The sequence below is a fragment of the Triplophysa rosa genome, linkage group LG25, assembly GCF_024868665.1.
Source record: "Triplophysa rosa linkage group LG25, Trosa_1v2, whole genome shotgun sequence".
Taxonomy (NCBI): Eukaryota; Metazoa; Chordata; class Actinopteri; order Cypriniformes; family Nemacheilidae; genus Triplophysa; species Triplophysa rosa.
Window position 1 is genome coordinate 5,761,649 of NC_079914.1, and position 144,179 is coordinate 5,905,827.

Sequence of the window (144,179 nt, forward strand, 5' to 3'; positions counted from 1 at the left end):
CACTTAAAAATGAGCGATGATACGTAACAACATTGTTTTGTGTCAGGAAAGTCCAACGCACTGTCCATTGGTGCATGAAACAAAAGGAGATCATGAAAAGCAAGCATTTAAACTAACACTTTCAGTGTTTTCGTAAGCCTGCACATGAAGCTACTGGCGCTTCGGGTGATGCTGCAGCTGCAGCAGGTGTTACAGAAAATGAGCCAGATGAGACTCATGCTACGCTATACGCGGGGTCCCCATTCCTCGCGATAGTGTTCCAGTGTCGCAATTGCGCACTCTGTTCGCCGGTGTATTATACTTTCTGCTGATAACCCCCCCCACACACACTTTTACACACAAGAAAGAAAATTGATGTCTTATGCTGCTATGGCGCACTCCATGCCACTAGCAAGCGGATGAATGCGAAAGGCAGTCTGAGCGAGGGGTGTTTCTCCAGTGACTTTGATTGGAGGTTGCTGGGTGGGTGTTTGTAGGGAGTGGGGGGCTTGTTGGTTGTGGTTTGGGGCATTTCATTTGTTGGGACTGTGTGGGTCTGGTCTGGTCGGTCTTGTTTTGTGGTCGCTGTCGGACAACAGAGGAATAAAGTTAATTATGCCATTACTATTTTTCCCTGGTTGTTCCTTTTTCTGGTGTCGATTGCGGAATGGGACCGGGTTGGACCTGCACGGTTTCGGCGGGTGGGGCTTCCTGGGTCGCGGGTGGTGGGCTCTCCCTCTTCTTCGTGGACGTTTGCTCGGTGGCTTTGGTCGGGGTCACTGAGTGCAGCTATGACACGTCAGAGGAGATCAGACCCTCCCGGCTGAGACTGGTTTCTCCCGAGGTTTTTTTCTCCATTTATTCATCATTGGAGTTTGGGTTCCACGCCACAGCAGTGCAGTGTTGGCTTGCTCACCGGGAGACTGCATTTATTTATTCATTTATTAGATATTATTTATTATAATGATCTTGCTTGGTCTACAAGGAAGGCTTGTCCGGTGACTTCTGGTGTGAGAACGCTGGTGCGTCTGTGCTGCCGCTTCATGCTGGTTACCTGTTTGTTTGTTTATTTGGTTTGTTTGTTTGTTTATTGGCGGATACGTTTTTGGATATGTTTTTGATGGGATTCGACAGATCTGGATTATTTGGATTATTTACTGGACTACTTTCACTCAATATGATTTGTGTGACTGACCTGGCTTTTTTGTTTTTTTCCTCGGGATCCTGCCACACTGATCAGCTGCGAGCCCTCTCCATTCCTTTCCATATCCTTTGCGACATCTGATACAGTGAGTCTCCACTCTCTTTGTCATTTTGTGGTGTCAATCCTCGGTATGGCTGGTTAGCCTTCCCTTCCGTGGATTGTGTGGTTTGTGGATTCGATACGGTTCTGGCTAATGTACTTAAACTGATAAGATATTGTGTGGGTCCCATTGGTTTTTGGTCATGTCGACGCGTAATCATATGCAGAGTTTGCTCTTTGGTCTTCTTGTGCTGTTTTTGGCTGACGTCAATAAAGTGATCTCTCCCGAGATGGCTCTGCAATTTTCTTCTGCTCAACTTAGAACTTTAAAAGGATCTTTCCGTCTGGCTCCGGACACTTATAAATGGTGTGAACAACTTGGAATTTTACGCCGACCCCGCTACATGCACCGTTCACAGAAGAAACTTATCACTGCTTGTCTTTAAATAGTATTCCGGTTATCTGTACCAACACCCGTGCTCTTAGTAAAAAACAACAGGAAAATCGTGTACTCAACCTTGGAAATCTGAGACCATTACGCTTCGATCCCGTCCTTGCACACTGCGATATTTCATCCTCAGATATGAGATGTGCGCTACTGAACACTCGCTCTTTAACTGATAAAGCATTGGTGCTAAATGACATTATCATTGAAGCAAATCTGGATATGCTACTTTTGACGGAAACTTGGCAGGTGCCAAATGACATTTTCAATTCAAACCTCTTAACTCCACCTGGGTACATCTATTTTTCTCAACCTCGTCTCCATCGTAGAGGTGGAGGGTTGGCTATAGTTTGTCGTGGGAGTATCAAAATATCTAAGATTGAGTTCCATGACGTTGTATCTTTTGAATATCTTGCACTTAAAATGACTGGAATAACATCTATGGCTATAATCTTAATTTATCGACCTCCAAAACTTCATGCAGACTTTTTCTCTGAGATTAGTGAGTTACTCACTCTTGTCTGTGCTAGTTATTCATCTGTAATTTTTCTTGGTGACTTTTCTTGGTACAATGCAACGAATTGATATCTGTTCTGGATTGTTTGGACTGTTCTGGATTGAACTCAACATGTAACTTTTGCTACTCACTCCAGGGGTCATATATTGGACCGTATATATACATCTGGCTTATATAATATTCTTGTTAGTGGAACTGATTTTGCCTTTTCAGATCACAAACTCCTAAATTTCAGTTTTAGTTTCCCTACATCTGTATCGCCTGTGAAAAAAATGCTCACTTATCGTAAAATTTGTTCTGCGGATCCATCTGCATTCTCTGAGTCAATAAGGGCTTCTTTATTGTCAGATTGTTTACTATCTAACTGTCCATCAGAAATATGCAGCATCTATAATAATTCCTTTTTCCAAATACTTGAGAAACATGCTCCTGTTAAAACTAGACTGGTTCCATCTACACATGTTTCATCCTGGTTCACTCCGGAACTCCGAGCAATGAAAGCTATGGGACGTCGCTTGGAAAGACTGTGCAGGAAATCTGGACTCATTGTGCACTCCTTGGCCTTGAAAGAACATTTGCTCAACTACCGTACAGCCCTCAATGCTGCAAGATCCTCACATTTCTCTTCTACTATTAAGAATTCTATGTGCAGGCCCAAATCTCTGTTTGCTATGGTTAACAAGCTCACTAACCCTCCACAACATGTTATTTCTGGCTCTGAGGTGCTTGTAAATAACTTTTATCATTTATTTTCAAACAAATTGAAGTCAATCACTGAATTCATTTCCAAAGACACCCCTTATACAACTGACTCAAATGCTCACTTGATGTCAGCTGACTCGGCTTACTCAACAAACTCTCTCTCTGCTTTCACTTTAACTACTTCTGCTGCCATAAGTGATCTAATTGTGAAGTCTAATTCAACATCCTGCCATCTTGATCCAACACCTACTGTTTTGCTTAAGATGTGTATTCCTGAAGTTGAACCTTTCATAACACATATGATAAACTGTAGTTTAGCATCTGCCATTGTTCCAGCTGAATTAAAAATGGCTTCAGTGACCCCCATTCTTAAAAAAACAGGCCTTGACCATCTAAACATGAACAATTACAGGTCAATCTCAAATTTACCATTCTTGAGTAAAATTCTTGAAAAAGTTGTGGCTTCACAATTGAGATCTTACCTAAATGCTAATGGACTTTTTGAACCTTTTCAGTCAGGATTTCGCTCATCACATAGCACTGAAACTGCTCTTCTTCGTGTGGTTAATGACATTCTTCTGTCCAGGGATTCTGGGTCAATTAACATCCTGATTCTTCTCTATCTAAGCTCTGCATTTGACACAGTCTGCCATGAAATACTCATCTCTCGCCTTTTTGATATCGGTATCACTGGTTCAGCTCTTTCCTGGCTCATTTCCTACATCAGCGACAGAAAATATTATATCACCATACAAGTGTATAAATCTGCTACTGCTCCGGTCTCACAGGGTGTTCCTCAAGGGTCAGTTCTGGGTCCACTTCTGTTTATCATTTATATTTCTCCACTTGGTGACATCATATGCATGCATGGGCTTCAATTTCATTGCTATGCTGATGACATTCAAATTTACCTTACCACCAGCTCTGATAGGATATCCCTGCCTGACTCACTTATTGCATGCATCAGGGATATCAAGCATTGGATGTCCTTGAATTTCCTTAAACTAAATAACAACAAAACCGAAATATTGATGATTGGAGCTGCTACCTCAGTCAAAAGGATGGACCTGTCCTTTGAAATTGATGGGATTCATGTTAAACCTTCTTCATCTGTCCGTAATCTTGGTGTCTTATTTGACACATCTCTATCTTTTGCCTCTCATATTTCTTTTGTCGTTAAAAACTCTTTTTTCCATCTTCGTAATATTGCACGACTTCGATCTTCTCTCACTCTAGCTGATGCTGAAATCCTAATTCATGCATTAATCACATCACGTCTGGATTATTGCAATGCTCTACTTTTTGGTCTGCCTAAAAAACTCATAGCAAAGTTACAGTATGTTCAAAACTCAGCAGCTAGAGTTCTCACCTCCACCAGGCGCTCTGTTCACATTATTTCCCTACTGCATGATCTTCACTGGCTACCTGTGGCATCACGTATTCATTTTAAGATATTACTTCTAACATTTAAGGCATTAAATGGTCTTGCGCCTCCATATCTGTCTGATCTACTCTGCTCCTACTCTCCTGCCCGGACCCTCAGATCATCTGAGCTTGGTCTTTTGTCCATTCCTCGTTTTCAGCTGTCCACTGTAGGTGGTAGGTCATTTAGTGTTAATGCTCCTAAATTATGGAATTCGCTACCCCTTACACTTCGTAATATATCATCCTTGCCTACCTTCAAGACACAGCTAAAAACGTATCTTTTCAATATGTATTTTGGATAATGTGGCTATTTGTGTCCTTATGTGTTTGTAATGTGTATGTGGATGTGCAAATGTATGTATAGCACTATGTGAAGCGACCTTGAGCTATGGAAAGGCGCTATATAAATAAAACTTCTTCTTCTTCTATAAACACCAGAGGTGTGGACTCGAGTCACATGACTTGGACTCGAGTCAGACTCGAGTCATGAATTTGATGAATTTTGACTCGACTTGACAAAATGTGAAGAGACTTGCAATTCGACTTGGACTTTAACATCAGTAACTCGTGACTTCACTTGGACTTGAGCCTTTTGACTTGAAAAGACTTGCTACTTTCCCCAAAACCCAAAGATTAAAAAGTATGTTGACGTGGACCGCTCTATCTCTCTCTGTGTTTATGTGCATCTGTGTGTGCTGTCGGCACAACATCCAATCAATTTAGATCCACGTTGTTTTGATCCGACAGTATCCATCCAATCAAATTGCAGGACAACCAATGAAGAAGAACTGTCAAACAACGTGCCAGTTGGCAAAAATGATACCAAAGATAGTTTCGCTCCGGTATAAAAACTACGAGGTGGTCAACAAAAAACGAACTGCAATATGCAAAACATACGGGTCGAAGATTACAGATGGAGACCCAACAACTTCTAACTTCGTTCGACATTTGAAGTTGCACAAAGAACGGTAAGTTTTGAATGACGCTAACGTTAGCTTATCGGCTAAGTAACTTTGCTAGCTGCATAGTTAAATCAATGAGACTGTAAACTCACTGTTAACGTTACATTGCAAACACGTTAAAAGAATCCCTGGGTATAGAGCGATGTATGGCTTAATATATGAACAATGGCATTGACTTTATAATTGTGAAATAAAAAACAGTTTAACTCTCACAGTATTCATAAAAAAATATTTTACTAGGAGGCCGCTATTTTTTGCGTCAGAATCCGTGATGTCAAATGGTTGCGACCTAAACCTGTTCTCTTTCGCAACATCGAAGTACACACGTTTTCCATATCTAACATTAAAATATGACACGTAAAACATAAGATCAGATATACAAACACACAGGGACAGTAGGTGGCGGTATGTCCTCTTGACACAAGCCAGCTTGCCAGCCATAAAATAACGCGTTCAGTATTAGACGTCTGTTCAAGGTGAGCGTGCATTAAATCATAGCTTTAAACTACCGCCTTTGAGACATTTAAGACTATTTAAGACATCAGCATCCACCATAATCGTATACTTTATACATTATGAGAATATACTGATAAACACAATAATAATGCTTGCGGTTTGGTTATTTATTCTGTATTAGAGCACACGTGAATATTAGCCCCCGTCAGCTAATGACCGAGGGAGACAATAACGTTAGGCTACTGATGTTGATAAATCAACATCAAAAAGTCAAAATCTGGATAAAATGCATTGTATAATGGCTAAAACATCGTGTATATGATAAATTCGAAATGATTTTGGTTATTAATATGCATGTTTGTGTTGTTTCTGACAAACAATATTAAAATGTAGGAAAATACACCAAATAGCGTCTTTATTTTCTTTCTTTCTTCTTTTAGCATTATATAAAAGGAGGAGCGACAACAGTAAAGGACGAGAGAGAACCAGGCCTGGACTTTACGTTATGTTTTATTATGTGTGACCGGCAGTCGACCGTGAGGGAGCTGCCGGCATTTTACTTTCGTTTTGTTGTTTGTTTATTTTATTAAAGTTTTGTTGTTCAACGTTCGCCGGTTCCCTCCTCCTTCTTCCTTGCTGTGAACATTGTTACACACACACACATATATATATATATATATATATATTATCCTACAGAACCTTATATTTATTGAAGAACTGATTAGTGTGTCGGTGTTTAGTTTGGCTGCCTAGCTGTGCTTGCAACCAGTTTACGTCATCGAAAAAGAACATGGCGGCCTCCTTAGGTTAAAATGAGTATTACATTTAGGGTTTTTTTAAGAACTGAAAATATTTGATGTGTTTCTAACGACAAATGCTAGTAGTGTAAGGCTATTACAACGCATTAAGCCATACATCTCTCTATACACCGAGTTTGCTTTAAAGGGACTCGAAAGGACTCGAAACTCAAACTGTAGGACTTGGGACTTGACTTGAGACTTGTCGGTCTTGACTTGGGACTTGACTCGGGACTTGAGGGCAAAGACTTGAGACTTACTTGTGACTTGCAATACAATGACTTGGTCCCACCTCTGATAAACACCATGCACTGTGCTGTGTTTTACCTTTCTGTGTTTTTCTTATTTGCTCCTGTAAAGCTGCTTTGGAACAATGCACATTGTGAAAAGCGCTATATAAATAAAATTGAATTGAATTGAACTTTTAAAACCACTGCGTAGTCTTTAATAAAACGAGCATATTTGTTATCATTAACATAACTGTAAGGGGATTGTTGTCATATTAAATTGTATCTAACTAGCCAACTTCACAAACGTGAGTTTGTGTGGTGGTGAATCAATACGTGAGGGAGAAAGGGAGAGATAACTTATACTACAATGTTTATAATTGTTTTAGATGATAAGCAGTGAGATCTCCTGGCCAGCCTTGTGAAAGTCTAGAGACACTGCCAGCAATCTATAAGTGCAACGGGTGCTAGATAAAACGGCACAAATGTTCATTGTTAATTATTATAGTTAACTATCAATGTCAAAAATGGGCGTAACTTGCACTCCAGTGTGACCCAGTGTGTGAAAACTATCTAGTTATTAGTGATGAGCATCAGAGTTTGATTTTAACCATTTATTTCAATATGATTTACCTTAGCCTAAGTCTTTGAGATGGCCTTAGTCAAACTAAATCAGAATTTTAAGATTGTACTTTCACAGGATATTCTCTACATTATGTTGGTTACCCTGCTGAAAAAATAATATAACCCTGCCCAAAACACAATAGATGCAGATGGGAATCAATAGAACACCCAATCATTTTTTTATTTTGTAAGAGAAAAAATGGTGGTACATAATGGTATTTTAATGGAAACCACTAGAATTAATGTACTACTATTTTTTAGCAGGGTTTATGCAGAAATAGTACATCACAAATAAATGACTTTAGCTGGGTTTTCACATGGATCACAAATGTGCATTGAAAATTGCCAGCTGATAAGCCTGCTTTAGGGATCGTATACATATACCATCTTAGGCTAAATGTAACTCTTAACTGACTGATTTAGACAGTGATTAACAAAGCCAGCAAGTCCCCCCAGCTGTCATTGTCTATTGAAATCTTGCTTGCAATAAAAACTATCAGAATGCTCTTGATTACATATAGAGGCATACTCTATGCATTCGTGAGTGTGCTGGTGCTCATGGGTTGTCGATCTGGGACGGAGTAGGCTGGGGGGGAATCAGAGTATGCTCACTACAAAAAACTAGACTACACCACTGGATTGAACCATGCAGTAAAGGGGGGGATAATTTTAGCAGTGCCAACTAGTGGTTGCTTTTGTTTTTTTTATTTTATATTTTTTATTATTTAAAATTTCATTATACCATAAGAATCAGAAACAGTTTTATTGCCAAGTATGATTACACACTTGGATAATGTATGAATATGTGTCACGAGTGGTGAGGGAACAAGGACACAGTACAGAGGACCCAGACGCAGACAGCGGATAAGGGGTTAACAAGACATTTAATAAAATATAAATACAAAACAAAGACCCACGTGGGGGTGACGAAACAAAACAGGGGAATCTACAACAGGACAGGACTAAGACTAAATACACCTAACAAAGACTAAGATTAACATAACATGGACTACAAATGACTAGACTAGACTAACACAGAACAGGCACTCACCATACAAACGACAATGGACCAGCACAGGACAATGAAACATGAGGACTATATAAAGGGGACTAAATCAAGAAGGGGACAGGGACATTAACTAATTAACAAGCAATAACGAGACGAAAGGGCGGGAACAGAGACGCCACACCGGAGAGAGGGAGTATATGGAATGCCAAAACTGTCTCTCGCCACAAAAAACAAGAGGTTCTGTCATGGTTCTGCCACTAGGTCAAGAAAAGCAAGACAAGGTGGGGCAGAACCATGACAATATGTATACTATATATATAATGTAGCATACAGAAAGACACAAGTCTTTGCATTTACCCATGTTAGACCAGCAGATGTCCTCTGTGTGCCAAGTGTCAGCTTTATCAACAGCCATTTCACAACAGAAAGTTACAGGACCAGTAAAGCATAGCAGTCTCTTTGATATTAATGTAAATTAAAATAATTAATAAAAATAATTATGTTAAATGAAAGCACAAGGAACAAAATGTTAACAGATTCCCCCCATCCCCCCCCTCCCCCCCAAAGGGTTGTCTCGGTGTGGTGGGCTATTTTTTTCCAGGGTCACTTTTTAGGCTGTAATTCACGAATCTGATATGACATACAGCTTACAGTGGCATCTTTGACGTTTGTGATAAACATCGGCGCATCTCCTTTGACGTAGGAGCTGTCAGTGCGGTGTCTTAGGGTAATGTTTTCAACCCTTCCCTTACGTCTGGGTCTCCATCCTTGACAGTCGACCCCCTAGGGCTCTGGCAGGGAATTACATCTGAGCTCCACATTGGCTCCTCCCTACATTGTCTCTGTCCATTCTGTTTTTGCTTTCTTCCTGTTCATCATTTGTGATAAGGAAATGTATTACATATTACCTACCTTGTATATCAAAGATGAAAATGAAATGGTTTTAAAGGTTAAAGATGCTGCATTTGAAATTGCATGTGAGCATCCTTACAAAAATGGGCACAAAAAAATTTGCTTTTAATTTAAATGAGACATCAAATGTAAAATGTGGTATGGTATATCTGTACAGAGGAAGTATATTTGACTTCCTATATTTGTGTGTGTTGGCATAGAATGCGAAATACATTACATTTTACATTTACATTTAGTCATTTAGCAGACGCTTTTATCCAAAGCGACTTACAGAGAGTTCAGGGAGCAATACGCGATATGTCATACAGCATTAATACAATAGGTGCTAATACAAAGTTACTAGTTTCAACTACGTTGTTTCAACCTAGTTTCAAAATATGCAGGAAGCTTGTGTGTTTTTGCTTCAGAGCGTTGTAGAGTCCATCTTTAATGCTGCATGGTGGGAAGCAGGATTTATTATGTTCATACACAATACAATACATTAGTGTTCAGATAAGTCGACAGCATGAGGATTCTGCAGATTCAACTCTGTAAGTTTATTACATTTTCTTAATATGTTTTAGTTTATTTCTTTGCGTTTGGCAGATGTTTTATTCAACCATGTATTATGAATGTTTTTCTTGTTTTTCCTTCTAGATATATTAATCTGGTGTCAAGCGGCAGAGACTTTAGATCAACTGACTGATTTGGGACACAATGTGACTATAAACTGTGATCTGGATGATGAGGACGTTTATTGGGTTTTACAGAAACAATCAGATTCTTCTACAGTGATATTACGCTCATTCTCAAACCCAACAACAGCTTTCTACTTCAATGAAACATTTGAAAACAAATATTCAGTACAATCTAAACATCGTCTGGTCATATATAATGTTACTGTAGATGAGTTAGGAGTTTATTACTGTATGAACACAGATACACCTCCAAAACTCAGTCACAGCACACGACTGAACATCATTGGTAAGTACAGACATTCAGCACTTTTTAAAAATGTATTTAGACTTGAAAATTACTGATCAATGGTTGTTCTGGACAGAACAGCAATAGTTTTATTTACAGTATACTGTATATACATTTTTGTTACGGAGCCAACTCAACTCGTGTATCATTTCTCAGAGTGTCAGAATCAGACAGCAGTGAACTCTATTCATCAGAATGAGACACAATGGCACATTATCATCATTATATCTGCTCTGATGAATGCTGTTCTGATCATTGTGACTATTGGTGAGTTATCATTCGTGGACCTAGATAAAATTAAATGAACAATAATTCGGCTCTTTGGCTGTAAGACTAATACAGTAGTATAAAAATTAATATAATACTCTTTCCTCCAGTAGGTACCTGTTACTCTGGAAAAAACATAAAACTTAATGATTCAGATCCACTGCAGACTAAATATATGCATCTAGAACAACCTGAAGAATTGAGCCAAGCACAGGTACATTGTTACCTACATTAGTACTATACATATGCATATACATACTGTACAAGTAATGTATGTAATGGGTAATGGATATTCAACATCCTTATGTTTCTCGGTACACTGCGGTGAGATTTTCCACATGTGACGAGTCTGGACACACTCAAGTCAACTGAACCGCTGCCCTTTCCATCTCTTAACACAGTATTTTTGTTATTCAGTGTTGCTAATAAAGCCATGTATAATAAATAAACCACTGATAAAGAAAACAGATATAGAAATATAAAAATTCTATAATACAATTAAAAGTGAAGTTCATTTGAATGCTCCGCATTGACCATTTTGGGGTTTTTCTATCTCTGGATCTAAACAATCTGATTTACAGATTTAACTATGTATTTACCCACATATTTAAATACAATCACTTGAAACAAATAAGTAGTTAACACACCAAAATTTGGTTGGAGGAAGAAGAATGTTTCTTTAGAAAGATGTTTGAAGAGGAAATTTGTTTTGCTTTCTGTTTGCATGTTACAGTGTCATATTAAATATTTTCATGGATAAACCTTTTTTATTTACTCTACCTTTTACTACATATACTATTTCCAATAATAAATAGCAACATCAACAATATCAAGAGAGAAGGTCTAAACTAATGTCTAAAACTGAATGTGGACAAACAATGAATATCCACTCATGAACTATATAACTTAGCTTTAAACCCCAGCAGCAATAATGCAATACTACTGTTTCCATTTGAGGTTTAGAAAACTGAGAGATGTGATACATTCTTGTCAGAAAAACACAGTTCATGGTTAAACCGCCGGTCTAGTCGAAGGTTGTAGAGTGACCAAACAAGTGGAACACATCTCTGGGTTTGGTTGAACATTTCAGTTTAACCACTTTTTTTTCTGTAACAACAAAAATACAAGCATGATCATCTGGTGTTACAACTGAAAGTAGAGAAAAATCAACAAAATATTGGATACTTAAAACAATGTTTATTTTGTTTGTCACAATCTCCCTTTCCATAAAGGAGTCAAGTGGATATAGATTATAGTATTTGCAGAAAATATAAAGTAAGCTACAAGAAGGTTTTAAGAACATTCTTCTGTGAAAAGGTTATTCAAGAAATAGTATACAAAGGTTTACTTTCTTCAACAGTGGCTAGATTAATCCGAAGACTCTTGTTGCAAAACAAAATGGCTCAGAAATACTTAAAAAGTCATTGAAAACATATTTTCCAAAATAATTTGGTTTGAATTTAATCTGGTTAATGTCTGGTGAGAAGCAACAGTTTAGCTGAGTTTAGCTGTTTAATGAGATTTCAGAGTAGCAGTGATATAAAAAACAGCTAAATGAATTTGTAAGGTTACAATCTGTTACTTGTTTTTTAATACTGTACTGAAAAAAAATGCAATCAACTGTATTCCTGAGTTTATGATTTTGGCAACTTTAGAGCAAGACATATGTGCCGTTGGTCTGGGAGGGTTGAGTTTTTTACACAGCTTTGAAAACCACTGTCACAAACTGAAAGAGCAAGAGGAGAAACGGTATTAACATTGCAGTTTTCCTTCAAACTAAATGAACTTTTCATATCAAATCCAACGAACAGACGATTACTGGTTCAACAAGAACTATGTTTCCTGTAGTGAATTGATGTAATGACAAGTTTTACCTCTGATTGATCTTGAGACTGTTCTGTAACTTGTGTCAGATCAGTTTTAGACATTTGTTCTGTGTTATTTTCAAACCTGGTCCAACATCCATTTCCAAAAGCACAAACACTTAATAATCCTGAATGATACAGTGAATTCAGATCATAATCAGATCTATGCAGTAACATGAGCTGTTTTATCAAATATAGTTCAAATTAAGGTAGGTAAAAATGTATATTGGAAATTGGTGCTGTCACAGTTCTGTCTTTCTACCATTTTAATCACATTGTGCGGTAATAAACAACACATGCATACTAATTATATCAAAATGATAACATTATTGTTACATTAACAATGATACATTAACTTTTAACAACATATATGAAAGAAAACCGTGTCACACTCAGGGAATGTCAGCTAATACAAGTTAGGGATTAGTCTTCCTTTAAAAATGCATTGTTTAAATGAGCGTTTTACATTAAATAATTAAAATATAATTTGACTATAGAGCGATCTCACCTGTAATGATCAGAACAGCATTCAGCAGACCAGATATGAGACTGAAAGGGCTTTGCACAGAGTTTGGGTTTTGTATTCCATCTGTGTGTGCATTTGTGCACTCTGTTAATACAGTTAGTTGAGTTGATTCTGTAAAGAAAGTTTGTGCAGTTTGTTAGCAGACAGTAATGGCTGCATTTTAACATAATCTGAACATTATAACTGATTTGAAGAACTGAGCTAAATGTTGCTACCATATTCATTTCTTCGTGGAGCAAATTGGCTTAAAGCATATAAGACAGGTAAATAAGTAGTAAATAACTGAGGAAAATAGTCAAGTTATTTTATAATTACACTATTCAAGAAATATGTTTAAAACTGTATGATCAAATGTACTTACCAATGATGTTCAGTCTTGTGCTGTGACTGAGTTTTGGAGGTGTATCTGTGTTCATACAGTAATAAACTCCTAACTCATCTACAGTTACTTTATATATGACCAGACGATGTTTAGATTGTACTGAATATTTGTTTTTCAGTGTTTTATTAAAGTAATGGGCTGACTTTGAGAATGAGCGCAGTATCACTGTAGGAGAATCTGATTGTTTCAGTAAAATCCATTAAACTTCATTTGCATCCAGATCACAGTTTATAGTCACATTTTGTCCCAAATCAGTCAGTTGATCTAAAGTCTCTGTAGCTTGACACCACAACAATATATCTATAAATGACAATAAACACATTATAAGTTGACCGCCTTAAAAGCACAGTATAACCAAAAAGTTTCATGTTCACAAATTATACAGTATGTAAAAATATTCATGAAATGTAATAAACTTACAAAACGAAAGCTGAACAATCCTCATGTTATTGCTTTGGGCTGCGTTTCCCAAAACCTTCTTAACGCTATGTCGTTCTTAAGTTACCTTAAGCTGTACCTAATCGTTAATATGTGTTTCCCGAAACGTTCTTAGTTAAGTATACCTTCTGTAAGTTATACGTTCGGAAGGTTGGTCTGTACCGCTCTCAGCTACAGTATACCTTATCACTGTTAAGAGTTCACCCCGCTAGTGGCCACTGTGGAAATGGCTTCTTTACATCGCAGTCTATCCAAATGAAATTCTAAAGTTAAACATGCCAGTATATTGACGTGTTTTCATGCGATACAGCAAATATTTGGGGCTAAATCAAAGACAACGCCATCCGCGGAGCATTTTAGTGCATTTAATTCATGAAAACCTGGCTACAATTTATGCTGCAATTATAATTATAGAAAAGTTAACCACGGCAGCAAATTCAGCAGCTTTTGGATCTTTGTCAAGACAAACTCAATGGAGCAACCCCTAAATTCAGCTCTTTTTCCTGCTATAGCTGTTGATTATATGTTCAAAGTTCTGCGCTTTTATTGAGTGAATAATGACACTATAACATATATTATGATAAGGGGTTCCCCAAAACAGGTATAATCAAAGGTATCTCATGGCACACCTTTTAAATAGAAAATAGGGAAAAAACACACATTCACTCCCTTTACTTTTTATTTATTTATATGGAATGGTCTTACTTAGGTATTTGTGACCCTGGACAACAAATTTATGGGTCAATTTTTCGAAATTAAGATTTTTACATAATCTGAAAGTTGAATAAATAAACTTTCTATAGATATATGAGTTGTTAGAATAGGACAATATCTGGCTGAGATACAACCGTTTAAATCTCTGGAATCTGAGAGCGCAAAAAAATCAAAATATTGAGAAAATTGCCTTTGAAGTTGTTAATCAGGGGCACTGTGGCAGACCGTCCACTCACAAAAATAAACTTTTATATATTTAAGGTAGGAAATTTACAAAATATCTTCATGGAACATGATCTTTACTTAATATCCTAATGATTTTTGGCATAAAAGAAAAATCGATAACTTTGACCAACACAATGTATTTTTGTCTTTTACTAAAAATGTTCCCGTGCTACTTAAGACTGGTTTTGTGATCCAGGGTCACATTTGTCTGATGCTGAAAACAGTGTAAATCACCACCAAGTTTAATAAACAGTTTTTTCTTGCATTTTATTTGTTTGATTTAAATCAAACTGTTTACTCATTTACACAATCAATATCAAGTACATTATGCTATTAAAGGGATAGTTCACTCAAAATTAAGAAACAAGTTATCATCAATTCGACCTAGTTTAAAACCTGTATAGTACTCATTCTTCAGTGGAACACAAAATAATTTCTTTTGAGAAATGTCTGGTTTTGTGCCCTTACAATGGAAGTCAATGGGATCAATGCTGTTCAGTTACCATTCTTCAAAATATTTTCATTTTTGTTCTACAGAAGAAAGAAAGTCATACAGGTTTGAAATGACATGAGGGTGATCAAATAACGAAAGAATTTGTATTTTTGGGTTAACAATCCCTTTAAACACAGGTATACTGTGAAATGAATTAAAATGTGATATATACTTTGTACTGTATAACATAAAGGTATACTTCACAGCAAATTCAAGTATGTCAGCGTTATATGTTTGGAAAAAAACTAAAGGGGAAAAGCAGCGGCTCAGTTGACTTGACCAACTTGTCCAAACTCTTCACAAAGATGTAAAGCTCACTGCAGTGTACTGAAAGAATAAACGTTAAACCAGTATTAGGATTTATGAGTCCACATTACATCTGAACATCTTAAAAGTGATATATAGAGATTATTTATGGAACAATAGTCAGTTTTGCATACAGTAATTTACCAATGTATAGCTCATTGTCTCTTCGAGTTGTTCTACAGGCTGAGTTTGTTGTAATCTTGCATCTTTAGGTGTTTGCTTTTTTGCACAGTGATAACATCCACCAGCTAAAGAAGAGTATCATGTTATTTTCTAAAGATTAAGACAGATTACTTGATGTTAAATATTTTATCATTAACTGATTAACAACTCACCAATGACCACAATGACCAGAACACCATGTAACAGAGCAGATATGTGAATAATAATCATCCAGTGTGTCCGATTCTGTTCAATGAACTTCACTACTGTATGATTCTGATTAATACAATGAACTTCAGATGATTCTTCTGTAAATAAAAATTTAGAATAAAATCTAATAAATATTGTTATGTGTTGTATTTAAGCTCTTTTATAAGATAATAATAACCTAATAACAAAAGAATCACAGGCACTTACCATTTATCTGTAGTCTGATGCCAGTGCTGAATTTTGGAGGTGTATCTGTCTTCATACAGTAATAAACTCCTAATTCATTAACAGTGATGTTATTTATAAACAGATGGTTTTTAGATTGCACTGAATATTTCTGTCTGAATGTTGTGTTGAAGAATAAAGATGTTGTTGATAAAGTGTGTAATATCATCACAGGAGGATCTGGTACTTTCAGTAATAACCAGTAAATGTCTCCTTCATCCAGATCACAGTTTATAGTCACATTTTGTCCCAAATCTGTTAGTTGATACAAAGTCTCTGCAGCTTGACACCATATGAGCAGATCTATTAGACGAAATAAGAAACAATAAATAATACAAATCACAATAAACCAAGTATTACAATAATTTTCCAGAAAGTGCTGTTTTGTTACTTACAGATTAAAAGCTGTATGATCTTCATGTTGCTCAAAAATGCTTAAACATGATCAAACAGCCTGGTTCATTTCACAATAACAGTGAGATGCAACTGTGTTTCAAACAAAGAAAGGGACTTTTCACCCAGACCACTGAGAGGAAGTCCAGCTACAGGCAAACTGACAGACCACATTGAACACTACCAGCACATGATCATGTTTTGGGGTTTGTGTTTTCTTCTCAGATCTATTCTACGGTCCAACAATTATAGACACAAATTCACAAAGGTTTGGTTTATTATGGCACCTTGGCCCAAGACACGCAGCATTACTAAGAGATCCTTCAACATTTCATACTGTCATGATCCATTCCTTCTTGTAAGTTGTCCTTTAGTTTAATTTGACAAGATCATGGCAGCCGCTGTCTTGTGTTTTCATGCTTGTCCTGTTCTGAGCTTGGAAGCACATGGCCATTGTTTATCTCTTTGTGCTCCCCTGTCTTGCATATTGACCCCGCCCCTTTGTTTCCTTATCATTAGTTTACACTCTTCACCTGTTGCCCTCATTGTGCCTCTTTTGTTCCTTTAATGCCCTTGTGTTTGCTGCCCTGTGCTGGATTGTTTGTCACCCTCGCCGTCTTGGTCTGGTCCCTGGCTCATCACTGTTTTGTTGCTCCTGCATCTGAGTTTAGTTTTGTTATCAACTGAGATACATTAGACGGTAATGTCTAATTATGAGTTTTATTTAACCTCTTAAACTCAACAAAACTAGATATTATGGTGGCCTTTGAAGGCTTGGAACGGCAACGTTCTTACCAGTCTCATCAATTTCACATTTATTTTACCTAAACGAACATGGTAGTGTAAGCCGTTGTTGAGGGCATCCACTGATCATGCAAGATCCAGTATTCTCTATGATAAATTGACATGGAGATATGGCGCCATCTATTGGAAATATATATGAACGTGGTGGTTTAATTATCTCAACCTGGGGTGCGTTTCCCAAAAGCATCGTTAGTCAACTATGGTCGCAAGTTCTGTCGTTCCATCATAGAACAACCATTTAAGTGTTTCCCAAAACCATCGTTCCAACGATCAATCGCAAGCAGCATCGCAAAGTTGCGTGGTTGGATCTACAGGTCTAGAGCTGTGGTTAGAGCGTCGTTCCTTATTATTATTATGACATGTAGACTTACATGCATCAAGCTTTTGATCAAAGTAAGCAAGCAACATGCAGTGCATTCCATATCCATCACTCAAAATGTATACAAATTTAATTGGACATCTTTTAGTTTGTCGAGGAAATAGAAGCGCTGTTTTTTAAAAGTGCGCATTCGTATAATCCGCGTGCGCTAGGACCCTGTGGAATCCCTGTGCGGAATGACGTAGGAGGACACTTATAAATTAATTAAATATCATGAAATAAGACAACAGATAACAAAAATAGGATAACAAAAGTAGTCCTTAAATGCAACGTATGTTATTTAGAGCAAGAATTTTACATTAATTCCATCTGAACGTATTTATTAGTATACGTCATTACTTAATCAACTAGATTGCTGAACCAACTTGGTTCAAACGATTGATCTCCGACAGAGTCACTACGGTTTCGGGAAACAGTCGTAACTACATCGGTAATTTCCCCAATGATGCATCGTACTATGGTGGTTAACCAGCGAGTTATGTCATTGTTCGAGAAACGCACCCCTGTTGAACCAAACCTTCCCGTGACAACTGTTTTTAAGGGGTGGGTTGCAACACATTGAGCCTGTTTTACTGCGGTGGTGAACAGTAAAAAATAAAAATACTAAATGCAAAACTTAAAATAATGCATTGTTTGGATAGAAAATGAATACACTTATCGCAGGGAGGAGTAGGCTAAATGCTTCCCGTGTCTATTGTTATTGATCAGGTCAAGCTGTGTTAGAAATGTATCTGTCTGTTGTAAGAAGCTATAACTATATTAAAGTCATGGCAACATGGACGGGTTGTGTGTGGCACGCCTTAATATTTAAATATCTTAAGCAAACTACATGCAAAGTGGGAAGACAACACAACCCTTTGTGTGGTCTGAGAACTGAGTTTGTTCACAAAGAAATCATTCTATACAATCAGCAATGCCTAATTTAAAACAACAAGTAGATAAAGAAACACTTGAAGTGTTTCTGGACATTCCAAGACATCTTCAGCTTTTTTTCAGAAACTCCAATGCACATATTTTTTCCTATGCTTGTCTAAATGACAAACAATGCTTTTTTGAAACTCTAGTCTTGTCTCTTCAGTTTAGGCTTAAGGATTGCTGTGGGAGTTTTAATAAAGAGTTTAAGAATGTTGCATGCAATCTAAATGGTAGGTTTATCTTGACACAACCCTATCATTCATGAGAAACAAACTGTGTGTCTGTCTTTTCTTATGCAAGTGGGTGGTTCTCAGTAAACAGCCCAGTTATCTACTTTATTCAGACAATATAGTCTCAGTCTCAAATGGAACACGCATTCTCTTCACTGACCGTCACATGCATATCACATTTAAAACTGGAAAGCACCTTTTATACCAGCTATAATCTGATTAGCTGTCTAAAAACGATCCCCAAAAGCAAGACCACAGAGGGTTTTCAGTCAATCTTTCTGAATACTGTCCTGTTTTTAAAAAAATATTAGCTTTTTATTGAACTTCTGTGCATTTTATATGGTCAAAACAACATAGCAGGAGATAGAAATCACAAGAACAACTTTATTTCAGTGCACACTATTTAGTCAGCAGAGCATTAACACAAAAAAGTGACAGGAAATATACAAGACTTGTCAAACAGGAGATATATAAATTAACAAATAAAGTGTATATATATATATATATATATATATATATAAACAAACAAATAAATAATATAATAATAAATAAATAAACAATTGTTTTAGTTCAACTAAAGAGAAAAGCTATTGACAACCTGCAAATAGTATGGTGTTTTAAATAAAATAAAATCATTATAATTTAAATAAAGTAATAAATAAACATTTAGGGGCGGTTTCCCAGACAAGGATTATCTTAAACCAGGACTAGGCCTTAGTTAAATTAGGATAATTAAGTTGTTTTAAAAAACATACTTTACAAAAAAAATATTACTGTGTGCATCTTGAGACAAAACAATCACAGTGATATATTTTAAGATATGTCAGTGCAAGTTGTTTTCGATCAAGGCATCTCTCACATTTAAATTAGTCTGAGACTAGGCTTAAACCCTGTCTGGGAAACCGCCCCTTAGTGTGACCAAAGAGCAACTTTACTTGTATATAGTGAACATTCAATATTCTATTTTTATATTCCATAGCACTAGAAACAGTTAAAACACAACAACCCCTTAAAACACTTGGTTAAGTAAAACATGCGTAGTCAGAAAAGAAGCCATATTAAATCAACATTAATGAATACAAAGCCTTGTATTCAAAAGGTTATAATCTCATTGTCACTATTATTAAAGATGTTTTTTTTTTCAAAGTGCATGTCGGCAAAATACTCAAAACAAAAGTACCTTACACAAACTACTGTAGCCTTATATCACTCAAATCTTTGCTGTCATTTGTCGTAAACAAATGGTTTAGCTGGTTAGATATGTTAAAGACTATGTGTTACTGCTCTATATCTAAACAATAGAGCTATTATAATAATAATATATGTTACATTAATTCATTGGTCCATAAAAATGAACTTTAGTCCTGATCAGGAAGTTGGTCAAGAAATGGCTCACTGCAGCTATTATTAAAGCACAAGCTTGTAAACTATTCACAGAATCAAATGCAGAGAGGAATAATCATAGATAACAAAGAAATTAAAAGTGCTACAATTCTGCTTGGTTTTGTATCAACTCCGTGGTTCATTCTTTCTGCTTTTTCTTCGTTCTTGGTTTCACGTGGTCTTTCTGAAACACAAAAATATTGATGACTAATAAGGTGCGGTATGGAAAAACATTAGAAAATGCAGTTTTAAAGGTACAGAACAGCAATGAGAACATTCTTTTTAACAATATAAATCTTAAAAGCTTACAGCATTTATTTCATCATACCTTTAACACTCAGATCTGTGCATTGCTGGTAATTAATGTCAATAACGTAGCAGCAGTACGTTCCTGCATCAGTGAGTCGAAGATTTTCAAGCTTGAGGGAGAAGTTGCCTTTTACAAATTCGTGAGAAAACGCCTGAGTTCTGCTCGTGTAGTCCTGGTGCTGCTCCTTAGCCGACCCTGTGCCTGCTTGTATGTCATAAACATTCTTGATGTCATTATATCTCCAATGTGCTGTCAGGTCTTGCAATTGTTTATTGTACCGGCAGGGCAGCACTGCAGAACTTCCAACAAAACCCTCAACTGTTTTCTGTAGAGACACTGAAAAACAGACGTGATTTTACTTATCTGGAATTGATTGAATTATAAAAGTATGACATAAATGGAAAGGAGGTTTATATAATAAGTAGGCATGGGCCGAATACCTGTTTCAAGGTATACCGAGGTTTACAAGAGTTAAGGTTTCAAAACCACTAAAATTTTCTGTTATGCCGTTTCTAAGGTATGAGCTGTGTTTACAGAAAAATTAATAATTTAATCATGTAATTCAATGTTTGGTGTTTATGTCTAATATATATGACAAAAATATATATTTCTATGTTCTATATGTTGGTTCCAAATGAAATGTATTGTGTCCAGTTGAAAAGTTGTTTTTTGTATACGCAGATATTTGGAAATAACACATTTTAGCGTTTTAATAGCAATACCGCATCACCGTGAAACCGTGGTATTTTTGATTAAGGTTATTATACCATCTCATACCGGCCCATGCCTAATAATAAGAGTTTTTGGTGATGTCAGCTGAAAAGAAAAGGCCATTTCAGAGGTGGGGAAAGTGCATTTAGGTAAATGAAGTAAATAGAGCCATTTCATGTTGACAAAAAAAATCATAATTTATTTAAAAGATAATTGATGTACAATATAACCGAACAACACTGGACTCTATTGACTTCCACTGCACGAACACAAAACCACTGACATTTCACTTTGTGTTCCACAGAAAAGTCATGCATGAAAGCGACTAAATGGTCTTTATTTCATTTCTGGGTAACTCTCTTTTCAAGTATACACAAGTTTCACTTTCACATATATTGTGTAAGTAATTCAGGTGCTTACCTTCGTCTATAAACAGCACAATGTAACAAATGCACAGCCAACTGCAAAACAAACACACTAGATTGGCATGCATTAACTATACAACCACTGCACAATATTCCATTATTATATGCATACTTTAGCATTCATCGAAGCATAAAGGACTGAGTGAATGTACACGCACAACTCATCCTAGTAATGCTAGTGTATCCAATATCATGTCCAAATGTCTATGACATGGTCTCGCTGCAATGTAAACTATGGGATTTTCCACACAATTTCCACAAACAAGTCCATATAACTTATTAATGAAACAAGATGATGCAGGTGATAGCTGACACAGGGCCCGCCGCAGCTAACTCAAGTTACGTCACTGAACACCTGCGCAGCTTCATGGGAAATAAAGACTATTGCTCGACAATATTGCCTTGAAATGTATCCTCGCATCAGTTTAAAGGGTTTTAAAACACAGATCACATAAATACGTTAGCCTAACATACGAAACAGAGACTTGATGTGAAAGTATATGCTGTAAGTTAGTTTGTTTGAGTCATAACAAGATCAGATTGTATTCGAGGGCAAAATGTGAGGGAAATATATATACAGTGATGAATGATGTACAAGGCAAACGTAATTTATAATTTTTAAATCAAGTTTTACTATGTTCCTCTGGTCTGAAAACATTGGTTAACGTAACTGAAAATGAACAACCTAACAATTTCAAACAATAAAAAAAAGAGCGAGATTTACACGATATATTTAGTATATTTCTAGCATGGTAAAATCTTCTATATTTTACAGGTAAACAAGTGCAGCTAACGTTAGCTATCAAAACGAACTAACGTCGGAGCTAGCTAGAAAGAGCTTATCTAAAGCCAACTAGAATAAAAGTGCCTACTGTTATTTCGCAAACGTTTCATGAATTTACAACATACCTTTTCATCACGATGTTCTTATTCATAATCATGTAAACAGTTGTCTATATTACAGAAAATTAAGCTTATTCGCTGTTACCGAATTTGGAGCTGCCTGCCTCGATGGGATTAGTCGGCGCATGCGCCGTCCCCATGGTTACCAGCATCTTTGTGTAAAAACTATTGTATTGCTGCTTTTAGAATCACAATTTTACTGTAACAGCGCAGCCACTAAAACTGGAACAAACAATTTCGACTGGACGGTCAGGACAGAGTAACGTTATTCAAACTGAAATAATTATCATACCAACATAGGGTTTTTCCTGGCACAAAATGAGGCGGAGGTGGTGCCATCCTGATCTATTACACACATGCGTAGGCCTACCGTACCGTTAAGTTGATTAACCAAAGTGACTTTGACATTAAAAGTTTTAATAAAATTAGATGAAAATTAGATACAATTATTAAGTTATATAAACCATTACTTTTATTCAACCAAACAGAATTTTTCAAAAATCAAATAAAGTTTTTATATAATTTTCAACTAACGTTTTCAGCCCATAATAGCCGACTGAATTAACCAGTCTTACTAATTCACATCTTGCATTCTCTGTGGTTCACTTTAAATGATTCGGTGAGCTCTTGGCTAGTAGTGACTGAAAAGTTCAATAGTTTAAATGAATCGATTCAAACGAGTCATTCGTGTGCGAGTCGTTCTGAACGCAATGTGCGTTCATACTGGCGAACCCGCTGTGTACAGTATACGCTGATTCAACGATCCAACTGCACAGCTAAAGACATTACAATGATGTACGTCATGTTCATTTAAGAAATTAAACGTACTTTGATGCAAAACGAACAGCCGTGAAACACAGCTAGCTCTTGTTCTGCATCTCTTTTTAGCGCCTCAGTGTGCTGATAACGAAACAGCGCCTCTACTGTGGCGTAATGTCGCAACTGCAGTTACAAATGACAGTCTGTTAAATGCACGCAGTGAAGACACCCAACATAATTTTGGCGAGAGTCTGAGGCGACATTTAACGGAGGCTGCCGCCTCCAATTTCTCTATGCAGGAAAAACCCTGCAACAGCATAGATAAGAACATGCAAGGCTGACATCTGCAAACCAATGATAGTAGATTGTAGATAGACCTTTCCTCACAACTAATTAAACGTATCTGAGACATTTTGCGATTTTAAACATCTGGATTCAAGGTGATTTTATAGTAATAATAAGCAAATTCCCTAAAAGGTTAGGCCTATATATTTTCTATAACCAGGTGTGTCATTTATTACATTGTAACTACATATTCCACTAGTCACTATAGTGCCTCACGTCTACTATATGTTTTTATAAAGTATCTTGCTTTTATATTTTTTCTGTGCTCCTGAGTTTATTTTATCTTTATTTTGTCATAATGTAAAAAAATTCTATCATTTTAACCATTAAACGAATAATTTTCACACAATAAATCGAAAATATCTTATGGTAATTTCGCTCTTTGTTTAGAATAAAATGCAATTGCTCATATTTTTATGATGGTTTTTATATTGTTCGAAAGTTATGGTAGTTAAGTTATGTTTTTTATTTTTTAACATGACGTTTTCATAACAAAACGAAAGATTTTAAATAAACTGCAAACTATGAAACTGGTACGCAAGATGGCGATATACGGAATCGGCTGCAGCGGCAAAGAAGAAGACGATAAAGACGGAAGTAAAAAGCGGCATATAAACAAAGATGCTCACGTCTTACTTCACTTACTGACAGTCTGCTGAACACAATGATTTATTTGCGCCTTTATCAGCCCAATGATTGATATTTATAATCACAGATAGACGTGTGTGTCGCAGTCAGTTGTGTGCTGTACTGTAAGTATACAATCTGTGAATGTTTATATTAATATAAATAGGCTAGAATAAGAGGTGTCGTAGCAGTGCAACACCCAGTGCTATGAGATTAAACAGCCTGACATTGAAAGATCTCATCGATGGCTTTGCAACTGAAATTGTGATCTGATCTCGGCAGTATCTGGGCATATTGGGATTGTCTTTGTATTTTAGGTTAGATGCATGCACAATCTGTTTTTTGATATTTGGAGGTTTCCCATACTGTAGCAGTAGCGACTGTCATATTGAGATATAAACGATTGAACAACATTTTAAAAATCAAAATTTAATACGACGAGAGTAGTTGATCATGTTAACCGTACTAAATTATTTTTATATATTTCAAAGTTGTATTCTTACAACTTTGAATACAAATTATTTGAATTATTTTTTTGAGGAGCTGAAACTCTTGCTTTTTTCTGTATTTGGTTTGCATCTTTTCTGTGTGTCCAAAATCTACTGCGTGTAAATGTTTATAAAGTCTGCATATGTGTATTAGCTTGAATTTTCAAAATAAATTTAAAAATACACAATTCATGGTACAACTGTTTTGCTTCAGGACATTAATAATAATACACAATATCAAAAGTTAAACAAAACCTTTGGATGCAAAAATTATGCCCCGTTTTCATAGACAAGGCTTATCCTAAACCAGGACTATGCCTTAGTTAATTTAGGCTATTTAAATCACTTTTATTAAAATGCCTTATAAGAAACCATTACTGATGTGCATCTTGAGACAAAACAATGGCACTGACATATTTTAAGATATTTTCAAGTTAAGACAGCTCAAAATTAATTTTAGTCTGGGACTAGTCTTAAGCCTTGTCTGTGAAACCGGGGCTATATGTATTAATATGACCATGTGCCGAATAAGCACAACAACACGCATATGGATATAAAAAGATAACCATGCAACAATGCAAAATAAAAGAATATGGGGCAGTTTCCCGGACTGGGATTATTTTAAACCAGGACTAAACCTTAGTTAAATTAGGATATTTAAGTCATTTTTAAAAACATAATTTACAAAAAAAAACATTACTGGTGTACATCTTGAGACAAAACAATCACACTGATATATTTTAAGATATGTCATTTCAAGTTGTTTTCGAAACTTCTAACATTTAAGTTAGTCTGGGACTAGTCTTAAACCCTGTCTGGGAAACTGCCCCATGTGTTCTTCTTAATTTTAAAAGTTATAATGTCTTATACAGATATTATCCTAACTATGCATGATGATAATATTTTTTGCACTACCCTTGTTTCAAACCTGCATGTTGTGCATGCATCTTCTGCAGAAAAGAAAAGGAATATTTTGTAATGCTTTTGTGTTTATCATTGATCAATAAATGTTCTTTTTATCAGATGGCATTCCCATTCAGAATCCCAAAGAAGAAGCAGCCATCAGATGCGTGCAGTCTTGATATGCAGTCACCACTGTCTCGACTGCAGGACAGCAGCTCACCCAAGGTAAAAATGCCACACTGCGTTTTGCTGATGTCATCGTGCAATAGCAGGCAAACACTTAGGTGTTCATTCCGTCATGTCTGGAGAATTGGATGAACTGTTAAAAGTCTAGTTTTATCTAAGCAATTTCTACTTTGTACTTGTTGAAATGTCTCATTAATTTCTCATGTGTTTCTCAAAACAGATGCAGTGGGGTTCTGGCACTCATAATGGAAGAGCAAGTCATAAATTCATTTTTACCAATGGAAATACATTTTCAAAACATAACCAGAGGGGTGAAACTATAAGGTAAGTTTATTTTTCAGGGTCTTTGTTTTTTCTAAGCTCTGGTGGTTTGAAAGGCTAGTTTTGGAATCACCACTAGATGGAGTTGTTTGTTCAGTTTATATCTTGTTCTAAGGCAAGCATCACTGTTACTTTACTTTTGCTCGTTCGTAAACTTAGGTATTGAATGAATCCCAGATAGATTTTACCAGTGTGACAAATCACGTTGATCTAAACTGAAGAACCCACACCATATTTGGGTAACATCATTTTATAGAGACCTGAAAGGCTCTTTTTAAATTAGATCTAAGAATACCTGCTTAAATATTGCACCCAACATTGCTAAAACGTGAAATTTACTTTAAAAATGTCAAAATTTCAGTCTGTAAGAAAGGTATTTTTAGTTGTGTACGTTTGGATCCCATTTGATGTGAATTCTGGGTAGTGTACTGCATAGTGAATACATTGGGTTTACATTATAAATTGAACACCCCCCATATTTTGTGACTCATGTCAGAGCCCACTGTCTTTAAAAAACATTTTATTGGACTGTGTTTTCTGATGCCTTAAATGTTTTTTTGTTGATCTGACACTTTTCAGTAAATTTACATTCAACTATTCATTTTTATCAGATTAAAAAACTTGAATAGGTTTTTGACCATTTGATCAAATTATTTGAATCTACATTATCTTTTTTCTCAGGTCACCTGAAGCGCACGCTCTCAAAGGAACTGTACGTGGAAAAATCAGTTTTACACTAAACAAACAGCCGATTAAAATCAGCCCCGCTAGAGTCAACGGGACGCCCCACAAAGTGTCTGAAACTGGTAGTTCAAGGGCCAAATGTCAGACCCCCACCACAGGCAGAGATTTCACTGGAAATAACAGGTGAGATGTATATGTCCACACACGCTGTAACATTTTTATTTTCCTAATATATTTTTTATTAATTTTATTGTTTGTATAAATATAAAAATTATGTCATGTGTGTAATTTATTAACTCTCATGTCATTGAAAACCTGTATATGACTCTTTTTTTTCAGTGGAACACAAAAGAAGATATTTTGAGAAATATCTCTATGGTTTTAGAATAGAAGTCAATGGTGGTCAGTGTTGTTTGGTTTCCAACACTCTTCAAAATATCTTCTTTTGAGTTCCGCAGAAGAAAGAAAGTCATACAGGTTTTCAATGACATGAGGATCTTAAATGATGTAAGAATTTTCATTTCTGGGTGCACTGTCCCTTTAAGTAGCAAAGGAGCTTCAGTAGAAGAGGTAGTAACCTCAGTTTCTATTAACTTTTACTGAATGGAAAAGAAAACTGAAACGACATTTGTTAAAGAAAGAACATTATACAGGTTTAAAACTACATGAAGTTGACAAAATTAAACAGGAGTGTTGTTTTTGGATGAAAGAATCATATTAAAATGTTTTTTTCAACCCCAGCTTTTCATTGTGGTCTCAGACTTTTGAATGTGCTAAATTTAAGCATCTAGCGGATTTTATAACATGTACTGTACTGTATGTGTGTCAGATGGAGACCCAAGAGAGCGTCAGACACTTTGTGCCGTGATGAGAACCATATGGGCGACTTTGAAAGCCCCTCGTTCAAGATTCGTAGAGGTATGTCCATGCCAGATCTCAGCTCTGTGTCTGACACGTTATATAAGCAAAGCTAACTCGCTTTATTTACCAACAACTCGGAAATGAGATTAGAGGCACTTTGTGAGACCCTACCCATCCAAAACACCAATTAACATGCTAGCAAGCACTCAAAACACCTTAGCAACCACACAGTGATTCCCTAACCACCCAGAATACCCTAGAAACCTCGTAGCAACATGTTAAAAAGCCCTAAAATATTCGAGCAACTGCATAGCAACATCCTAACCACCCAGAACAGCCTAAAAACCACATAGCGACATGTTAAGAAGCCCTTAAAAACACATTTGCAACCACATAGAAAAACCTTAACTACCCTAAACACCCTGTAAATCCTATATCAACATGCTAACAAGCTCTCTACCCATCCAAAACACCCTAGCAACTGTATATGAACATGCTAGAAAGCCCTCAAAACACCCTAGCAACGACATAGTGATGCTCTAGCCACCCAGAATACCCTAGAAACCACATCGGAACGTGCTAAAAAGCTATCAAAACATATGTGCAACCACATAGAAACACTCTAACTACCAGGAATACCATAGAAACCACATAGCAACAAGCTAGCAAGCACCCTAGCAACTGCACAGCAACATTCTAACCACCCAGAGGACCCTAAAAACACACAAGCTCTCAAATCACCTTTACAACTGCATATAGCCACACCCATCCAGAACACCCTAGCAACTGAATATCAGTATTCCAACAAGCACTCAAAACAACTTAGCAACCACACACGCTGTATCCTAAACCGTATACTGTGACAGTATGTACTGAATTTGAATAAGTACCTACCTATTGACCGTTAAAACAGTATGTTCTATATATTATGAGTGAGAGTAGTATGAATACATTTCGGACACACTGCATCCGCCATGTTTTATTTTCATGTGACTCATATGCTCTTTGACCTATGATGTATACTGAGGTTTCGGACCTACTATTCGTGACACTTATTCTCATACTTGTATACATACTAAATAGTATAGAAATAGGCGATTTTGGACGCAGGGATAGTGATGTCCTAACCACCCAGAACACCCTAGAAACCACATAGCAACATACCAGCAAGCCCTCAAAACACCTTAGCAACTGCACAGCAACATTCCAACCACCCAGAACACCTTAAAAATCACAAAGCAACAAGCTAACAAACCCCCAAAACAATTTTGCACTTTAGCTTGCTAAGACAGTTGTGTGTATTGTGTACAGTTCTAGTACTGTGGTGGCACCCTTTGTACAGGGAAACACCACTCACAGTTTCTTTAGAATATATTAAAATGTTCATTTGATGGAATTTACAGTTTTGGCGACACCACAAACACAATAAGGCACAAATGTTCCTGCATAATCCAGAAAGAGTCTTGGGTTTCTTCCTAATAAGTTGGATCATTAAACTAAACAAGCAGTTAAAGTAAACTGTAAACTTTGGCTGGGGTATCTGATGCAGATTATCTAGAAGCTAATGAGGGAAAATGCCTTATTTTAGGCCACGTCGTCTCTAACTAAGCACCTTAATGGTCAGCGCGTCTATTCCTTTTGTCTTTCTGTCCACAACCCTTCAGGCGGTACTTTTTAACGTCTCACAGCTGTCTCCCGTGACCCGCCTTCACTCCCTGCTCTACATAATATTGGACGGCATCGGAGTTTTCCTGGCGTAGGACCGCTGATAAATAAACAAATGCTTAACTTTATGGATCTGTTAAAACGGTCCTCATGCTCTTATTCTCGAAAGCCCTCTTGCACTGTGTCCACTTCTGTCTCCAGGGAATAAAACTACTAACCCCGTTTCATGGCTAGTGTGACCTCCATCAAGGTGGAGAAATGATACTCGGTCAGCGAGGGCGTTTTATATGTACCGGGGACTGAATAAAGAGGAAAAACAGTTGATAGAAGGTTATGTGCTGCTTGTAAAAATGGTACTTTTCTGTTTTTTTAAACAAAGTTCTACGTCATTCCGTTCTGTCAGATTCAGGGGAAACGGAGACGAGTGAGTTTTTCCGTGAGGAAGAGGACATTGAAGGAACACAAGGGCCTTCTCGAGTGACGGAGACGCAACGGCCATCCAATGTGAAAGAGGTGCACATTTCAAAGACTGAGGTTTCTCCAGTCGAGGTGAGGAGATGTTCAAGTTCAACACTAAAAGGTCTTCAAATAAATGTGTTTTTAAAACAGATGCCAACTAGGTCCAACAAAAATACTTACTTCTGTATGAAGAATACAAATGTTCTCCTATACGATATAATAAAAAAATAAACAGAGACTCAAAAAAGAGAGACTAAAAAAGAAAAATTCTCTGGGAGATTTCTGTAAGGTTTCATGGTCAACTTTTTGAACAAAAAGCAGATCATTTATTATGTTTTAGTCCAAATTGAATGAATAATGATGATCAAAACATATATATATATATATATGTAGTGCTTATTGTTTATGGATCTGAAGATGCTTTACTTTTATAGCATATGCATAACAGCGCCCCCTACTGTATAACCTTGAATACATAGAAAGCTGGAAAAAATAATCCAAATGAGGGGAAGCATTGTGTCATAAATTAAAAAAAATTAAATGTCTGGTAAAGAATTAATACTAAAGAAACCATGCAATATATTTCAAAAGATGTCATCTTTCAAACATTTCGTTATTGTTTCCTCTTGTCATCGTATTTCAGAGCACACCAAAGCAAGGGAAGAACCGAAGTGTGTCGAATGAAGAGTCCACGTTCAAACCGTCCAATCACAAGTCTCGCTCAGAACGTCACGTTCAGGAAGATCAACCATGTCTGAGGAATTCTGGAGAGAAAGCTAATCTTCCAAGGCCTGTCAGAAAAGACCCACTGGTTTCACCTTCAAGCTCCAAGAGTGAAGACCCCTTTAAGTTATTTTATAAGAACAGATTGAGCGGGAGACCCCGGCTTTTCTACAAGACCTACAAGAGAGCTAAACCCAGCTCCACAGAGCCGAGTATGTGTGACTTGTTCTGTTTCTCTCTTGTTTTTATTCCCACTTTCATACCTTTGTTGTTCTTCCACCACTTCTCCTATACGTTTTTAGCAAAGCTTTGCTCATTTTTAAGCGTTTAACAGTCCTTTTTACATGTGGTTCAAAGTATGAGCAATAGTATTAGTAAGACAAAGCTAAAAACATGCTGCGTCACACTTCCACCAAAAATCTAGTTTAAAAAATCCAGATTAAGTGTGAATGTTAAGGAAGAGCGAAATTGAATCATCCCAGCAGGTGAGACAGGAGACTGCGCATCGGTCACATTGTTCAGAGAGGCGGGGTCTATTCTGAGCTGTTGTTAGTGAAGGGTGACCTCATAAAGATTAATGTCTTTAAGTGTGAAGCCTGCAGAATAACGCCGTTCACCCTCATCTAGATTACTGGAATCCTGACCTCAAGCGCTGGGTAAAGCCCCTTAAACCCGTGTCTGCTGAAGAGAGAAAGATACACCTTCTATCTCCTCATCACACACCTGAGACATGTACAGGAGAGCGGTTTTACTGTCCTATAACATCTGAACCCTTTAGTTGACTGCACGGGATGGGCTTTCATAAAGAAATTCAATGGTATGGTTTGGAAAGATAGGAAATGTAGCAAAATCGGAACGTAGATCTGTCCAATTTGAACCATTTACTGTTTCAAAAAGAGAGCAGATGGTATTGAATGTGTTATTGACGGTTTTATGGGTTGGAAAGGAAAAGAATAGAAGGAAGTGGATGGATGGATGGATGGATGGAAAACAAGAGTAGTAAATAAAGACAGGATTACACATGTCCCTGTGTCCCATTCAAAGTCCATTATGGTACCCAACCAAGATGTTTAGTACAGAGGCAGAGTCCAAAATGAATGTTCTCCAAGTACCAAATGTCAGTAAAAATGTCTCAGAGTAAATGCGTTACGTCACAGGCAATTGAATTCAAAGGCACTTATAGTTACGTTGAGATTCACAAAATGTCCAAAATTGTATTTAACCGCTTCGCCTTGATTTCGAATGGCTTCGCTGAATGACAGACGACCTTTCGAAAGCACAAATATTCATTGTCTTTTAATTAATATGAGGTCATAATTCCATGCGTAATAGATGTAATAGAATTAGCACATGTAAACTGTTTACCAAAGGAAACGTGTTGCAGCTCATGCGTCTTCTAACATTTACCTCAGTGGAAAGTTTACCATCAGATGTTTGGTGTATCTACTGTAACTTTGTTTTTTTTGTTCCCCAGAACTCCATGTTTGAATATGAGGAATTTTTCGCACATAAAGCCACCGAGCAAAAAAAGGAATAAAATAAAAGTAACCGTCACATTTTTGTGACAGGTTGCATTTCACAGCCAGGCAAAGAGTGCGTAGTAGGAAAGCAGCGAAACATTCCTAATGTCAAAAGAATATAATTCCATTTTTTTTAAATATGCGAAAATGCGAATGCGAAATACAGTTTCATTGCAGAAAAAATATATTCACTAGCCATAGGGAGGTGAACTTTGGATGCTTCGAGAAACTGAATTTTCAGTGAAAACCACTTTACTATTACCTTTCGGCTTGAAACTATAAAGAGCTTTGCTTTTTTGGCCCACCAGTGTTTTTTACTTGCTAATATGGCTTTAGTAGTGATATTGGTCATAATAATAAAGGTATTAAAATGTTTTTAACTATTATCGCCATATTAGCATGTAAAAGGCACTGTTGAGGATTGATGGTTAAAATGTAAAAGTCTGTCCCTCGGTTCATTGAAAACCTGTATATGACTCTTTCTTTTACGGTACACAAAAGAAGATATTTTGAGAAATGTCGTAGTGGTTTTGCCTCCATACAGTGGGGTCCAGTCGTTTGGTTACCGACATTCTTCAAAATATCTTCGTTTGTGTTCTGCAGAAGAAAGAAAGTCTTACAGGTTTGAAATGACATGATTCATTTTGGGGTGAACTATTCCTTTCAGCATATGAGGTCAATGATGAAATTGCACGGACGGAAATGATGAAAGGGTTAAGTACAGTATATCCCTCTCTTCTCAGTCGTGTTGTCCAGCGACGATGACGGATCGGATGACGTGAACGACACGCCTGGAAGCTCGCGAGAGGAGCTGGACTCAGGGGCAGTCTGGGATACCCAGGTAACGTATGAAAGTCTTTGTGTATTCAAGAACCCTTCTTAATTCTCCATTCGAGGAAGTCCCGAGACTTCACAGGGACAACATGTTTAGACTGGTCTTCACGTAAACCATCCGTTTGAAGTCTAGATTTGTTCGGTCTGGTTGGGGAGTTTCGAATTTATCTGTTTACAAATATTCATTCAAAATCTTTAAACATTTTTACCATTGTCAGAATTGTTAGTATCCTTCACCCGATTCTCATCCTCGCATGTTCAATTTTGCAACGGACGAACAAATGAGTTATGGCACCCCGGTATGAGAAGGTTCATTTGGCGTGACATTCGAAACGCAACATATTGGATTTGCCCTCGATTTCGAACCCGAAGCATCATCGAAAGAAAGCTATGGCTCTGGATCAAAGGGCAGGAACGTTTGATGTCGATTAAGACAATACGACTCAGGTGTTTGTCAATACATGCTGTCGTGCCTGCCCACAGTTTGACATGTGGCCGAAATGAGAAACTCATTTTCAGGGCTGCTGTGTTTCTTAACATCTTCCTCTCTCTCGTAACTCGGAGAGAGAAGTGAATTTTGTTTATTTTAATTCCGTCCAAGGAAAATGGAAACCACAAACTCGGACGAGTGCGGGTCACTCTAGGTTGAATCCGCACATGGCTGAAGAGCGCATTGAGATGAATCTGAAACTCAGATAAGCCTGATTGGGATGAATTGGGTTACTTGTGTCCGGAGCTTTTCGATGCCGTTTTGGCGAGGTTTTTAAAAACATTTCAAACTTGCATATGAAATGTTGAGATATTTTTGGCCGAATCGTTTTTGGTTTTCACAAGCCGAAGCGATGATGTAGCCGATCGGTCTTGGGGTCAGTGGGGTTGGTTTTTCTCTGTGAATTTTCTTCCGTGTCTATGCTTCAGACAGGGAAACAAAAGAGCCCGAAGGCGAACACAGGAAGCCAGAAAACAACAAGCAAAGTAGAAGTGCCGTCCATCATGGAGCTGCCCTTCTCCACCCTCCATTACGATACAGGAGAGGCACAGTCCAATGGGACTGTTGTGGTAAGAGAATGTGTGTGCGTTCATGTGTAGTTGTACAACATGTACTGTACCATGATAGGTTTCTTTTTCTATGACATCACAGCGGATGGCCCCGCCCACCATGACATTTTATTGGCCCAAAATCGTGCGCCAGGATTTTGCGTGAGAATATTAGGATGGCTAAAGTGTGCTTATCCAATCATATTTCAGATTGGAGATTTTGGTTTTGAAATCAAGTGTTACCTCGTGTGAATCTGATTTTATATGCCAGGTTTCATTCACTACACTTTTTTGTTAGTTTATGAATAAAATTATCTTTGGTTAGTGTTGTCTTGTTTGAAATACATTAAATCATTTGTTTTTATTTGTTAAGGTATTTAATTTGCTGGAATGTCCATTATGTTAAAAAAAATCTGTCATTACTGTAATGTGCAATTTTGGTCATGCAGGTACCGTGAAGCCCTAGACAGATAAAAGATCTTACATAAAGCCTTTCAAAAATAAAGTGTTGAGTAGTTTTAAATTAATTTAATGCAATGAATATACAATAAAATGTTATAAAATAAATTGTTATATTATAACCAAACACAGATCGGAAGTTAACTTCGGGCCAGGTGCATGCATCTGATGAATCTGTCTATAATATCTACATTTTACCTTAATCGTAAGATGATCAAATCTATGAAATAATAATATTTGTATTAAAGGAATTATGTAGATTAAAAACTTCCAAAAGAAATCAAAACTGTGTTATATTTTAGCATCTTCAAAGTTGCCACCCTTTGACTAGAATTTGCAAAAACTTCTTGAGGCTTCACCCTGAAAACCTAAACAATATCTGTTCTGTACTCATATTGGCTGCTTTTTCTTCATTTTTTATGGTAGAAGTTATCCTTTAAAAAAATATTTTTTCAAATACAATTTTAGTTTTCTGATGATGGCACATTTTTTTATTATTTTTTTATTTTGGTCTACTAAAGTAATTTTAAACAATTGTTACATTTAGCCTCGGTTTCACAGACAAGGCTTAAGACAGGTCCCAGACTAAAATTATTTTTGAGCTGTCTTAACTGAAAATAACTTGCCCTGACATACAGTATCTTAAAATATGTCAGTGCCATTGTTTTGTTTCAAGATGCACATCAGTAATGTTTTTTTTTTCTACAGAATTTTAATAAAAGTGACCTAAATAGCCTAAATTAACTAAGGCATAGTCCTGGCTTAGGCTAAGCCTTGTCTATGAAACCGGGCCTCAAACATCCACCTTCAGATTCAATCATTTTTATAACTACGAGAAGCAATTTAGTCAAGTATTTCAAAACTTTTGAACGGTTGTATTTTCTATCAACCTATTCATGTTAATCCACTTCCGTGTGTCCTTTCGTAAATGAAAGACACATTAGATCAGTCCTCTCTGTTCTCAGATCTGAATTATTTTCCAGCACATGCGTCTAGCTCATTCACTCTGTGCACTGGCCAGTCATGCATTTCGATATCTGTTGTTGTTGTGTGTTTTTTTTTAATAAGGGACATCTGTTATTCTAGTATTTTAATTGGCCGTTCCTGCTACAAACCGCAAAACAACAGCCAGCCAAAATCAGACTGCAGTTGTGATTTAGAGACCGTTTGTAGAAAACGAATGTTCACTTGCCAGTAAATTCCAGCTGTTCCTCAAACACGCTGCAAAGCGGCTGAGACCTGTCGCAGTCGCGTGTTCATTAGCACAACAACAACCGTCTGTAACCTAAACCGGCTCCGACAGTGGAATACGGCGAAGTTTATCACCGCTGGTCCATAAATGCTTCAAAAGCATATTGCAGTGATTTAATGTTGGGGTTTTCTTAAAAAATATTATTTCACCCAAAAATGAAAATTATATTATTTGCTCATTGTCATGTTGTTTTAAACCCTTGATTTTTCGGGGGCAATGCAATAGGAGAACTTCCGAAGACTTTACTTGCTTGCTGTTTTCCAATGACAGTGAATGGGGACTGGAGCTTTCAGGCTTCACAGAGGATTTAAAAGCACTTTTAAAGTATCACGTGTGGTCTGTGTGCTTGAAATATAATGCACAAGTCAAACCACTTTTATGCGTTTAGAATATACGTAAGATAAACGAAGAACCGCTTTTTAGCCTTTAAATCCTTTTTGAAGCTCCAGTCCCCATTTACTTCCATTGCTTGGAAATATTATATACTATATTATACTATAAACATTTCTTATATATTATACATATTGCGCATCCTTTATATGGGTTCAGAACAAGATGTGGGTGAGTAAATCATAAACGTATTTAAATTTTTGATTGCACTGTGACTTTAAGTAATAGTTATTTGTCAGGAGATGTTTAGTGAAAATTGGGAGTTCGTAGCTTCAAGGCAACTGATTTCATTGTGTCAGGCGTTTGTTATCTTTATCAGGATACGCAGGGACATCCTCTGAGTGTGTGTGTGTGAGTTTATTGACCATTGTTATATGTGACTGTGTACTTATTTGCTGTTCCAGCTGTGCCTTTATAACAGCACTGTTTTATTTGTGCGGTCTGTCCAACCTCTCGCATGCACTTTGTAGTCTGAAGTTTAAGAGACTGCCAGTTCTTTGTAATCCTGTCCGTGTTTGGCTTTTCTCTTAATGTGATGTCTCTCTCTTTTATAGATCACAGATGACGGCATCTCAATACCACTGAAAGGTATTTACAAGTAAACTCTCTTTGGTTAAGGTCACCTTGCTGATAATTTGGTAAATGTTGTTTGTGTGACCTGGAATACGTTGTCAACAAGCCAATGTGAGTTAAAACATTAAGATGCAAGGGTTACGTGCAGTATGTGTGGATGGAGAACAGGTGTGTGTGCGTGTGCGTTTGTGTGTGTAAGCTTTAGACATTAAAGGATTACATCATTCAGTCTGTTACTCTGTTGGAGGACAGCAGTGAAAAAACTAGATTTCATATTATTGGGTGTTTTGTACCATAGTATATGACGCGGGTTATTAAAGGGATAGTTCATCCAAAAATGAAAATTCTGTCATCATTTACTCACGCTCATGTAATTTCATACCTGTATAAATTACTTTGAAACACACAGAAAGAAAGATATTTGGAAGAATGTAAGTCATTTTCAGTTCCGGGACATCTTTGACTACCATAGTAGGAAGAATTAAATGGTAGTCAAAGGTGCCCGAGAACTCTTTGTTTTCCTGAATTCTTCAATATATCTCACTTTGTGTTTAACAGCACGAAAAAATGCAATATTTTTGTTCCTACCATGGTAGTGGATGATGTCCCAGAACTGAAAATTGCTAACATTCTTCCAAATATGTTTCTCTCTGTTCATTGGAACAATGGAATGTATACAGGTTTGAAACAACCTGAGGGTGAGTAAATGATGAAAAAATCATTAAAAAAAAAAAATCATTTTTGGATGAACTATCCCTTTAAAAGGGAAAGAAAGTTAAACTTTGATAGTAATTTTGTTCATCTATTAAACATGTATGCATGGATTACCAACCATCATGTTAAATGTTACACATTAACAAATGCAACTAACTAAACTAGATGACCAAAACATATTTGTGTTTTTGTAAATATATATTTTGTAACACATTTGTTTACAAAGGCATGACTGTCAGATTGCTGGTTGTTGTGGTGCTGCCCCCTGTGGTGATAGAGTGTAATTGCACACAGCTCACTCTTTGGATCAGACTGAAGTTCTTTGACCCTTTACCCTGTTTTGTCCGGCGACTGCTCTTCCTCAACTGTCTTTGACCCTCTCTCTTTCTCTCTCTCTCAGCATTAAGGCGGCTCAGATTATAGTGCTATTTATATGTGCGAGACGGTGGAGAAAACGTATTTGCTTGACTCAAGTCGCCCCTGCATTACTGAGTGTGTTTACGTGTACGTGTGTGTTTGTGTGTGTGTGTGTGTGTGTGTGCATAAGATGCTTATGATGGTTTCAGACAGACCAATCTCTAGTCATAGCTTTCAATGGCCTTTGTACGTTAACTGTACACTGAAGAGAAAATGTAAGAATTCATCAATAGAAAATATAGCCGGGCATCACAAACAAAATAAACAAGAATTTGATTGAGCTGTGAACAGTTTTTAAAGGAATAATTCACTAGAAATTAGAATCACGTTCTTCCTAACAATGTACATCATGCAATTACAATTAATGGGAATTGAATCTTTGGAGTTTATGAAAGAATACAAAGCATTATTTTCATAGTTTTACATTACAGAAGAATAATGATTTGCAAATGACACATCAAACCATATATAATGATACGATCCACAACTAAAAAATAAACAAAAATCTGTTACCTAGCAAGTACATTAAAAATCAGTATCTCCTTACCTTATTCCGATTTACAACAGTAAGCTGATCATAGTGATTTATACAGTAATTCGTTCTGTCGGGTACGACTTTGCAGAAAATAAATGAGACATAAACATAAGTACTTAAAGCAACCTGCAATTTTATATTTCAGACAGAGATGTCGATAGAGAGACAAAAGTTACGCATTGCGGCTTTGAAAGGATAAAATTTAACTAAATAAATAAATTCTGTTTCTTTCAGGTGCAGATGGTGAAGGTGACATAGCGCTCAGCGTGACATGCGCACAGCTACTCTTGTACGGTCTGTGGGATGGAGGACTGGCCCGTGACGGAAGTCTGTTGCCAAACACAGAGGAGCCCGCCCCCTCTCTCCTCTTCCTCATTGTGTCGGATGCTCAAGCACTGCTCATCCAGAAAGAGCTGTCGGTCATACACTCGGTACACACTTCAGGTGAGGCCTGCACTAGAGCATTCTTTCGAGTGACTTTCATGTTTTATATCAACCTTGTGAAAGTTGCACGGAGAAGGCAATCCCAGAATGCATTTCAATGAATATGTTAAACCAAGATAGCAGATTACGCACATATTACTAAACAGTATAGATAAAAGAAATGTAAACACTATAATAGGGTATGCATTGTGTCATATGATTATTAAAGCATCATGTTTATTAGCTATTAGCTTAGCAACTATGGCGCGCAATGTATAACGTTACTGTTTTAATGGCAGTAGGTAGGTCTTTCTGGCTGTCCAATGACATTCCGTTTTACATTTACTTTGTATGACATGTGGGAGAGGGGGTTGCCTCCACATGTGTACTGTCCAATGGCATTTTTTAACTCAATTGACAAATGGATAAAGAAAAACGACAAAGAAAAGCAATTGGCAAACAGAGAGAAAAGCATTTGGCAAATGCGTTTTTAAAAAGCGATTTAAAATGTGCATTTAAAATGATTAATTAATGTACTTTATTTTTCTAGGTTTTAAACCATTAATTATATTTTAATTGATTTTTTAAATTATTTATACATTTAAAATAAACATTTTTACATTTGTTTTATTGATCAATTTAACTACATTTTAAAACAAGAATGTAATAACCAATTTTAAATACATCTTGTAATATCTTAATTTAAAAATGTATTTATTTACATTTTTATGTTTTAATTATTAAAGTGATCAATCGATTCTTCGTTTTATTTTAAAGTGGCACTCGCGGTCCTCCATAAGCGACATGCTAACCGCAAACTATTGAACTCAATTGAGTCTGTGTACACTTGGAAAATGAAGTCTAAGAAAATGTTATTCAATTTGTGGTTACTGTGGTTTTACAACTAATCCCATAGTTAAACTGTGTGTGTGTGGTTGGACCATTGGCCATTAAAGGATTTATTCCTTCAATCTGTTGTTAATACTGTTAAGGGTCTTGGAAACGTATCTAAACAGGTGTTTTGCACTCTTTTGTTTATTGTGTGTGTAAAGAGACCCAAAACTCTTATTTTGAATTATCTGTGGCCGCCTACTGAGCAATTATGGATGGATCAACAACCATGATGTTGATCAAAAGAAAAACGTGGTTAAAATCATCTCTCTCTCTTTCTTTCTCTCTATCTCAAGGTCTGGCCTGTCCTTTTGTCTTGCTGGTGTTGGCTGATCAGCTCGGAGATCTTCAAGCGGCCATGTTGGCTTCTCTCATGGACTTGATTGGTTTGAAACACGGTCAGAGCCCTTTGAGTAACCCCCTGTCCTGGCCCGATGGTCTAAATCGGCTTCATTGCCACCGGCAGGGCGTGCACCTCCTTTCTCTGCTGGGACAAAACGTGGATGACGGGCATGACACTGCATTGGTTGGTTATTTGGTATTTCAATCCAGCAGTCCATGTTGATAAACCTGCTGAATTCATCTTAAATGAATTTTACAACCAGAAATTAAACAAAAAGTTAGTTTTTTACTTACCAAAATATCAGACGTTGCTCATAAGATCTCACGAACGCGTGCCAAGGGGAAATAAAGCAGATAGCGAGATTTTGAAGGGAATGATGACTCATTTGTTGTTAGTAGAACACTTGGAAATGTAGCGCACGAGTCATGCGGACCACCTTGATTTATTTATGATGCTTTTTGTCCTTGACAGCCCTGATTCCAGGATCTTGTGTTATACGATAAAAAGAACGTCAGACGGATATGAGTAGAGGGTTTCTCGTCATCCGTCCATCTATCCATCCATCTACAATGACATGGCCAGATACTGCCAGGAATTTGAGTGCAGACATGATAGAGGCACCAGAGAAATTATACGGCCTCATATAATAGCAAGAGCGAGGTTAGCCATGGTCCATAGAGCCTGTGCTGGTGTAGGTATGAAACCGAAGGAAAGTTGGCTGGTTTCAGGGTTAGTAGCTCAGCGATGGAAGTGGCCGCTCTGTCACTCTCTCCAGAGCGTTTATGAGATGGGTGGGGGATCGTGGCAGCTGTACTCCAGGGTACCAGAACTCCGGTACTGCGTGTGGGCGTCAGGCCCTCGTGGGGTACGGCACGTTTCTTTCGCGTACGATGGTGCCAGCTGGCAGCGGTGGAATAAGGCCACCTCAGACGCTTTCTCCTTCATTTCTTTTCTGCAGCGTTTTTACGAGCTGGCCCGTAGCTTAACAGAGATGAAGCGCGGTTATCCGGCTCTAGCGGCGTTTTGTTCTCATACTTTTGCTGCAACTACTTTTTTATTTCTTTATCATCTCTCCAGTGTTTTGCGTTTGCGATCAAAAGCTGCGATTTTGTTGTATGCGACCTGTGGGAACAACTTTTGAATTCGCCCCCTAGTGGCAGTCGAAATAACCATCTAAATATTTTAGGTTTGCACTGCACCCGATTTAGTTTATAAAACATGATCTTCTAACTGTCCACACTGTCGTTTGAAAGTGATGAAGTCTGAGTAGTTTACATACAGTTTTTACTTTTCATACATAGTCACAAGGCTATTACGTTCCTATGACGTTTAGTAAGCGTTATGATCTGCTGTCAGCGTGTGATATGTTGCTAAATAAATCTGCTTTTAATCAGATTTCAGGTCGCATCTAAATGTGTTTTGGATTGGGTTTGTAAACACTTGACCTCGTGTGTTTTGCTCACCTGGTGGGGTTTTTTTTCTCGACAGAAGAGCGCAGGTGGGACTAGCAGCGCAGGTGGGACTAGCAGTTGTCACGGAGAGCCAACGGTCAGGAGACCTCTCCGGAGTCACAGCCGACCGCAAAGCTTACCACGCAGGTACAGACAGAAACATTTGCCTGGGTTTTGTGGTCACATCAGGTCTAGCGGTCGAAATTGGAATCAGTAGTGCTACAGTGAACTTCTTTTTCTCGTATGAGCCTTAAATGCCATGTGAATTATCACACTTTAATGGCTGTCATTGGGAAAACATGCTTGTCGACCTTTAAAGTCTAACTTGGTAGCGATGCTTTAGCTATAAGCTCAACAGTTGGAATCTCTTTTCTGATGTTGCCCTATCCTTTTGAGGAAGAAAGGTTTTCATACCACTGACATAGAACTTTCCATTGAGTTGCTGAAGTTTCCATGCAAATCTAGATTTAATTTGTAAGGCATAATTGATACGTCACAATTCGCAAAGAGGATTGCATTGTTGGAACAGTTGTTAAAGCCGGAGCTGAAGTTATACATTTTCCACCAGACTGATCCAGTACCCCCCTCCCCCCTCTAAGGGTGGCATTACCGTGACAACCGAGGACCTGGAGTGCCTTAAGGATGGCGAGTTTCTCAACGATGTCATCATCGACTTCTACCTCAAGTAGGTTCTCTGAAGTACTTTGAAGCTGTCAGCTTGAATGGTTTGATGTGTGTTGGTGCTGTACCAAATTATTCGGATTGGAACACATTGTACACATCTTTTTCTTTTCTCAGGTACCTGCTGTTGGAGACAGCCGACGAAGATGTTGCAGAAAGATCTCATATCTTTAGCAGTTTCTTCTACAAACAGCTTACTCGAAAAGACAGCAGCTGCCCGGAGGAAACTGGCGGAACGTAAGCAATCGCTAGAAGATATGTGTTGTTGTTTTTTTGTTTGATTTTACACTTTGTTTATATAAGGGCTGTCACGATATCAGTATAATTGTGTATCAGTATTATCATTATCCTGGCCAAAAGATTTCACAATAAATATATTATTGCAGTATCTATAGAATTTTATTTAAAAAAATACTCCGCCTCTATCAATTAAATTATCTGTAATTTTGTTTATTTTGTATTTTCTCACTTGTGGGCAGTGAATCACATTCAAAGTTCTTTTATACCAACATGGGGGCTGATTTTTTATAATTTTATCATATGTGTAGTATTAGCACAATATCGATACAAATTGTTTATATCACGGTTATTGTCAGTGCTGGTATATTGTGACACCCCTATACTGTATTTAAAACATTTGCTTACCCGAAAATGAGAATTGTTGAATTTACTCAACCTCATGTACTTCCAAATTTGTGATTTTCTGCTATGGTAGGACAATTTTAGCGCAATATTAATTAGGGCTGTCAAGCGATTAATCAACTTAGAACGAATCACTTTTAATGCCAAATACTGTGGGTTTACTTGTACAAGTAAATAAATGTAATAATTGACACAATATTTTCTTATTAAGAAAATTAAGAATGATATTAATGATAAAAGACTAAGCAGTAACAAAAATATTAAAAACATAAAGAGGCATTAAACCGTGAAATTAGTAGTTTAATGGTATGTACATACCAAAAGTGAGTTTAATTATTTGCGAGAGAAGATTGCATACAAAGTTAATGCAAAGATGCGAATAGACATGAATTCACACTAGGTGATGCGAATGACACAAATTGGGCGATGCGATTGTCATTTCTCGATAATATTATGTATATTATTAAGTCTAGAAGAGCACAATGGACCTTTTTCACAAGCCTGTGATGACGCGTTCAATGGTCATCAGCATCTAAAATCCGTTTTTTATATTTTCACTTCAAAAAAATATGTACGTTTATAACACTATACTTTGTATTTTATTACCTTTGCATCAAATTACAAAAAAGTTAACTGCGAGGGTGTTTCTTATACAGCGTCTATGGAAGTCACAGTAAATTTGACATCATTCTCTTATTTCATCATCAGACGTTTTATTTTGTTGAAAGTAGTGAAAATCCTAACGTTGAGGTTTTTTTGCTATTTGAGCAAATGAGAATACAAAAAATATATTGTATTTATTAAATATATCCAATTCACTACTATAGAAGTTTACTCAACTATGACGACTTCCGCTGCTCAGAAATCCGAAAACGTGAAAAAGGTCCATTGGAAGATTTCACATTGGTTTTTGTACTTCTTGGGTTTGGAGTAAGGAAATTATTTGGTTTGGCGGTGCGGGTTATTTTTGTAATGTTTTATTCATTATTATCTTTTGTGTCTCGTGCTAATGGATGTGATCTTTTCACAGGGCCCAGCACAGACGACATCACCGAGTGAGAACGTGGACCCGGCATGTGGACATCTTCAGCAAGGACTACCTCTTTATACCGGTTAATCAGGAGTAAGTGTCCATTTAGACTGAACTACACACAGACTCACTAATGGATGCCGAAATTCACTTCCAACACGCTGGCACCAGGTCAGTTTCTTTTCGGGAGAACCGCCGGAATCAATCACCCATGAACCCCTCTGTGAGAACACGGAGAGACAGTTTTTCCCCTTACAGATTCTAAGAACACAAGGTCGGGGAAGACACAGAATGAGTCAGGAGGCCACCAGCCGAGTGTTCTTTCAACGTCAGAGCGTTTCGCAAATAGTTATGACATCCCGAGCGCACTTCACAGGCTGTTCTTGGGTTGTGTGGCCAACAGGAAAGTGGTAGCTCGGTTTAGATGTTCTGGCGTGTTTGGTTTCTGAGTGGAGCGGGAGATGTTGGATCGAGCTTTATAAATGAAAGAATAAATCAGTGCAATGAAGTTAAGAGAGCGCGCGATGCCAGATTGGGAGCGAACGGGGAATTCAGACATGGTACTCTACGTTCTTGTAAAAAAAGAACGCCGAATCAGAACGCAAATACTTACGTACATCTGGACACTCTCACACGCGCTACAACATAGAACAACAAAGCTGCTACACCAGATTGAGAATGTCATTTATTTCAGAAAACATGGAGCTCTGGGATACTGTAAGCTGCCAATGTAACAGATATATACAATCTATTTGGGATGATATATCGCAGAAATGTTTAGAAAGATTATCAATTCTTAGCTAAAACTTTGCAGGTTTCATTCATTTCCATGAACAGTTTAAAGAATCCGTTTGTTCGCATCATCACTGAAGTGTTTATTCATTATGTTCATTAAAAAACTAATAAATATGTGTAGGTAAATATTTTAATCTATTTATATGAATTTTATGCTATTGCTGCATTTATTACCCATTTTATTGAAAGAAAAAACATGGCAAAATATGCCTTTTAATATAATAATATATTTTATGATTAGAATTTATTATTATAAAAAACAATTTAAACAGCTTCATGAGGTGTTAAAGTTTTTGCATTACACATTTTGAATCACAGGAGCTGATTGGTTGAAATAATAGTTCATTTGATTTTGATTGGATTTTGATAGGTTTTTTCACAAAAGTTCTACCTCTTTTGCTTTGTCCGTTAACTTGTTTTTCATTTTTCTTTTAATTCTCGTCCAGGGCTCACTGGTATCTCGTGGTGATCTGTTTTCCTGGTCTGGAACGGCCTCAGTGTGTAGAGTGGAGAGGTAAAGCCGCATCTCAGACCCGAGGCCAGACAGAAAATGCGAGCTCTGCAGGAGACAATCAAACAGGTGTGCTTTACACACACACATAATTCGATAAACACACATTCTCTCACACACACGGTTAATAATAAATATTGGCAACCCATAATTTACATGGGAAGATATGAAAAACAAACACATTTCTGTCACATTAACTTCAGACTGTAATGTACTTATACATTAGAGGCATAGGTGGAATGAGAAGTGAGACAGTCAAACTGTGAGGAAAGTGGTTATTGAATCAGTTAAAAAAATCAGTTATTGAGCATTACAAAAAAAACATGTTAAACATTAACGAAAGAACTTAAATGTCCTATAGCAAGTACAATACTGTTGCAATATGCAAACAATAAAACCTTTTAAAACACTTTAGCACTTATTAGTATGCAGAAACTACTTATTCAGCATTATCGTTTGTTTGAAAGTGTTTGTGTTGTATATTTCTAGGTAGTTTACATCAATCAAAAAGCAACAGTTTAAACCCCAGTGGGATGAGATCTAACAAACTACCGGTAATTCCCTGTTGACACACACACACATACATTGGGTTTCCATGTTTTATGCTTTTTCTATAAACATGATTTATCATTATTATACTGTACAAACTGTATATTTTATCCCCTAATGATTTTCAAATAATCATTTAGTTTGATTTATAAGCATTTTGTCTCATGGGGAGCAAAAAACGTCCCAACAAGATGAAATAAATTGCTGTTGTTACTCTTTTTGTGGGAACATTTGGTCCCAACACTGTAGGGTTTACCAGGACCACATAATGCAAACATGTTTATCTGAATGGGGACATGTGTGTTTTTATATTGTAAACACTACTGAAGCCACACCCAATTCTAAAATGTTCTGCAGTTTTTCCTAAAGAACCCTGACACTTTATTTACTATATTTTTATATTCTTTTACAAATAGGGATTTCCCCAAAATGGAGTTTAGTTAAGTGAATAAAGGTTAAGTCGTTGATCTATATGTGTTCTTTTATGTATATTTTGAGAGACTTTAATGGGTTTTATGTGTTTTAGGACTGCACAGTACGCAACTGCACGCGAGAGAAAGTCTGCAGGAGGTAACAGACCTTCAATTCATCTACAGCAGCTTCATAGGAAATATACTTCACAATAAAGCATCGTTTTATCATATGCCATGCAACCTTCTAGTCTCTTCCAAAAAATGATCAATAATAAAATGTGCATTCTCCTTTTAATCTCGCTCTTGTGCAAAAGACATAAGTTAAAGTAAGTAAATGTAACAAATGGAGCAGACCACTATTTTTCAGGATAGCCCTAGAAACTGCAAATATAAAATTAGCTTTTTTTCCCCCAATGATTCAATAGCTAGACAGAAATCCGATGATGTCATCTCATCTTCATGAATATCTTGCTGTTGTTCTCTCTTTCTCTCTCTGGTTTAACCGCAGACCCTGTATTCTGGTAATGGACTCTTTAAAGCTCTCGTACCACCACCGGATCTACACGCTGTTACGCGAGTGAGTCATTGTTTATAACTTTCTTTGCCTTGTTGTGTTCAGCTGTCTTTGTGTAAGTTATCATGCGCTGTGATGTCAGAGAGCTCAGTTTGCAAGAGCACATGCCCTGTGATTTACCCTTACATGTTGGTCGTAATTGTCTCTCAGGTACCTGCAGGTAGAATGGGAGGTCCGGAAACAGACCCCTCGAGCTTTTAAGAATGAAAACATAGGCGGTTATCTCTGCAGGGTCCCACTACAAGACAACAGCAGTGATTGTGGCCTGTATCTGCTGCAGTATGTGGAGAGCTTTCTGCAGGTACTTGTTTACCAGGGTTCATTCACGTCCTGTACAGACAAACTTTTTTTTGCTTTCATGCTTCGTCACACTCCCCGACCTGCAAACTATACTGAAAGTCAGAGATTAAAAGCAAACTCTCATTTACCAGAGTGCTATTGTTGCACCAGTGTACCGTACAACCATATTACACAATCACACAACTTTACCTGTTTGTTCAAGTAATATAAAGACTTTTTCGAACAGAGCAGTGTTTTTTTTAGTCCCCTTAGTGCTAAATGTCAGAGCACAGTCTAACCTTTGACTACTAGAGAAACTTTAGTCATCCAAGTTACTTGACTTTTTTTTATTAGTTTATTTTTTAATTAAAATGGGACAATGCACATTCATTAACATGAACACTTAAGTACATGTAAATATGCCAAATTTAGCCATACAGGCTTATTTCCATCTGTAGTCCCAGGCAGGTTGATGTTAAATATCCACAGATACATAAAAAAATCTACTTTCCAATGAACATAATCATAATCATCATTTTCCAACAAGCATAGTCATACCAACAAAATATAAAATAAAACACACCACTTCAACTCGTGAAGACATATTTGATTACCCAACAGCCACCGTTTAACAGATGAAGAAAAACAAATAAAAGATGCAATATTTCTTTCCCAACATTTGCAGTGAAGGGTCACAGGTTGTGATATCAGGAACCTCAGGGTTTGCTGGTTTTGTTTGCAACCTTGAGCTGAATTTAGTTATACTATGCTAGAAATGGTAAAGTACACACTTTTGTATATGAAGTAAGCGTGATGTGCCAGCAGTATTGTGGATATACTACAAGCATGCATTGATTAGTTCCAGACCTATATGTTTATTCTTTTGTGCAAGATTTCTGCAACTTTCTTCAAATTATCGTCTTTTGTGTTCTGCAGAAGGAAGAAAGTCATAAAGGTTTGAAATGACAAGAGGGTGATTAAATAATGACATAATTTTCATTTTTGGGTGAACTGTCGCTTTATTGTGCCAGAAATATGCAGTTTTCTGCATTTGCATATTTCAGAATGGTAGTTTAATTGGCCTTGCTGATATACAATGTAGCTTTAACCATAGATTTACTTTTATCCAAAGCGACTTACATTGCATTATCCTATAATGTATATAATTATCCTGTTTCTATAAGCCGCTATATGTAGGTCGTCCGTCATATTGAAATGGAGCGAGCCAGTTTGTGTTGCCAATCCCAGTGGTTTTCACAGGAATGGTTGTGCAGTGTTGCGGCATTCTGCAAACTGAGTGACGTCAGTGGACCGTTCCAAGATGGCGGACATGTCTACGTGCCTAGAGCGCTCGAATTCGGAGTCTAGTTATATATATATCTATGGCTTTAAGACGTGTTGATATCACATCATAGCACCATTGCAAACAAGTTAACTTGCACAGTGTTAAAACCATGCTCAGAAGTCTTGAAATGAAGTGCCATCGGGGCATCTTTGGCATTATAGAGTTTTTGAATGCAAAACCCAGAAGCGAGTTCGTTTGAGCACTTCCCCAAGTCAATGGGTTTTTGGTTAATGCATGAAATAAGGTCTGTGGTGAACAAAACCTCGAAATATTTTCACATTTTATTCTACGACATAAACACGTGTAATGACCTGCTTGTGATTTTTAAAGCTTTATTGTGTCTTAAAAACAGCGGTTTCTTACAAATTTCTAAATACGACTACAGACATTGTCGGGGACGTTAAACGTCATAACGCATACAAATCTCACAAAAAATGCAACATGGGCACAAATCTCCAAAAACGTCGGTGGAGATTTATTCCGAAGTTAAAATGCATCTTTGCTTGTTAATCGATTTATAAATAAGGCTCAAGATGACTGCTTCTTCTTTTACTCAGAATCCAGTGGTGCACTTTGAACTCCCGCTGCGTTTGGATCATTGGTTTCCACGGAATCAGGTGCGCAGGAAGAGGGAGGAGCTACGGGAGCTTGTGCTTCAGCTGTACCGCAGACAGGAGGGCGGGGCTGAGCAAAACGTCCAATGAAAACAGCCGGATAAATGTATATTTTTACTGATTACTGCAACAGAGAATATATTTATAATTTAACTTTGTATTTATTTGTATTAAAATTACTTTTAAAGTGCTTTGAACGAACGTTTAAACGTTAGGATGCTTGAATAAAAAAGGAACCGAATTGACTCTGAATTGATTTTTTTGGATATGAATTAATAGAAATTTCTGTAAATCTGTCGGTTTTGTGTTTCATTTCGTGTCCAGTGCAAAAATGACATAAAAACAGAATGTCATTGTTGCACTGTATAAGAAATAAAAACGCTTTTCTTTGTGAATAAAACTACACAGGTTGCATGCTTGTTCTTTAACCTTTCTGATCAAAACAAGGACCAGTAAGTTCTCTCAAAGGTACTTGGCTCATCAACAGCCTCTTAAATTGTGTCCAAATTTCGCGCAGCAGTTTTCCTCATTGACGTCTTATACCGGAGATGATGTTGAGACTGAAATTCAGACCGAAAAAATCCCGGACAGCCACAGCTGCAACCAATAGTGCCATCACTAAACAAGCATTGTGTTCCCCGAGGGTTCAAGTTGTACTAGAATTCCCATAAGGCTGTTATTTGCTCCATTAAAGAAAGAGCGAGTTTAAAACAGGCATTTACAGAGACGACAGAAAACAACACAGTTTTTTTTTGATGAAATCGAAACAAAGCGCCGCTCTGCTTCTCTTCTGCTTGTATGAGTTGGCCCGAGCTCAGCTGGAGCGCACACGCACCCTTCTGAAATAATAATAAACATCTTAAACTTTATTTATCAAGGATTTTCTCAAAACTGGCATATACTTCAATGCTTTTCAGTAATGGAAAACTGTAGAAGTGGAGAGTGATAAAAAAATAAATGTAAGTTTGAGACAAAAGACAAACATAACTCCAAAATTAAATTGGAAGGCATTATCGACCCCTGCTGGGATACCTTTAGCATTGAGTTGGAAGAAGGTTTTGAGGACCAGCGCTGAATGGTTTTACATGTGTGCTTTTGTTTCCAAAGAAAATAAGCGCAGGTTTAGACATATGTGATTAATTGAATGTATGACAAGGGACAATTGCATTTTTTTTACAGTTCAAAAGCTTTTGTAGCTGTGCAATTCGGGGGTCAACCCTCAGCAGGCGTTTTAAGAGAACGAAAGCAAATAGACTTCAGCATTTTCACAATGCCTATCGAGTTTTTTTTTTTTCAAAAACAGAGATTTTATAGCATCGTATTGTTTTTGAGCTGGTTGATGTTATTGGCGTGAGCCCGAATTTTATTCGCCCTTTCTTTTCCTCGTTGAAATGAGTTTGACTTTAAGGTTATTCCTGAGAATGGTAATAGTAATAACAGATTGTCCATTGGTATATTCAATTGCCTCTAAAAAGGACATAATTAACTTTATACTTTGTGAGAAAAAAAAGATTCTTATTTTTTTCCTATTTTTTAATTTTTTCCTATATTTTTATAAAAATATTTTTGAATATCTTCCTGCGTGTCTCTTATATATAACATACAACAAATCACGAGACTTTAGAACCAAGGAGATTCAAAATTAGCAACGTCACCATATTTGAATGTACTGATCATCTGAATAAGAAACGTTGATGTCAAAATAAGATGGATATATAATTTTCTTTAACAAACATGTCATATACTCGTGTCATGAAGACGTTTGTTAACCCACTAGTCATTTGTCTTATTTTAATGAGATGTATGTGCTTCGCCGATGAGCTCCGTTCAGGAGCTCAACGTTTTTTATTGCATTTAAACTGAAGAAAGGAAGTCATAAGTAATATATTTTATTATGATTATTATTATTTATTTTATATACTGTATTTTTTATATTTACTATTCCAACATTATACTTTGGCACACTTACTGAAGGTCTGACTGAGCTGGTGTAATAGAGGAGTGGGATTTATGTTCTTGGATTTCCCCTAATCAGCTCTGACAATGAAGTTGCCAAATCCCACAGATGTAACATTACACTATGGGGCAGTTTCCCGGACAGGGATTATTTTAAACAAGGACTAGGCTTTAGTTAAATTAGGATTTTTAAATTGTTTTCAAAGACATACTCTACAAAGAAACATTACTGGTGCATCTTGAGACAAAACAATTGCACTGAAATATTTTAAGATATGCCAGTGCAAGTTTTTATCGATCAAGACACCGCTTACATTTAAATTAGTCTGAGACTAGTCTCAAACCCTTTCCGGGAAACCGCCCCTAAATGGTCCTGGACTGGTTAATCTGGACTAGACACTGCGATAAAGCCAAATTATCGTCTTTCAAATGATGAGATGCCACCCACACTAGTTTTAGTCGCAGTGATTAAAAACAAGGAACTATGTCAGCTCAGTGTTCACAAGTAGTCTTCACTATATAAAAAAAAACGATTATATGAAACTCTGTGATACTCTACCAATGCTTTTTAATATGGCAGTGCTGTTTTTTTATGACCTTTATAGGGTTAGTTAATCCAAAAATTAAATTCTGTTGTCTTTTACTCGCCTTCAAGTTCTTCCAAATCTGTATGATTTGAATTCTGACGTGGAACAAAAACATTCTCCTTTAAGAAGTGCACATGAACTCTAAGTGGCTTTCTGCTAAATCATACCAACTACTGTACATGTGAGAAAAAACGGTTTTGATGTCCGCTAGAGTAAAGCTTTATCTGACTCTGGATATTCGCCCATTGCACTCCAACTGATACCATTTCATCCAATAAACAACGTCAAGCATCGACAATTTAACCTTATTGTAGTTTCACGTCACTGTCTGTTGCTAACTTTGTACTTGACTCTTAAAGCTTTATGTCTGCTGTCCAATTGCAAAGACATCTCAATGTTTGCTAAATAAATAGGCGGAGCGATTCAATTCAACGAGTCAAGGTGTTGGAACGCTGCCTGTGATGACCTAGTCCAACCCTTCCCTTTCTATTAAATCTTTTAATTCAGTGCACCAACTGATGCCCGGGCAAAGCTACCTAAACGCTTACACAAATTCCTGTCGAAGTAAGCAGTTACGGTAAGGGGATAGCAAACTGTGTATTACGAGAAGCACTTTTCAGTTTTGTTCTATAGTCATAAATGTTTTTTACACAAATGCACTACAATCTTAAACATTTCAGTTGAAGGTAATGATATGATAGATTCATGTATTGCATGATATACTTTTTATAGCTCAATTGCTGCCAAGGTCATTAGTTCAGTTCCCAATACTGTAAATCGATTTGGATGACTATTCATTTATATAACCATAGCGAATGTTTATTAATTAATATAGTCATACTAAATACATTAAACTGACAACACAAATTTGACAATTTGGAAATTTGACAATTTCTGTCAAATACCCTTTCCCATCAAATGACGGATTTGAGCCGTCTGTTAGGTCACTGTCCGCACCACTTTACGTTGGCTTGTTGAAAGTATTTTGCGCAAATCCTTTCCACAATGGTACCCAATCTCTCTTTTATAACTGGATTCAGTGATATTGCATGTTGGGAACAAGAGTAAGCATGTTCATGAATATTTCAGTATGGTGCCACCATGCCAAAATAAACACTATCGGAAACCTAAAGACACTTATAATCTGACATATTCACGTTGTTTGTTTTGCATTGTTCCTTATGAGCTGAATGTCTTATCTATTCTGTTGTTTTACGTACAGCTTATTTACAGTTGGGTGTTACAACCACTACGTGGTTAAACTCAATTACAAATCAGAGTACATTTAACTCTATATACTGTAGGTTAAAAGAACAGCTGTGGTTTTATCTTCCAGCAACCACCAACAAATTGTTGACACCTCACCAAACATCTGGTTTCATTTGAGCTACGCTTGTTGTGCCGTCTGTTTATCTCCATGCCAGCCATGGTGGACCACATCCAAAACCCAATAAAGATTAAGTCCCTTTAAGCCGTGTGTCCGTTCAATGTGGCAAACTTGCAAAAGGCTATTGATTAGATAGAGATGCGACCCTACAAACTATTTTTTTTGTGTGTGTAATCTGAAAGTGTTATCTGCAACCTTCTTTGAGGCCGTAGATTGCAAGGAAGCCATTGTCGCAATTAAGCTCATCAAACGATCAGACTGTGAATTACAGGAAACTGCATCTGAATCTGGACGTCGGAGTGTCCAGACGGATCCTATAGATGGGCGATAAAGGAGTTTCACTGACTTCTCGACAGGCTTCTTTGGAAGAATTAACAAATAGGATTAGCGAGCAGGAAAAATCTTCCCGAGAGCCATCTGCTAAGCCGCACGGGGAGACGTCAGTTCAAAGCTACGTGATCGCATCCCTCCACAGCCAAGAAAGCATGTACGATTCACTCTAATTGAACTATAGGTGAGTTTTGGATTGCCAACGTAGAAGAGATGCCCAAATCATTACCTGTAAATTGAAAACTTGCAATTTCTATAAGGAGTTCAAAAACGAGGATTGAAAATGCCTGATGTACCATTGAAGCGCATTTTGTGGGCTTTGGTAGTATTGGTTTTGACAGGACACTTTTGCATTAATACAGGTATGTATCTAATGTACGCATAGACCTTGAAAGTTTTTGTGAGGCTTGCAACGTTGGGATTTTCTGTTTGGTTTTCTTTAGATGCGATTGACGAAAGTCACAAGGATTATTTGCGAAATGGAAATACTACGTTTGTGGACAGCAGTAACTCATTCGACGCATTCAGGGGTAAAATGTTGGACCACGAGCCCAGAAAAGAGTGGAAAAGTGCCCTGTCCCGCAGAAAAAGGGACTTGCTGTTCCCCAGTGGAGTTAAACTTTGTTCACATGAAACCGTGCAGCAGGCAGTACAAAATCATCTGAACTACTTCCATCTAAGAGGTAAGAACATGATAGTTTGGCTTTTACTTGTTTTTGAGCAATTCTGGCGTAGTCTGCAAAAAGAAGTCATCTATGGTACAGATGGATGCTCTCTGAGAACGGTATGTGAGAGTTTCAAGAGAAATGAGCTCATACAGTTTAACTTTTCATCAATAATAATGAACCAAGCCAACCTGACCAGTTCCATTAACTTCGCAGTAACCGCACATATTTGACGCACAACTCCACGAATACACTGTGTCTTTGTCTATTTCTCACATACGGTCATGCACAAATACTCATGCGAGACGACTTTTCCACGGCGTGCTTTTTCTGTCACATATTAGCCTGTGAAGTTAGACGCAATCAGAGTGTTAAAGCCTACAGGAGACCACCGCTGAGAACCACGTCTCGCCCTATTTGCGATAACAAGACCCAGATGACCCTGGCAAATCTAATCACGATACCTCAAGAACCAAGTATTTTAGATGTGTGTCAAGGCATATGTGACTAAATTTTGAAACGGTATACTGTATTACAATGCACACGCCACAATGGACCAAGAAGTCTACGGCCACATTTAAAAACGCTTGTATTTGCATTTTTTTTTAGCATTTTTAGATTGTTTGACAGAAACCATGAGGTGTTATCTCATCATGATCTGAGGATGTTCCAAAGAGTAGCTTGTTTGCCTCGGTAGACGTAAGGAAATTTGTCTAAAGTTAACATGGTCAATGTCACAAATGTGTTTACATTTGATTAGTGATACAAATTATGTCTGTTTTCTAAAGGTTAACACCGATGTTAGATCAGATTGAAATTAGCTTTTAGAATGTTGATGTTTGTCGGCATTTTTTTGGATAGATGTGAAATTAGTTTAGAATGTTGGTGTTTTTTAGAGCTTGTTGGAGTTTGCTGGATTAGTGTGAAATTAGCTTGTAATGCTAATTCACACTGATCCAACAAACTCCAACAAAACCAAAATTCTAGGCTAATTTCACATCCTTCAAGGCCAACAGGGGTTTTGCACTGATCCCATAAACTTCAATAAACACGTTTACTAAAATTAAAACAAAACTGAGCATGTGTTCACATATGGCATGTTTGGCCAAGGCCGCTAAAAGATGGGCCTCAGTCCGCTTTCAAACGACTGGCGCGGTTAGATTGGAATTTGAATGCAACATGGACCAAAGGTCTCTAAATGAACCAAAAAGGAGGAATTCCTGGCACTTCTTTACACTTCATGAGGTCTCTGTGTGTTATCGTGAATCATATGCGCACATATACATTTAGCATGTATAACCCAGCACACAGCATTGTTTGGGATGTCTGGTAAGTTCAGTAACAAACATACAGTACATCATGGAAACTGTCCAATCATGTTCTACTTATGAAGTTAGGTTCGTCTCTTCAGGTTTGCATTAAAAAATGCAAGTGTGAACACTAAGCGATCCAGGACTAAGTGCATTATAATTTTTTAGTTCGGAGCAAAATAAGAGAGAGCCGAACTATAAATATGAACACACCCTAAAAACTTTAGTTTCAGTTTTAAATGAAGGAATCAAACATCTCTTTTGTATTGTGTTCTGTTCTGAAGATATCACTGAATGTATTATAAGAATCGTTCACTCAAAAATAAAAACTGTCACTGTCTATAAATGTCAAATCATTGATTTTGGTATACAACAACTTGAATTTAAGTGTTTTCTTCACACAAACCTATCATACGGCTTTAGAAGACTTTTTGGACTTGACAGCTTAACACTTGGACACTTGACAAGATTGAACCTTTGTGTTGAAAACAGCAGCCAAGACATTTACCTACACAACTTATAAGTTCCATGAAAACAGAAACGTTATAAAGGCTTCCAACAACATGAGGGTTAGTTAATAATGACAGTTTTTCAATGAACCTTCCATTACTCATAAGGAAAGTGTGTTTGTCAGGAGATGACTTTGACTGTAGAAGTCTCAGGTGTCCATTTAGCCACTAACAGCGATGCTTAAAGTCAAATGCTGTTAGCACGCATCGTTCTAATGTGGGAGGCTGCAGAATTCCCCATTTTTCCCTCTCACCCTCCTGAATTCCCCTTCGCTACCGAATCCTGTCTCGAGACGGTGATCAGATCCTTCGCTCCGCCAGGAAAACTGGTGACCTCTGCCCTCCCACGCATTGGACTTCTGGTAGTCATCATGCAGTGTCAGTGTGCCGGGCAGATGGGGGTGGAACTCATCAAGCGCGGCCACAAAACGTTCAGAAAGAGTTAAAATCCCCCATCTGCACATTTAATTTTCCACTTGCAGGGTACATTGAGAAGGTATGCAGAACATAGCGAAATAGCAAATTTGGTTTGCAAACTAAGAAATGAACGTCGGTCTGGAACAAGTGACGTATGTGCATAAGGATAAGAATGTTTCCATTATGTTACTTATTGCTTGCTTTATTTCTGCCTTTTCTAAGTCAAAGGGCTATCCGTTATAAGACATGTCAGTTTCCACTAGCAAGGTTCATAGCTGGTGTTTTGAAAGATTTTTTTTCCCCGTGATTATACAGAAGTTGACAGTATGCTCTCCTCGATTCTTCATCTTCTCACCTACTGTACAGTATGTCAGAAAAATGTTGATCTGATAATGTACAAGATGTTGACACTCAACAAAGCCTGGTCTTGACAAACTGTTTTAGGTTTGGGCCGTCATTTTAAGAGCTTAGGTTAATGAATTGTCTGACTATAATATTTGTGTTTGAGCATATACTGTATGCATAAATATATGCCTCTATATAAAAGCACTGTATATGAAATGGCCCTAAAAGCATTTAGCCACATTTAGGGGAATGGATTTCATTGCATTGGATTTGGAAATCAGGACAGATCACACATGCATACACAAAAACGTAACACCTTGTTACAAGTTATTGCAAGTTCATCTCAATATAGAAATTAATCTGAGTTTAGTTGTAAACGGTTTGCAAATGCCACTTAGCTTGACGTTTTGTTATCTAGAGCAAAACAATCATCCATTTCCAAAAGTGTGGCTTAAGTGTCCAAACAGTTATTGGGGCCACTGTATATTTACATTTGTGTGTGTACCTTAGTGTGCCAGGAGACTGTGTGGGAGGCTTTTAAGATCTTCTGGGATCGTTTGCCAGAGAAAGACGAATACCAGGTCTGGATAAGAAGATGTCTGAATGGTAGTATCAGTGTGTTAGACATCGGCAAGAGCTTTAGCCAGTCAGCCGAGCACCTCACACTGGTTGAAAAGGTGAGTAGGGAAATATCCTCCCAAATGCTACTGCACCAGTCATTCTCAAACTGATACTTATGTGTTGAAGGCCAGTTCACACCAAGAATGCTGTAACTGTAACGCCATCTACACCTAAGGACAATTCTGTTTAGTATGTTTCACAATTTAAATGGATTTTGATTGGCTGTCAATGCTTTATCTATACTTGCACAAATATTGTTCCCCTTTATCTTTATTTGGAATTTAAGTGAGTAGTGCTGTGGACTCTGCTATTCTCTTAAATTTAGAACATTTTTTAAAACTTCATCTTTATAGTTATTTCCTTTGATGTGAATGGGCCTTCATGATAAAAAACTACATTTAAATAACTTCATGTATTTATTCTCAGAGGTCAGGTATGGCTTCAGTGACAACAATAAGGTAAGAACTGCTAGCAACAAACATGTGTTGTGGTTTTACAATATTTTATACCATCATAATGTAGCATCATATTACTTATTACTTTGCCATGGTAACACCACTTTAATGTATAATTTCATTATGATTTATCATTTCGAATGAACATACAAATACGGAACTAGCACCCATTAATATCAGTACAGTACCACATTGTGCTGTTTCGGAAGTATAATCGCTCGTAAATCAAATAAAAACTCTATATTTATCCTAGTATAGTCCACTCACCAGCCCATGGCAGCCTGAATGCAGGTAGGACCCTTCACCCTCAGCTCCCAGGCTGCTTAAGGGCACAAAAAAATCAGAAATAGAACATAGTCCTACTTAGCAGTCTAAATATAATACAACATAGTGTGTTACAACTGTAATGAAATCATCTGCAAATGTCTAGTGTGGATCTCAGTTATAATATTGTATATCTAATTTTTGAGAATGCACACTAGTGATTTGCAGACAAAACCACCAATTAAAAGTTAATAATGGACACAATCCCCTTGCTTTAGTGCACAAAATGCTTACAAGGCAAAAACTATACACTGCTTTTAGTCCATGCTAACGCTAGTTAGCTCTCAGATAGCTTTAGTGTCAGAACTCTTTTTAGTGTATAAAAAATTATCTTTCCTGGCAAAAAGAGGTCTAAGTTTTGCAAACTTTTGAACAGATTCCTTACCTTGACCATCAAAAGCATTCATGATAGTTTTTTTCTCTCACAGACATCAGACGACGACGATCTCACCAACACAAGCGAACGTGGCCACTACCCAGCAAGGTCAGTCCACATCTCTATACTGTTAAAAACAATGACCCCCTTTTCAACGGTGCATCTGTGTGCCCATAGTGTCTTAGAGTATTTGTACTGATTGAATTTGGAGGATTGTTTATTTTAGCTACGCTCTGAATCTGAAAAGCCAATATTGTTGCTGTCTACATTAACCTAACTGTTATGTTGACTCAAACCCATTTCTCTCTGGCTTCGGAGATACATTACAGTGCTCTCAGAATAGACATTAATCCATTTTAATAATGAGTTAGATATGTTCATATCTTCATTCTCTGCTATTTAGTCAAGTGTATCTAATTCTTTAAGCATGTGCCTGGCCTCTATTGACAAGTTTAACTTTGATATCCTAAGGGAAAGTCTGTTTAACTGTAACTTTCTTTCCATCAATTTCTGCCCATCTATCTTTGTCTCTCCAGTTAGCGTTCTGCTTCCTGAATCAGTAACAGACTCACTGGACATTACATCGCAGACCATTGCGGGCCAAATCCCAATTACCACTATAGGTGCAAAGCTTGAAATCACATTTGGAGTCACACCAGGGCCTGATCTTACCACAGCCTTTGAGGACTCACCGGGGACCAAAGCATCTACAGAGTCCACAAGTCAGGCCACAGAAAAACTTGATGCGAGACCAGGCACTACTGAGGGAACGGTGAAGACATACGATTTTACCGTTCAACATGTAGAGCCTGATAGTCCAGAAGGCTCAGTACGGTTTGAGCCTGAACGTCTGACAACCTTTGAAGACTCGCCAGGGATAAGCACTAATGCTCCTACGCTAGTCGCCAGTGAATCCCTTGAAGATCTTAATTTAGAAACTAAACTAGAGGTGGGGGAGGGTGCTACTGAAAGTCTTGATACAACAGAGGATTTTACCATTAAATATTTACAAGTTCTTTCATCAGAGGCATCTGTACTCTTGACCACTGAGATATTTTTCATTGACATAGATCTTTCCACAACCTTTGAGGAAGTGCTTAACCCACCAGAGATGAGCTCTATTGCACCTGGAGAAGAAATTGTTTCAGAAACCGAACTCAAGGTGGTACAGGATGCTACTAAAAGTCCTGTTATATCAGATGTGACCATTCAGGAAGAAGAGGTTGATGTTGTTTCAGAAGTTACGTTGATGGCCACTGACTCAACACTAGTCGATTCTTCTTCAGAAATAATTTCGATCGATGTCTTACCAGAGAAGCCTATAGCGATGACTCCTACAAATCTGGCAGAGGTTTCATCTAATGCTCTGACAAATGAGGATGTTGTTGAAATGCTATTAACTAAACTGCCTACATTACGTGAGGTTGTTACAGAGGATACAGGAGAAGGCCCACTAAAAGACACATTTGTTACTAGGGATGCTCTCAGTGATATTGCAGATAAGGTTGTAGCTGAGGCATCCCTAGTTACTGTTTCACAAAGTGTATTTTCTGAAGAGGAGTATTTGGTTGATGACATCACAGAGATTCCAGAAGTTGTTGAAGTGACAGCTGGAGTCACAGGCAAAGTTATAGAAGAAACTACTGAAGCTACAGCTGGCTTTTCTGAGGATGAAGAGACACATTCTACTGAGAGATCCACACCTGTAGTTGAGGACATAACTGCCATTGAGAAACCTGGCAAGATGACACCAGAAGTAACTTGGGTTACAGGTGAAGATACAGTTACTGGCAACACACCTCGAGATTTTGAGGAAGACACTAGTGATGCTGTTGAACTGGATGGAACTAAAGGTCAAATCTCAGAGGAATTACCCGAAGAAGGTACGAAGGTTGAAGGAACGTCACCAAAAATGTCAACTGTAAGCACACCTGGTGTCACACTTGATGCTGCTTTTGAGGATGGAGCCCCTAAAATTGACATTGCAGAATCTGTAACTGAAGACATGAGAAATGCACTAGACGAAGTAACCCCTGAACCTGGTTCCTGTGTTGAAGGGGCACACAGGATTACGAAAGACACAATGTCAGATGTTACTGAGATGGCAAAAGATATACTGACAACTGTCAATGATATGGGTACAGAGGGTTATGAAGTTACTGAACCATCTGAGTTTCCTCAAGACACACACAAGGGTGTTGAGGAAGTCATCATGGTAGACCCTTTACCTCAAGTCGTCACAGAGACATTTAAGGTTGTTACAGAAACCGCTGATGTCATTGCAGAGACAACGTCTGAAGATATACTTAGTGAAGTCATTACCGAAACAACTGAGGTCACATCTCAGACACCTGTGTTCACATCTGAGCTTTTACCTGAAATCATTTCAGAGACACCTGAGACTTTACCAGAGATGAAAACAGAATCATCTGATGTCATATCCGACATGCCTGTAGTCCAACCTGAATTGATGGAGGTTGAAAACCCTACACCCAACTTTAAAGTGGAGGACATCACAGGTGTAGAAAACGTTGTGACAACTACCATTCAGAAGACTTTTTCAACTACGTTACAAACCTCACCACTGGATATTTCCAATGACATTCTTAATGAAAATAATGTGGTGAGTGCCCCCAGTTTGAAATGGTGCACATTTTATTTAACACTTTGCTCCTTATCTCTTAAAATAATATTTTAAGGATTTTAGGATATACAAATAATTGTTCTTTTGTATGTAGATTGGTAATGAAATTGACGATACATTGGCCCGACCGATTCGGCCCGTGGGAGACCATATGCTGGAGCTGAGTATTAAACTGAAAGGAGAGACTTATGATTATGCTCTACGAGATCCATCAAGTTTCTACTATCAACGCTTATCTGACCAGTTCATTGAGATGGTGAAAATTCATGTTTACTATCGCAGCTGTGTATAGTAGGAAAAAAACATCTTGTGAGGATATGTGTTGGTATGTGCATACAGTATATTATGCATCCTCTTTCTTTCTTTTAAGATTGAAGACATTTTTGAAAGGCTCCCAGGTTTCAAGAAGATATTTGTCCGTGAATTCAGGTAGAAATAATCACTGTGTTGCAAGATGAAATCCTGCATGCAGTTAAATAAGAAGGTTAAAATAAATGAATGAATATATACATACTGTATATATTGATGTATTCATGTTGTTTTTTCTTAACAAAATATCCCAGGCCACAAAAGGACATTGAAGGGTGAGTACAATAACTTTCATAAGCTTATTGAAACCTTTTATCTATGTTTGAATAAACTGTATCGGTTTTTCTCGAAAACCACAGATAAAATGAAAATAACAGATAATGTAATGGGCAGGAATAGAGCTATTGCTACTGATATCTGTGCAATGTTACACCAGAGCCTGAAAAATCCATCACCCTGTACTACCATATCACAGCTGCCTGACCCGTTTCTCATCCAAAACATCTAATGAGAAAGTCATGTGTCTAAGTTCTTTGTTATTCCTAAATGTACTGTTTTATAGAGCATTGCTCTGAAACTGCACTAAATTCTTAGTGGTGTTAGCAGTTAACAGAAAAATAACATAAAAAATAAACATAAAAGTACATATGTTAATTTCCATTCATGACAAAACACAACTCAATGCAGTGCAAAATTTGAAGGCGAAACCTGTAAACAATTTCAATATAAAATTCCTTAAAATTCCAGTACATTGTGCCTTATTCTAGTTTTTTTTACAGTGTTTTACAGTGAATGATTATGTAGATGTGAGTGTGTCTCAATTCATATTTAATGACCAATTTTACTTATTTATTATTAATTAAGTTGATTTAATGTAGCTCGTACCCAGAACGGCTTGCAAAATTGTCAGCAACATTAAACAAACAATGGAAAGTGAAGGGTTAAGGATGGGCCCGGAACTAGGCTGGCTCAACATTTTTCTGTCATTTTTCTTTTTTGACAGATCATTATTTAATAGATAAAAAGTATTTTTTTAATTGTCAACTGGACATTTTTGAAGGGGCCAATGAAAATCTGGAGGGGGAAGCCCCCCCAGTCCCGACCTTGGTTAAGGATTAGTCAGTGTATTGGAAGAGGTGTGTCTTAATTGTTTTCAGAAGGTTTCGGTGGTCACAACCACCCTTAGGGTGGTTTGGAAATTTTACACAAGGACACAAGGGCACAATGCTTAACCCCTTTTCTTCACCAAAATTATCACTTTAAGTTTCTTTTATAAACACCTGATTCGCGGTTCTTATGGAAAGTATCGTCAAGGCGAGGTTTCCCTGTGGTTTACGAGCAAGGCTTTGGCTAAAGCACACAATGGATAACTGCATGTTGTGAGCTCCATGAGACCCCTTAACCCACCTGAGAGCCAGAGCAGTTCTCTCTTAAAGCTTTATAAGGCTTATTAGCATGCAAGCAATCTGTGTGCCAGCGAATTGTATCACGACTGAGATTTTGCATGTCATGAGAGAGAAAATTGATCTGGCCATAAACTCACCAGGTTTTCTAATCCTTGTAGACAAGAAAATATGAGGCGCAAATGTAGGTCAGTTCTCCACAATTCTTTTTAATTTACCCCAGTGAGGAGATATTTGTGGAATATTTTGCAGCGTTTGGGTGTTAGCTTGACCGTAGACTGGGTTTTGTTTTAGCCATTATTTTTTTTTTATGACGGAGCGTGTACAGTCCATTTTAGAGGAACGACCTGAACCAAACTGACCTACAATTTTTTTTAAGCCAGGTTTATAAAGTTAACAACATACTGGACTGAATCAGCAAACGTGTTGGCACATATTGTATGGAGAGCACATTTTGCACAATTAAAGGGATAGTTCACTCAAAAATAAAAATTCTGTTGGCATCTATTCATCCTCATGTGGTTCAAAACCTGTATATGACTCTTTCTTCTGTGGAATACAAAAGAAGATATTTTGAGAAATGTCTCCATGTTTTTTTGTTCATAGAATGGAAGTCAATGGTGGTCAATGTTGTTTGGTTACCAACATTCTTCAAAATATCAAAAGAAAGTCATACAGGTTTGAAATGACATGAGGGTGAGTACATGATGTGTTTTATTTTCCGTTCTTCAGAGGTCTAGCAGTGGCAGTGCACTACACTGTCGTTCTTGAGGGAGATGGCGCAGGAATAACTAACGAAACGATGGATTACATCAATCTGCATTCCAATATGGTTGAAAACTCCTTCAAGGATCCCGAAGAACTGCCTACTGTGGTCTACACCATCACTGACTTCCGCAACTACATCACCAATGGCCTCCAAAAGAAAAATTTCATCGGAAACGCAACTCTAGATGTGGACCCTGATTCTCTGCAACTGGAAAGCGGTAGGATCTTCCAAGAGGCAAACTGTGTATCCATTGTAGAGGACCACCTCAGGGTGTTGAAAGTTTCGGCTGAATGTTTTTATAAACAGTCGGTTTCGAGTTTACGTCCTGTCACGGTGCTAAATTGCATATTGTAGTCAAACGAAGCCGAAGTACAAGATGGACAATGGTTGCATATCCTCTTACCACGGTTGCGCGTATGTGGTTTCTTATCTCTGGTTGTGGCAGAATAATTTTGCACCTCTCAGGCCAATATTTTTGTGTTGGTATGAATGTGCTTGAGTGGTCTTAAATATAATTTGATGTTATTTGTCTGTTATGGCTTTACAGTGGAGACATTGCCGCCTTCCAAACCATCCAGCAGACCGCTTGACTCCAACGACATGATGGTGAGTCAATGGACATTGGCAGGACCACCCAGTAAAAGGGTAACCACGGCCATCCAGTCCTTATCCAGAGCTGCAGTTTAGGATTATGGGATTTTTTCAACTCAGCACAATTATTCCCAAGTGTGAATGTGAATCCTTCCAAAGGAACTGCTTGAAAAGCAGTAAATGATGTTAAATGAAAAATGAGTCACGCTAATGGCGATCATATGCAGGATTTTGTTGCTACATGATAAGAAACATTACCTTGCACGTAAAATGGGTTTTCAGGGCATGCCATTAAAACAGATTATAGCACAGCTATGGGATAGTCCAGCAGCTCTGTAAAACCATTCAAGTCTATTTTCCGGCGAGTGTATTCTCTAGACACAAGCTTTTTATATAAAAAATGTTTAACTCTGGCACTGTGAAATATTGAAAAGAATCTGTTTGTAATCTCTGAACGGCGCATGTTTATTACAGAGGCAGAGTTGATTTCATCACAATCTGTACTGTAGTTTAATTAGACACGTTCAAACACCCAAACCTGGCAATAATATCCACATTTTTTCTTGTTGCATTTCACAAAATTGGCACTTATTTCCACAACTCTTATTAAGGTGATTTACAGTCTTGTTTTGGCCGGGGCACCATGTCCAGGATCTTTGAACATGTGTTCTCTCACAGATTATTGTAGGCCTATGCTTGCCTGCAAGGACACATGTTTGTTACTGATAGTTACAAATAAGAACATCTGAAAATGATTCTTTATCTGCTCTGTCCCTTTTAAGACAGATTTTCATTGTTGTCCTTTTGGCAAACGGAGTTCTGCGGATCGACTGTTTATGTGGACGTTGCCAAATACAAAACCAGTTTGAAGAAACAGTGAGGTTTGGGATTGAGTCTAGGGTATACAACACTTATTCTAAAGGGCGACTGGTTATTTTGACAGTGAATCGATTGTATTGTCCCACAGGAAAGCTAAATCACAAATGAGATTTCCAGCCTTTCCTAGACAGCAATGGGATTAAATTAAATGTTTCTCCCGAGAAAGAGACTGTAATAATTTCCCATTTGTTTCTTCTTCATTTTAACTGCACTCGGATATAAGTGAAGAGTTTCAGTATTAACTCAAACATTTTTCATTATTTTCTTCAAGACACAATTAAGAAATGAATTGTCTATGAACAGCCAGTAAGCAATTTCTTTTTCATCTGGGGTACTAAATGGTCAACAGACCTCATTTAGGAAATATAAGCACAATGGATTTCAGTGTAAATTGTTCATAAAACCAATATTGTTGAATTGAACGTGACAGCTTACGTATGAATGGTTTAACGGTTGATTTACACAGAAATTCGTTTGGGTTGTGTTTCGTGAATGAGGCCTAGATTGTTTGACCGTTGGTGATCATGTTCCATTAGCACTTCATTCGTTATTTATGTGAAAATAAAACACCGTGAATTCAGGGATTTATACTGTAAACTGTACAACCAGTCGTTATGCTGTATACAACGTGACATATTCCAAACCTGTCTGATTTAGTCGAATAGCAGTATTTGGTTTGATTGCCTCCTAAACAATAAGAAAATAGCTTTGCACAGAAAATACAGAGAATATATTTTTGTAATGAAAAGCTGTTCTTTCCTTAAAGATCGGTTAACACACGCAGTTTCTGCCAATCTCATTTTAATCTTAAATACCTATACAGTAGCATTGCATACGTCGTATCTTCGAAGAGTATTTAGTTCAAATTTATAAAAGAGAGATACAGCTGTATGATTATTTCTGGAAAAAGAAGAGCTGATGGAGGCAGGCAGATGGGACGGAAGTACAGCATGAGCACACAACACATCATTGCATTAATCCATTCGTGTTTTTTACATTATGCACATACATGCCGATTGCCAACAAAACACAGACATATGACTTAGTTTGACTTACTACGTGCGGTTTATGTCCGGCATCTTTTAACACTGGGACCGCGCCATCTATCAGTTTCAAACGGTCTCCAAATCCAACATTGTATCCACCGTTTATATAACATCCATCACTGAAATGCCGTGAACAAACAAACACAACTCAAACTTCTTTCCCTATTGCAAGAGTAACAAGCTGCAGGCCCACAGCGCAGCCAATCTTGATAAGCGGGTCTTCCTATACGAAACAGGGATCCAGACTTATAAAAAACTTTCCTAAACAAGTTGGATTGCTGGGGGGAGTGTATCAAGCACAGAAATACTACTTCATACCTCCAACTCGTTTGTTAACAAGTTGACCATGTTAAGCATGAGAAGCCAGCACGTTTGACAGTGTAAAGAAGTCAGAATGCATGACATAGCATGTTACCTCCACTTTAAATTTGAATCATCCAAAGACCCAGTTGGGATCAGGCATTAATGACGATGTAAAGTTCATGCAAAAATAAAACTTCTGTTATTTATATACCTTCATGTCTATAATGTATATGACTCTTTCTTCTGTGGAACACAATAGAAGATATTAAAAATAATGTCTGTGGTTTTGTGTTCATACAATGGAAGTCAATGGGGGTCATTGTTGTTTGATTACCAACATTCTTCAAAATATGTTCTGCAGAAGAAAGAAAGTCAAAACAAAAAAGTTTGAAATGAGGGTGAGTAAATGATGACACAATTTTAATTTTTGGGAAAACTATCCCTCTATCAGCTGACACGTGCACATTCATTGACTAAACGATCACTTATGAACATATGTTCAACAAAGCTGAGAGTTCCATGTAGCTCTGCCAGCATCGTCTCTACAGGAATTCCAGAGCAGAGAGATTAAAATTGTGGGATTAGCTTGTCACTTTGTCTAGTGTGGGCCGAAATAACAATGCTGTAAATACTCTCTTCAGAATGAAAACCATTTCTTATGATGTTGAGCCACACTTTAAAAAACTGAAACAACAGAGAGAAATGATGCTAATGAAAAATAGAATAATATATATGCTTTTTTCCTCCAAAATATTTTAACATTGAAATTTAACATTAAATCCTAGGACAATATTCTTGCTTCAGAGAAACCACCAGATGTTAACAATGACATCATCACAAAAGATGACTTCTTTGACCCCGTTCGCACTTTTGACGTACCCAGTGAAGGCACAGGTGTTAATGATGCCATTGTCTTTGAGGAAAGCTCTACAAAATCACCAGTAGACTTGTCTTTAAAGAACTTGGATATCACATTTGCCTCTAAATCCGAGAGCTCAAGCAGTGTGCCTGTTCCTGATTCTGAAAGTGAGTATCGTAATTTGTTTCATCACCGTAAAGTAGCAGCTTGGTTCTAATGTCTTGTTTTATTTCAGATGATGATCTTCTTGAAGAGGAGGGATTCCTACAGGCTGCAACTATGCCCAGTCTCAACATAGATATTGCAGATAAAGATGCTTTACCTACAACATCAATACAGAAGACAGATGACACACCGGTCTCCCCTGTAGACTCTCCAGGTCTGGAGGAGACAACACATGGTGAATTGACAGACCTTGGTTCAGGCTCGGGTTTCTCTGGGGATGACCTTGGCATTAACATCTGGCCTTGGGTGTCTGAAACACCCCATGAAGCCCATGAAAATGATACTGAGGTGCACCAACCTAAGGAAGATATAGAGCGACCGCTTGAGCCTACTTACCAAGATATGGCCACAGAGGAACCATTTTTGGACAGGATTCCTGTGACTCTAGACATTCTTACCAATCCTCAGTACACAACAACAGACCAGGCCCCAGTGTTTTGGACTATGGAGACTTTGACTGTAGAGCTTTCCATGCAGACAGGAGTAGCCCCTGAACAATATAATAATCATCTTCCAGATGAATCCACCACTATGGGTACACATGTGACCAGTCAACCCTTGCTACATGTCTACACCACAGCAGATCTTCAAAATGTGGATGAATCATCAAGTCCTACTACTATTATGAGTTCACCTGCTCAGAAGCACTCTAAAGACAGTTCTACATCTACCGTGATGCCACCAAGCACAGCAGTAGCCATGGAGGTAACAGCAGAGTATAGTCCTTCAACAGAAACCCAACAGAATCGGGAAGATTTGAGTACATCAGTTGCAACAGTGGCCTCAACAACAAAGGTGAATGATTTCGCCTCCACCACCCAACTGGCTGCAAACCCAAGCCTTGATGTTGTTTATGGGGAAGGTACAATCCCTAATCCAAAACCTGGTTTTGAAGATATCACAGAGTTACCCACAGGCTTATGCCCAGAGGTGGAATGTTTAGATGAAGTAAAGATTCTCGAAGACTTGGGGGACATCAAGGTTGAGCCTACAGAAAGCCCTGTGACTGAACTCTCAGAAGAGGTCTTAGTTGAGGATGAGATCATAGTTGCAACAGTCACATCAACAACTGTTACTGAGGGAAGTTTAGATCATTCCACAGCCCTCATTCCTGAGAAGGAGTCTCCGTTTACACGTGTATCACATTCAATCACATCAATAGATAAGCATGAACCTGCATCAACTACAGAACCTCTTCACACTCAAACATCTACGACTACAGAGGCTCCAATCGATCCTGTGCACACTACAAATAACCTCACTACTGTAGAGGAGCTTATTTTATCAGAGAAAGTTGAAGATGGGGACTCAACTGCAATATTTTATTCATCCACCACAACTGTCATTTCAAAAAATTCAGAAACGTCCAAGACAAACCTTAGTTCCACCTCTGTACCACCACTTTATCAACCAACCTTTAGACCCACCGACCGGATAGTTGATGCGGCACAAACTTCCACCAATGAAGTACAAGAAAACCATGAAGAACAAAGAACGGAAATCACAGGTTTCGTCCTGCCTTCTGAACCAGTGAACTCTGATAGTACTACCGTTAACATTCCTGTTCCAGTAAACTCCAACATAACAGAAATAGACCTTTCATTTGACCTCTTCCCATTTGATGTGCCAGACCACAATGAAGACAGTGGTAGTGGGTTTGCTCATGGGATGGACATGCAAAGTATTGCCTTACCAGCCAGTCCTGGCAGGGCACTGATAGTGTTTTTCAGTCTCAGGGTCACCAACATGATGTTTTCAGAAGATCTGTTCAACAAGAGCTCTACTGAATATAAGGCTCTTGAGCAGCGATTTCTGGAGCTGGTAAGATATTTGGTTATTAGAACGTTGCCATAGTCAATTCGCTTTTTGAAGTCTGCACTGCTGTATGGAAAGCAAAGCAATTGGTAGAAGCTTATGAGTCATTGATGACCACAGTCTCTCTACAGAAATTATAGCAATAATCCTAGCAGATCAAGTGGTCTCCAACAAAAAACTATAAAAGAAAAATTCAAAGCTTGTCTGCCCTTACGGAACAAAAATATATGGGAATATACTGTAAAATATAATGCAATATATTACATAATACATTTCCATATATTGGAAGCTGGTGCTAATATTTTTCAATAAACAGCAATATTTGCATTGACAATATACAGTATGGCTATATATTGAACATATAAATATATTTAGAAACGAAGACAAAAGTAAATCTAATATTCATCACATTTGATCTTTTATTGAGTATATTGCACATAGATATTCCCATATAAATGTGATTGTATATTATACACAAATATGGACACATTTACAGAATGAGTTAAAGCAGATTTATAGTTCCCAGCATGCTTTGCTTCTGACTGTTAAAGGAGAGTTAAAATGCTTAAATGTAGGTGTTATTTCATGTCTTTTTGCTGAATATGAATATGGGGGAGATTTAGTGTTTAATGTTTTATTACTTTGAAATTTAGAAGGGTTTCTAGTATGTGTACATTTGTGGGGTTACCGTAGTGTTGAACAGTAGAGCCTGTGGTTAGGAGAACGATTGGCCATACATCATTAAGATTACATATTTCTTTATTTAAAAAGTAATGGTTGTGCGCTTTTCAGTGCAGTGATTGTCTCTTCACTAAGTGCTTATATGAGCAGGTGTGCTTATGCTATTGTATACTAGCTATGTTTAAAGTATGAAACATGTATCTTGTAAATGGTTGTTAAACACAACAAATATATATTTCCATATATGTGTGTGTGTGTGTGTGTGTGCTTGTACATCTATATTTGTGAGGACCAGTTTGAGTTGTAGACCAGCGGTGTGAGTACAAGGAGAGTAAAGTGACATTTTGGCCGGTCCTCACTTCCAGAGACCCCTTTAAAGGGCTGTTTGAGGGTGAAGACTTGGTTTTAGGGTTTAGGTTATAATAGGGTTTAGGTTATAATTAGGTTTAGGGTAAGGGTCAGGGTCAGGCATGTAGTTCTGATGGTTAGGGTGACGGGTGACAGGCTAGAGATTGCATTGCGTCAATGTATGTCCTCATAAAGATAGCTGCGCAAACATATGTGTGCGCGTGTGTGTGTGTGTGTGTGTGTGTGTGTGTGTGTATATGGCATGAGTAAATATATTATGGTCAATATATTTTTACACATCCAGTACCATATCTTATCACATGTACATCAATATATTATAAAGTATATTACTGGTTATAAAATTACATATATTCTGACATATAAGTAAATATATTGTCATATATTTTTCAAAGCAGCAATTCCTTATGTTTTATTCAATATCTTGTTATATATTTACACAATATATTATTCTGTATATTTTCTAATATACCATTATGTCATTTAATATATTTTAAGTTAATATATTAGGAAATATATTTTCTTTCCGTGAGGTTGTCCAGTCATAAACACAATTGTGACTAAATTAAACATATTCTTGGCTTGTACACAGTTAACATTTGTTGATCTTTGTTGTTGTGAACCATATAGCTTGTGCCATATCTACAGTCCAACCTCAGCAACTTCCGAAATTTGGAGATCTTGAACTTCAGGAATGGCAGCATTGTTGTGAACAGCAGGATGAAGTTTGTGAAGCGTGTTCCCCATGGTGTGACAACAGCCGTTTACCTGATCCTAGAAGACTTCTGTAACACGGCCTACCAAACGATGAATCTTGCAATAGACAAGTATTTATTGGACGTTGAATCAGGTCATTCATACAGCATATATGCACATAAAACATTAAATTAAACAGAGGTCAGGAAACACAACATCATGAGCAAATCTTTGGCAATGAAGGTAATTTGTTTCGCCAATCCTAGTTTACCATGCAACGTGAACTCTAAACTACATTTTGGTTAATTTCCCAGAAATGTGTAAACACTGACTCTGTGAAGCCATAAAAATATCGCTTTGTTTATTTGAGCATCCTGATCAGTCCAACACGGCAAAACTGGCTGAACTTCTGATTTGGACAAATTAGCAACTATCCAACCACCCAAAATAGCCTAGCAAACTCATATCAACACCCCCAAAAACACATGCAATCTCCTAGCATTATGCTAGCAAATTTTGCACATGCTAACACTAAACAAATGTAAGAATCTAGTGTAATTTTAACATTCAGGTTTAAAAACAACAGGCCAATATAAACATCAAGATTGTTTGGATGAGTGATAGGCGAGTGATTTCATGCTGCACACAGATTAGAAGTGAGACACGTCGCGCCTAATGTGTCAGGCAATGAGTCACAGTCTTTGTTGGTTGCCTTGCGTGTGTGTTCGTCCTAATCTGTAAATTCTGTCTGAGCTGTTTTGTCAATACACAACATCTCTAATGTTACTGTATGAATGCTGGACTTCCAGCATTCATTTGCATTGTACCATATCTGCTGCCATAACTTGCTGGTCCCACAAAATTAGCACTCGTGCTAAAGCTACCTGAATATTTACATAGAATGTATCATTGTGTTTATATATGGTGTGTATATAATGTTTTTAATCGGATTTTTTTTCTCGTTCTGGTGTTTGTAGGCGAAAAGGCGGATCCGTGTAAGTTCCAAGCGTGTAATGAGTTCTCCAAGTGTTTGGTCAATCGCTGGTCAGGTGAGGTGGAGTGCGTTTGTAACACCGGCTATTTCAGCGTGGATGGGTTGCCATGTCAAAGCATCTGTGAAATACAAGAAGACTTCTGCCAAAATGATGGAAAGTGTGATATCATACCTGGCAACGGTGCTATCTGCAGGTAGGTGTTGTTTAAAGATCACATACATTTTTAAAGGGATAGTTCAATAAAAACTTTAACTTGCGCTATATTTGAAGTGTTCTAAAGTCAGCTTTGTTACCTTTGAACCATATGAGTCATGTTTTGTAGTGTTGAGGTTGCAGCTTAAAGTTAGTCGTCTTTATAGCCTGCTGTTGAGAAAAGTAAACACATAATTGTTCGAAAAAATGTTTCACACAAAAATATCAGGAATCAGTCAACACTGTTGTTTGTCTTGCGTTTAGATGCCGTGTCGGTGAGAACTGGTGGTACCGCGGTGAGCACTGTGAGGAGTACGTGTCAGAGCCAATGGTGGTTGGTATTGCCATTGCATCGGTCGCAGGGTTTCTCCTTGTGGCTTCAGGCGTGATCTTCTTCCTCGCCAGAACTCTTCGAGACCAATATGACACGGATGATTTAGAAGACCCTTTGCGGTGAGAACAGAACTTTGAACATAAACACTTTCCCAATGTTCTAAATAAATTCACAGATCATATTCTTTGGACGACAGTTTTAAACACCAGGACAAGCAGAACTCCACAGTGCACTACAAATCTGCTAAGTGGAATAATAACAATTCTTCAATGCTTTTGAACAAATTGTACGGTCACAAATTTTGCACTTGCATTGTGACGCAAAACAGACTGCACACTCATCCGAAATTTGTCTTTTTTGAGGCACAAATTGGCTGAAAATGATGTGCTTTTGTAGGAGCAAATTTGTTGTATATAAGCATTCAGAAATTTGATTTCTTCTGACGCCCCAAAAGCAACAAATATGTGTAACACATACCAGCGTCCTCACATGATTTAAAAACACGACATTTGGTTGGATTGCCTGTGGTTTTTGTTCAAGTGGTGTTTATTGAAAAAGCACCAAGAAGCTCAGTTCTGATTGTGTTTGAAAGTACTGCATTCGGTATGGGATGCAGGGCTGTATATTTTGGCACGAGAGTTATTTAGCTTGCACGACCTGAACAGACGTAATGTTCTTTTTGGTAATTATGAACCAGGAAGCTCTCGGGCATGTGATAAGCGGGTTGGATCCATTATCTTTTTCGAACAAGATGTTCCTGTTCCTGTCATAAGTTTCATCTTGAATAGATCATTTTGCTGATATAGTGATACCGCAGATGCCATTTCTCTATCTTTCGTCCTAGATCAAATATTTTGGCTTGTATGAACCTGAAATGAGTTCCGGACCGCAAATGATTCTGTGTTTTGCTAAACTAATAAAATTATCTCAGGTTCGCATCCTCGCCTCAGGTGTAAACAAACGTCAGTCACCTTTTCGCAATGATTTGCTTGCTTTGCAAACAGCAAGAGCAAAGTCCTGGCAGACAGACATGACATAATGTCTCTGCATGGGATCGGTCAGTGATCCTGATCAACAGGTCACAGAGGAATAAATGTTGCTACGTTGAGCCGTTCTCAGATAATCCACTCACTTTTTCCGTGGCTGAACCTATCTGACCCTAGGGCGAATATAAATAGTTGGGACGGTCTCCTGCTTTTACGTTTCCACAGCAAGGGCGTGTTTGGCTCCAGCCAACGTGGAAGGTCACACATTGGCTTTGTCCACACTAAAACGCCTTTGTTTGAAAACGCTTTTTTCTCTGTTTTGGGCCTCTGTCCACACTGAGGAAACATTTTTGTCAACGAAAAAAACAAAGCTTTTCGAAAACACTTCTCAAAGTGGATGTTTCAGAATGCCACTTTTGTGTTGTAATGGAGACTGTGAAAGTGGATGCTTTCGAAAATGATGGCGTATTTGTAGTCGTGTGACCCATTCAGCCCAATCATTGTACCACAGTTGTTTACACATAGCAATTACTCATTGTCAGTTCATTTCTAAAACTTAAAACTTGCACTTGCAAAAATAAAATAAAATGTACATTAATATAATATAAATACAAATACAATACAAATACAATGCCTCACTGAAATAATGCATGTTGAAGTGTCTGACATGAAAGAACTTTTGGAAAATTCTTGAAAATGCCAGTGCTTTTTGGAAAGAACATGTTTTTAAATGTTATTGTAGACAGCCACAATTTCTGCTCTTTTCAAAATTCAATATTCATTTATACTGAAAAGACATTTTTACTCACATTTTGAAATGTTTGTATTTTTTGCAGAGCGTTTGAAAAAAACATTGTACATAAAACATTATAAAGCATATATCACACTTTTTACTCCACTACATTACATAAATACATGTTATTTTTTTTACCCGTAATACTTACGTAGGTACATTAAAACCACCATTGACTACAATGGTAGTCAATGGTTTGCTGTCCTACATCCTTCAAAATATCTTCTTTTGTGTTCAACAGAATGAAGACATTTACAAAACAATTTTTCCTAAACATGTAAAAAATGTATTTATGAAATGTAGTACTTGAGAGTACAAATATTTAAGCACTTAATATAAGCATCGAGGCTTATATTAGTCTCTATTGTCCAGGATGACTCGTATGTCGTATCAGGTGTTGTTTATAAACTGACTTGTATTTTCTGACATCTCTGCAGGCATGTAGACAGCGTGCCATCTCTAGAGCGAGCCACTAAATACAACCCCATGTTTGAAAGTGAAGCAACATTGGGCTATAATCAGTATTACAGCCGTTACCCAGAAACCCTTGCCTACAGCGCCGGCAGCGCTGAGACCTCTACAGACTTCAGCAGCGAGGAAATCAGACACATTTATGAGAACAGTGAATTTACCAAAGAGGTAATGTCATCTGAGCATTAATAGAGATGCCATATTTGATTTGACTTGGAGAAAAGTGTGGTTGAAAAGATGAAAAAAAGATTAAATCTAGTCCAGATCCCAATTTGGTTTCATAATATAGAAAAGAGTGGTCAAGACATTTAGGAAAACAATTATTTTAATATTTCATCGTAACAAATTATGTTTGTGGTAAAAGAGAAGAGCATTTTCATTTTCTAAATCTTCAAAATGTGTTTGCATGAAACTAAAAACAGACAATCTGAAAGATCTCTAAGAGATGATGATTAAGAGGGCTTTTGCATAAGCAGAAGCTAAATTAAAGGGTCAAACAAGGGCGCCTACTGGGTTTCATGTTTGGGTTTCCACAAAACCTAACCGCAAGTACAGCGTTAAAATCAATGTGACAATTTACATAAGATTGGATTTACAAACATTTAATACAGAAACATGGTGTGAGGGTTAGAGTTTAAAATTAGGCTTAAGGAGAGCCCCATTGTACATTTTGCAAATGTATTTATAGTTTCATGTTGAGACAGCATAGTATGTTTAAGGATCTCAGTATTTTTTATGTATAATATTAGAATATATTAATAATAATACTTTCATATGGTTTATACATAGTGAAATATGTTCCCCTCCGTCTGTTCATGAAAAGGGCTCTTTATTACGGTGCGTATGGCGATTAAACGATGCAGATGAGTGTTCAAACCAGGCATTCCAGCATTACAAAACTGGAATTTTAAAGCTATGGTTGCAATATGAAGTAAACATCCTCAAGACTGTCTTATTTGTGGCATAAAGGGACATGGTTTGTCCAGACACGTACAGCAGACGTTAAAGGTGTCATGTGGCGGACATTGCCACTATTGTTATATTTGTCTCTCTCTTTCTTCTCATTCATCTCCCCTGCATCCATGACAGGAAATTCAGGATCGTATTCGAGTTATCGAGCTCTACGCTAAGGACCGTCGGTTTGCCGATTTTGTCCGACAGCACCAAGTGTAAGTGTCTGTACCAACATACACAGCTCACACCCAGTGCTCAAATTGAAGGGGGACTGGGGGATCCAGGACCCCCCGTAACGCATTATGGACCCCCATAAGAAGTAAAAAATAGACTTAGGGGGGCCCTCAGATATTTTTATTTGAGTAAAAATGATAATGACAAATGTGATTAAATTTATGCAATGGATATGGTAAATTTCGTGAATTAATTATTTACAATAATTGATATTAAGTTTGTTTATGGGTTAGTTGTCATGTCTCTTTAAATTTTAAACGCCCCGTCCCACGTCTAAAGACCGCTAATCGCAGAACATCGTTGACATGGCTGATTGATCGGCGTCGCTCCGGTGAAGCTAACTTCAGATAAAAAATGGAGAATAATAAACCTCCACCCGCAGTCGGGAATAGGAAGCTTCTACTTTTTTGAGGGGTCATTTTCTCTCTCTCTATATATTTCCACTATATTTATCAACTCCATGTCGGAGCTTTTGTATTTATTGCTTAAATTATTATTAGGCCTGGTTCTGGGGTGCTAGAGATCTCGATGAAGATGAGTGACAGCTTTTTAGTTATTATAAAGGGAGTGATCGTTGTGCGGTTTCTGTGCTATAATCCATTCAGAATTGTATAAAACTTGTTTTTCATGCTGCTAAGACCAACGGCCACTTACACGCTGCAAAGTTTAGTGAATTACATCGGCATATAAATGCGGGATTCACTCTTGAAATAGCTATGATTGACATATTGATAGCCATAGTTAGTTCCTGAATAAAGCCGAATAAAGCTGAATAAAACATTTGGACTGAAATGGTTGACTAGTCTGCTGACTGACAGACTCACTCATAACAGTCCCTTGCTGCCACCTACTGGACGTAACTTTGTAAACTGCACTGAAATCGTTGAAAAATCCCCACAACACTAACACACAGACTGACAGCCGGTCTTGTCACAATTTACCTTTTTATTATCTAATAAACTAGTTTTTTGCATTTAAACAAGTCTTTTGGAACAAACATTATTATCGCAGTGTCAATCATCCAGTTATTTTTAGGGAAAATAGTAAATACTACATTGGTCAATAATGCTAGAATTATTCTGTTGGACGTACACTACTGTTCAAAAGTCCTGTTCACCAAGCCAGCATTGATTTGATCCCAAATACAGTAAAGGAAGCCTGTTCTTTTATGTAAGCCTGTTTTTAATAAATAGTATATAGTTATGCATATTATGATCAAATGTATTGTGTATTTTGTATAAATTGTATATTGCGAGACTAACCCCCAAAAGAAAATCTTATGGTGGGGACCCCCCATAAGACTTGACTCAATTCGAGCACTGCTCACACCAATACAGAAAACAAAGTGGATTCAGATTCACTACATTCAATACATTAAACCTGTGTTAATGAAAGCAGTAGTAGAGCAAGCAACTGAATGGGAATACGTTTTAAAAATCCAGTTTAGCCAACAGACAGATAAACACACAACCTCTTTGTACTGAATTATGCTTTACAGATCAAATTAACATATTTTTAGTGTGTAAAAAATTAACTAATGTTAACAACAATTTTAAGGACCACTAAAAATGAATCCACAGCATGACACAGATGTTGTTTATAGAAGTTAACTTGTAATGAACCCGACTTATTCTTTTAACATGCACACTGGTAGCCAATAAAAAGCCTGAGTCAAATAACAGACTACAAAACCACTGTACGCATCACTTCCTGAAAGACAAACTTCCCCGTCCTCAGTACACATGACCTCAGCTGCACTTGAACCTAAATCATTTCTATACAGCAGGTCTTCCCAAATGTTTGTCAGCTTCACTCCTATGACTTGAATTATTTACTTCCTATTTCAAGAAGTATTAGCCTTCCGGAACTGTACACGTTTGCATTTTGCTTTTAATTTAGTTATTTTTCTATTCAAGTAGTAACAAAAGTCTGCACACCAGAGCTCCAAAAATATCAAAAATACTTTATTATTTAAAAAACTTTCGCATGGCGCGTGACGTTTCGAGCACACAAGCTCTTCATCAGACTCCATCAGTTACTTTTCTATCCCCATCACATTTTAGTAAACATTTTTATTTAATTAATATTTGTGTACTGTAACTTGTAAAGGATCTTGCAATGATTCTCAAAGTTTTTCAGATAGTAAATCTTTTGCTGACTACTCTACCACCCTAAATCTAAGAAAAATCTGCTGCTTTAATACAATTTAGCTCAAAAAAAGTTCTCACGTACACTGTTGCATAACTGTCAGTTACTGTACTTCACTGAAGAAAACAGAAACACATTTTTGTTAATACAATCAGTCAGTTTTTTTCCTATACATTTTTAGTTAACTTATCAATGTAATGTTAATGCTTTTTGTCAATTTTCATGTTTTTATTGATGTAAATCCCGTCGATGAACTTCTATACAGACTACAGTTTGAAAAACGTACATCATGTGCTAAACGTACAAAAACGATCAATTACATAATCACATGACATAACTAGAATGCATTTGTCTTGCCTAGAAACCGATGCCAGCGGCTTGAATCCAAAAACAACATTTAATACTTAAGTGTTAATTGAAAAATCATTTTCATGCCTGCCGAGATTTGTTTCTGTTCTTTCACAAAGAAAGTATTTCTTTTCGAGACGGTCCATTTTTGGATGTGAATCGAAGTCTTTGTGCATTGGTAGTTAATATGTCTTCAAAAGAGCTCAGTGTTCTGAGGCTACAATGGCATGGCAAGACAAATCCAGAGAGCAGGCCTGTTTTGGGTTTCCTACCTCTGCCAGGTGCCGTTTAGAGTTCCAGACAGGTGTAGAGTAGCAGACTGAAAAATGACGACTGGAGTTGAGGAATGGTTAACTGTCATACCAGCTGCAAGCATAGAGAAGATCATTCACTGTAGTTTGGCGTCGGGCCGTACTTTTTCTCTCAGAATCCAATCCCAGAATGCATTGCAGTAAGCTCAAAAACACCATTCATCCAAAGTGGTGGACAAAGCGATAATAAACATACTTATTACTGTGTGTCGAAAAGTATCTTTTACAAAACCGATTTAGTTAAAAATACTATTAAAAACTGTTAAAGCTACGATTTAACATGATATTTGTTTGTCTTATGTATGTTTGTGATTATGAGTGTTTCAGGGTGATATATCAGCAACACGCATACTGTATGCCAAACTGTATTGAATTCCCTTCGCATAATGTATATCTGACAGCAAACTGGGAACATTCTTTGGCTCTAGAATAATCCCTGGGCAGAATGGCGTACATTTTCAGTTGATTTTAAACCATCCATCAAGGCATTCAGTGTCGTATCAAAACATGCTGTTTGCCTGAAAAATGTTTGTTCCTGTCACTGAACTCAAGATGTTTGGTTTGTTTGTGTTATTTACACTTAAAAATGGTTTTGTATGTTTATCGTAGGGCGCTCGATGCAAGACGAGAAAGTTCCTCCAATTAGAGCTGCAAACCAAGTTTTCGCTAAACCCAAGGTATGCAGATGTTTTACTTGAATCACAACCTTTGGCTTTACCTTCCTAATGCAACTCTATGGAGCGTCAAGTCAAACTTGATTCTTCTAAGCATTGTCAATAATTATCTGAATTTGAATGATCAAAAATAAAAAAGAAGTGATGCTAAGATGTTTTTAGTTGTGTCATCAAGGTATTCAGCTGCGGAAAATATTAAGAGACCAAAATTACCTTAAAATCTCAAAAAAATCTTATTTTTTTATTTCCTATATGCGTTTAGGTAAAATTACCATTTATGTTTCATTCTGTGAACTACTAACAATATTTCTCCCAAATTTCAAATAAAAATATTGTTTCTATTTGCATTTATTTGCAGAAAAAGAAAACTGGAGAAACAGGTCAAAATAACAGAAAAGATGCTCTGTATTTTTTCAGACCTCAAATACTGCAAAGAAACAAGTTCAGTTTCACTTTTAAGCAATACAACATTAATATATGTACATGTATTTAGAAAAAGTTCAAAATAATTATTTTTTATGTGATTACCTCGATTGTTATTACAGTTTTCATGTGTCTTGTCATGCTGTCAGTCTTTCACATTGCTGTTGGATGACTTTGTCACTCCTGAGGTTTGAGTTTGTTGAAATTCAACAAACACTGGACTGAAATGACCACAAAACATTTAGAAATGCTGATTACATGAAAGTGTGGAATGGTCTCTTAATTTTTATTGTGGCTGTATTATTATATTATAGTACTATATGTTATACGCATAATATACATATTTTACGTAAATGATAATAGTAAAATAGTCAAAAGCATCTTAGACTTAAGATCAATGTAAACTACATTGTGCTGAATGTAACTCTGGTCATCTTATTTTTTTTAACAGACACTTGCCTTTTTTCTTGAACGCAAGAAGTTGTCCTCTTTTGCCACGTTGGACTTTTGCAGGGATATAATGTGTGAAGATGTAAATGGACTAAAATTTTCATTTAACATTTTTGACGGAATGAGCGAATTGTGATCTGATGTAGTAAAATTAAGTATTTGTGTGTGGTCTTAAGGGTTATGAATATGCTGTATGTTTTGCATGAGGTTTTATTGTTTTCTGTTTGTACCGATGGGCCGATTTTTTTCTTGTTATGGCCATATTCATAGATATATGTTAGCTACATACAGTATATCAATATCACGTTATCAGATTAAATCACAACACTATAAGGACAATATTTGAAGAGTTTGGTTCCAAACTGAGAAAACTTTCAAAAATCATGTTTTTTATTGTGCATTCCAATTAATATGAATCAAACTGCAGTTGGTTTGTTTTGATTAAAAGGCATAAGAACTAAAAAAATACAGCTAACTAACACAATGAAAACATGATAACAATAAAAACATGATTTTAGATTTTTTTTTAAACTCTTCATTTATAGATTCACAAGTTCCTCTCTTTTGTAATGGAAAGCCTGTATTTCATATGGTCTTTTTGTTTGTCAGTGCCTTGACTTGATTGTTACTCTTTATGTGGGACATAATCTGATTTATTATGTTCTGAAACACGGACTGACTGAAGAGAGAACGTTTTGCAGTTTAACAAACACAGGGCAGAATATTTAATATTTCTGTCATTTCATTTGACGTTTGGATATTAAGGCTTATTCTTTGCAAACACATATTTTCCTCAAGTTCGGTTTATTTTGATTTTCAGATGTTTCTTTTAGAAATGTGTTTTGTGTTTAGCATCTATTTCCTGCAGATGTACATTTTTCTACTTTTGTAAAACACTCGCCACACACAGATATTTTTAATATATTTGAATGTTAACATCTGTCATCACAACAGATATTTATGCATATTTTTAATATCACTGCTGTCCACCATTTTCATTTTTTAGTGGTTACAGCACAGGTTCTGTTTTCTGAATAAAGAATAGTGCACAGTGTTTTTATTCATCATTTCTTAACAGTGTGGAAGTTATTACATAAGTTTGAAGCCAAAATGTTTTTTGTTACATTTCAAAGTTTCACATTTACTTCAACATTTGCTTTTTAAATCAATTTCAAATGTGTATATAAACAGTACTGTTGCATGTTACCACAAATTACACAAAGAAATATTTAAATGTCATTTCACATGTTTACAGAATGCTTCACAGGTTGAAACATAACTTGTTTGTTGTGGACCTTCCAATATTTAATTATCTTTTGCTAGGCGTCTGGTTCGTACGTTTATTTTCATTTGCGACGAAAAGCTCTTTCAGATGTGGCGAATCTGTTCTTTGTCAGATTAACCTGTGTTCAATGTTCGATTACCTCAGATAACATTTGCGTTTTGGCCAGACACCGGCCACGGCTATACGTCTGCCAAAAGCTTACTCAATTACAAGGATAAGTTGACTTGAAATACACGTGGTTACGCTGAAGGAGGTGGCTAATAGATAATGTGTTGTTTTGCTTTTATCCAAAGTCTCCTGTTTGGCAGTCTCAGATCACGGGCTGCACAGTTTAGGAAAGGACATGTGGAAGTTTGAGTCGGATAGCCTGACTTATACACAACTTCCGGAAATCAGGCTATACAGGGTTTTAAAAGAGTTTATTTGTTTTTAGTTTAGTTTTGCTAGTATTCGAATGAGCTTTTATTTTTTATTTTCAGTTTTCAATTTATTATTTACTTATTTTAGATAATAAGTTAAATTTCATTTTTATTTAAGTTTTAGTTATTTATTACGTAAACAAATCCATAAAATTCATATAAAATATTACATAAATAGATACATAGCATGCATAAAATACACTGTAAAAAAATCTGTAACTTTTGTTTTGTTTTGTTTTGTTTTACAGAAATTTTATGTTTTTAAAATGTCAAATTACAGAAATTGTCCGCATGTTTACATTGTGGGTGCAAAAACATGAAAAACTTACATTTTTCTATACATAAATGTTATTTTATGTTTTTTTTCTGGCACCACAGCTGCCAGAATATTACGTTTTTTTTTTATTTGTGACAGCTTATAGCCCTCTCTTATAATATGTACGACTTCCCCTGATATCACGTTATATATAAATGTATATACACATGCGGTATATAAAGTAGGGAATTCGTGTCCATGAACTGCCGTGAGAGATTGTTTTTTAAAGTTTTTTAAAAGTGTTGCGAATTCATTGACATCAAGCTGGGATTTCCCCCATAAGAAAGGTCACCTTGACTACACAACAAACCAAATTTCGGATATTTGACAAAATCAGCCTTCTTTTCCCCTCTTTTCGACAATGAGTGTAATGATTACAAGACCATCTCTTAAAACTGTGACTGAAAGGTTATGTAATGTCGGTTGCACATGATTGTGGAAAAACGAAGTCAGAACAACTCCTCAATCACTCTTGTTCATCCCGACACAGGCCCGGAAAGTCGCTTGAAGGCCATGGTTTCCAGAGCCACTCTCTTTATCTTGTTTTCCGCTAGCTTTCGTTCTGTCACCTTCTTTCCTTCTCTTTCTCTCCCTTAGCCAGCTCTTTTCATGTGTTGTCCAGAACACTGTATTTGCCCTTTAATAACTAAACTACAGTACTTGAGGCGGCCCTGGGTGTATTAGATAACTCTGCCAAACTCTGCTGGAACAATTGACTTAACCTTTGGAAACGCATTGCATGTCTCCTTGAACACGACTCTACGAAAGGAGACCGAGGGAATCTCCCGTTTGTTCAGAGGAGAGTCCCTGTTATATGGAAAAGGTGAGGCAACTTCCCTCCCTGCAGAAAAAACCCATCTCAAACCAATAACAATAAGCTGATTTGCTGGATATAGTTTGGTCAGGGTGGTCTGTTTGCTTGTCTTAGAGGTTTCTGGGCGCTTTTCAGTTGGTCAACCACCTTGCTGACTATCAAAACCAGCTGAGCATTAAACTGGTCTGGCTGGGAAACCTGATCTTGAACCAGCTAAGACCAGCTTTGATGTGGTTTATTTAGCAGGTTGGGACATCTTTTTTCTTTAACATTCTCCCAATGGCCCATTGGTTTTCTTCATTGGTTAAACTCTTTGTCTTCATCCTTTAATGCAAACATTAAGTAATCCAGTGGTGGACTGATTGGGGAAAAATGGCTGATTTGAACCTCTCCTCAGTGCCGACAATTGCATCCAATGGATGAAATGCAAGAAATGCCTCCTAGCCCTCCAAAACCACAATGCGTTTACAGTCAGCCCCCATCCAAGAAGCAACTCCCCGTATGAACCATTACAGCAGAACCATGGCAACGCATGCACAACACGGGTCCGGGGTGGCTAAGAAATACCTCTAAAACTGGATGGTGACATCAAGTCAACGTGTGGGAAAGAGGAACATTCGGCGCAGCAGCTGGATGGGTGGATCATCAATTCGCGTAGCGTGAAAATGTCCCTGGGTGTAAAGTCGGAGTTGACTCACCAAACCCGGGAATAGAAGCCAGTATTTAATATCAACATTTCCCGCGCTGTTTATTTGTAAACCTCAGAGACATTTTGGCTCACGTTTACTTGACTGATGGCCATTATGTACATGTCTGAATTTCGAGCTCATGAATGCTGAGTTTGCACAGCTGAGACTACAATGAAGTCCTTGAGGAAAGGTTTGCTTTGGAAGGCCAGCAATCAAACCCTGGCTGCATCTTTTGTCAGGACACACTCGCTCTTGACACGAGCGAGGACAGATGTGCTTGCAGCGTATCCCGTGCTTTGATTAACCCCGACAGACGCGCTGCAGCGTTCCTCACGTATGTGCAGACAGATGTGTGATGGATAGAGTGGGAGTCTCTGGAAAGTTTGGGAAAGCCCTTTGGAATGGTGGCAACTTCAGGGAATAAAACGGCGCTGAAAGACGATTTTTTAATGCGCAGGTGAATGATGTCGGTTGTTTCGCATCTTCTCCGTCCTGGTTTCCTCAGCTCTAGTGCGTCGCTGAGACCGTAACCCATCCGTTAAGCTGATTTAACCATTGGCTTATAAGTGGAGCGAAGTTTTTTTCCACAAAAGTCTCTGAGATGGGCTGATTTATACAAAATGTATGTAAAGAAAGAAAAAACATGGTTGAAGCAAGGTTATAAATTAAGTTGTGAAAATATATCGCTGCTGTCATTTTGAAACCTCATATCTCCATATTTCATGATTTTTTTCACCAGAAATCATTATCACCCTTTATGTTTGTCACTGGGTTTTGCAAATATCTAACCAATGAAAAGTATTAAAAAGTTTAAAAACACAGTATTTAATTTTTAAAATTGAAAAAGTACAGTGCTTTTTTCCATTTCCTGAGAAACAGCGAATTTGGACATCCGAGGTTTCAGAAGGACAGCGACGATATGACGACACCAATCTTAAATTTCCATAAAATGTAGCCACTCAATCAGACATCCCAAACCACCTCCCTTCCCTGCGAATGCATAAAATGATTGACAATCGGAAAGCACATCAATGGTGTTTTGATCAACTAAACAAAAATCACATTTTTGTGCTGTTTACTGTACAGCGCCAAGCGCTGTCAGGACACCTAATTCAATTACATCTGTCAAGTAACAGGAATACAACTTCCATTCCATAAAAATAGCTTACTGTACCTTTAATTAAACCCACATTTTGCTGTAAACAACATTATTTGGAGTTGTGACTTGCGTTAAACCATTCCTACCACTAGGGAGCTCTGCATCTACATAGTTCAGTGTGTGTGTGTCATTTATGGGTGCTGTGTGCTATTTTTCACACAGGGCTCTCGACCCGCACATACAACAGCACACAGAGTTTCAGTTCATGCTCACCGAGTATAGAATTTCTTGTTTGCCTTGCGTGTGTACGTTTGTTTGATTGATTGTTTATGCGTGTGTGTGAGCAGGCACGTCTCCGGACGGCCTGTTTTAGGTGGGCTGTCACAACCTGCAGGTGTTTTTATTGTATGGAACCAATTACCTCCATGTACAGTTGCTTCGATTTTTTCGGAAGACAGAGAGTACGTCTGCGAGTCCAAAACTAAACTTGGTTCTTGTCATACTTTTCTTTATCTTAGATGTGTGTTTATTTGCTTTAATTGATCTTATATGAAAGGAAAATCACAGATGAGATCTCAGTCATTTCTCATAGACATTATGAGATCAACTAGAGCACAAATGGAAACTTCTGCTTAAAGTGATAGTTCACTCAAAAATGAAAAATCTGTCATCATTTACTCACCCTCTTATCATTTCAAACCTTTATGAGTTTCTTTCTTCTGTAGAACACAAAAGAAGATCTTTTGAAGAAAGCTGGTACACTGAACAGCACTGGCCTCCATTCACTTCTATTTTATGGACATTAAACCAATGCAAGTGAATGGGGGGCAGTTGACGACATTTTTCAAAATAACTTCTTTGTGTGCTGCGGAAGAAAGAACGTCGCACAGGTTTGAAATGAGAAGAGGGTGAGTAAATGATGACAGCATTTTTTTTTCTGCGTGAACTATCACTTTAATTCTCCTGCGTCTCGGATATTTCTCTTGAGAAAAAGAAAATCTCACAAACGTCTCCATTAGAGTTACAGAAGAGATCTCAATGTCACAAACTGAGCTCAGATTTATCAAGTCTTCAATCCAAATTCAATATTATTGAAGATCTCAATATGAACTCAAACATTTCTTATCAAATTTACCTAAATCCTGATTATTTTACCTTTACAATCTACATTCACTTTACACCTCCATACTTGTCATGTATTTGGACAATTACTTTTTGTGTTTAGTTGTCCTAAACTATTTTAATATTTTATTTCACATAGCAGTTTGTCATTACACACAGCTACGCACCAAGCCCTTTAGCAGATTTTTCGAAAAAACTCCACAGTCGCTTAGCAATTTGGCAAAGTCAGACAGACAGACTAATTTAAAGTCCATAGTCCTGTCTAGCCATGGTCAAATTTAGCCGCAAAAGGAAGAAAGAAACAAGTCGACATTCGAAGAAGTGTGCATTTTTTCATTGTGTGATATTAAGCAGAGTTACAGCGGCGGAGCGGAGGGCAGGAAGACAGAGACGGCAGCACGTGGCTGGACTATTTCTCTCGTTCCCGTCTCACGTGCCTGTGAAGAATCAAAGCTATGAGCCAGTTTATTTGCTGAATGGATCCAGCAAGCAAATGACATACAGACTTGCATCCTCGGGCCTTGGACTGACCTAAGTGTTGTGTGTGCAAGTCCTTTGATTGGAGGAGGGTGTTTTGCGTCTATTAAATGCAGTAATGTTTACGATGAGAGCATGCATATGTATATGTGTATGTATATGTATGTGTATGTATACGCATACTACCTCGGGCACACGTAGGCCTGTTTACGTGCAAACGTAAACCCTCTCGGCTCGCTGTTGACATGCTTTACCCCATTTGTCAAAGAGCTTTGGCGTGTCGGATGAGGTACCGCAATAACATCTCTGTCTTTCAAAGCTGCTGAAGGACGGTATTCTGTGAGTAATACAGCCCCAGACTATCACAAGCAATTTACTGAGAGGTGAGCAAATGATGGAATAGAAACGCATTCGTCAACGAGGAAAAACTTACACAATCCTGCCTGAGCCGAGAACCACCCTGTGGGATTTCTTGCGTCACTGCCATGCAATACAGTACCAGCGCTAGCAGAGACGGGGCCTGAACGCATTACTCAAAAAGAAGGATGTTTTGAATATCCTCCGGGACGTTTGCTGTCTGGTTAGACTTTTCGGAAAAGCCTGCGGGACCCCCTTAAAGAAACGTGAAAAAAAGATAAACATAGATCAAATGACTCCATTACATAACTGAAGTGAATGGAGATAGGCGGTGGAGATTTACTTGGTTTTTATTGTTGATAAACTGGTTTAGACACAGTCAAATATTAATTTTTGATTAATGGTTTTATACGCATATGCAAATGATATTATATAGGGTAAATATATAAACAATGAAAGTTAAAAGACATTCATAATCACTTGACTGTACATGAGTGAAATGCACTCTTTTAGAATTTGATAATGTAAATTGTTAAATCATTATTATATTCCATTATATTATATTATATTATTATAATTGTATAATGTATTTCTGTTATCATGCAATGTTATGTTTCTATTTTTTGGTTTAAGTAAATGTTAAACTAACCCTCTCATGATGATATGAGGTTGCAAAGGGGTTCCTTGGAATCACTAAGGTGTATTTCAGTGTCTTGCTGTGCGGTTGCTACGGTGTTCTGTGTGGTTGCTATGTTGTTACTCACTGGTCCAAGTCAAAAAAAGCTATTCTGGTCCCTTGTGAATGCAGATTGGATTATTAAGTTATCATTCGTGTCAGTGCAATGAGTTACAAAGTTGAATTCTTACGGTTAGAGATTTTTTAAAATGTCTACCCCTAAGTATGAGCAATTGCAATATAATAAATTTGTTAAATTTATTAAACAAAGCTATAAAGTATGAGCCGTGATTACTTTTCCAGATATTTTTCTGGAACCTCCAAACAGTCCAAACGCCAGGATTTCCAACTTTAGAATACTTGAAACACATCATTGCATTTAATTTGTCATGTTTTTTCTTTTCTTTGAGAGACATTTCACATTTAAGTATCTACCTCTTAGGAAATGGAGCTGAGGTGTGAAGCTGCCAAATTCAGCAACATAATGAAAGCTCCCATTGGCTGCGATTGCAACCGTCAGGTAGCGAGTGTATAAGGGCTTTGCTTTGGAAAACACACACAACCGCGCACACCCCTGGACAGAGTCTGGTCATCTCAATGCCAAAGCAGGTGAATGTGTTTGAAACCCATTAAACGTGATGCCTGGAATTTCCCTCCACAGGGGAAGATGTAAATTATGGGATGGGGAAGCCAGTAAGTGGATGGACCTTAAGTAGAGCCAATGGAGGAAGAAGAAATTGATGAAATGTATATACTGTATACTGCCAGGCACCTGAATGAGCAAAGACGACAAATTTCCCAGTGGAAAAATGGCCATTTACAGCAAAACAGGAATATTAACAGCATGTCAAAGACTTTTTGGTAATCCAGTCGTCTTATTATGAATGTTAATAGTGAGCGTTTACATGCATAACAAACAAAATTCTCATGATTGATAAATGATCAAATATAGTTAATAATAAATTGTTCAATTATTATAATAAAACGTGTTTATACTTCATCAAAACGCAGACAATGTAAGAAAAAAGTTTATATGCATAACAAACTAACTTCGTATTATAAATAATAATTAAAATTATTATATTATATTATATTATATTATACTACACTACACTGTACTATACTGTACTATATTACATAATTATAAATTATTATAATTATTAACAAATACGATTAATTATAAATTATTTATTATAATAAAATAGTTTTTATAATTTTACAATTAGAAAATTTGAGTTTACATGCATAACAAACTAAATTATTCATATTAATTATAAATTATTAAATGTTTCTAATAAAATGTTTAGTATGTTCATCAAAACACAGACAATGTAAAAAACAAGTTTACATGCATAACAAACTATATTATTATTACTAAATTATTAAATACTATTAATTATAAATTATTAAATTATTATAAACTAGGGCTGTCAAACGATCGCGATTAATCGCATCCAGAATAAAAGTTTGTGTTTACATAATATATGTCTGTGTACTAGGCATATTACCTTTGTGTTTATAAACACATACACATACATGCATATATTTAAGAAACATATAAAATATAAAAATTAATAAGCGTTTATATGTCATTTAGATTATTGGTAAATATAAATAATTCACCTAAAAATTTAAATATATATATATGTGTATGTTTTTGTATTTTTAAATACAATACTAATATGCACAATACACGGACACATATTATGTAAACACAAACTTTTATTCTGGAACGCGATTAATCGCGATTAATTGTTTGACAGCCCTATAAACATAAGTTTACTATAATTCATCAAAACCCAGACCATATAAAAACCGCTAAAAACATTATGAACTGTTATCACATAATAGAACATAATGAATAGCCCATAAATAAATATAAATATCCAGGCAGCTCGGTAAAATAGTAGGTTTTGTATTTTAAAAAAAGTAAACAGTACAATTCCGTAAAAATGTTATTTCATTTTTTACAGTGTACTATATAAAACTGGGGAATATCAATTTGGTGCTTTTTTCATCATTTATAATGTAAGTAGCTTTGTCTTGTATCTTTTTTGGTATCTGTTCTGAAAGTCAGTGCAAAGCCCATTTTACCAGTTCTTCTCTGCAGTGAAAACCCCCGGAACCTGATTGACTCCAGATTGACTCCAGTCTGTCAGTGGGGAAAGGTCTTTTGAGAATCACTCAGCAAAGCCAAGACAGCGCCTGGAAGCTTTACTACAAAAACCGAACTGAGACACAATTTCAAGGAAGACTAATATATCACAATCAATCAGAAATGTGATGAAGTGTTGCGTCTCCCTCTGTTTTTCTCTTTAAGTGGCTTTCATGATACTTTGATTATCTCCATCTCGCCCATTTCTCTCAGTGTGAGGTTTGCTCTGTGGCCCGGCCACGCTTAGGAGCTTTCGTGTGTCACTGTTTCACATTTCAGGCCCTTCCGCTCTTCGCCCCATTGCCCTCCAGATCTATGGTTCAAAGCGAAACACAACGTCAGCCTGAGCACTGTGACATTTCGATAAGAGAACAGCTAACAGAAACCACATTGAACCAGAGATTAGACAGTGAAACGGTTTTCAATTCAAAGGCTGGTGATATTTGAAGCAGCCTGCAATGATACCTTTGTACTATAGCCCTCCATCCAGATAAGGTAAGAGAACAGCCTCCTCCCTGAGCAAATGTTTATTTCCATAGTGATTACATTTCCATACACAGTCCGATGGAATGTTTGTTTCAAAGAAAGCCTCAGCTGGATTGTATCAAATGTGTGAAAAACCTGATCTTGTCAGTCAAACAGGGAACACGACTGCAATTGCGGTTTCTAGCACAACTCCCTGATTGATTTTTTCCCTTTTTTTATTTCATCACGCCTTTGTTTTGGTTTAGTTTCTAGCTAAGAGGCAGGACTCAGCATTCCTTTTCTATTGATGCAGAATACGACTGGAAAATTCTGTCCTGACTAATTTCTTTCGCTCAGACTTCCATGTTTGGCCATCGGCTCTTGGTCAATCCTTTATTTGTTAACAAACATAACTGAAAGTTCTTTATATTAATGAGCACGGAATCATAATGCGTTAAGTCTGTCTAAACAACAAGAGGTGCTGTGGTGTAAACAGTATGACTGGGTTAAGTGCGCTGATGGTGGCTGCCAAGGTTGTGTGCGCAAAAGAAAATGCTTCTGTGTGTATTAGCTGCAAGGCTCACCAAAAGTGTTCTGCGTTTCCAGTGATGTAAGTTTGTCGTGCACTTCGGATTCGTGTATAGGGCTGAATCAGAAATCACAAAACATGAAACATGAATGATTTTCATGATGTTTGGTTGAAGCATACTACTAAAATACAGTATTTTATTTATGCTTTGCTTTCCAGTGGCAGGGCTGCGCCAAATGTACAAGCTGTAAATTATGTTAAGTGACGTAAGGAATACACATTTACGCAAAACTCTTATAAACACATGCTGTAAACTACAGTCTCACAGAATCTCTGACGTCAATATTTTAATATTTTTTTTAAATGAACCACTGTCTGGACATCTGGGATTTCGTTAGAGATAAAGGTTAGGATTGTGTTTTTTTATTATTTTAAAGCAAATCATCAACATTCTTTTGTTGTTTGCCTATAGCATCTGATAGAGCCTATGGACCTGGAAACGGTATATGATCATCCATATATGGTGGTGCGTGACGTCAGGCTTACAGAGACATAAATAGAATATTTTAGATTGATCAAAGATCAGAATCCTTCTGAATCATGAAACTGATTTGTGTACAAATTTGTCAAACTAAAACGTACAGAGTTGTTCTCGGTTTCATTGTAAAACAACAAATCCAACTTGAAGTGAAAAAAAATATGTTATCAAAAATAGAAATTTGTGTATATCCAAGCAGCTGGACCAATTTTTAGAGGTGTTTTCAACATTGACAAATAAACAAATGCATAAATAAAGAAAATATATTATAAATAATAAAGAAAATATATAATAAATATAGGTAGGTAAATGTAAATGTATGAATAAAAAATGAATATAACAAATCAATCAGTAAAATGAATAATAAATAAATCAATAAGTGGAATCATTAAGGAACCAGAATTGTTGTCAATAAAAATAGACACCCAAGAGTTTTGCTTTCTTCATAACGTAAATGTTAAATTAGAAGTAACTTTATTGTTATTCCTTGTTTTTCTCTCCACTGGTCCTCTGTTTAGCCTGTGATGAACTTTGGCTCTATAAGGTCTCCACTGCAGCATCCAAAACATCCTACTTTAATTTATCTTTTCCTTGAATGACACACGTGAGCCCCAAATACGTGAACTTCAAACCGCTGTGGAAAGAGACAATTTCCAATTTCTTCTCTCGCACTCTCATTTTCCTACCCATCCCACCTCTTTCCACGTGAGAAGACGTGTTTATGAACTGTTGTGACACTCACAGCTTTCTTGAAGGACAGCCGTGAACCCTCTGCGAAAAAGCTCGACACCCCACTGTGCAGAAAGCAAAGCAACGGGAAGAAAACGTTGGACAAGCTCCGGACATCTGGGGCCGGGGGAGCAGATCTGTTGTCTCCTGTTGCTTGTTTTCCTCAATAGATGAGCCAAAGCGCTATTAGCCTCTAATTTAGTCGGAGCCCATGAAGCGTTCAAGTATTCACTACCTACTGGCCAAACTGCGCTGACTTTTTAATGGTTCACATTTTGAGGAAATGCCTTGTAAGGTTACGATCACAGAGAGTGACTTTGTGCAGATAACATTTCCACTGGACAGGCGCCTGTGGAAAAGACAGTATGCCGTGGCGGCGGGGGCCTGAAAAAGCAATGTTCGCTTGACATGCGGCGAGGGCCACGTGTTTGTTCTATGTTTCTTGGCCATCAGCCTCTCGTGAATTGGACGATAGACGAATGTCCAACGTCCGTCCAAACATTTTAACAAGATCTAAAGCATGCCATCGCCCTGGTAGCTTTATGAGGGCTATTTATCCATATCTGCCACATTCGCACCGATATATTGTTGCCGTTGTAAATGCCATAACCAAAATAACAGCTTTGTTCGGATGAGCGGTTCAGCAGATGTTAAGGAGATATACACTTTGTTTTGTTAAATTATGTTATATGTTGCCGTTATGAGGTCATGCGTTCGTCCTTACGTATGACAGTATCAACTGATTGATGCTCGAATTAAAACCAAATTATTCTCACAGTTCCACGTAACAAGATAGTCAGGTGCTTCCTGACTCTCAGACGTCTGTGAAATGAGAGGCCTAAGTACGGCGACCGGAGAGGTGTGTTTATGAACAGCTCTGGGTGGGCGACGTCTTAAGTAACGTCGTATCCGGGACTGTGAATCAATGTAAACCTCATGGTGGGATAAGGAATGAGATATTTTTCACCCAGCGAACCCTTTCGTACATCTGAGGTTGATGAGGGACGTGAAAACCCACGAGGAAGTCCAGAGGGATGGCAGGTAATATTTGTGGTATCCCAGCATGCTTTAGCTGTGAACTCACTCCGTACAGTACGTTGTTTGGCTTCAATGTTCCGTTACACCAAAAAGTGCCAGTACACACCAAAACAATAATAGTAACGCACAACATAAGTAAACCGCGACAGGTTTTTTTTAAATAACTAACAGACAAATCAAAAATACTTTCTGTGGTCGTACTGTCGAGTTTCATTTGTAATGAACTTTTTTATTAAAAGCCTCCACTTACACAACTGACCACTCTGGTCTACTGTACGTCTCAGAGATAGTATTTCACAAACATCTGTTCAGGAGACAAAACACCATGGCAAGTCAAAAAAGACCTCTCAAAATATTGTGAGGAACTGAAATACATCATTGTGTAACGGCTTTTGATCTGCTCTGCTTTGGTGCTGGGTTCTGGCCAATCTGGGTGGCCATAATGGCTCCTGCACTATAAAAGTGAAGTCAGAGTAGCCAGTTTTCTGGAGCTCTACCTGCTGACCATTACACCCACCAGAGTGGCAGCACATTGGCCCGTCGATGATGGAGGAGATGGTAAGGTAAAGACTGATGTATGTGGATTTCATCACTTTAGAGAGCTTGGATGCCTAGTCTATACTGACTGATGCCCTTATAAATCAAGTGTGATCTTATCTCCAGAGAGCCAAGTTTCTTGGCACCGATCTGCTGCTGGTGGTTTTTATGTTTTGGCTTTAAAGTAAACATAAAATCAAAATTTACCTGTTTTCTTCCCTAAAGGAATAGTTCATCCAAAAATTCTGGCTAATTGAAAAGTCTATCAATATATACAGTTATTTCTGTCATTTCGAACAAGTGTGAGTTCATTCCTTCTGTCAGATAAGAAAAACAAACTAAAAAATGTAGTGTTGCTCTTTATGATGTTAATGGTTGATTAACTAACGATTAACAAAGTTCGGGAGAAGCCAGACAATATAATTAAGACCGGCTGGTTCGCAATCAGCAATCATAGACTCTACCCTATCAGTTCAAACGAGCACATAAGTAGACAAGATTCTTACCTGAAGCCATCCCTAAAGGATTACACAAAGGATTACACATGTCTGATACTTCGGCATCAGTCGCCAGCGATAGCTCTATCGAGCAGGATACTCTGGCAAACTGGAGCGCCCCTCAGCATTCAACACAAGGCCGCCAGCCTCGCCAGGCTAAGAAATGCACATCGAAGCGCCGTCGCATTTCCTCACCGCTCCCAACCAGGCATCCTCCTCCCTCGCCAGCTTCGTCGTACGCTTCAGCTCTCCCAGTCATCCCAGCCATCGGGAAGTGGACCATCGCCGGCCTTCGAACGGCTTTGTCCAATCAGGACGTCACCATCAGCAAGCGCATGAACAAGGCCGAGCTGTACGGTCTCTACCTCTCGATCCAATCAGAGGCCCCGCCTACATTCTCCACTTTATAGCCTCCAGTAGCAGAGGACTCGTACCAGGCGCAAGGATTGCTCTGAGCCCAGTCAGGGCCCCAGACGAGCAGCTGCAGACACCCGCCGACTTCCAGCTCAGAGAAGCAGAGGAACCATCTCCTGCACACATGTACTTCAACCGCAAGTACAACTTGAGCTGGCTTCCAACAGCGGTTATAGGAAATTTCCACCAACCAGATGTCACTTTACCCCTCACTCAAGCCCCAGCCACAAGCCCTTGGCCAGCGGCACCACCCAACGCGAGCTGGGAAGCAGCTACCACCATGAGGCCGGCTCCGCTAACGGCTCCAGCGGACGCCTCTCCCACCTTCCCCTCCCTGCCACAGGCCCGCCCTCTGCATTCATTGGCATCCGCAGCTCCCATGACGATGCCGTTCAACGCGCTGGCTCTGGAACCTCCCCCAGTTTCCAACAACATCAGGTCACAGATATTAGCACAAATTCAGGCTGCTGGCGCCAGATGCAGACCCAACACCAACGCCCGTGCCTCCCTATTCGGATTTGACATTCAATTAAATCACCCTCTTAAAACTCTGATAGAGGCCTCCCTCAACTCAATCATCCAAGCCGTATCCAAAAGGACCCTACTTTCATACCTAACGGCATGGAGGAACTTCAAAACGTTTCACAACACATACAACATCCCCTTCCCAGATTTCTCTCTCGTCTCCATTACGTCATTTATTTCTTTCTTCAACACAATAAAAAATCTCCAAGCAAGTTCTATCAAAGGATATTTAAGTGGGATCAATTTTTTCACAAGTTAATTTACAATTCACCTTCCCAAGCCATAGCCAGTTCTCAAACATCCATGCTCATCAAGGGCATCCAGAGAGCCCAACCCACCCACCGAGACGCTAGACGACCAATCACCCTAGAAGTACTGACAAAATGCATTACCACTCTCCGCAGAGGCTACCACTCCAAGCATACCACGCACACACTCGATGCCATGTTCATCCTGGCTTTCTTCGGATTTCTCAGAGGATTGGAATTCACCATTTCGTCCAACTTCGATCCTTCAGTTCACCCTACCATTTCGGATTTGTCAGTGCTCGATTCAGAAACCATCTCTTTTTTAATTAAACGAAGCAAGACTGATCAAGGCAGAAGAGGTCATTTCATCTACATCTTCAAGCTCCAATCCCCAATCCAGCCATTCCAAACCTTATTGGCATACCTCCACTTCAGAACATCACAAGCTAAATCTCCATCCGACCCTCTCTTTGTAGATGACTCAAATCAACCTGCTACATGCTTCTGGTTCCAAAAACATCTTAAATCAGTTTTGCTCCAGGCAGGCATCCCAGCAGATCTATTCTCCAGCCATTTGTTCCGCATTGGCGCGGCAACCATGGCTGCCCAAAGGTCCTTTCACAGTCCCAAATCCAAGCACTCGGCCGTTGGTCTTTCGACGCTTTCAAAAGGTACATCCGGACAGACTGCACCCTCATCCAGGAAGCACACCGGACCCTCATCACCCGAATCGTCTAGCAGTTCTGCCGCAGCAGACGCCAACTCCCCAGAATCCAGCAACGCAGGGGCCCGTGCTCCCTCCCATGCTCCGCCGCATCCAACCGCCTTTCCTCCCCCCCAAGTAATTTCCCCCCAACCCGCTTCCTTTCCCCCATCCCCTTCCCCTGAAGCCAGCATTGCAACACGCGACCACCCCCGCAGGGGCCCGTGCTTCATCCCTCACTCTGCCGCTGCAGAACGTCTTGTCCTCCCCCCAAGTAAGCTCCCCTGCATGATCCCCTTCCCCAGAAGCCAGCATCGCAACATGCGACCGCCCCAGCAGGGGCCCGTGCTTCATCCCTCACTCTGCCACTGCAGAACGTCTGTCCTTCCCGCCGATAAAATCCCTTGCATGCCTCCCTTACCCCTGAAGTATTGTGCTTCTTTCCTCACTCTGTCGCAGCAGAATATCTTCCCCTCCCAAATTCCCTAGCATGCTTCCCTTATCCCATCCTTTTCCCCAGAAGCCTGCATCGCACCACGCGACAGCCCCCGCAGGGGCCCGTGCTTCATCCCTCACTCTGCCGCTGCAGAACGTCTTTCCTTCCCGCCAATAAAATCCCTTGCATGTTTCCCTTACCCCTTCCCCTGAAGTATTGTGCTTCTTCCCTCACTCTGCCATAGCAAACGTCTTCCCTCCCCCCCATTCCAGAAGCCAGTATCGCTGCAGCGACCGCCCCCTCAGGGGCCCGTGCTTCATACTTCTCTCTGCCGCAGCAGAACGTGTTCCACCCCCACCCAGGCTAGAAGCCGGAGTCACAGCAGTGACCACCCCTGTGCTTCCAACCCAAGTTCTGCCGCAGCAGACACCATGCATCATGAAGCCAGTATTGCCGCAGCGACCGTCCCCGCAGGGGCCCGTGCTTCCAACCCAAGTCCAGCCGTAATAGACACCATGCACTATGAAGCCAGTATCGCCGCAGAGAACGCCCCAACAGGGGCCCATTGCTTTAAACTTTTCTCTGCCACAGCAGAACGTGTTCCACCCCCCACCCATGCTAGAAGCCGGAGTCACCGCAGTGACCACCCCCGGGCTTCCAACCCATGCTCTGCCGCAGCAGACAGGCAAAAGTCACCCTGCCGAAGCTAGCCAACCTTCTAGTTCCATCGCTCCTCGGGATCAGGATCCCGATTCACGATCACAGAAGAACCCCCCTCGGAATCTACATCCAGCGGCCACGACAACATCTGCTCATCCAGGCCGACCCACAGGTCCATGGCGACCGCAAGCCACCATCCAGGAAGCCTTCTCAGTGTTTGAGGGGTATGCGCTACCTGGCTGCTGTCCAATTTATATTTTGCCTTGGGGGTGAGTTCTGGGTTCGGCCGTTTCCGAGCTCGGCGCACTCGCCCCTATTGGGGGGCGGGAGCGTACCGGGTTCGGATGGAACCGGCGAGCTCGGAACCCGCTCCCTGGACAGCACGCCAAACACGCATACTTACTACCCCTGCTATCTTCATTATCTGCTCAGGCGAACTCGTGAATTATATTTAATGAATGTGAATTAATTGATCACATCTTTCAGATAAAATGTATTGTGATCAGGGATTCGTGGGTGACTTTAACAAAGAGGGATCATAAGACTGATCTGTAGTACATCAGAGAACCTTTTACTGTGAGACCAGATCTTAAAGGTTCAGTGTATGAAACTTAGCGGCATCTAGTTGTGAAGTTGCGAATTGCGGCTCACCCCACCGCTCACCCTTCCCTTTTGAAGCGCTACGGTGGCTGACACAGAACTAAGATGTTGTCACATTTTTGCAGAAGGAGATAACGTATTTATGAGACATGCTCTGTAGAGCAATTTGTCCGTTTAGGGCTACTGTAGAAACAACATGGTGAATTCCATGTAAGAGGACCCGCGGTGTGTGTAGATAGAAATAGCTCATTCTAAGAAAATAAAAACATAACAAACACCTAGACATAGTTATGTATATTATATTGCATTTCTGTGAATAGATGCTCCAAAAAATACACATTGGACATTTAAGTAAGCCATTCTTCAGATAATAAAGATGAACAAATAAACCGTGAAAATATCATGAAAACGAAATAATAGACAAAAATAAACAAAAACTTGTTAATAGCAAATACCCAAAAGATTAGTGTAAAAGAAGATTGCTGTTCAGAATAAAAAAACCCAAACACGTCAACCTCTGCTGTCCTTCTCTCTGGTATCAATGGGATTTCTACAGTTTCTTAAAAAGAAAATCTGGCAATGAGACAAAACTCTCTTGCACTCCAGCAGGAAAATGAACATCTCATAAGTTAAGAAAACATCAGCTGTGTAAATACATACAGGACACTTTGTGGGATGGAGACACTGCTAAAACTTCATATGAAACGTTCTCAGGAGGAATGTTCTTCTATTTGATACCGCCATATTCCCACTCGATCAAGTTTTTATTGGCATTTGCAATTTATAATGTTGTGCTTTGTGGTTTCACATATTGTCAGAAGGTTGTAATATGGTTTTGTTTTTCTTTGCAAGAGGCTTACTGGTCTCACGTTAAGGAACAGCTGTCAATGGAGGAATTGTGGAACAACATGAAATAAAGGATGTTTTTGTGATGACCAATTATTTAAACAGAAGCATCTCATGTTCTAGAAAACTCAACAGCGTCACGTCAATATTATGATCACTTTAGCAACCCCACAGTAACGTTCTACCCTAATCAAGTTTTGCACACGCAAACACAATTGGAATGTCAAAATAAGGCTTCATTATTTATTTCTTCATGCTGAAACAAGACAGTAAATTCCAGATTTTTTCCTGGATTTTTAATACTGCTGTGTCAGGAAAACAGATGTCAGATTATGATTTGTGCAATCCTGTTGCTGAAGATATACGGTTTTGATGACATGAGTAAAAATGTTCCTGGGGCGTTGTTAACAGTTTTACAGGCTAAAGTAAATATGGACAGTTGATTTGTGATGTTTATGAACATAAACCCAGACAGAAATTTATAAAAGTGGGCTTGTAATATTGTCTTCAATGCGTGTAACAATTTTGGACCCTCAAAAAAGGTGTCATGACCAAAAAAGTTGGTTCTACAAACCATCATTTCATGTCTGATGGGCCCTTCGGGAAGGGGACACCATACAAAACATCACTCGAAAAAAGAGAAGATGATGTTCTTATTGCTCCTTTTGCCAAGTAAATTTTAAACGGACAGATTAAAAGATACAACTGCTTTTATCCCTCTAGAGTTTACACTCTTCGAAGGGAGTAGTGCACTTTGAAATGGAACGCAGGGTTTGACTACTTTCATGGTCACGTGAAATCCCCAGTCTTTTCACCGTCTGTCTCCTGTGCACTACATTTCCCAGCATCCTCCACAGTCAGTCACCTGCATCTTGTCAGCCATTTGCCCTCCTGCTAGTGATCTATCTCATCACCAGCAGCATAACATCACGCTGCACACTCTCCACCATTGTTTAGTCTTGTCTTTGTAAGGACTGTATGTAGTTATTGTGTCATCATGTTACTTGCTATCTCCAAGTCTTTGTTGAGCCTCTGACTACAGCTGTCATTCCCATGGGTACAGACTCAAACTTTGCGATGCGGTTTTTTTTTTAATTCTTAAATTCTTCTAAAGGCTGAGCTTCAGTTTAATACTCGAAGTGCAACTATGCGACATACATGGAAAAAATGAATGCATCTTTAATGACACCTTCAATGCTATAAGACAGACATCAATTTTCCAAGGTTGGACATCGCTTTGCCTGCCATTAGCTTGAAGTCTTATATTTGTTGTTCTCCAATTGGGCCGGTTGAAATCTGTATGATCTGCAGACCGAATTCATTTATCTTACATAATGTGAGACGTTACAAGGGGGAATAAAAGCTTGCGTTGATTCCAAAGATCACATACTGTATGAGATAAACACCTTTTGTAGCGTCATCCTAAACATTGGGCCTCCTCAAAGTTTGCCAATAGCTACATCCATGTCAAACAGACAGCCCCACTGTGGCTACCATTCTGTGTTACAGCAGAAGATTTAAGTAAAAAGACCCTGGATGGAGCAGGTGCTGAACTTGTCTGTTTTCGTAATGACAGTCTTTGGAAACTTTCTTGGATTGGCAGGTCTGTGGTGTGGATCAGCAGTAATAAGAGTGAAAAACAAGCACCTTCTCTACATCCTCCACATCCACAACCTGGAGCAAACTGGATTTGTGTTAGGAGTCTGTCAGCAGGGAACTACAACATCCTTCCTAGGTACCATAACTTAATCTTCTCTTTTGTCCAAACATCTTTTGTGACACGAACATTTTTTGTTTTTGTTAGAGAAACACGTCTATAAGGATTGCTGCCTCTACTGAAGGGTATGCTTCATTTATAACGAAACAATTATATTGCTGTTAGACGCGTTGCTGGTACAAATAAGTAATATAATCATTTTTATAGAAATTACAGCATGGCAGAAAAAGGACAATATTTGGAATTTGACTATTATAAAGTTTACTTTTAAAATGAATAATTTATAAAGCCATGGTTTCCAGCCATTTTTTGATCTTAAAATTAGGGTGTGTTTGAATAGGCCAGTCAATTTTCCAATTTCCAGATATTTCAAGCAGGTCAACTTTTTAACAAACAATTATGTTATTTGCCTCAATTATTTTTACTTTTTTGGTATCATTCACAAAACTGTTGGCAGAGAGAAGAACTTTACCACACATGTGTAACCGCCAGACTGAATCTACGGCACAGTTTTCTGACTTTCATTAAATTCCCCTGAAAACAATTTTTCCTCATTTTTTTTATAATTATGTTTATTTTCTCTTTTAAATAAAGTGTCTCTCTAAAGCCTGATGCTACACTTATGCTGCGTTCCACACAACTTGGATTTCGGATATTAAATTCTTAAATATCCAACCTCCGACATCAATGCGTTCTATACAATCATGAGTCACCGCATATATTAAAGAGCATCAAAACGATATTCATAATTTGAGTTTGTTGTGAAAACTTCCAGCACATACATTGTTTAATATCATTTCGTGCTGTGGAAATACTTTAAAGCGTTGTTATATTGTCACATACAGTAGCATTGCACTAGTCTCACTCGAAGCATGTTGGGGCGTCACGTCAAATGACTCGCTGACGTCGAGGTTGATCGATCTGCCCTGAGTTCAGATGTCGGATAACTGACTTTTTGCCATTCCAGACGTTTACGTCCGGGATTGAGGTCGGGAATACCCGAACGCAGCATTAAACTGTTTTCCTTACCCCGCCACATCACGTACCCACACTTCTCCAAAAACAGAAACAGGAAATAAAATGACTAGAAATAGCCATGATATTATAAAACTTTGTGAGTAACGCAACCAATAAATACGTGAAATCTCCTGATGAACAGTGCCCACTCATTGACGTGAACTTATGTAACATTCTGGGCACATTGTAAGGAAATCTATGATAGCTGAGCATATTCAAAGCCCTGAACTACATCTGCAAGTCAGCCTACAGGAGCTGATGGCCCGGAGAGAGGAAAAAACGCATAATAGTGGTGAACCATCATTTCCTCAAAAGCACTCCAAGATAGCACAAGAGTTTTTTATCTAATGGGTTGATTTATGAGAGCAGAGTGATTTGCTTCTGTTTTCAAGGAGAGCCTAGTTTTCCTAAAATTACATCATCATTTCTTCCCCCTCATGTTGTTCCAAGTCCACAGGACTTTTTTTGTGGAACACAAATAAATTATGAATGCTCAAGTTGTAATAATGAAAGTGTTCACAGCGAAAGCAAAATTGACCAAGCACCACATAAACATTTACAGTACACGTGCTACAGTATATTCCAAGCAAATGATATAGATGGTTTCATTGGATACACACGTCTGGCCCACGTCTGGCCCAGGTCTGTCTTGATCAGTCTGGCTAGTGGCTAATCATTTCTTTAATTTATATTTACTTTTATTTATATCAATATTTCATTGTAATAATTGTATTACATAAACAATTTGTTAAATTTTATTGTACATTAATTGTATTAAATAAACAATTTGTTGAATGGGTCATGTAACTGTCGCATTTAAGTTTAGCCAAGTAACGGTTCTTCCACTGGTAACCAAGAATAATACTGGCTAGACATACTTTTAATTTGCTAGCTAATGTAATTTACTTGTTATTTCTTGGGACTCTATTCTTTGCGGATGTGTACCGGAAGTTAAATTTAGACCACAAAAGCATGCATGTGCAGTAATGTTTGTTTGTTGATGCTTTGAAACCTTCTATACACTAGTGACCAAAAGTGACGTCCAGGAGGCATGTTTGTACAATATTTGCTTTTAGTGCCCCTTCAGTTTAGATTAAACCATCAAAATATGAGGTGTATGGTACAAAATGGACAAAACACTATAAATACCTTTTAGCTTCTAAATTATTTGTTAAAAAGGCAAAAAAACAGCATAGCAGGGATTTTTTTTCTAATATACAAAAAACCATAGAACAACAAAAAAAATAAAGCAAACATTGAGTTCAATTGTATCTGTTCTTAATATTGAATCATTCTTTCTTGTGGTTTTCTTGTGTTGTTTTCATCCTGGGCTGTGTTATAAACTTTGTGTATGCATGTGTTTTTTCCCAAGCCTTCCTAAATTCTTTCAAGTTTCAAGTTAAATTTCAAAGACACTAATACAACATGCACGCAAAATGCTTAATGCATCAAATAAAATATTTGAATGAACAAAAGACATCCATTCCAAATCACTTTTGGCCACTACTGTACGTCATTACACTAAAACAAGTTTTTACCGTAAAAACAGTATAGAAAAATCCAGAATTGAGAAACAAGTATGGGAGGAAAGATGTGTCTTTGTCAAGCAAAACTATCATATGGCAGAAGACTAAGAGTTCTTCCATTTTAAAGCTTAACATCATCTGTTTCTTTTCATGAAAGAATGACATTTTTAATAAAGAAACTCAAACAACATGACAGTAAGGGAAACAGCCTGAGTTTCAATTTTAGGTGAACTTTTCCCAACAACACACAGAATTTCCAGGCAAATAAATATTTTGGCACTTTACGCAACACAAAAATAAATCCACTGTTACACATTGCACACAGAATTTGTGTCATGCTTTCTGGATGCACTGCAAGTGAATACTATGATACCGTACTCCAAGCATTGATATACACGTGTCAACCTACAAGAGCTGAGCAGCTAGTCACATCTGTAGAGAGTCTTTTGAAACGAACAATAGCATTAAACCAGCCTTCTTAGGCTTTTCCTCAAAAGCACTCCAAGATGACATGGGTATTTCAAACGTCAACAAGAATAATGACAGTAGAGAGATTAAAAACACTTCATGTTTCTGTTTTCATAGATGGGCCTTAAGGGAATATTACTATGATCGTTTACTCAACCTCGTGTCGTTCCAACGTCGGGAATTTTAGTATGCAAGAGCATTCCTAAACGTTGACATAAATAAACATAAAAATGTACAGGCTACGTATATGCAAAATATACAAAAATATTGATGACTGGTCTTGCACAACTTTTTGTTCAAAATGCCCTCTAATGAAAATGTCATGGAGTGAAAAAACATGGTGGGACAAAGTCTATTGGCTACATTACAAATAGGAGCTTATGTCCCGCCCACACTTCCTGTTTCAACAGGAACTACATTGACCATGACCATTGAACCATGCTCCTCAAGTGAATTTGCAATGGCTTTTGTGTGCCCGGGTAAGTAAAACCCATCAATGTTTTGACTCATTTACCCTTGACACCAAAGTTTATTCGTTTTCTTTTCATTAGTACGTTTCATAGAAAACCGATCACAATCGGTCATAACTTGAAGCAAACAGTACTGCCAGTTTTCTCATGTGACCACATGTGCGTAGATAGTTGTTTGAGATGTATCTTTTGAGATGTATTGATGTGAACTTTGAGAGCAGTTTGTCCTTGGCCCACTCTTAATTCGTGCTATCAAAAGTTATTTATTATAAGAGCTGTCCATTATAACATTGCACGTTTGTTTAAAAGTTCAATGATACTTCAACTGAAAAATGTGGAGAATTCTTGAGTTACAACCAATTGTTGAATATACATGGGAACATGGAAAAAACATGCCACGGGGAAAGATTTTGTTCTGAGGGGCTGGTTAGCATACGCTTTGGGGAATAAAATGTTGTGACCGCTGGCTTTAAATGAATCCAATAACGTTCGAAAGATGTGGATTCTAAAAATTCTTGTCTGATCCAACACAAGAGAATTAGCATCTAAATATTTCAACCTCTGCCACATTATAATAGCATTACGGCAATGCCTTCACCATATGATAATCTAACAGTATATTGGAAAGAAAGCCAGGAACCACTTTGGATGTGTTTTGTAGCCTACATGTATCGTTTGATCAAGATTGGAGATCAACAAACTGCTTGGATTACATGTGTTTGGAAATGGATGAAAGTCTTGGAGAGCTTGCTTAAAGAAGGATTATTTGGAAGTATTTTAATATAGTAGAAATCTGTGTTTTGCACGGCCCATTTGTTTACTAGCCCTGCCTGACGAATTTGAAGAAATGTGTGTTTGTGAAAAATAATCGTAAACTTTTTCACAACAAAACATTTTTGAAATTTGTCGTAGGCAGTAAAACCCCCAAAATCCTATCCTGGCATGTATGCAGAGGGAAATGTTTTATTGTTCACATCTTTATTGACGTCAAGCCAGTTTAATGAGCTTTTAAAAATGTTCCCAATTATGAATAGTAGCATCTTGTCTTTTTCTTGCTGGTTATTTGTTGTACTCTTTCTCTGGCCCATCATATTGAAATATAACCTCACGCCTAAACTGTTCTTATGGAGGGTCAAGGGTGATAGTCAAGGTCAATCAAAATAAACTATTAAACCTTTAACAGCGTGAAGTTAAAGAGACAGTTTCCTATTAAGGAGGAAAATGGCTGCAGTAGCTTTGTCGATGGAAAATGTTTATGGCTCTCAAAGATAGCTACTGTTTCCAGGAGATGAAGAGATTTTGGCTGGGGATCACAGATATGAAATTTCCATGTTGTTTTTTTGTCCAACATACAGTGTGAGAAGCAGGGGCGTCGCTAGACACCTTTTACTGGGGCACGTGCCCCAGTATAAATCTGCTGTGCCCCAGTATAAATCAGCTGTGCCCCAGTTTAAATCTTAAGTTTAAGTTTTAACAATTTACTTTGTCAGTGTAATTATTTACATTACACAAAAAACGGATCTAGCCTACATGCAATGTGGTAACCTAATTCACTCTTGTAAAATATGCTCTTTGTATTAGTTGGAGCCATAAAATGACTGATTTCTTGAAATATTGAAATTGTACATTCTTGAAAAGATGTCATTATTGATTGTTATCATTGTGTAATGTGTAATGAATGCAGATGCGGAAGAAAAATGTCTCTCTGCTTTCATTATTTCCATACAGTGCATGCAACCATGTTAATAAAGTTCATGTCAAGTATGTTGAAGATACATACATATTTTTAAATACACGTTTACCTTCCCCAGTATTTTTGCACTGTAGGAATCGTGGTTTAAGCAAGAGAAGTGTGTATTGTGCAGTGTGTTGCATAGGTTTGCTTTAGGTCTACCAACGCCCCTGGTGAGAAGTCTGAATTGGATTCTGAATTGAATTCAAGGCCAAATGATTGTATAACAGTAGTTTACACCTGGTATTCAGATCCATCTCCAAGTGACCCTACCCCATCTGGACAGTTCTAAATACAGATGTAAATAAGGTCCAAAGTATTTGTGATGGGATCAACATTTCAAGGCATGCGAACATTACATTTGCTTTGTGACTGTCACCTGTCAATCAACCATTAAACAAAAAAATTTTCAAACTTTGCACATTAGGTGTGTGAAAAAGTGCACGCTTGCAAGTTTTTCTGTGTGCTTGATCTCAATATCATACAGTATGTAATCCATAGGCCTAATATGCAATGTAACTATGATGTATAATATATAATGTGAACCAGGATCCTGTCATGACATCAGTGACCCCTATCTGGTCACTCAAGATGGATCTTAATACCGGTTGTAAACGGGTGCATCTGTATGTATCTGTAAAGTATGTGGTTCTAAAATATCATGGGACGGGTGTGGCTTAATGATCAGAAGGGGTGGTAACCGAATCTCTGGTGAAATCATCAAGCCCACATGCCACTAAACTAACTTTCCAAAACATTATTTGATGGCCTGATGACTGCATTTTTAAATGCGGCTGTATAGTGTAGCAAGCATCTGGTGTTGTGCGTACTGCACGAGTGTCTGAATGTGGTGTGTTGCAGATTCAAGGCCTCTGATTAAATAAAAAGAAGCAAATTAATGCTATGCTTCTCTAGTTTGTAGCATAACCGATCTCAGCCTACCATCAAAGTCTATCTAGCAACAATTCACCACAAGAAAACCCAATATGTGTTTTGACTCCAGGCGTTCACAAACGAGTTAACAGAAACAGATTTTACCAAATGGTTCGACAGTGGCCCATATGGGTAACATCTGCAAGTGTTTTTCAAGCGCACAAGATCTGCTGACCTAAAAGAGACAAAGTCTTATAAAGAATTGAGGTGTAGTACTTGACCTCTGTTTAGTTTGTCTTTCTTTCTTTCTTTCTTTCTTTCTTTCTTTCTTTCTTTCTTTCTTTTTTCACTGCTCTGTCCAGTTTGTCCAATTGCTTCGATTGTTTACCTCATTTGTAAGTCACCTTGGATAAAAGCTAAATGACTAAATGTAAATGTTTATTTTTAATTGCTACTTTTACCATTTTTAAAAGTTAATTTAGCAAAAAAAAATGTTTTAGTAAAGAGAAACACTTGTTAGTGTTTAAAGCAGCACTATAGAATTTAAGCTCATGGGTTCCCCCATGTGGTTGATAAGCGCAATTGTCTGTTACCAGTGTCGTAAATAATGTCGCTGTATACGCTTCTCCGTGGGCAGCGCAATACACGTGAATTTGTTTGCTAAGCTGATGGAACCGGCGAATGCAGAAACGTAGTTTGGAAACCACATCGCACGCTTCCACAGGCAGGGGATGGGCGAGGCTGCGTGTATCGACCCGAACACAGAACTTACAGAGTGTGCTTGTAGCCGCTCTGAGGCTGCTCGGGTAGCAGCGGGAGTAGAATTCGTCCGGGTAAGAGTTGTTCTACCACTAAAATAATTTTTGAGATATTATTTTAAGTTCAAAAAACTTCAAAGTGTTGCTTTAATGTTCATTTATCTTTGAGATTTAGATGAGATTTTTTTTATTTTTGGTTTTGTGGCTACCCTTGTTTAGAAGAGTAGTGTCTTCACTTAAGATGTGGGAGGAAACCTGATTTTTGTTAATATCTTCTTCAATTTTTGAGTTGAGAACTTCAATCAAAATATGAAACTTATATATGAAAATCATGCATGTTTAACAAAGAAAAATTTGGCAATTTGAACATAGATAAATAATGCTGAGAAAAACATAACCAACTTAAATATGTGCTACTGATGTACATTTGTTTTATGTCAATCCATTGTTCAGTGTTTTACTCAGCAAAACCCTTGAATGACGAATGATGCTGTTTGTTAAAACTGCTTTAACCAATTTAATTAGAAGTGTCATTTACAAAATGTCCTAAAATGTGTTTCCTGACAACTGTCATTGAAAAATCGCAACTGTCTCTGTAACAGCCCTAGGCTACGCAAAGCAATAAAAAAAGGAAAGGAAAGGGTGGCAGCAGCCCAAATTATTTTTTGTAGGTCAAAAAATGTTGTCCTTCACAAAAGTATTTTATGTGTTTGTTTTGTTTTCCAGATGGTCGAGGTTTGGTGAGTAAACAAGGTCTAGTTAGCCCCCAATGGTCAATGTCAAAATTGCACCATCTGTCCACAAAAAACCATCATGTTATCATATTTGCCCTGTCTCCTTTCACACATGTCTCTTTAGATTTACTGTGATTGGTTGGCATCAACAGTCCAGCTACAGTTAGTTGTTAGTAGTTAGTCGATTAAATCACACATGTAAAGCTGACTAACGCCACTGTGACATCTCATGTCAACTGCCCACATGTGTCGTTACTGACCACACTCCTGATGAGGGCCCCTCAAGCGGGACACGTTAAAATCTGATTTGTGCGGCCCCCTTCCTCCTTGAACATGTGGAACATGAAACTTCCCCAGATTTATACACAAGATGTCCAGATCATTAAAATGCATTGACTCTCATCTGGATCTCCAACACAGAGCGCGTAGACATTCTGTCCTACATTTACCCAATGATCTACTTTTCCCAAAGACATGCAAATAAATCGCTGGAAAATGCAGATCCAGCTCGCTGTTCCTACGAAGAGGATCAGGACGTTTCTTTTTGGCCAGATGTGCAGCTGCAAATACGGGGGCCGGCCCCTTAGCTTTCCTTTCAGCGAAACAAAACAAACACTTGCCATCTACTCTCGCAAAGTAATTTATAAACGTCAGCAGAAAGACGCAATGGGTTGTACGTCCTGTTCTTGAACTTCCACGACCGATTACCCTGGTCGCCCAGGGTGATGTGAAAGGTAGCAGCGGGGTTACATGTTTAGTGGATCCACCCGACAGATATGAGTCATGTGCCGTGGGTTATACGATAAAGAGTAATGGTGATAGAATGGTCTTAATGATCTTGATCTTGAGCACATGCTGATGTTCTCTGAGGTCAGTGTGTGTCTTCTGGGTCAGAGAAGGAAACACGGCACTAGAGGGTAGAAGTGGAGATAATGAATGGATGTCAGAAAGCATGTGTGTTTTCCTCAGAGGATGATGGGTAAAAATGACGGCTGACTCAGCAGGGAATTTCAGAAGGTTTCTCTGTTTTGAAGTACACAAATGTTGAAAACAGCAAAAATTTCCCATGATTCGTCATTAATCAATACTTTTTCCTGCTCTACAATAACCTTTTCCTTAAAGGGAAAGTCCACCCAGAATGAAAATTAAAATCCAAATATCTTCCTTTGTGTTCAGCAGAATAAAGAAATGTAAACCGTTTGGAACAACCCGAGGGAGAGTTCAGAATAGTTCCCTGTTAGCTGTTTTTAGGTTTCCCTCTAAAACCAGCAAACAAGTGGCTGGAAAACCAGCAGACCAGCTTAGACCAATTTAAGCTTCGAAAAATACAGTTTTTTTTTGTAAAATCCTAAATGTAGCCAGAGAACGAAGCTAACATCTCAATACACAGTAGGCAACATCTGCCAACTTTAGAGTCAAACCTAAATTGCTTGTCTTTGTAGTATATTTAGCATCTAAGAGGCAGTCCTGCTTTTTCTTTTTGCTGAACGTATCTCCTGGTAAATCAAGCGTTTGGAGTTTCATGAAAGTCAGCAAGGAGTGTTGTTGAAGGTTTGCCGGAGTAATTCGGTGCCGCTTTGAGCTTGGGTTAATCACCGTGAAATGTCTCACAGATGGAACCAACAGTGCTTCTATACAGTACACACACGTCTATATATCATATCAGTTTCGAGAATCCTATGGATGGCTTGGTGTGTGCAAACTTAAAACCATTCTGAGAGTCAGAATGAAACATTTGAATCAGAAATCTGCCATTAACCTCTGACATTTTCATCTGCGGTTGTCATAAGAATACAAGACATGCGTCTACAGTATCAGATTGAAACCAGCTTTTAAAGAATAGTTTACCCAAAAATGAAATTCATCACTTGCTCACTCTCATGTTGGTCCAAGCCACTAGGATTTTGTTTCTCCATAGACCATAATAAAGTAGATGATAGACAGAACGTCGCTCTTTTTCGTACAGTGGGGGTTTCATGGTTTTGAGACCAACAAGAACCAGGATAGAGTAAACAATGTTCATATTTGGGTAAACTGTTTTTTTTTTATTAAATGTAACAACCCAAATGTGAGATGCCTTAATTCAGCCCAACGTCTCATTCTTATATTCCATTTTATACCTGTTTGTGTACTGTATGTGAAAGAGAAGGGTTGCAGGTGGGAAGGCTTAATGGTTGTTTCCTCTTCAGAAAAAGTTCATAGATCAATGTCACACTTTTCCAACTGTTGCCTTTTGCCCACGGCTAAAAGACAATGAGCTTATTGTAGAGCAAAGAATGAATTTTCCCTTCTTAGAGGCTCAATTTTGCAGGCCAAGCATGGTGAAACTGTTATATAAGCTACGATTTCTTTGACACACACACCATACCGCCATTTCGTGTAGTTTTATCACTCCTCTTCTTGATCTGTAGCAGGAGCATTAGCAGTTGAAAATACAGTATGTCTCTCTCTCTCTCATGTGACATGGAGACTATTGTTCATGCATTGTCCTTTCAGGTTCATGTTCATATGTGCTATCTTAATGCCTAAAAGTTAGAAGACACCTCCATCTTGGCCTTGGCACCGTTAGACTTCACTTTTATGACATCTTTGTGGCTTTTATGATCATGCATACTGTATGCAATTCTGTTGCGGTAATCCAGTTTTCAATAAATTAAACGTTTCTTTTGAAAAGACCAGGACCAGTTGCAAGAAACCCCTTGGTTTTCATTGTAACAGCCACTAAGTTTTTTTTTTGCAAATGGCTTTAGGATAGCAGGTCCCCGACATATGTTGTGGTTTGTATGTTTAGTCCCTGGCACAGAATTCTGGGCTTTGAAAAAAAAGTTTTCCACTAAGTTTACCGGCATCAAAAATGAAAGTTATTTTTTCCTTTTCTCGCCCCATGTCATACCAATCCTGTATGACTTTCTTTCTTAGACAGAACACAAAAGAAGATATTTTGAAGAATGATGGTAACTAAACAACATTGGCCCCTATTGACTTCGATAAACACGAAACCACTGAGACATTTTCTCCAAAGTATCTTCTTTCGTGTTCGACAGAAGAAAGAGGGATATACAGGATTTAAACAACAGAAGGGTGAATAAATGATGACAGAAGTCTTATTTTTAGGTGAACTTTCCCCTCAACCAACAACTAACCATCACGGATAACTTGAATGAATATGCTTGTCTAAACTCGTCTTTTTAGGAGTGCTAGATTAAAAAACAAACTGTCTCTCATCTGACACTTTAAGTTCAAACTTAACAGAGATAAGTGAAGGATAACCTTACCTATAACCTGGAGAGCTGTCGGCATACCACTGTTCACATTGTATCATTGTAAATTCTGTTGTTAGGTTGAAAGGTGAACCACTTGACCTCAGGGCACCGGTTAGGCAGTTAAAGGGCAACATAACTATTTGAGGCATGCCCCTTAAAGGCTAAAGGTTGACATGTTTCCAGGTATGAAACATGAAGCTGTAATGACCTGATTCTGGTGTACAAGTCATCCCTAATTTGTCCAAGTCCAGTTCTGTCTTTTGAAGTGACTCATTAAGAGTTTACAAGGCAGTCACAGAGATGCACACAGTGGTACCAGCTGTAGAAACCACATTTATATATGCAACAGAGAAAACGTACGTAGATTTACAGCACAAGCCAAAAACACTACAAGTCTTGCTGGAAAGAAAGAAGCTCCAGACATGATAATAGCTTCGACCACCTTAAAAGTGACATGTTGTTTGAGTCATAATGGGCACAAGTTTCCAAATCCTGTTCATTTTTTTTTAGTTTTTCTCTTGGTTGTAATTTTTCCTAAAAGAAACTTTTTGGAGAACGGGACATTCTGGAGTGTGATGGCTTGTTTTATGATCCTGTGCTGATGATGTAGTGGGAGACACATGCTAGGTTGTAGTTGCATAATTTCTGGCAGAAAAGGATGGGCGGTGTGATTCATGAATGTTTCTTTGTTCACGTCCTGTGGGTCAGGGGAGAATTACCCTTCTTATGTCGCATGCGGTGGCACGTGCTGAAAGCACTTGTCCGTGAAATCACAACCCACATCCCCACCCCAATTTCTGTCTCTGTCACCGAAGGTGAGGTTTTTTGGCAGGGTGTGTAAGGCTGGACACCCTTCTAGACAAGACGTAATGTGCAATGGACAAGTTCTTCTGTTTGAGTGTGATGACATGACAAGTATACTGTACTCACAAAAATCACATCGCTGGGGTAACCTGGCAGATGTCATCCGCATCTCCATCTTAATGCCCTTTGGCTAGATTTGGAACCCAAACCCCCTCCATAATGTTAGTCCCATTGGGGGTGCCGCCTGTTCACTTGTGGGTCCTAACTAATTTCGGGAAAAAAAAAAAAAAACACACACATGCACACCCACAAAGAAAAAAATCAGTGATGGGAGAAAAAAAGTCAGAGAGACCAGTAAATGAAAGCCATGCTCACCCCCCACGAGCGTGTGTGTGCGTGTGTGTGTGTGTGTGTGTGCGTGTGTGTGGGTGTGTGTGTGTGTGTGTGTGTGTGTGTGTGTGTGTGTGTGTGTGTGTGGGTGTGCGTGTGTGTGTGTGGGGTATGTGGCGTGCGTGTGTGTGCGTGTGTGTGTGTGTGTGTGTGTGTGTGTGTGTGTGGGTGTGCGTGTGTGTGTGTGTGTATGGGTGTGCGTGTGCGTGTGTGTGTGTATGGAGATCGGTGAGGGTGGGTGTGATTGAAGCTCGCATCAGCAATCTCCTCCCTCCCCAGTCACTATACATCCAGGAGGACTCCTCACACAGACCATCACTCAGCAGCTGCACACAGCGGGCTGAAGACATCCTGAGCTGACACCAGCAGAAGAACCAGAAGCAAGAGTCTTAGAAAAATTGAGCAGCATCAATCCTCGACTGGAGTCAGAGCACCATGGCAGGCAGCACCGTCCTCCGCTTGAGCCTCTCACTGACACTCGTAGGAATTCTTCTCCTCGCATGCAGCTCTGCACAGCGGGTCAGAGGCAAGTGCCACATGCTTCCATTGTGATGACCTGCTGCATTTTATTACTGTTTTTTGTGTTTTTGTATGGAAATGCCATGCATTTCTGCATGGTGCACTATCCTGATCGTGGTTTGTGCAAACAAAGATTTTAAAGCCAACGGAGTTGCAGGTATTGAGAATTAAGATTTGAATTAAGATTTTCCTAGGGTGTTGTGTGAGTTGCATTAAAGGGATAGTTCACCCAGTTCACTTTGTTCAAATCCTGTATATGACTCTTCTGTGAAACACAAAAGATATTTTGAGAAATGTCTCGGTTTTGTGTTCATGCAATGAATGTCAATGGGGTCCAATGCTGTTTGGTTACCAACATTCTTCAAAATATCTTCTTTTGTATTCTGCAGAAAGTCAGTCATGCAGCTTTGGAATGACAATAAATGATAAAAAAAATATTTTGGGTAAACCATCCCTTTAACTTGTTGCATTTGCATTGCGAGGTGTTCTGAATTCACATGCACCAATTTCATCCCTTCATTTAAGAGAAAAGATCCCATGCAGTCTTTGCAGGTGCACTTGGTGCTTGTATAGCATGTATTAGGGAAACTATATGCAGCCAACAGTGTCTTCCTCTCTTGACTATAAGTAAAGTTAATCTTACCTATGCAAAGAAAAAGATTTGGATGGCTGAAGATGCTCGAAAAATGTGATGCTCAATATATGTAGTTGGTCACGTTAACTTTAGAAACCACACTGCTGAAAATAAAACCAAAGCTGTTTTTTGAGGTGTAGGATGGTCTCCAGCCTGACCAAGCGGTTGGTGGTGGTCTTCTGGTGCAACCAGTTTTAAAAGGGTCCACAAACTGCACACAGTATTTAATTTTGATGGACCTAAATTCAAAGCCCAACCTTAAAACAATACAGCAATAATTGTTACCTCAAGCCGCATGCAGCTGTCCAAAATCAACGTTTCTCTTGTGCAATTGTGCATGTGTGTAGAATACTCTTTGTAACATTCATGACGGTGCTTGACTGCGTGTGTTCTGTGTTGCTCCCTTAAAAAAAATGACAAAGTGCTTTTGTGTGTGCGCGCACATTTCAACACACTGTAAATCCGTGCCAGAGGTGTGTGCACATACAGCGTCTGCAAGATATCATGCTCGCAGCGTCCATGTGTGCTCAGATTAGCTATGGCATTAGTAATACAAGCTCTGAGTTCACTATCAGCACTCATTCATCAGCTATTAAAAACCACCTCCATCTCCGGAGGGAAGATTGTCTGCGCTGGCTCCGTGCCCGGTCTCTTGTAACCGAGCGTCATTCAGCACAGTTCAATCAAACCCAATAGAGATCTGTGTTTATGTGTCGTTGGCCGGTGCGGTTTTTTTATAAAAGTTTCCAGGACAAAACATAAAGAGTTGGAGTTAACAAGCAAGGCTGTGTTCAATAACAAGAAAATAAAGCGCACTAGAAAGAGGCGTCTCGAGACACGTCGAAAAGGAATCGTCTCGTGAATTTGATATGATAATTGACCCCATAAACATTAGACTGAGCTGTCTGCTTATACACCCGCCTCAGACCATAAGCTTCTGCTCGTTAGTGTACTTTTTTACTCGCCGTGGGCATAATATGGGTTAACAACACATGTGCAGGCAGCTGGACTGTAAATGGAAGTGCTGGAGGTTGAAAATGCACCCCAGAGGATCGAAGCCAAAACCTGCATGAAAAACAAAAGATTGAATGTCGTTTTGTGAAAAGGGCTCTATGAGGTTTTCTATCAGAGGCTTTATGAGACAAGGAATGACTAAGGGTTAATACATTGTATTGTGCCATCTCAAGCTGCATTCATAAAAATGATTATGTTGGGATATTCTTAACTTATGATGATGGGGAATGTGACTGCAGCATTTGCTCCCATCGTTAGCATTAGCAACATGTCAACAATATTTTTTCTAGAAATAAGCTAATATTAATGAACTTTTTTCTTACTAGTTATGCAAAGTAGATTTGTTCTGTAGAAATCAACAAATCATGACTGTTCTTACGAAAAAATGTTTTGTGGTAAATGTGTAGTAACCATGTTTTTTTGGTGCATTGATTACTATTGGCGTGGTTTTACTATAGTAACTGTAGTAAAACCATGATTCTTTTGGTTTTAAACCATGGTTAATGTTCGTAAGGGAAATGAGAGTAGAACTAGTCAACGTTTGAAGTCGACTCCTTGGCAACTCAAATGATGTCACTTCCTTTTCATTATGTCGGTTTATTATTACTTTAGGATTTATAAATAGTGTAACTTGGGAGATTGCACATGCTTTGATAGTTTATGTATTGTAAAAAATACATAAATACATAAAAAATACATTTTTATGTATTTTTTATGTAAATACATAAAAAATACATTTTATGTATTGTAAAAAATACATAAAAGAACTAGTTTAGCTTTTGCACTTTACTAAACGTTGTGGACAAAACTTCGTACAGTAGATGAAAGGATTGGGAAGGGAAGAAGAGAGCAGCTGTTGAGTGTAGAGATCAGTGCTGTTGTAAATGTGACTAGAAGATGAATGATTCTCTCAAGTCTGGGAAATCGGTAGATTTACGCTCCCTCCAGGCCCTCGGGTGATTAACTCCTTCTGAAGTTTAGTGCCATTTTTAAATCATCCCCCTGAATATCTGGGTCATGTTTGACCTGCATGTTGAGCAAACGAGCCCTTAGATTTTCCTTGGAAAGTGCTTATTTATCCTTGGATGACTGTTCATTGCAAATGAAAAATCACTTCTAATTTTCCCAAATTTGTTTATTTAAAGTCTTGAGACTTCTGAAGAAAAAACAAAAACAAAGTGAGAATAGAACACATGGAACCATTTTCAAAATAAATCCCTTTTTGATAAAGCGAACGAATGCCGAATGTAGATTTGGCATGAACCTTGCGTAGCGTGGCCTTTGTCCAAGAAGAAATGCTGCGAATCAAACAGGCCTTTATAAAAATCAGTGTGTTTGTAAATTACGTGGAACAAATGCCAGACATCCCTAGGTCCAATAATGAATTGGACCGTATTCATGCAACAAACTGAGAAAGAACCATATCAGACAGAACGCAGCTTGGGGCAGGGCTTTGGATATGGGCTGATCGGCTTGGGTCTGGAACCCATTCAAACTTCAGCTCCAGGAAAAAGCATGCATGATTATGCTTGTCACTCGTGTCAAATAAGATATACCTCCCCCCTTTTATTTCACCTCATATTTGTGCTATTGGCCCACCCTTTGTGGTTCTCTCCTTTTGGGAGCACAGTGTCAAATCTCTGTATTCACAATAACAGAAAAGATGAATTGTTGTTGTATGAATGAAGTTTCTTTTTTATTGGAGTCTAAGACTGTCTGAAGGTCTTTGGTGTGAAAAATACAATAAACCACTCACATTAAAACACGTTGCAACCAGTTATTTCATTGACTTTGCCAAGAAAGTGCAACACAACTGTCTACTTAAAGTCTATTAATTGCTTCAGGGATAGGAAATGTTTTGTGCTCTCAAAGTCAAAACGTGATCCCGTTTTGCTTGCTGATTTGTACAAAAAGAATGATTATGCCTTCAGGGACATTTTCTAAAACATAATTTGTAAAAACACTAATGATGAATGTTGAAAATAGTCTCTTCCTTTATACCACATTCCCACGTATGGATTAATGCCACAGACTAATTTAATTATTTATGGCCAAGACTTGAGGATTGCAAGATGTTAACTTGCAATATTTAACATTACAACACGAATCCACCTGATTCATTATTCCATTGCTTTTAAAATAGCAATGATTTCATCAAAAATCTTTTCCTCAACCATCATGGTCAAACCCTTGTCCAGCCCTTCTCCACTGGTGTGGTAAAAAATCCAAACAGACATTTTAATAGATGTAAAACTATATAAACCTTCAGGGAGCGGAAAATATCTCTCAGCCGCAACTTTTAAAAGCTCTGTGTTGACAAGCTGGTGAGAACAGGTAAACCAATAATAATAACACAACTCAACCACAAGTGTCATGCCCGTCCGTGACTAAGAGCCTCAACCGCAGCCTAAAGGTACACTGACACACTTCAGAAATCAAAACAGACATTGAAGAATAAACACAGGAACAAGACTGTGCCTGCCTTTTAATTACAGTCAATCAAAGTGATACAGTACATTTTTTGTGCATTGCCGGGGAATAACTTCAATAGGGTTCACCTTAACTTGCTGGATCTTTGTATACACGCCACCGAGGAGTTTATTTTACAATGAATCGAGCGACTCGAAAGTATGCGTTTTCCCCACACGCAAATCCGACGGCTTTCCTGACCACACACACTTCCTCTCCGCTGTTTGTTTAACTGATTCCGAAGATTAAGACACTCTAAAGGAAAAGAGTTACTGAATTAGCCTGTAGATTTTCCAACTCCCATAGGGCCATCTGAAAAGCGTCTACTTAATGAGTCTGATTAACAGGCGTTTTGGTTAGAATGATGCTTTATGGTAACTTTAAATGATGGGGCCGTCGAGCAAGACCCGCCCAACTTGTAATTTTTTGTAAATGTAAAATACAGTAGATGCATCTTTTTCCAAAAGCATAGCCCAAGCTGGTCTAAATCAGTTTAAGGAGGACGTCTAGTGGCCTCTTTAAACCAGTGTAATCGTTAAACGCTTGTGATGGATGGGGAAAAGGTGGAAAAGGAAAGATCTCCACTCAGCCTGGTGGCTTATTGGATTTAGAAGGGTTCTGAAACTGACTCGAGACATTTCCCATCCTGCAAATGATTCAACCAAACAGTGGCGAAATAAGACGATGGTGTAAAGGAGGTTATTTATAATTAATAGCTTGATGCAGGTGCTGAGAGATGATGATGATCAGAATGTTGCGCTCAAAAGCTTATTTCTTGGAATATAATTGGAGGTCCACATGCTACTGTGCTTGGAGCGAAGTGATGAGGAGTTCAACTGCGAAAACGATTGTCCTTGATTTACCTCCACAACGATTTTCATGGCACACACCACCTCCTCAAAAGTGCTCCCTTCCATTCCCCATTGGCCCCGTAAATCAATAAACCCTATAAATTCACAACTCCATCCAACACATGGGAAGCATAAAGTTCTACCTCTTTTACTGCATAAGTAATTAATCATTTATTCATTGTGGTGTTCTGAAAATCACCATTTTCTCTTTTTGTAAAATTCCTCTTTACTGTCATGGATTGTCAAACGTAGAAATGCTCTGATTTCTTAAAGAGGTGCAGCACTTTTCATGAATACAATTAACATAAATCAAATATAATTTCTCTCTTTTCACAGTAAGAAGACAGAATATGAAGGTTCGCATCAACGCCACCGGTGATACCATCGTTTTGAAGTTTGTTCGGCCCAACCCTGATATTAAACTCGAAGGCTACATCCTTGGCTATGGTTCCAGCATGTTCTCCAAGCAGTTCATCCAACTTCCAGAGAATGGAGAACCCTATGAGACTGAGATTGGTAAATCCAACCACAGACATCCATTTTTGACGTTCGATACTAAATTCTTTGCTTCTCAATCCGAAAGAAAAGCCACAAAACTGCAAGGTTCATTCCTTGACCCATCAAAACTACCATCTTGATTTCATCACGCAGAGTTTGCCAAGTGTGCTATTATTTGAAAATCGAACTGCAATTGAACCCCAAATGAATGCTATTTGTTACGGCTTTCGTAACCACAGTATTTACGGTAACCCGAAAAAATGAAGAAGGCCCTATGACACTTCTTTCATGCCAGAGGAGATCACTTTGACAAGGTGAAAAGGTTGCGCGTTACTGCCGGTAACATTAGCCATGTTTATTGTTCCCTGTAAAATGATTTCCTGTAGTCCATTTATCTTCATTAACCTCCATTTTCCCAGGAGCGCCAATTCCGGAGTTCAGTCTAAAGAGGTTATCGTTAGGTCAAACACCCTGTACCCTAAAGCTAATGTTAGTTTTGGGATAATGGGCCCACACCAGGTGGTTCATTTAGTTTCTAAAGCATTTGGAACCGCCTACGTTTTGACTAGGCACAATTGTTGAGATTGAAATTGCAATTCAGAGCCACTGGAGATGGCACGCAATTCTCACTTTCTTTAGTATAGCTATGCCCTGTTTGGTTTGGTCAACGCACTGGTCTTGTTCCACAAGCGCAGGAGGGCTTGTTCGAGCCTGTAATTGGACAATGTCTCATATGCTAGTCTCCAAGTCAAGCGCTTTGAAGATTTGTGCAATGGAAAGAACTGGCGCAGGTATAAATAATTGCACGAAAATGCTTATTCAGAAGCTCCCAAACAAAGCAATGCTTGTTCCTAAAGGAAGGGCCTCTGAGTTTTGGCAAAGGTTTTGATTTTTTACCTTCACTATTTAGCACGGAAATACACAGCCACATCATTATTCAATATTGGCTGTTGGCTAGATGATCATCGTTCCAAAATTTACAGTGTGTGGTGAGATTTGAATATAATACACATGCACACCAGATGGTCGAAACACGAAAGCGGTTAATGGCATTTTCCCAGCCTGACAAGGCACACATAGACAAACAAATGTCTGATGTCTTGTTGTGTTTGACACTTTTTTGTTTGACTGGCGTATTTGATATCACGCTAATGGGCCGAAATGATTTTTTCCATCGTCACAAGACGAAAGACATAAATAATTAGGTTTATATTCAATTTTATTCGGGGTTGCAATGGAAAAATGGATGTTAAGCAAACATGAAAGATCTGTAAACTGTGAAAAGCTTCACATTAAGCAATGAATGACTTTTTACTAAACAAAAGTCCACAAGAATCTTTTAGAATTTTTATTGCAAAAAATAAATTCTGTTGATGCATGCTGTGGCCAGGTTATCTCTTGTTTGGATGTTTGCTTATCTGATTCTTGTTGGCCAAATAATGTTTTCATTTATAGCAACAATAGAACTATCTTTTTATACGTTTTGATTCAACCCTCAAATAATTTGATGTCTTTACAGATGCAGAGCCTAAGTACCTAGTGGCTGTTCAACCCATCCCAACCAATGATGTGAAGAAGCACTGTACAGGTGCAAGATGCTTACAGTACTTTGGTGGTCGTAGTATATTAGCAATACAAGTCTTTTTGCAAACAAATACATTACAACAGGTATTGACAATGAGTTTAAAAAACAAAGTACAAAGGTAATTTAATACACTAAGTTTATTAAGTACACAATATGCTACAATATGCTTTTAAACTTGAAGTTGGATTTAAATGTCCACGCAGCATTAGGTAGAACACATTTCACTGCTAACTAATACACCAAATAATACATTTGGGTGTGAAACAGGTAAGGTGAACCTGGACAAACCTCTTCATCTGGTGATCGACTCTATCACATCTACGTCAGTGCTCTTGTCCTGGGGAACCTACTTAAAGACGCCATACGAAGGAAACATCATGAACGACTGCTTGGAGGATGGGTGAGTTACACACCACATCTGGATTTCACTTTTTCCTTCATCACATGTTCCATGTGAGTGTTTCAAATCCCAGAGGAAGACTCCATTCACTTCACTTAATATTTAGGGACCATTTAACTTAAAAAAACACGGAGAAACAAGATAATGAAATATCACGGCACCTGTCTCTAATATTTAGGGGCCCTATCTGCAGAAGAATTGCTGTGCATGTAAAGGATCCTAGATTTTCTCAGGTTTCCAGGTTGTAATTCAATGCTCTGCACTGCACTGACAAGAGACGAGATTTATATCATGCAATCGCTCAATAGAGACCCATTCGACGAGTGTGATGTTTTTCTACAAAAAGGAATAAGAAACGTGGAATATGGATATGGCCACTGCAGGTGCGGTGCGTCTGCATGTTTAAATGCTTTTTGAGGATACACGCACTGTTGGGACGTACCAACATGCTTTCCATTTCCCTCAAATGATCTGGATTTCATATACAGAAGTATGGAACCCCTTTTTTTCTTTAGGGGAAACTTTTGGAAAGGCCACTGGAAATGCTGACCCAGGCCAAAAGAGAGCTAAGGTTTTGAAGCAATGCTGCTCTTAACAAACCGGCCGTGTTTAATGCCTGACCACTGCTATGGTGATGTAAAACCGTTCACTAAGAAACTGAGACCTCATCTGTACAACTTGTAGCATCACTGGTTGCCAGCATATATTGTTGTTTGGATGGATGGGTGTGTCCAGTTATTGTAATTTTATTTTCAGTTTTATTGTAGTTTTTAGGAATTCTATATACTTCATTTTATTTATTTGTTGTTTATTTTTATATTTCTATATAAGTTTATTTTTTTCATTTCAGTTTAACGTTTAGTTTAGATTTATTTTCAATTAATAATTTTGCCGCCTTTACTTATACTTATTTCATTTTATTGCTCATTGAGTCAACATTTCTAATTTCCGCTTAGTTTTTCACAAAAAATTTAGGCTGATGGAGTAGCTGGAATTTTAAGCAGGATAGCTATGTGACATCAAAACAAGAGAGTATAATGACATTATTATGTAATTGCATTACATACTAACAAGTCATTGTATCATTTGTCGTTGAAACAGGCATTACACAATCCGCTACCGAGAAAGAAACAGGAAGTGGATCTATCAGACCTGTCCTACCACCGATACTGTGATTGACAACCTTAATCCCAACACACCCTACGAGTTTGGCGTCAGACCCAACAAAGACGACCGCAGTGGAGTGTGGAGTAAACCAGTGATCCACAACACCAACATGGGAGGTATAGATATCTAACAAATCAATTGAAAGGCTTTTTGGAGATGAAAATCTGAATGTGGATCAAATGTAAATCCCATTGCTTTAGTTGTTTCAGAGAAAAACAGGATGACATACAAAGCCAACCGACCTCCCTTTGCCAAGACTATGGTATGTAGTGGTGCTGCTTGTTATTTAACATGGTGTATATTGGTTATCAAGGCGCCACTTTTTCTTTAGATAGAAAAAGTTCCCAAAAAAAACATCTAAAACTACCAATACTGACCAGACTGAAAAGCTTGGCTATTAGATCATATAACCACTTATAGCTGATTTAAGCCGTTTTTCTCAGCATGGTTCCCATGCTTTATCAGATCGTATTGTCCATTCTGCTTTGGATAAGCTTTGTCATGGAAACCATGAATTTTCTCACATATTCTAAATCCCCGGAGACTGAAAACCAGTTGTTCCCATGTTTATATAAGAGACTCCGCTTTTCTGTGGAATCTGGAATTGATGCATTCCTGTCAGGGAATATCGGGAACACTTTAGACATGGTGGTGATACCCTGATTACCACATTCTTTCACATGTTATGAAGACAGATGTTTGATTTTTGTCTCAATAGGTTTTTATCAATGAGGGAAGATTAATATGTATAACTCTGTTTTTACAGGGGGGAAACCATGGCAGTCTCTTCCCACCTCGACATGGTAAGACCATCAACTACTACAGTATGTTACTACCATGCGTGTGTAAAATGGGGCAAACTGAGCATTCAATGCTGTTGATTTCTTTGATCATTTCAAAGTGTTTGCTTTGTTCCATCGCAATCCTCTTTCCAGCTCTCCACAACAAAACCCAGCCAGGACTGTTCAAAAACCCAGGCTTTGTTGGAGCTACCAAGACATCTTTTGGTAATTTTTCCTTTCTCTCTCTCTCTCGGTTTGTTTTTTGCATTTTTCTTTCACCCAGGATTCAGTTTTATTCCAGTCATTGGTTTTAAACTGGCACTTGTCATCATGCTTACAAAACAAACTATGGACAATGAATACTTTCTCCTTCTTAATAGCCATGTTGAGCATGCCTGCTCATTTTCTCTCTTTCTTTTATCCATTTTTTCCTATTCATGAACCACTGCATTATTTCCCACAGCTCCACCAATGGGCCAGCAAGGAACTGTTGCTGCTCCAAGAGCCAATGAGCAGAAATGGCTTCAGCCCCCATTGGGTAACCGAGAAGTTCTGTTTTAAATAAGGCATCTTATGTGCAGTCAGTTGATAATCGCTTTGCTGGGTATGGGTGGGGATTAAAGACATCCGCTATGATGATTGGCTGCATGCTGGCATGCCTTGTAAGACCACTGAGTTAGAAAGTCCAAATCCCAACGTGATGAGGATTCCAGACCTGTTGGAGGAAATGTGAGCGTAAGTTATCACTGGGTGCTGTGCAGTGAAAGCCCCTCTGCGGTCACGCATGGTCACGCGTTTGCGTGTTCTCGTGCTGCTAACACTCCACCCATCATAACCAGTCATCTCTCTCTATCACAATATTTTCTGTCCATTCAGTCCCCTATCATTTCATCACCTGTCAATCACATTTAACTGGTATAAATGTTTGGGTTCTTTAGTCCCTCATCTGTTCATAACTGTGTCAATAAGTCTCTTTCTTTCTCTCTCTCTCTCTCTCTCTCTCTCCATCCATGTGAATACAGAGTGTGCCTACAGTATATTATTATTGCTCTTTGAGTTTAACCTGAAGTGGTCATAGATCAAAATCACTTAGAACAATTTATAAATTAATGTAAACACCTTCATACATGCCAATAGCAAATCAATTGTAGCCTTAAAACAACTTTTGTGATATTTACCATGGTATATTACAGTATGAACTCCCTTGGAGAACCATTTACTATTATATACGTATATCTGCGATGCAATCTGATACATAACTGTATCAACAATAGTTTTTTGTATGAGTAAAATGAACTTTTTTATAGGATAAACTTGGGTTTTTCTTGTTTTTCATTTTTCTTGTTTTCAAAGCTACTTATTTGACTTCATCTTACTTTCTGAACTCACCTCATCCATCCCTTTATTCATTCAAGTATTTTTTATTGAGTTTTTGCATCTTGGGTCGCTGGCCTTTATTCAGTCTGCATGAAGTCACTGCACGCTAGAAGAATCAGTCAAGTGTTTTCAGTTCTAGCAGGGAAAGGCAGAACTCTGGGAGTCCCATCTCCTTTCATGTCTTCCTCTGTCTTTGAACTCTTGATAAGATAACTGTTCAACTCTCCCTGTGTTTTTCCACTTGGAGCCAAATTGATTATGAGACCAAGCTTAACAATTTCATTCTTAATCCCTTTGAGAAAAGTCAAATGTTTAACAAAATTGAACAGGGTGGAGATACAGGCAAAAAGACACAAACTGATTAAATTAGTTCAAATATCAGGGCCATTTCGAGTTTTGGGACAGAATAGAGTAATTGTTAATCAAGTAAAAAGGACAATTTCTGATATGAATGTAAAAGAACAACAAAACACACAGTCCACCCTGTTCTGAGTCTTATGGTCTTCATAATCAGCTCTACTGGAAATTCCAGCTAAAACTGGCTTAAGGTGGTACAAACTGGTAAATAGTCGGTCCAAGATTTCCTGGATTGTTGATCAGCTAGACTACCAGCTATTGGAGCCAAGGGTCAGCATGGTGAACCATTTTGGCCAGCCTGGTTTGATCCAGTAGACGAAGTTAGCAAAACTGGTGCAGATCAACTCGGGCTGCAGGACATCTTGAACTAGCTCACCAACTCGTCCACCTTATGCTTGTGTACCCTGGTTTTTACAGCAGGGAGGGCTCATCTGCTACTTTCTCTTAAACAGATTCAAACAGCCATATTAGAAATGATTCCTCTCAGCTGGTGGAGATCCTTCCCGTCCTTCCCCAACTTCTACCCACTAAACCCTCCCATCCTCCAGTCACCCCTACCCCCTATTCCCTACCCAACGGTGCCCGGACACAGCACGGACACCCCCAAACCAAGGCACCTAGTGTCACTCAGCAGCCACATAGTTCTACTGGTAATTCTGAAGTTTCGTTCTTATTTTTCAAAAATACTTCTTTTAGGATCTGATGGTTGACAGGTAATGAGGCAATAACATTTCCTCTGTGGTTCACTACCACACAAATAGTTGTTTGTTTTATTTTGGCACAAGCTTGTTTTACATTTAACCTCTGGCTATTCATTCTTTCACAGCAATTAAAACAAAACCCCAAAATATCAGACTTCAAAGCATTATTCCATTCATTTGACTGTATTTAGGGGCAGTTTGGATGAAAGTGATACACAGACACAGGAAATTAATGATGTACAAACCGCATTTCAATCAAATGCAGTCATTTTGTAATTTCAGCCTCAAACAGACAGATATCCTTTCATGCTAAATCAAGGAAATACAGGAAGAGCTGTCTCAAGATTGTGTAAATAAGACAGCCAATGAAAACAGTAAGAGGCGTTTTCAAATCGGTTCCCACAATACTTGCAGTGTCAGACAGGCTATCACAACTGTCCCATCTCAGAGACACGATATACATTTTCATATACATATGTCTCTGTTATTGTTCGAAGTCACGACTTTACTGTTTCCACCCTTACACCATGTTTTGTCTTCACAGGAATGCACTTCTGCACTTTACCAACCCACGAACACATCAGATTCGCCTTCACTGTAGTAGTCAAACTATCCATTTTTAATCCACAATTAATAATTAATACGTTTTGTAGACATGTTAGCTGTTTAACTGCCCAAGTTTCACTTTGAATAAAATTGGCTCTTTTCTAAAACCTTGTAAGATGCCTATTAGACAACGCTGGCTTCTGTTACAATTATAAACATTTTCTGCATTAATTAAACCCAATGGCTGGGGTTGTCTCTTTTTTGACCCAACACTGGGTTGAAAATAACTTGAACTTCATTATGTAGCATACCATTAGAATTCAACACTTACACAGTATAGAGATTAACTTAGACACAAGTATAAGACACATTAACTTAGACACATTTATAAACTGAAAAGATAAACATTGTAAAATCTCTCACCAGAAAATAATATTAAAAAAATAGCAGACTTCACACAGGTTTCATTTCTAGTCCTAGAGCCGACAAGGCATAACCAAAGCTGCTGTTGTTTTCTTTTTCATTTAGGTAAGAGCATCCGCAGAGATCCAGTATCTTCACTTTCACCCAAACCCAACGATTCAATCCTAGCAGTGAACACCAGGAACCAGACATCACTGGGCAGACACCCTTTATCTTCTTTGCCTAATGGCAGGATACCTTACTCCCCCAGGCTTGGTGACTCCTCCCGAAGATATGGGGGTAAAAGAAACTGTTCATACCCCTTCCTTGCTGAAAACTTCACCAAGATCTGATAGGTTTTGGAGTATGGTGGCTGGTTTTTAGCTGCTCCAAGATGGTTGTTAGTTGATCTTTAACTGGCCCATGCTGGTAGACCAGCTACCCTTATTGAAGCTGGTTTTTGTAACATGGTGGCAGGTGGACCAGTGAAAGACCAGAAACCATTAACTGTGTACCAAATCCCAGCTATCAGCTCCATCTGAATGTTTCAGCAGTTTTTCAGCTCTGTGTTCTTTCTTTCTCTATTTAATTCTGTCTTCATTATGCTCTTTGTAAATCTCTGTTAAGGTTGTTGCACTTTCTGCTAGAAGTGGAGAACGTAGAGCAAATTAATGTCAAAGTTCTCCACAGTCCAGTTTTCTCGGTGCAGCAATGATTCGCAAAGCAGATCCCTCTTCAGAGCCAAATTTTCTTTGCAACGTGCGGTGTGCGCGCAAATCGACTGTCATACTGTGTCACTTCTGACAGTTTTACTGTCAGTGAAGTATGTGTGATTTAGCCCAATGGGCATGCAGACTGTCGGCATGTCCAAAAATCTAATCTTAAAGGGCCTCTCTTTCCCTCAGGCAGTTGAGCAGCCACCTATGACTCCACTTAACGTCCATTAGAGGTTATATACAAACCAGGTTATATATAAACCAGTTTTGTTAGGCTGCTCTGGGGTCAAAAACAACATGCTGCTTTAGTCTTCTTTTTCTCCGTAACAACCACTCTTTTCCCCTCCAACAGCTAATGGTGAGCAGCATAAGGGACTCTCGCTACCTAAACCAGTCATGTGGTCCAGAGCAAGAATGGGTAAAAAGAGCCAACTCGTCATTCATGTGTGCTAGCCATAATTAACCCGCAAAATCTCCATTTGTGACTCAGCCCATGTTGATGTCCTTACCATCCATTATCTCCTGTAAACTAGGACTTGCGCAACTACTCAGTTTTACTAATGGAATAGTCATGAAAAAATGGTGTGCCTTTTATTTTTTGTGTAAATGTCAAGTATATTTGCTTCTGAATATATTTTTCCAGTTTGTGGAAGGAATCTTTTCCCACCTACTGTCATTGTACAAAGCAAGCATCAACCTATAGTCAAGATAGACCTACATCTTCATTGGTGAACTAGTTGAGTAGTTGGTGCAACCCCTACGTAAACTCATCTTTGTCTATTCATCCGTCCACTCATTCACCAGTCAATTCATTCGCTCGCAAGTTTATGTTGTCTTCGACTTTTGTTGTCTTTTTGCAAGCTTATGCAGAACCCATGCTGCCGCGAGCTTTGTGGTGTTATTGTCAAAGCTTTTTCACAGATTTTCAATGGCTGAGATGTTTCTTTCGTTTGCAAACCCTCTTAAAAAATATGGTACTTTTAAAACAGCGTTACAAGGCATTTGTTTTGAAGAGAAAAACATGAAGTCTGGTCTTTTGGAGAATACAGAAACCCACCGCAATGTCCTAAACTGTTTTGTAACATTCTGTGGCTTTTTTATTTGTGAATTTTAGCAGTAATGTTTGATACTCCCGTCTGCAGAGGAGAGCTGCTGCTGGTTAAAGTTTGCATGACATTTTGCATGCTTTATTGTAGTCACTCGCTTCCATGTGGGATGGGGTCCCTTTCAATCTGCTATATGGAATTTTCATGTCTTCAAGTATCCTTAGTGTACATTGAAACTATTTTAAAGATAAAAATCGTCATACTTCAACAAATATAACCAAACTTTTGGGATTAGTTCATTGACTACGAGTATTAGTATAACAATAGAGTGCCATATCTTGTTTCCAAGCTTGTGCAAAAACAGTGGAATACAACAAAATGGCACCTAAGAAATGTGTTAGCGTTATTTGTTTCTATAAATTGTCCATCAAAAACCAGATTAATCTGACGGCAACTACCACCCTTGACTAGTACCACCACCTGCATGAGAAAAAAACAATTTTAGATTACCCACAACACTGATCACCGCCAGGGAAAACCTCTGCTAGCTCTTTGGAAATTATTTTTCCCTATGCAAAAGTATGACATCTGTTGGTCTTTAGGTTTATTTTCAGCGAATGGAGGTTTGTTCGCCACCCAGCTTTGCAATTCTTACTCGTACCACAGGATTTAGGGAGCTGAGCTCAATTTGATTACCCTGTGATGAACTAAGGGTTTCAACTGGTGCTTCGAATGTAAAATTAATCAGTTTTCCTGGGAAAGGTCCACATGCTCCAGCCTGTTTGCGTTTGGCTGTTCTGCATGCTGGCATTGAGAACTGAAGGCTTGAAATAAGTTGAAGTGCCAATGTTTAGACTTTATCCTTGCAATCAGACAGAAAACAGTCAAGGGAATTTTCTTTCATTTACAATTAAATTCACGAGTGAGTTTGACCTCTTTTTTTTGCAACCTTTTAGGAGAAAAAACATCTAAATGTTAGGTTAGAAAAGTGTTGTATACAAGTGAAAACACAACTTATACATTTAGAAGCTTTCTTGTGATTGTGGAATGTAGTAGTATATATATTTTTAAGTTATGAATAAATCTTTGGTTAAATTTCACCATTGTTAGATATTTGGCATCACATTTATGGTTAATTTACAACAGGTGTTTTCATTTTAGTGAGACAAATGTTAGAATTTGCGTTACATTTAAATACTGTTTTAACGTATGAATATTTTTTCATTGTATCTCATAAATGTTTGCAGTGTAATCGGACTTGATGACTGTGCTTTGCCTTTATGTAAAGGTTGACGGATTGAAGATTAACACTTTCCCTTTTGATGCTCTACTTCTGCTTATTGATTTAGAGGTTTTATTTTATTGTTATTTGAAAAGCTGAAAAAAGCATATAAAAATCAATCATGGACAACTCAAACTCATTTAACCCACTCTACTTTGCAGATAAGCAGTTCCAGATCTGCTCACTTAAGGGTGGTATTAATGTGTTCCACTGTTTTTCATGAGAAACAACCATTGGAGATATTTTATTCCAGCTGAAGTTTCTTACACCGAACACGAAAGGAGACATTTTGAAAACTATTCTCCTTGGCTGAATTGAAACCGTTTAGAAAAAAAAGATGTATTCCATTAGGAGAATATTAGTAAGATGTGTGTTCATTAGTGTTGATTCACAGGAAGGGCTACTTACCGCAGTGTTTCTTTTTTTGGTGCCCTTTACTAATGCATCCCCATATCCATCCATTCATTCAGGGGGACAGGTGGGCTATTGATTCCAGCCTGAAGAATCTGTAACTTCAACTTTCATTTCATCATTGCAGGTCTTACAGCTGCACGTGTCCCTATTCCAGCAAAAAAGCCTAATCTTGTGGGCAATCCTGGAGGATTGGGTGGGTTAAAACAAATCTTAGCAAATCTAAAGACAAGTAAAACTAACTCTTTAATATAGTTGGTATTGGGCACATACCTTCGTGATTCAGACTGCAAAAAGTCTATCAAAGTATCACTGTCAAGAAATTGTGTAAAACTGTGTATATATTGGCTTGTTTGTGTACACAGGAGAAAAAAGGACAGACCAGAGCCAAGACAAAAACTCGATCTTGAACCATAACCTGCCACCTGTGACAACAAAACCATCCAAACCAAAAACGACTTCTGCTCCATCAGTGACAGGTCAGTACGTGTACAAGTCTCTATTTATTTCCAATGTACCCATAAACTTCTTAACTGTCACAGTTCTTTACTTTTTTCCTCTATCTTTGGTGTCCTAGCCCCTCGCTTTGAAACGTGGGAGAACTCTTCAGTATTCAGCTCAGTTCCTGCTTCTAAAATTGATGCCATGGGCAAAGAACGCTATATCGGTAATGGCACTTCTCATTCTTTACTAGCTGTAAATGCAATGCAGTATCATAAATACAAGGCAGAGTTTTTGGGCCAAAAAAGCATATTTAAAGCAAAAATGTTGTGTTCTCCAGCTCCACACGTGGTGTACAAGACGGACAAGAAACCAGAAGAACCATGTTCAATCACTACCTCTTTGAGTTACTTCCCCGAAGAGGAAGGTGGAGAACAAAACGTCACCAACCCTCCAAGAACACCTCCATCCAACCTCACTGTGGTAACCGTGGAAGGATGTCCCTCCTTCATTATTCTTGATTGGCAGAAGACTGATAATGAGACAACAGGTAAGACTGAAAGATTAGAGGAACACCTTTGCCTAAAGTCCTGGTTAGGCCTCCGTTGAGCTGAAGTCTGGCAACTAACCTTAAGCCATTCATTCGTAATGTTCTTTTTTTTATTTTTTATACAGAATACGAAGTTATCTCAACTACTAAAGGCCCTGATGGTGAACAGGTTTCCATTCTGGTCACCAACCAGACTCATACGGCCGTGGAGAACCTTAAACCAGAAAGCAGGTATACTTTCAATTCAAAATTTTCAAAAGTTCTCCTTATAAGGCAACCAAAAGGGATTGATAGATGTATTTTGGTTCACGTGGGTGTCAAATACCATGGGTGTTAGGACTTGCACAGATCACAGGGTCTGGACAAGGTGTTGGACGTGTGGGCTGTGGTCTGGCTGTAGGGGAGCTGCCACGCTCGCTGGCTTTTAATGAGGCTGAATATAGACTCACGATCTAGTGACAATATAAACCAGGGCTTCCTATGGACTGTGTCTTGAGGCACGTGGGCCTCGGTAATGTCTCTACATCGCACATGGATTATCCATTAAAGGGATGGCCACAGACTCTGAGTCCTCAGACTCTGCAGAGTAAATATATCAAGTGTCGGGGCTCAGAAGATGGGGAAATGAGAACCTCATTTCACTCAGAATTTGACAACAACCCACCAGCTTTTCAATACAGACAGCGTCCGTTTTAATCATTCTGGAATATACAGACTTCCTGCTCTGTCAGAAGCATAACTTTAGATCTGAAATGAATATATGTGATGATTTAATGTAATGCCACATGACCTGTCTTTGTCTTGCAGTTATGAATTCAAGGTGAAGCCTAAGAATGAGCTCGGTGAAGGGCCTCCCAGTGAGCCGGTGTCTTTCAGCACAGAATCTGGTAATGCTTTCAAATTTAAGACTATCATAACCGTTTGCGAATGTGCTCATGACACATTTATTACTCATTTATAAATGTGTAGTTATGCAGTTATAAAGGTTTAAAGTTTCTCTGTTGTGGACATCTTTTCAACATATGCCATTTTAATAAGAGATGTCCCGGAGCTATCAACATGTTTGTTTGTTTTAGCCATGGTTTGATCCTGAGTCATTGTATCCAAACCAAGTCCGGGTATTAACATGAAATATGTTTTTAAAGTGGCATCAAATGCAAAAATATCCCCAGGAGAAAGCAGCAGATGACTAGATTTGCCATGGCTTTACATGTGAAACCGCATTTTTGCGATTTTCTTTATCTCATAGTGATATACATAATGAGTCATTTGTTGCTAACATAATGACTCCAGCATGTCTCCGTACTGTTATAACTTTTGGCCCGATCATAGTCTGCAGATGCATCCCTGGAGTGCTGTCACACGGCCAGATTTTTCCTGTCTTACACGCTCACTAACAACATATCATAAATAAAGAACAAATAAAGCCCCACATAATTTACATGTTTTATAGGAGGGGGCTTTAGTTTTAATCCTCATCTGGCATGCAGAAAACAAGTCGAGAATGGAAACAAGGGGAGGAAGAAAAGAGAATCCATATGTGCGATAAGAATAGAGAAAAACGGACTGATGAGATTTTACCGCCAAAGTCCCTAAAGCTCGTCTCCCATATAGCTTTGGCAGATACTGCATGATACTTCATGCCAGCCGCTCTCTCTCTCTCCACGACGGGATTCAAATCTGTTGGAAAAACATTATTTCTGCATGTTGGAATTTATTGTACCATTGTTTCTTGCACAAGGCACTCTGCCCAGCAATGCGGAGATGGATTGTGTGTGTCAGTAACTCTTATACAAAGGCATCTTTTCTGATTCATTATTTGATTGTTTTCTCTTGCAGCGGATCCGCGGGTGAGCGAGAACGTCTCAGGTACGTGTTTTTTCTCTGCGCTCTGTTCCTCTCAGGTGACGAATTCCTATCTGTTGAGTAAATGGATAATGTAATGAGCAGTCCTAGAGGTAGAAAGAGAAAAGAGCCAGGCTAAAGCAGTGGAGAAGTCCTATGAGTTCACTTCTTCCACACTAAGTTCTCAGCCAGACAAAACATTTACCCAAGAGTGGCAAATGGATAACACCATCCTCCTCCATTCAGCCAACACGCTCTCAAACAAAGGCCTCTGTTACCTTCTTGTACTGATTGAGTTGCTTTGAATGGGCCAGTCTGATATCCATCTCCCTCAATTTCTTCCTGTGTACTGTCTATTCCAACCTAAATTGTAAGAGTAATGGAACAATGGATACAGAGAACTAAGCCAATAGTAAGAAGAGGGTGTGACAGGAGCCAATGGAAACAGATGAATGGAACAGCCCCTTAGCGCTTTCAACGTCCAGCAGGCCATTGCTTACACGTGTATAAACAAAAATGGGGTCTGCACTCTAATAAGCTTTTGAAAAGGCCACTGAAAGAAACATCGTCTCTATGCCACAAACTGTGCCAGCACGTAATATCTGGCCCCATCGGTTCACAAAATAACATCTTGGGGTTTTTCAGGTAAAGATGCTATCTGGACCCAGTTCCCCTTCAAAACAGATGCCTATTCCGAGTGCAATGGGAAGCAGTACGTAAAGAGGACGTGGTACCGTAAATTTGTTGGCATCCAACTCTGCAACTCCCTACGGTACAAGATCTACCTGAGTGACTCTCTCAATGGTGAGTCTTACAAAAACAAATTCCTCCATTTTAGTGCGTCACGATCATTTTACGGTAGGTTGGAAACTCTTGTTTTCCCTTTCATTTCAGGTAAATTTTACAACATTGGAGACCAGACAGGCCATGGCGAGGACCACTGCCAGTTTGTAGACTCATTCCTGGATGGAAGAACGGGTACTCAGCTTCCTGCAGACCAGCTGCCTTCCAGGCCAGGTATCATCAGATCAACTAGAAAGAAACACAAATATGTGATGTTTTTAGATAGCGTATGCACAAGGAAATTCAAATATACCTTTTACCTCAAATAATTATAGCTAATTTTTTGAACAGAGTCCAGGTTTGATGCATTTTTTAAAATGTTTTTCAGGGTTCTACAGAGCAGTGAGACAAGAGCCGGTCCACTTTGGCCAGATAGGAGGAAACTCCCATGTTACCTATGTTGCATGGTATGAGTGTGGTACACCAATTCCAGGGAAATGGTAGAGGACGAGCAAGTGTCCACAGAGAAGCCTGAAGAACAACTCTCATTGGTTATGGGTTGGTGCCTGCTACGGTCACACGACAGGCTTTTTACTGTTTATTCCACCAATGAGAGCGAGTTCGGTCACTCCTCAGCTTACATCCCAAGTTCGTACCATGTATAGTAAGTGTACAGGATCAAAGAGTCAGGGAATTATTTTGAGTGCATTTGTGATAGTAATAGCAAAACAATGCCTCATCGTTTTATTTATCGTACGGTAACTAGAGCAAACTAAATAGATATGAGGAAAAAAACTACTTCAAATACATTGACGTGATGAACGACATTAAGGAAAAATACTTTTTAAATATTGGGAAGCTGGCTCCCTGAAACTATTTTGATATTTTGTATAATTTTATTTATCAAAGTTTGTGGTGCCATGTTTCTTGTAATGGCTTTCCAGTATGAAAGGGCTGGGCTTTTGCCTACCGCCGGAGGCAGCTGTATTAGTTTGGTACTGATATTGTAGGTCTCTGATATGTCAGATGTAAAGTTAAACTTGTATGACTCGTATGTATAGCTGGGACTCTTTGCGATGTTGCTTTTCCCAACACTATGTACTAGTAAGAGGCTCGAATCAGGTTACCCACACTAGCAAAGAAAGCATGGACACAAGATGCTACGTCTATGTTTACAAGTTGGTATGAAAATTATGTACGCTCAAACACACCTACATCCAGTTGCTTTATATATCACGGCTATAGTCTTCCAGTGTACGCCCTGATATATTTGGTGGTTTTAGATTGTAAGGAAGACCTTACACTTGCAATTTGCACAGCAATGTATTTATATGTATATGGAGAAAGTATTTTTTCAGGAAACCTATACAAGAATAAAAAAAATCTTCCCCTCAAGCTTGTGAAACACAGTCACACCTCTCTTGTTGTTTTCAAAGCCCCCTTTTCTCTCTGTGTTAAACCACAGTAATTGTTCAAGGAATCTTGAAGGACAGTTTGTCTGGGTACCATATTTTGTACAGTTTTGTCCCTGCCAGTCCTCTTGGCAGAGTATATCTGGCTTATCCGTATTTTCATGGAATTAGTTTGTAAGATGAAACTGTGTTGTTTGTTGTTGTTTTGGACACATTCTCTATTTCTGTATGTATTTTACAATAATAAAAAACAGACGTGTTTTTTTTTTTAAGAAAAACGTCATGCGTCCTATTTTCCCTCGTTTGTAGTAGCACCACCCCAAGAAATCTTTTAGCGCTCAGAGGTTCTTTTCTCATAGTCAAGGACACCTGGGTTATAAATGTTATTGAAGTATCAACATTGGGATAGAAAACTGACATAAAGTCCTTTAGGAGAAATAAAATCGACTCAAGTCAATAAATGGCTTACACAGTAAGAGTATACGGCTATAAAAATATGAATGGCAAAGACAAGATAACTACTTTGTTAGACATTCTGAAACACTACAAGACTTTGAGATTACTTCTTCCCCAGAGAAAATTAGACGTAAGAGAGCAACAGGAGACTACTTCAGCAACAGTCCCTTTTCATTTCTTCTTTTTGCTTTCTAAAACAAATTGAGAAAATCTCTTTAATATAGACACGGTAATATGTTTTTTTGGATAATGTAATCGAAGCCAGTCTCTCTGCATAGCCTGACACAGGTGGGGTTTCTGTTAAGGAAATGAATGTTAACACTTGACCAGGTGTTTGTTTCCAGACATCTGACCACCACTACACCATTCTCAGCTTGCGCCATCTCACCACGAAGTACAACTCCAATTAGAAAAATAAACATCGATTCATGCTTTACTGCATTACTATACTTTTCCAGAGCTCGAAAAAAAAAGACATTTGCCCTGCCAAACCCAATACAGGGACATTCTCTGAAAACCACAAAGCTAGAGAGGGGGGAAAAAACGGGACTATAAAAATTTCAAAAAGCCTCTCATTGACTTTTATTAGGTTTCCACCCCAAAGAAAGAAACAAACATTAGTTTTGGTTGATGACAGAAGTATAGAGGCAAATAGGATCTAGTCCAAGTCAGCAGACAATGTATGACCACAAAATCTGTTCGGTCACTTACCATTACAGTTCACAGTTTTCCACAACTTTATTTACACAGAGAGAAACCTAAATATTATGCAACTAAAAGATTTACGCCAAAACAATGACGTATGTGCAAAGGTATACCTATACCACTAGGGCGACCAACGCTATTGTTGTGGGGAAATGGGTCTAAATGACTTAAACTGGGGTGACTAGGACCTGAACACTTTCATTGTTGTAAGCCCAACAGAAGCAAGAAAGGTCAACGATATAAAAGGTGCAGATTACGAGAAGTTCACTTTGAAATTCTTACCGATGAAACTCAAGAGCATCTATAAGCGAGGCCACCTTCACTAACTTTACTCGGCTGTTTCCGCCAGCAAAGCATTCACACACATCAACAGCTCTCTCCCAGGAGACTTTACAGCTAGCTTTCATACGGCACTCGATTCGCACAGCTGTGCTCGTGGCCATGAATCAAAGTAGCCACTGTGTAGTTGACGCTTGGCGTGCCAGCAAGAATGCAGCCAGGGCGAATTAAGCCTCTGGTGGCAGGTCCAGTGTGCAATTTAGGTCCCAACACGTGCTGGGAGGACCTCAGGAAATTTCTTGAATCCACGTTGATTTTTTTATTTAAAAGGATTTGAGTTTACTGGCTAAAATGTGTGCAACAAAACCTTGGGTAAGTAGATGTGCATGTGTTGGTTTACACAATTTAAGCCCCAATGGGTTACACTGTTAAAATTAATCAATCACAATATTTACGGAAAAAATAAAAATAGGATACCACAATTATTCACAAGTAACAATAGTAGCTGAAAAAGACTATTTAAAGACATTAGATTATTGTGGCAGGCGAAAGCACTGAATAGACAAAAGGTGGCTTAGTAATCAATATACTGTTTGTTATATTTCCAAATATGGACTGAAAGGCCTGATTTTGAAATCTTAGCTAAAACTCTCCGTATGTCTGGTTTTGGTTAATTTGTAACATTAGAATCCTCCCAACGCAACACATAGATGGTTCGGCCACTCCGCGAGACCACACACCTGCCCATTTTAGGAACGATTTGACAGATCTCACAGCAACTTTGTGTGATCACTAATTTAGAGGATTCGAAACTAATTTAGAGTTTGTTTTTTATTTAGATTCAAAAATGCAATCGATATTCTAATGTCCTATAATATATAAAATGTGCCTATATAAAGTCAATTTTCTTAATACTTCATTTTCATGGCAGGTTTGTGGCTGCCATGTTTCAGCTAAAATCCGGTTGGTGAAGTCATGACACCTTGAGTAAAATAATAATGCCACACAATTGAGACTTTTTTTGGAAAAAAAATCGTTGGGGGTGCAAAAAAATGGGTCCCAAAACCAGGGAAATCTTCAAAGGTCTGGCCAGCCTAAGCTTAAAGGGATAGTTTACCCAAAAATGAAAAACCTGCATGACTTTCTTTATTCTGCAGAAACTAAAGATATTTTGAAGAAAGTTCAGCATTTTTGGGTGAGCTATCCCTTTAACACTGGCCTGTAGCCCAGATCAATCCATTTTAAAATAAATGATGTCTTTCTGTATAGTATAGAATTCCTGAACGCCATCTGCGATATTTTTATATACCTTTGCTGTATGCACGCATGCAGACTGACGCCTCAATACAACTTGTCAAGAGGTTATGAAACTTGAGACTCCATACAGCTGTTTTGAACACAAGCATTCTGTGTAAACAGTGTCTGGAAGGCGGTACATGAAGTCTGAATTTGTACAAAAGGGTGAAGGCATGATTGATTGTGTTAATTTATCATGCTGTTTCTTTTATAATCACGCTAAATAAACACATTATATTAAACAACTAAACAAAAACTGGAAGGAGTTAAAATGTGCTTGGCAAGAGTCGAAACGTTTGAAAAGAAGTTACAAATAAAACAGTGTGGGTGTTATCTGTATCTGTTTACACAAGCCAAATAGTTTATTAGGAAAAAAATGAATGGGTAAAAGGAATGGATCTACTGACTATCAAACCGAACCAAAAACAAAGCCCACAGGAAGCACTAAAACATGTTGCAGTCATTTTCATGGCTCACTGGAGCACTGTGGAATTACTCTCGTTTTATATACGTGCTCGTATTCAACTCACAAAATGTCCTTGATCAGTTGTGGCGAGACAGATATAGACAGATATATATATATATATGTGGTTGCTGGAAGGGCTAGATCCTGGAAGAAAAAGTCAAAACGTCAAATTTTTTCACCCTATGTGGATGAAACTTTACTAGAGACTTTCTGACTTATTAGACAGACAACCGCACAGACACGTGCACATCCACACAAAAACCTACTCAGCATATTTTTCAGCATATTATTGCGATCTAGGACACACACGGAGCCAGAGAACTTGTTGTTGCTCTGAGCAAGCACGTGCTGGGAAGCTCATACGCCCTGGCTAAGAGAGAATATGGCCATAATCCAGTTTAAAAGTAGAGCACTGGGGAACTGAGATTTAGCTAGGTGGGTTTAAGAATACAGTACTCACCACAGCAAGCCAACTATAAGCAAACCACCAGAAAAGCATCAAAGAAACTAAGCCCTTATAATCAATAAGGAAATAATTTCTATATGCGTTCAGAGTAGGAGTTAAGGTTTCCCATGGGTTTGACACAATATGAACTTGAGAAATCTCATCATTAGCATTACTCTTGTGCAGCCAGACTTTTAACTTCAGGTGTGAAGTCTGGTCCACTTTGCAGCTTATTCTAGCCAATACTTGCTTACCTGAACAGGAAGGCTATATGACCCATTTTGTCAATTCATTGCTAATTCTTTTGTAAAAAAAAAGCATTTAATTGTGTAATAATGACTAACAGGGGCTAAGAAAGCATTGTCAATTGCCCATATGGTATTTATATCTGATGTTGAACTTACACTCTAAAAAGTGCTGGGTTGTTTTTGACACATGCTGGGGAAATATGTGACACTGCTGGGTTAAAAATGACCCAATGCTGAGTTATTCTAACCCAGCTGCTGGGGTGTCTTTACCCAACCATAGGTGAAAGCTAGGGGTGTAACGATACACTCAGCTCACGATTCGGTACATATCTCGATGCTGGGTTCACGAAGATACGAACCCAGCAGTGTGTTCTGTCCAGTATTTACTCAGCATGGGTCAAAACAACCAATGAGATGCCCAAAGACGGCAGATTTTAAACTGTGCACTTCCAAAGGGTGATGGCACCACCCTTGCAAAAATTAAGCATACAGTAAAAAAGCACACATCAAATGAATTTTAACGATAATTTATGAACCACGTATACCAATATCATTGTACTAGTAGTTCAAATTAAATTGGTCTAATTCTTAGTTTATACAAGTGTACTTAAAGTGTACTAATGTTAAACTTAAAGTCCGGGTATAGTGACATTAAAATATGTTTGTCACACAACAGAAAGTGTGTAATTAACCACCCAGCCAAATGTGAATGGAGAAAAAACATCCAAGTAAATAAAATAAGTTCAAAATCTTAAAAATAAATAAGCAGGTCTCTCGGCACTCAAACGCTGGGGGCGTGTCCGGTGTTGGAGCTGAAGCCACGCCCACTTGCGTCGCTCCACCTGAGTCCCCTGTAGGCTATATGTGAATAGTTTTATGGGAGGATTTGAATTCAGACACGCGCGAGTCAATGCAGTTATTTCCTTCCGTTCGCGTTATTTCCCTCCATCCATTCGCGTCTGCGTTACCGTTTGCTTGTTATTTGGCGTGAGCTTTGTTTAGTTGGGCAGAGTGAGAGCGTGAGAGAGCCTGAAAGCGTGTGCGTGAGAGCTTGCAATCCTGAGCTTGTGATTCAGCAGACGCCTGTCATGGCTCTGCTTCCTTAGTCAGGTTTTTCTTGGTCCTGTAGCAGAGCCATGACAAAGTCTTTGGTTATGTGTGGAGAGAAACGTATTATTGTCCGTTTGACTATAATATACGTTCTCTCCAGTGTCTTGTCATTGGCCCCATTCCTCTCGTTTCCTCGTTATCTTTCCCTAAGTGTTTGATTACCCACACCTGCCCCGTGTCGTTATCCCTCGTTTGTCTTCCCTTTAAATACCCTCTTGTTTCTTTGTCTTGTGCTCGTGGATTGTACGTATGTGTATGTGTTCATGCACATGTTGTTGCCCTGTGTTCCTGTCTATGCCTAGTTCGTGATCTTGTCTATGCCTAGTTCGTGATCTGTGAGTTTTGTGTGTTTGCTTTAGTTTTATCCTGCCTTGTTTCTATTAAGACGTTGTGTCGTGTTTTTTCAGTTAGGGTTTTGCTGTTCTTGTTTTTTCCTTTTGCCCCACGTGGGAAGTCTTTGTTTTGTTAATATAGATTCTTAGTTTCGTTTTCCCCCATCGAGGGTGTTTTGTTTTGTGTTTTTTGAATAAAGTCTTTTTGTTAACCCCTTCACTGCTTGCCTGCGCTTGGGTTCTCTTCTTCAGCCACGAGAATCGTGACAGAATCCACGAGCCATCATTGAACCCAGCAGGCAAGATGGAGGCTAGGCGATCCAGGCAGGCCCATCTCCTCTGCGGTCTGCGACAGGGCTACTCTGATGTCCTGGAGTTCGCAGATCGGTTCTTCGAGACTGCAGGGGAGATGGTCCATGACGAGACTGAGCAGATGGCCCTGTTTAACGGCGGTCTGAATGAGCCGCTGTCTCGGGAGGAGATGAGGATGCCGAGACCGCTGGGCTTCACAGACATGATTAGGTATGCCATGAATCGGCCGGAGCCCAGGGTCTCAGCCCAATCCAATCCATCTCCCCTACCCGCGATCCCGGAGGGTCGCGTCATGGAGATCGGGGTCATCGGCATGGCCGCACCTTCCGCCTTTTCCCCGGCAGCTCCTCCTCCGCCCACCAGCATCCGTGGCCGGCGCAGACGAAGGGAGTCGTGGGACTCCCCGTCCGACTCCTCCGGTACGGAGCTAACGGGGCTCCCCATCGCTTCTCAGCAACCGGCCACATGTCCTGTGGCCCGGTCAAGGAAGAAGAAGCCGAGGAGGGGGAAGTCCAGACCGGTGCAGCCGGCGTCCAGACCAGTGCAGCCGGCGTCCAGACCGGTGCAGCCGGCGTCCAGTCCGGTGGTGCTGCCGATGTCCTGTCCAGTCCGGTGCAGCCGGCATCCAGTCCGGTGCAGCCGGCGTCCAGTCCTGTGTCTAGTCTTGTGTCCAGTCCTGTGTCTAGTCTTGTGTCCAGTCCTGTGTCTAGTCTTGTGTCCAGTCCGGTGATCCAGCCGGCGTCCAGTCCGGTGATCCAGCCGGCGTCCAGTCCGGTGATCCAGCCGGCGTCCAGCCGGTGATCCAGCCGGCGTCCACCAGCCGTCCAGCCGGATCCAGCCGGCGTCAAGCCTGTCCAGCCGGCCTCCAGCCGGCGTCAAGCCATGTCAGCCGGCCTTCCAGCGGCGTCAAGCCTGTCCAGCCGGCCTTCCAGCCGGCGTCAAGCCTGTCCAGCCGGCCTTCCAGCCGGCGTCAAGCCTGTCCAGCCGGCCTTCCAGCCGGCGTCAAGCCCTGTCCAGCCGGCCTTCCAGCCGGCGTCAAGCCTGTCCAGCCGGCCTTCCAGCCGGCGTCAAGCCTGTCCAGCCGGCCTTCCAGCCGGCGTCAAGCCCTGTCCAGCCGGCCTTCCAGCCGGCGTCAAGCCCTGTCCAGCCGGTCCCTGGGAGACTCCCAGGGCAAAGACTGTTCCCCCGGACTCCTCCTAAGTCCCCCAGGACTCGCGCCCTCGAGCGCAGCCGGGGACTGGGACTATTCCCCACCCCCATGAACTGCCCCCTATGGGCCCTTGTTTTGCCCCACCCCCCCTCCCATGTTTGTTATTTTTATTGTCGCACCCCAACCCCATTGTATTTTGTCTTGTTTGCCACTGATTCTGTTCTCCATTTTTGTTTTTGTCTTTGTCTGTCTTGTCTTTGTCTCAGTCTGCCTTGTCTTGTCCGTCTACCCCTTGGTGAGCACCTGGAGGTGCTCATTAAAGGGGGGGCTTCTGTCATGGCTCTGCTTCCTTAGTCAGGTTTTTCTTGGTCCTGTAGCAGAGCCATGACAAAGTCTTTGGTTATGTGTGGAGAGAAACGTATTATTGTCCGTTTGACTATAATATACGTTCTCTCCAGTGTCTTGTCATTGGCCCCATTCCTCTCGTTTCCTCGTTATCTTTCCCTAAGTGTTTGATTACCCACACCTGCCCCGTGTCGTTATCCCTCGTTTGTCTTCCCTTTAAATACCCTCTTGTTTCTTTGTCTTGTGCTCGTGGATTGTACGTATGTGTATGTGTTCATGCACATGTTGTTGCCCTGTGTTCCTGTCTATGCCTAGTTCGTGATCTTGTCTATGCCTAGTTCGTGATCTGTGAGTTTTGTGTGTTTGCTTTAGTTTTATCCTGCCTTGTTTCTATTAAGACGTTGTGTCGTGTTTTTTCAGTTAGGGTTTTGCTGTTCTTGTTTTTTCCTTTTGCCCCACGTGGGAAGTCTTTGTTTTGTTAATATAGATTCTTAGTTTCGTTTTCCCCCATCGAGGGTGTTTTGTTTTGTGTTTTTTGAATAAAGTCTTTTTGTTAACCCCTTCACTGCTTGCCTGCGCTTGGGTTCTCTTCTTCAGCCACGAGAATCGTGACAACGCCTAATGCTAGGCACTCTAGTGATAGGGGAGGAGCCATGCATGCTCGGACGCTCCATTGAGTCATTGACAGTCGTAGAAAGAGTACTAGAAATTTGTACTTAACTAGTACTGTTACATTACTGAAATTGTACTCAATTACAAGTAAAAGTACTGGTGTTAAAAAAGTAATTGAGTAAAAGTAAAAATTACTCTTCTCAAAAACTACTCTGAGTACTAGTTACTAGTTACTTTTTCAGGCGGTGTAATTTAATGAATTAAGAATAATTATTAGATTAGATTAGATTCAACTTTATTGTCATTACACATGGACAAGTACAAGGCAACGAAATGTAGTTTAGGTCTAACCAGAAGTGCAATAAGCAAGTGCAGGATATACAGTTGTGCATAAATACATAAATACAGGATAAAGCAAAATTATGAAGAATTTACAAGTGGGAATGTACTATGACCATTATATACAGATGGCTATTTACTGAAAACAGAAATTTACTGATGAATATGTACAATATAAATTAGACTAATCACTAATTAATAATCAAATTTGGAGATTTATATAGAAAATAGCTACTTTTAACAAAACACCGTACTGATAAACAGTGTTGGGCAAGTTACTCTGAAAAAGTAATTAATTACTAGTTACTATTTACATATTCAATAGTGAAGTGAAGTGACGTATTTGTCAAGTACGGTGACCCATACCCGGGCACCTCAGTCATTACCCGACGGCCCTGAGGATCTAACCGGCAACCTTCTGGTCACGAGTCTGACTCTCTAACCATTAGGCTCGAAAATGGCTCTTTTAATTCATTCAAATAAATAATATTAAACTACATAAAGTACTCTTATTATCTGACCAAAGTATTACAAATGTGAGAATTATACATTAAAGCTCAGATTTTAAAGTTAGACTTTGAATTTTGATGTCAATTTGACTATTGCACACACATACTGTATATTACACACAGTATTTAGTTTAATTACATCAGAAGTAACTGTAATTAAATTACAGTTTAATCCTTTACTTTACATTTTCAAGGGAAAAGTAATTTCATTACAGTAACTAATTACTTAGTAACTAGTCACACCCAACACTGCTGATAAAGCATATAACTGGATACAACTCAGACAAAATAACCATTCAATGTGTTGTTCTGTCTGTCTGTCTATCATGAGCTCAGTTTTCCATTTATGCACTTCCAACACTGTTCAATCATGTGTACTAGGCCCCACAATGCAGAAATGAATAAATAAGAGCCCCAAATACTGCATGCAAAAAATGCTAAACATTTGTAACCTAAATTGCATTGGATTAGCATTAACAGTCATATCTGTAGAGGAGCTGGCTGATCAATTACTCAACCTCAAGCCATCCAAGATGTATGTGACATTATTTCTTAGGTAGAACAATAAAGAGTTTTACCTGGAATTGTGGTCCATGGTTTTTCATAAAATGCAAGTCCACAGGTTCATGTCTTCAAAAGATCAAAATACAGATAGAGGCAACATAAAAGTAATTCCTGCGGCTTCTTTCTATGTATTAATGACGTCTTGTTTAAGTGAATCAATCGAACTGTGCAAGAAACTGAACGTTATTTCCAACATTATAACTGGTAATGCACAGTTTGCGAAACTGCTTCGCATGCCACGCACACACTTAAGAAATGGCTCCATTTTAATTACAAAGATTAAATTTAAACTGAATTAGCCACGCTCACAGAATTGCACGCTTATTCCTGTGGTCCCCGGGAAACTTAGAAATACACCACGGTACTCAACTTTTACTGGTTTTCAATGGGTATTTAATGTTCTGGTTCAAATCCAGTACAGCCATATTTCCTGACTGTTTTATCACAGTGTGTACATATTTGTACACAGTGTGTATGTGTGGAGATGGACGGCAGGAAACCAGATACAAAAAGAACGGTCTTAGGCCTACTACTATCACCATTATGAATCCAGCTCACCAATCTCATTTTTTTGGTCTTATACACCGTATTTAAAAGTGAATCAGGGCTCAAGGCAAAACATCGCCAAAGGTTTTTCAAATCTGGCTTATATTATCGTGGTGCAAATTGCTGTAAAGAAACCGATTAAAGTATTTGACGTAAATGACTGACAACACCTTTATTAAAAAATCTTGTACATAACCTCAATAAACTTTCACACTTTAATATTTCTTAGAAACCAGGCACCTTCTCCAAGCTTTCCATCAGTCAGGGAATCCCGTCAAGGAGACAACCGGGGTATTTCCTTCACTATGCTTTATGCTATTTGTCAATTCTCAACTCAGCGGGAAAGGCATGTCAACAGAAAGAAAAACAGTCAGGATTTCCAAAACACAATCTGATTCAGTGTGCGATCAAACCCAGGACTTTCACATCCAACAACGCAATGGTACTTTCACATAAGCAAATACTGTACACATGCACAGTTTCAACTCAAAACCCATTTCCATCAGTTCAATCAGAGCATGTAATCTGTTTAAGCTAGGGCTCAAATGGCACATTCATTATGTGCAAGAGACTGTCTTTCTCACTGTCACCTTAAATGACTGAGCCACATTCTGTTTTTTTCATCATTTATTCACCCTCATGTCATTCCAAACCTGTATGACTTTCTTTCTTCTGCAGAACACAAAAGAAGATATTTTGAAGAATGCTGGTAACCAAACGACACTGAACCCCATCGACTTCCACTGTAT

At 38.5% G+C, this 144,179-nt stretch overlaps 5 protein-coding genes and 1 pseudogene across 12 annotated transcripts; 4 read left to right on the forward strand and 2 right to left on the reverse strand.

Moving 5' to 3' along the window:
• Positions 1-14,948: 14,948 nt before the first annotated feature.
• Positions 14,949-16,503, reverse strand: LOC130549239 (uncharacterized). Its single transcript, XM_057326459.1, has 5 exons — positions 16,470-16,503; positions 16,057-16,377; positions 15,813-15,947; positions 15,622-15,725; positions 14,949-15,498 (listed from the first exon to the last, which is right to left on the reverse strand). Exons 1-5 carry the CDS (start codon positions 16,492-16,494, stop codon positions 15,469-15,471), a joined length of 615 nt encoding a protein of 204 aa, XP_057182442.1. The 5' UTR covers positions 16,495-16,503; the 3' UTR covers positions 14,949-15,468.
• Positions 16,504-19,170: 2,667 nt separating this feature from the next.
• On the reverse strand, positions 19,171-22,659 carry si:dkey-222p3.1 (uncharacterized protein LOC100007529 homolog). Its single transcript, XM_057325857.1, has 4 exons — positions 22,534-22,659; positions 21,620-21,660; positions 20,507-20,824; positions 19,171-20,362 (listed from the first exon to the last, which is right to left on the reverse strand). The coding sequence occupies exons 1-4, from the start codon at positions 22,563-22,565 to the stop codon at positions 20,235-20,237; spliced, it is 519 nt and encodes a 172-aa protein (XP_057181840.1). The 5' UTR covers positions 22,566-22,659; the 3' UTR covers positions 19,171-20,234.
• A 1,568-nt stretch (positions 22,660-24,227) lies between these two features.
• Positions 24,228-49,166, forward strand: senp7b (SUMO specific peptidase 7b). Its single transcript, XM_057326241.1, has 22 exons — positions 24,228-24,383; positions 25,770-25,874; positions 26,056-26,159; positions 26,838-27,023; positions 27,670-27,758; positions 29,770-29,915; positions 30,469-30,760; positions 32,812-32,909; positions 33,821-33,961; positions 36,596-36,629; positions 38,515-38,724; positions 39,891-40,120; positions 41,426-41,535; positions 41,957-42,073; positions 42,187-42,306; positions 43,742-43,834; positions 44,983-45,116; positions 45,537-45,601; positions 46,123-46,166; positions 46,518-46,586; positions 46,734-46,884; positions 48,765-49,166. Exons 2-22 carry the CDS (start codon positions 25,770-25,772, stop codon positions 48,909-48,911), a joined length of 2,685 nt encoding a protein of 894 aa, XP_057182224.1. The 5' UTR covers positions 24,228-24,383; the 3' UTR covers positions 48,912-49,166.
• A 4,000-nt stretch (positions 49,167-53,166) lies between these two features.
• On the forward strand, positions 53,167-81,056 carry impg2b (interphotoreceptor matrix proteoglycan 2b). Of its 3 annotated transcripts, none has more exons than XM_057324966.1 (20): positions 53,167-53,265; positions 53,525-53,764; positions 56,838-57,004; positions 57,375-57,406; positions 58,156-58,211; positions 58,640-60,726; positions 60,842-61,003; positions 61,118-61,176; positions 61,311-61,331; positions 63,192-63,445; positions 63,776-63,834; positions 66,833-67,073; positions 67,142-68,952; positions 70,624-70,843; positions 71,667-71,877; positions 72,141-72,329; positions 74,427-74,628; positions 75,550-75,629; positions 79,065-79,132; positions 80,004-81,056. In XM_057324966.1, the coding sequence occupies exons 2-19, from the start codon at positions 53,617-53,619 to the stop codon at positions 79,099-79,101; spliced, it is 6,036 nt and encodes a 2,011-aa protein (XP_057180949.1). In that variant the 5' UTR covers positions 53,167-53,265; positions 53,525-53,616; the 3' UTR covers positions 79,102-79,132; positions 80,004-81,056. The 3 variants fall into 3 exon arrangements, with proteins under 3 accessions (XP_057180949.1, XP_057180948.1, XP_057180950.1); XM_057324965.1 differs by having other exon boundaries at positions 53,238-53,443; XM_057324967.1 differs by lacking the exons at positions 74,427-74,628; positions 75,550-75,629 and having other exon boundaries at positions 53,238-53,443.
• Positions 81,057-93,907: 12,851 nt separating this feature from the next.
• On the forward strand, positions 93,908-95,669 carry LOC130549238 (uncharacterized; annotated as a pseudogene).
• Positions 95,670-117,751: 22,082 nt separating this feature from the next.
• On the forward strand, positions 117,752-133,988 carry abi3bpb (ABI family, member 3 (NESH) binding protein b). Of its 6 annotated transcripts, none has more exons than XM_057326032.1 (20): positions 117,752-117,931; positions 119,433-119,501; positions 119,766-119,898; positions 121,000-121,181; positions 121,266-121,327; positions 121,832-121,868; positions 122,001-122,072; positions 122,311-122,385; positions 124,034-124,231; positions 125,357-125,530; positions 128,813-128,881; positions 129,051-129,164; positions 129,263-129,352; positions 129,467-129,676; positions 129,802-129,907; positions 130,484-130,563; positions 131,516-131,545; positions 132,167-132,325; positions 132,416-132,538; positions 132,693-133,988. In XM_057326032.1, the coding sequence occupies exons 1-20, from the start codon at positions 117,766-117,768 to the stop codon at positions 132,806-132,808; spliced, it is 2,265 nt and encodes a 754-aa protein (XP_057182015.1). In that variant the 5' UTR covers positions 117,752-117,765; the 3' UTR covers positions 132,809-133,988. The 6 variants fall into 6 exon arrangements, with proteins under 6 accessions (XP_057182015.1, XP_057182017.1, XP_057182016.1 ...); XM_057326034.1 differs by lacking the exon at positions 124,034-124,231 and adding an exon at positions 126,299-126,364; XM_057326033.1 differs by lacking the exon at positions 128,813-128,881.
• The last annotated feature ends 10,191 nt before the right edge of the window (positions 133,989-144,179 follow it).

Coding starts and splice junctions, on each gene's coding strand:
- LOC130549239 (XM_057326459.1), bottom strand. CDS start 16,494: ATGAAGATCATACAGCTTTTAATCT. Junction 16,378..16,469: donor GATCATACAGCTTTTAATCT/GTAAGTAACAAA, acceptor TTCGTCTAATAG/ATCTGCTCATATGGTGTCAA. Junction 15,948..16,056: donor CATCAGACTACAGATAAATG/GTAAGTGCCTGT, acceptor TTTTATTTACAG/AAGAATCATCTGAAGTTCAT.
- si:dkey-222p3.1 (XM_057325857.1), bottom strand. CDS start 22,565: ATGATTATGAATAAGAACATCGTGATGAAAAG. Junction 20,825..21,619: donor TGTGCTGTTTATAGACGAAG/GTAAGCACCTGA, acceptor TCTGTTTTTCAG/TGTCTCTACAGAAAACAGTT. Junction 20,363..20,506: donor CACAGATCTGAGTGTTAAAG/GTATGATGAAAT, acceptor TTTGTGTTTCAG/AAAGACCACGTGAAACCAAG.
- senp7b (XM_057326241.1), top strand. CDS start 25,770: ATGGCATTCCCATTCAGAATCCCAAAGAAGAAGCAGCCATCAGATGCG. Junction 40,121..41,425: donor ACGGGCATGACACTGCATTG/GTTGGTTATTTG, acceptor TTTTCTCGACAG/AAGAGCGCAGGTGGGACTAG. Junction 46,167..46,517: donor CGAGAGAAAGTCTGCAGGAG/GTAACAGACCTT, acceptor GTTTAACCGCAG/ACCCTGTATTCTGGTAATGG.
- impg2b (XM_057324965.1), top strand. CDS start 53,365: ATGCCTGATGTACCATTGAAGCGCATTTTGTGGGCTTTGGTAGTATTG. Junction 57,407..58,155: donor GCTTCAGTGACAACAATAAG/GTAAGAACTGCT, acceptor TTTCTCTCACAG/ACATCAGACGACGACGATCT. Junction 74,629..75,549: donor ACAGTGAATTTACCAAAGAG/GTAATGTCATCT, acceptor CATCCATGACAG/GAAATTCAGGATCGTATTCG.
- abi3bpb (XM_057326032.1), top strand. CDS start 117,766: ATGAAGGTTCGCATCAACGCCACCGGTGATACCATCGTTTTGAAGTTT. Junction 129,353..129,466: donor GGGCAAAGAACGCTATATCG/GTAATGGCACTT, acceptor TGTGTTCTCCAG/CTCCACACGTGGTGTACAAG. Junction 131,546..132,166: donor GGTGAGCGAGAACGTCTCAG/GTACGTGTTTTT, acceptor GGGGTTTTTCAG/GTAAAGATGCTATCTGGACC.